The sequence below is a fragment of the Echiichthys vipera genome, assembly GCF_963691815.1.
Source record: "Echiichthys vipera genome assembly, chromosome: 7".
Lineage (NCBI taxonomy): Eukaryota > Metazoa > Chordata > Actinopteri > Perciformes > Trachinidae > Echiichthys > Echiichthys vipera.
Window position 1 is genome coordinate 12391399 of NC_139832.1, and position 144179 is coordinate 12535577.

At 40.8% G+C, this 144179-nt stretch overlaps 3 protein-coding genes across 3 annotated transcripts; 1 reads left to right on the top strand and 2 right to left on the bottom strand.

Annotated features, from left to right (window-relative positions):
* Window positions 1-219: 219 nt before the first annotated feature.
* tpm1 (tropomyosin 1 (alpha)) lies at window positions 220-9111 on the bottom strand. The gene is made up of 10 exons (XM_083916995.1): window positions 8881-9111; window positions 8071-8196; window positions 4710-4843; window positions 4233-4350; window positions 3411-3481; window positions 2534-2609; window positions 2244-2306; window positions 2059-2128; window positions 1384-1462; window positions 220-441 (listed from the first exon to the last, which is right to left on the bottom strand). The coding sequence occupies exons 1-10, from the start codon at window positions 8992-8994 to the stop codon at window positions 438-440; spliced, it is 855 nt and encodes a 284-aa protein (XP_083773121.1). The 5' UTR covers window positions 8995-9111; the 3' UTR covers window positions 220-437.
* Window positions 9112-22866: 13755 nt separating this feature from the next.
* tln2b (talin 2b) lies at window positions 22867-100063 on the bottom strand (the record flags this gene model as incomplete). Its single annotated transcript, XM_083916184.1, has 57 exons — window positions 99957-100063; window positions 68236-68409; window positions 68053-68150; window positions 67751-67880; window positions 66951-67106; window positions 66313-66455; window positions 60987-61114; window positions 60614-60677; window positions 60298-60402; window positions 57388-57543; window positions 56663-56764; window positions 56508-56584; window positions 55338-55521; window positions 54845-54958; window positions 54320-54428; window positions 53490-53698; window positions 53154-53252; window positions 52418-52585; window positions 51790-52084; window positions 50355-50521; window positions 49436-49564; window positions 48274-48387; window positions 47990-48103; window positions 47756-47890; window positions 47400-47528; window positions 47168-47270; window positions 45969-46177; window positions 45209-45328; window positions 44900-45097; window positions 44235-44374; window positions 43630-43723; window positions 43097-43186; window positions 42872-42994; window positions 42145-42288; window positions 41787-41948; window positions 41495-41635; window positions 40583-40764; window positions 39439-39571; window positions 39230-39331; window positions 38934-39104; window positions 38247-38393; window positions 37150-37251; window positions 36882-37001; window positions 36043-36189; window positions 34743-34909; window positions 34170-34353; window positions 33695-33820; window positions 31610-31726; window positions 30909-31094; window positions 30366-30473; window positions 28519-28624; window positions 27189-27313; window positions 24717-24842; window positions 24551-24613; window positions 24281-24463; window positions 24056-24181; window positions 22867-22995 (listed from the first exon to the last, which is right to left on the bottom strand). Exons 2-57 carry the CDS (start codon window positions 68369-68371, stop codon window positions 22867-22869), a joined length of 7635 nt encoding a protein of 2544 aa, XP_083772310.1. The 5' UTR covers window positions 68372-68409; window positions 99957-100063.
* A 3064-nt stretch (window positions 100064-103127) lies between these two features.
* On the top strand, window positions 103128-104471 carry c2cd4a (C2 calcium dependent domain containing 4A; the record flags this gene model as incomplete). The annotated part of the gene is made up of 1 exon (XM_083916791.1): window positions 103128-104471. One exon carries the CDS (start codon window positions 103128-103130, stop codon window positions 104469-104471), a length of 1344 nt encoding a protein of 447 aa, XP_083772917.1.
* Between the last annotated feature and the right edge of the window lie 39708 nt (window positions 104472-144179).

Below are 144179 nucleotides of genomic sequence, written 5' to 3' on the forward strand. Positions count from 1 at the left end.
CTGTGATGTTCATTATAGCTTTAAAGAACAAAACTTGAAGAAAATAAAAAGAACAGTAGTGACGAAAGCAGGGTAAAGCTCAACAAATGGTTTGTTGAGATGCAGAAACAAAATGAAAAAAAATATAACTTAAAATCATGGCTTCCTGGTTTTATTAGAGCCACTTGAAAATAAATACATTTATAAGGGGAAAAAAAGGACAGAGTAAAGAGATACAGCTTACATAGAAGGAAGGACGTTTATTTTTTACACAATGCAGAAAGATTCTAGGATTCTGTACAAGTGATGAGATGCAATTAACTTTGACATGAGGATGAAAACATGAGGAGGAAAGGAAAGCATAGACAGAGGGGGATGGGAAAATTGAGAGAGGGCAGGAGAGAGCAGATAGATGCCACTCAGCCGACAGGAGGCGTCTTTGATGGGGTGTAAAGTATTTATCTGTGTGGGAGAGAAGAAGTACAGTGAACCAGGGAGTTGGTGTGGGACCTAGGGGAATATGTATCGTGCACCACAATGCACCAGAACCACAGGAGTCACGGCACGACACCACAAAACCACAATTCACAATGACAATGCATTGTGAGGTAGCAAACACAACACAAACACAAACTGGAGGTCAGATCAACTCCTTCCTCTGATTACATCAACACCTTTTCTGCGAAAACACAAGGAGCAGCGCTTGAACAGACCGATGCGGTGCGCTTTGTCAATCTCCCGCAAAACTTTTTTAGCAAAACTGAGGGGCTCAACCAGGGTGTAGCTAAAATGTGACAGTTAGTCTTCAACTGGTATAATGACAAAACAAAGAGGGCTCTCACAAACACACAGGGGGGGCTTTCTTCTGGACAGAAGTAGACCATGTTAGTAAAAGAGGACAAATTAAAAACACTCATAACCTAGAGTTAGAATCAGATTCACTGAAATGTTTTCGTGCACGCACTGCTTAGGACGTCAAAATGTCATGTCAAAATATTGTCTATTTATCTATAAAACTATAAAATTGCATAGACTGACAAAATCAACAATGCATAACGTAACTTCAGTCCAGTTAATAGCATCCTTCTACACCAATGACACTACATTTAGTATCGTCATAACCACATCCTTATAAAGAAGTGTGAAGTGGGAGACCACTTGTAATTGTTGGAAGTAGACTTCAATTACAGACAAGGAATAGCACCATATCTGTTTTAAGACATTAAACTTTAAGACTATCTAAGAGATAGCTGCGTAACCCTTTTAAGTGCAGGGGCAGGTACAAGGGTTGTATGTACTAGTTATGAGGGGTAGAAACTATAAGGTGAGGTAGCTGGTGTAGAGGGAAAAGAGATGCAGGGGAAAAGAGGGTGCAGCAGGCAGGCGCAGCAGGTTGAAAATTACATGGAAGTCATGTCGTTGAGGGCGTGGTCCAGCTCCTCGCTGATGGCCTTGTACTTCAGTTTCTGGGCATACAACTCATCTATTTGGTGGGCCAGGGGTGCAGGAGGAGGGAGGGAGGGAGGGAGGGGGCAAAGGTGAAGGAGCACATGGCAAGGAGGTGAAGGGTGAAGAATCCAGAACATTGACGAGAGAGAGAGGACGAGACAGGAAGAGGTGACATAAAAAAAAATGAAAACAGAGGGGAAAAGAAGAAAACAAAGTTACACCAGAAAATGATAGAATGGAAATGAAACAAAAGTCAGGGAACATTCCTCAGTGCCGTGAATAAATGGAGCAAATATTTCACTCTCAGCCCTCACTTTGACTCCTTGAACACTAAGTCAACATAAGGCCCTCTTATCTCTCTGATAAAGACCAAAGCCATTCTCTCCTACCTTGGAACTAAAAAAAACACTTAAAAGAGAAAGAGCCACCACTACATAAGTATCTAATGTTGTCTGAAAAAGAGCCACAATGGCATTAAGGGGAAAGCAGAAACAGAGTCCAAGAGCAAAGCAAAAGAAAATGGGCTAAAGAGATTTTTAAAAATGCACTGAGCTTCATTCATCACTGACAGAATAACCATTTCAAAATAACCAGAGTAGCACTCTGGGGTGAGGGTCAAAAAAATCATACCTTCCAAGTCATCAATGGTCTTCTCAAGCTTGGCTACTGATCTCTCAGCGAACTCAGCACGAGTCTCAGCCTGTGTTACAGAGACAGATTTACGAGTTAGTCCAAGTGTGATACAGCACCTGTGAATTGTATAAAGTAGCCTGGACCCAGCCTGGAACACCAGATAAGCACTTGTGAAACTTTACCTCCTTCAGCTTGTCGGTGAGGACCTTGATCTCCTCCTCGTATTTGTCCTCCTTCTGTGAGTACTGTGGGACAAAAACAATGATAGATGTCAAACAACCGGGCATGGATGGAGTCAAACTCTAAATGTCCTTCATACACATTTTTAAACTTATTTTTACAGATATGGATGATGGAATAAAACTGAAGTGAAGACATTCGGCTTCCCGCGCTCTCCTGCTCCCCATCCACCCTGTCTAACGGGAAGTCGAGGGGTTTGACAGCATGCACTCGGCCAGAAGGTCGGACTTACCTTCTCAGCCTGGGCCTCCAGTGACTTCAGGTTGTTGGTCACAGTTTTCAACTCTTCCTCAAGCTCAGAGCATTTGCTGTTGTTTTAGATGAGGGGATAAAGTTGCCATGGATAAGAAGAGGGGGTGGAGGAAAAGGAGGGGAGTGAGGATGGACAGAGCCAGAGGTGGACACAAAACGGGTAGAAGGAAAGTAAGAAAGAGGGGGGAGAGGAAACAAGATAAATAAGAACTACAGGGATTAACAAGGAGGGAACCCCAAGTACCTTAAAAGTGCCTTAACAGAGCAGGATTGTCAAATTAGCAATGTGAATCTTGTGATCACACAAAGAGTAGTGGGTTACAATGGAATCAATTATTTGGTAAATGGTGCCATGCTTCTCTTTAAATGTTAGGTGTTATTCTTGGACAGTCTCTGCCATGTTAGAGGGGTGAAGGAGAACATGCCCAGAATAAAATAGCATGAAAGAGGAAACGAACAAGCACAGCAAGCAAAGGAAAGGGTTTGCTCAGCAGCATGAATACAAGTGTGAAGAGCCACTTTACACATCAATACGTGTTTGTGTTAGTTTTGTTTGTAGTACCTTTGTAACTGACGAGTTTAGTGATTTCATGCTTTGCTCCAAAATCCCTAGCTCATCATCTGCTTTCCGAGCCCGTCTGTTAGTGGTTGGGTGCGGCATACGTGCGCAAGCCAAAGCCATTCAAACCATGGAGAGCATGCAAATAATCAACACAGGACACATATTTTTCAAATAGATACAAGTCTGACACTTTGTGTATTAGCGCTCAAAGCTCCAACTGTTGAAATGCGAGGGCACGTGTAAGTGTAAGTGCAGATGAAATGCGTGTAAAGCGTGTAAAGGTGAAACATCTTACCCTTCTGAAAGCTCAGCACGCTCCTCTGTACGCTCCAGGTCACTCTCAATGATGACCAGCTTACGGGCAACCTTTAGGTGCAGCACAACAAAGTGTTACAACACAAGTATATGATGACTGTGAGTGACACAACTAGGATGTGCTTTTCTTTTACTCTGTGTTAAAGTGTTCCACTCCAATGTGATAAAACTTGCATTGAAATGTAACTAAAGTAAAAGTACAATAGTATAGCATAATCAGGTAAATATACTTAAGTATCAAAAGTAAGAAATCATTAGTCTCTTACTCGATTTTATATATAGTATAAAGTAACTCAAGTAAAGTCCAAGTACCTAAAATGTGTATGTAGGTACAGTACTTGAGTAAATGTACTTAGTTATACCCCACGACTGAATACGATTGTGTTTTACTATGTTGTCATTCATTATCTACCAGCCTCCACTTATGGGGGCCAAAGAAGTTAAAGTTGTGATAAATACATTAATAAATTCGTATGTGCTTCAAACTACATTATAATTTGTTATAAACCATTTATCAAATGTACTGCAAAATTAAAACAAAGTGTTATCTATACACATAAACTCATTAGAAAAGACTATGTGAATGGTGCTTGTGGATTGAAACTTCAAAAGTGTTGTCATCACTGGGTAAAGGTGCTCTTAATCGGACCATAAAACAGAAAAGTTAAGTAGAATTAACAGACTGAGATATCATAAAAGAAATATCTGTAACAGATATGTCACAGAATTACTGATTGCAGTAAATGAGCAACTGTGTGTTTGATGTCTTTTTGGGGTGGCTGCCAGGGGCTGAAGAACTCGCCTCCTCATATTTGCGGTCAGCCTCCTCAGCGATGTGCTTGGCCTCTTTGAGCTGGATCTCCTGCAGCTCCATCTTCTCCTCGTCCTTCATGGCCCTGTTCTCAATGACCTTCATGCCTCTGTGTGAGGGAACAAACAGTCGAGGGATGTAAGAAATCAGGATCTGAGACCTGACAGCCCTACAGTCTCCCCACGGACACACATGTCTAGATCACAGTAATGTCGGCCATTAAATATTTAATATATTTTTCTAAGGTTAAAGGCGTATTGTTTTCTGACATGAAAGAGGGAGAAAATACAGAATTCTGGGATGCTAAATGACTGCGCTATCTGACACAGCTAGTGTAACTGTCTGACACCAAGCTCTGCTGCAAAGATGCTCAGCTCGTACCCCATACGAAGGGCCGTAAACACAGCCCTGACACTTGGTCACGGCAGAGATCAGGGGACAGAGTATGCGCTGCTCATAAGAACCCACCTCTCGCTCTCATCAGCAGCCTTCTCAGCCTCCTCCAGCTTGGTCAGGGCAGTAGCCAGACGCTCCTGAGCACGATCCAACTCCTCCTCAACCAGCTGGATACGTCTGTTAAGTGAAGCGACATCTGACTCAGCCTGGGAAGAGAAGAGGAGCATGTCAGTAGAAAGTTTGGAGGTCATCGTCTCAAACAAACAACCTGGAAATCACACACACGTCAGGCCAAAGAATGGACCGTAGGTGGGTTAAGTGTTTTTGTATGCCACCTGTTGGGAAAAAGCCCTCCCGGGAGTATTGTCTGTGCTTCTATGTATAGTGATAACAATGTCCCAGGCTGACAGAAGGTTGAATACCCTGCCCATTTTTTTATTGTAGGCCCCTGAGAGAACATTAACAAGGCTCAAGTCAAAAGGGAGACAATTAAACTGTAAATGACTGCTCACATGGTACACGTGAAATTCCCCAGATAGCTCACAACCGCAGGTGACATTTAAGTGGAATTTAACTGGTCACATATGCAGTGTAATTGCTCCAATTGAATTGCTTGAATGGTCTGGTATCTTTGGTATCTTGCTATGCATTATCAGGGACTGGAAAAAGAGAAGACCTTTTCTGTTCAAATTATTCAAACCTGTAGTAGCTACTTCTGCTTTAGGATGTCTGTTGGGCAGGTATGAGACTTACACTGTGCTGAAAATGTTGTGAAAACAGGCTTCAACTACCACAAGTCTGACTGCTTCCCCTGCATGACTGCTGCATTGGATGGACCAAAGTGCATTTGAGGTTGTAAAAAGGGAGGTGCTAATAACAATAATGATCTACAAACTGAAGCAATGATTTCAACCCCATTTAAAAACCCCGCGTGGTTGATTAACATTGATTAGAAAGCCGCAGCCTGAGACAGGCTCAGACTGCTGTAAGCCCCCGGAGAAAGATTTATTCCCAGTCTAGAGATCTGCCGCTATATGTTCACACGGAGGGAAATCACTCTTTTGCAACCTATTGTCCTTATATGGGCAAGTCAAAGAGCACGAGCTCACGGTGCGCACTGCTGCTGCTGACACCTTAATGTTGCCACAGTTTAGTCGCAACTTCCTGGTTGCTGAAAATAATTGATTCAAATGTTTAACCTGCGGCTGAAAAAATAAAACAAACGGAAGTTACTAGAAAGCAGGTTGAATGGGACCGTTAGCAGCAAAGTGCACCAAAGGAGATGCGAGTGAAACACAGTACTGCTATGAGGCAACACAATGATGCACTGTGTCACGGCCTAACGTTACCAATTAGGAGCGTTTAGCCAGAAGCAGCAGGCAATGAAACCCTGAGTAGAGAAGCTACTCTGTGGTGGCACTGCATGGAGCCATGTAAAGCTCAGCGTGCAGCACTGCGGTTTATCGAGATAAATCCCGTTATCTCATTGTGTAGGCTATCAATTCTGTGGAGCACGCATTCATACATAAAGGCTACAACGAGAGGATGTGTGGCTAATTTTTTGCGTTTGTTAAGCGGCTCTTGTCTGTGTGCACGCGCGGTAGACATGCTTACTTGTTCCCTGGTTTTCCTCTCCGAGAGCAGCTCCTTCTGTAATCTCTCGGCTCTCTCTTCAGCACTGTCTGCCTGATCTTGCAAAGATTTGATCTTTCGTTTGACTGCCTCCAGCGACGCAGCCCCGGCCATTGTTTACTGTACAACTATATATATGTTTATTTTCTCTTAGAAACCGACTACACTATGAGCCGCAGCGCAAGAGAAATTGGCAAGGAGCGAGATGACGTCCTTGATTGTGCCGAAAGCTGCGTGAAGACCATAGGTGAAGACAGGCATTGCAGGAGTGCGCAAGCTTTCTGATATGCCTGTTATTTGTCCAGGAAGTGCTGCGGATTTCAAAATAGACCTAAAAACATAAATATTCTACGCGGCTGTGCAAAGCGTTGCAATGTTAAAGCCTGCTTTATTGTCCCTTAAAAATAATAAAATGAAAAACGTTATCGATGTAAAGTAACGATGTCTTTTTAATGACAAGAGCAAACCCCATCTGTACACTGTGATACTCTCACAGAGCCACAGCGCCCTCTGCGGGTCAACTGTGAGCAGTACACATGGTAGTAAAATACTTCTACAGATTACAGGTCATTCAATAAGTCTTGACAGTAATTACAGGCTATGTTTTGGAATTTGCAGATATCACAGAAAAGCCCTGCGAGAATATGGAAGCGGGGAAGACAAGTCCATAAAACACTAAGTAGTAGTTAAACTCCTTTTAACACTAGGGGCCATTCTTAAACGTCTCTATAGGAATAGAAGGAAAACGCATCTATATATAGTCCATATATATATATATAGGCCTAGCTACATACATGAAATAAAACACAGCATCAAATCAAATGTGACAGGCTAAAACTCACTAGACAATAAAGTAGACACACTAGGGCCTAACTGCTCAAAGGAATCCAATTAAAGGATTATTACAACGGGTCGTCCTGGAGGCCACTTATAAGCCACTTGATTCCCCGCATTGACTCAGTGTCTATTGCACTTGAACTCGATTCATACACGAACTCGGGCATTCACGGAATTGTTTGTCGTGAAAAAGAAAAAGTTTATGAGGACCTAAAGTGTAGGCTGGGCTATTTTCTACCCAGCAGCAGGTCGCGACCTTTAAAATGCCTACATTTCAATTCTTTACATAGCCTGGCTCTCCTGTCATGTAGGCTATTTATGAAAAGGGCAAATATTTTAAAAGGATCGTTATTTCTTTCTGTAGATGATCTATTATGTTTTTTTCCCCATTAGTACGCTTCCTGGGAAGTTTTGATAGAAATCAGTGCTTTCCCCCCTGTGGTAAGCAAATAGCGCAGTCCGCAGATGTGAGCTCTATCTTGACCATATAAAGCAGTGGGCTATATTTATCCAGGCGCTTGCTCTCTGCGCCCCAAAGACTGCACATTACTGTTGACTCCGAAAAAGACTTCTTCAGCCTGGGACTGAACACACCTTAAACACAAACAAGTCCTAAACACAATATGATGAGACAAAATAGGGGATTCGCTATCAGTTATCCCATGGATTGGGTTTCAAATAAATAATGAGTATTTCAGTTACACAGCCAATTAGATTTTCTTTGGGCGGACGTGTATGTAATTGTGTATCCTTGAACATAAAGCAACAGTTCAACAATTATTGGCATTTGATCAAAACGGGTCAATTTGTGACTTTGATGGTCGATTTTGAATGACCACAGAGAGGAAATGTGTTTCTCCGTGGTGTTGAACTGTCGCTTGCCACACTCACGGTGATGAGAAAATAAAGGTGTGAAGAAGCGTGATGCAGGAATGGTGCCATTGTGAACCCCTTCCCAACTTACGTCGGCAGCTTTCTTCTCAGCCAGCTCAAGTTTCTCCTGGGCATCTTTAAGAGCCTCGGAGTACTTGTCCAACTCATCCTCAGTTCCCTTCAGCTTCTTCTGCAGAGCTACCAAATCGTCCTCAAGCTGAGGTGGGTTTCAGTGCCCAGACAGTTTCAGAGGTGATCAGCGAGGAGTTGCGTGAACGCGCGCACAGGCGCAAGAGCGCACACAGAGAGACGCACACGACAGAACAGGAGAAGACAGTACAGGACAGGACAGGACAGGACAGGGGAAAGAGAGGAAAAAAGTTAGGGAAGCTCATGCACATCAGGATCAGGTACCTTGGTGGCGACCTCCTCAGCGGCCAGCAGCTTTTCCTCAGCAGTTTGGAACTCTTCAAACACTTTATCTCTTTCGTCTTCAGTAAGACGCAATTTCTTTTCCAACTCTCTTATATCGTCCTCTAACTATACATGCATATAAGAAAACATCATAAGGTTAAACAGGGTATGAAATAAACATGCACTTATTCAATTTACCATCAAACAATATTTCTCTCTAATTAACATTATCTAAATCATCAACACAATTGGCTAAATTTACATCACCAACAACAGTTGAGAGAAGGATTTATAATATCCCCCCAAAAAATCAAGAAGGATTGGTTATTCTTAATTCAATCCTTATTTGGGTTTATCCATGAAAGTAATAAATCCGTATTTAGGAGGCGATCCATTTAAAGGGCAGCTTTACACTGGTATTCCTGCTTTTTCTATCGATCTTTGGGATTTTCCACCAAAGAAAAAAGAAAACAAAAAATCAGCCGACCTGTTTGCTTCTGTCCTCTGCTGCTTTCTTGTCTCCCTCAGCCTGCTCAGCTCTGTCCAAGGCATTCTCCTTGTCGAGCTTGAGCATCTGCATCTTCTTCTTGATGGCATCCATGGCTGCTTTTTGCTGTTAGGCACCACAAAACGTCCGAATGAAAACGAAGGAGGGAGAGCGGCTAGGGCGTCTGTGCCTAACTGAACACTAAGCTGGAGTGCAGGCTCTGCCTGACTGTGCCCTGTCAAATATGTACTTTCAAGGGGGGGTGACTGGATTCCTTTGGACATCCAATACTTTTTTGGAGGGGGCGTGTGTGGGTGCCCGGGCGTTTTTTAAGGCTCTGCTCTGCGATTCGTAGCTCCCAAACATTTGACTTTTGATACGCCTTTATATGGGATGTGATGGACAAGCAGGCAGCTCCCACGGAAAGGCTTCATAATGGTAATGTTACAGGAGCCATTTAATGCATGGAGAAGATGCAGATCACATTTTGTTTTACCAATGTGGCAACACATGTTAAAAACAGCATGTGTAATTGATGTTATATTAAGTGTCTTGATTCCAGCATTACTGAAATCAGGGGAATGTTTGCTTTACATTCCTTTATTCATTTCATTTATTTTCACAATGACAGTATTTATCTGTGTCTCATTTTGTCCCATTACAGGCTGGGAGTGGGACCACAGCCAGCTGCAATAATAGTTGGGGGGGGTAGGTGAGCATAGCTTCCTCTGGCATAAATTGGAGTAGCTCAAGGCATGTGTGCTGTTTGAGAGGAGATGCTTTTGATAAGCCCAGTAAGCCCTAGAGGCATTGTTCACAGTCTGGAGACAGGGAAGTGTTTACCTGATAATAAATCGGATATCCTCCCTGTAAACTGTTGATGTGTCATTTGACTGAGGCAGCAGAGAGTCCATCAGCAGCCAGGCAGGGTGGGTTTTATAGGCCTACCACAATTATAGCAGCTGAGCTGCTGGTTGACTTAGCACTTGAGAAATGTTAACTGCTTTATAAAGTACTTAAGAAGAATATTTCAGTTTTTATGCAGTATATTTCTTAGTATCTTTAAATCTGAAAGAATGTGTAACACCATATTCTATACAATACTTTTATATTGGATCCAATAATTTTTCTTTTAGATATTTTAAAACATTATATAAATGCACTGAGCTAATGAAACGTTAAAACACACAACTACAGTGACTGACGACACACCAAGTGTCTTCCAGTCTTCACAAGGATCCTCAAGGATATTTTTAGGGTCGCCTTCTCTTACATGCACCTGCCTTCGTCTGTAATATGAATGCATGACTCTATGCCAAGAGTCCAAGGCCCAATGCTATTAGATATGTCCCCTAAAATTATTCTGGTCTTGCTCTGGTTCTTGGTTTGTTTTACAAATTATTGTTGCTATATGCCTGACAGACTTTCAGTAGTAAAATATGACCAATATCAGGAATAGTGTTTTCATTACAGCTGCCTGCTTTTCTCCTGCTCTGGATCAGAATCAGTTTGAGGTAAAGCATTTGGTTTTAGGGTCTGGAAAAGGTGTTTTTTTCTTTTTCTCAATATATGCCATTGAGTACAAGATGATAGGCTATAGTCCCAATAGATGTATAAAGCTCATAGGAATCTGTTCATTTGACATATAAAATATGCTGTGTTTAACATATAAATGTTTCTATTCTCAATTTAATGTTGTGTGCATATATTATTTAGGATTGATAGGATATTTATTATCTTCAGAATGACGTGTCTTCATAATGTCCCTTGACAGTAAAGCACTGATTTTCAATTTGATCTTAATTATCTAAATCACCCTTTTCACTTAATGGACCCAGGGGAGGTTTGTAATAGCACACTGGATTTGCTGTGGCATTCTGGGAATGAAATCAAGCTAGCCCAGGACCTAGAATGTTTGCTTTGATTAAAGTAGTTACAAATCCATCCTTATGTCCACATGTTATTGAAATGCTACTGCATTCTGAAGTCTACATTGGAGAATTAAAGGCATTCACACATTAAGAATGGCATTAAACATGGTTTTCTTTATTTAACTACATGACACATGTAAGCTGAACGGCAATAACAAAGTATTTTAATATTTAAGGCAGTTCTTAGGTTGTGGTGGTATTCTGAAGAGATTAGTTTCTTTTTTATGGCTTTATAAAAAAAAAAAAATCTGCATCTCAAGGCCTCTAACGCCAGCTATCGGAACAGTTGATGGAAGCTTTGAAAAACATTTAAGCCCACCATTTACATTTAGTATTTGAATTAGTTCTGAAACATGAAAACCAATTATATCTTAATAGAGAAGTTACTCGTAGGAACAACATGAACAAATAAATGTTTGGGATTTTACTTCCCTCTGTCCCAAACCTTTGCCAACAGCCACATTAGGGAAGAATTTATTTTCTATGGAAGGGTCTGTCTGTGTTGGAAACAGTGATTGCATAAACTCATTCAAACACCCAGGAATCTTCTCAATATTCATCCTCAGAGGGCGGCAAACAGCTGAGAGGATGTAGTTTGACTGGATGAATTAATTCCTCAAAACATGCATTATATAAAAATAGGCTTGCCATCAGACAACAGTTGCCATTTTTTTTGGACAGATCTGAGACTCTCTCACTTGTTGGAATCCTGATCCACTCTGTGTCCTAGTTCAGTTGTCTACATGAGGCAACAGCTGAGTGAGACAGGTGCAGAAATCGGCAGAATGCACATTCACTATGCTATCATTATCTTTATTTTCCTACCATGTGAATGCATTTTTAGGACAGCCATGGTTATAAAAAAAAACTTGTAAAAAGTACAGTATACAGAACCATATTAAAACACAAGGCAATTCTGAAGCCATACAACTATTTATAGTGATAAAATTAGTAAATAAGGGGGCAAAAAGTGAGCAGATAAATTGTAAATCAACCAAATTTAACATTGGTTATTCAGGAAATTGTCAACTGAGACATAAGACCCCGTCAACTCTCAGACTTTCAACTCTGTCTCTTTCTGGTCTTGATGTGGTACTGCAGTTTGTCCTCTTGCCAATTTAAGTGACACAGCAGCTTAAATACAAATACTGTAACACTGTATTAGTTAATCTGTTAGGCCTACAGTGACAACCCGCTATGCATATGGAATGTCCGGTTCTCCTCAGTCGCTGCTCAGGGAGGAGCTTGGCTGTCGTGCCTGAAATCATGTTTGCATAAGAAGACCCTCAGGACAGACATTTGAGGATCTCTCATGGCTAGAACGTTACTGCATTAGAGGAAGTATGTCTGTGCTTCTGTTGAGGCTCTGTCGCAAGGTCTGTCTAACACCAAAATGGCAAATGTTGCTCAGAAAAAAAAAATCTTAAGCTGCTTGCTCTTTACCATAACTGGTCATTTAGTGTGAGGCTATAGTATTCTGACATGTACTGTATGTGGATTTTCCCATGATTACAACTGACCAAAAACAGCAAGGGAATATTGAGGGTAGCTGTCCCACCAAGTTGAGTTCACAGCCACGGAGTGAAACTATGAGAAGCATAGGGTTGGCAGGCTCCTTGTCAAATACCATCTGAAGATTTCTGCAGACATCGTCCAGATATATATAGCGAGAACTCCTTGGCTCTGGCTTTCAGGCAGTACCCCTGGGATTAGATAGCTCCATGCAGGGGCATAATCATTTAGCATAGCAAAAACGGAGAGAGGGGGTGCAACCCAAGCTGTAACCCAAGCCCAGATCATGGCCTACTGCCGCTGGGTTTATTCACAGTAAGGTTCCTCTGACATATACAGTACTCGTAGTCTTAAGACTCAAACTTGTGTATTGGAGAGCACAGGTGGACATCTACCCACAAACAGGGCACAGAAACTGCCACAGTATTCTACTTGACGGATAGTTGCAATAAGTCTATGACACTTTGACTCATGCAGTTCTGCGTGGTGATAAATCTGTCATTAAGAGTGTAAATCAAACAAAAGTGTCCCTCAGTCAGTTGTAATTCCATCAAACTCTTTGTTTAGTTAACGGAACCGAAGAGTTCAGTAAAAGCTGCCTCGAAATCCACAATTTTCACCACACCCATGCTTAATAATTTCAGTCAAATTCCAGAGGTATGAAGGTCAAATATTTCAGCTGCAGGTGCTCCATTGAAGATGGGTAGCATTCTTCTTGTGCCAAGTTCTTTTGCTACAGTACAAGTAGCCGCTGTTAAACGAAAGGATCTGTCATCTCTCAGACTGTAAAGGCCTGTAATAAAAGTCTTACAGGGAAGAAATGGAGCACATACCTTTCCACTATTACATTGTTTCATGATTGGACAGATATCCTGTACAGATGCATTGGTCAAAGTTTAAAGGGGTAGTTCTGATTTTTTTGAAGTGGGGTTGTTTGAAGTATGAGGTATCCATAATCAGTGTATTACCTACAATAGATGCAGTCTGCATGCCCCCAGTTTGGAGAAGCAGGCAGGATGACAAGTAATGTACTACTGTGGATGGGGGCAGCAGTTAAACATATTTTATCCATTACAAAAGGCTTGCCTAAAACAAACATCAATATTAGTTGATATAAATGATGGTGTCAAGTGTATGCTATATTTAGAATATTTTCACCACTTTACTTGCCTTCAAACAGCCCTGTTTAAGGTTATACATCAGGGAAAGCCGTTTTATGCTCTCATTAAAGTTGCCCCACTGACAAAAACAGCAGAACACCTGAGCTGCTGGTCTGCCACTGCCTTGATTGGTGAGTTAGTTTGTGTTATTCTGTGAGTTTGGTGTTTGAAAAAGGGTTAGGAACTAACAAAACTAACAAACTAACTCTCGTGTTCTGCAAGAAAAAAGGACTATTTTTGGCTTTGAAGCAATTGATAATGGCTTCAGTTACCCTGTGTAAACTTAAACACGGCTGTAAGGTAAAGTAATGAAAATATTCTAAATATAGCATAGACTGAAACTGATATTGATCTTTTAAGGTGGACCTATTTTTAGGTGGCTAAAAAACATTTAGCGGCTGTCCCCATCGACAGCAGTACATTGCTTAGCTCCTGTGCCTGTCATCCTGCCTGCCTCTCCACATTGGGGGCGTGCCGACAGTCATCTACTGTCAGTAATACACTGACTATGGATAAGTACCTCATACAACCCCACTTCAAAAAATCTGAACCAACCCTTTAAGAGAAGAAAGTATGCAGAAAAGCCTCAGTGACACATGCTACGACTTGAGAGAAAACAAGCTGAGCTATGGTGTAAAAATATCGAATGTGGGTAGAAGTCATAATGGATGAATATTTGTGGCCTTGGCAGGGCTCCTCCCAGACTATTTGTTTGTGTTCCCCCTGTACAGATGGGGACACACAGAGAGGCAAGAATGTCAGCCATATCTGATGCTGCTCAGTCAGCTTAGACTAAAAGAGGGGAGGAGAGAAGCATCCGAGGGGAACCGTCACGATTCATTTCAGACTTATGTGGGATGCCATGCTAGAATCCTAGTGTAAAATTAAGAAGGCCAGACCTGTCATAACACGAATACTAGAACAGAAAAGTCAATTTGTCTGACATTCTGCAGTTCAAATATGTCTTCGGTTTAGGAAAACAACTACTCTGTTGTGTTTATTTGTACACAGTAAAGGGCAAGTCGAGAGGGAAATGGGCAGTTAATGATTGTTTACAGGCAGCTTGAACTTCTTCCAGTTCCAGTTCCAGATAACAGATTCCTTCCGCAGCATCAGAGTTGAGTCCTCAGAAACTCTTCCTTCTGGGATCAGAGGCTGTTGAGATATGTATTTAAATCGTTGACTTTAATGCTCAGTGTCTTTTTAATGCTTGTTGATATCCTCCTGCAGCATAATAATTGTGGCTCGCTCTTTTGTTTCTCAGGCCACAGCTGCCCAGCATCTTGTCGATAGCCCTCTTTAAATATTTGCCTTCAGTCTTTTGCCCCTCGTGTCACAGGGCTAGAAGTTTCCGTATTTACACACAGAGGGAGAATCTTTCATATACGTGTCCATATATGGGCTCTCTGGTGTAAGCGAGGTAGAGGAGACAGAGGAGAGGGCTAAGTTGCGGGGGCTTTTTGTGAGGTCTAAAGACGCACTCAATATTTCTTTCCATTCCACACGGCTATAAAACTTCTTGGTATGCACTTCCAGCTCAGCCACTGTTCTCTCTGTTACAGTCCTGCCTGTCAAAACCCTCTGGCGCAGAGAAATTAAACAATAGGAAGAGGTGTAGGATGGACTTCTATGGTTGTTTGTTCATTTCCCATTCCTTTACTTTTGTGACTGCAAACTTCTCTTAATACATCCCCTCTTCAAAACAAACTCCATCTAAGCTCACCATTTGTGGTGAAAAAGTAAAATTTAAAAACTTAAAAGAAAAAGTGAAGGTTTATATCAAGTTTACAAGTATATGAACTTCAAACCGCAAAATGACCATAGCTTGGATGAAGAAAGAAAAGCCATAATGTGGAACATTTGTTAGGATATATGGTGATGAGACATTCCATTGTGGTTTTCGAGTGGCTTTGTGAAAGCTTGCAGGCTATGACTGGGTCACAGTGGTCTTTCTGCAGTAAGGAATGCCACAGGAACCCACAGCTCTGCGGCACCTGCATTCTTACACCAAAGCTTGCCTGCAGTCTCATGTTTGATCAGATGCCGTGACCATTTTCCAGTCAGGCTCGGACACAGCACATGGCGAGGGCGCTACATACAACAGTTGTGCAAAGTCAGTCATAAAACAACTGTCTGAGTGCCGCGACGTGAGAATAAATAGACATCCCTCTGGTGTGGTCTGGTTAGTTCCTGCCTGAAGGCCTTGGATGTCTGAGATGACAATGTACAGTATGATACGAGGGTAATTATGCTTCGAGGCTGCCTAAACAACACATCACTGTCATCAAAAGAATGGAAATTACCAGCTAGTTTTCACATCTTTATATACAGTTGGGTAGATTAGCTTAGTGATTTCTAACCTACAAGTTAAGTCCCCTCCTAAGGTAAATGGTAAATGGACTTGTCTACTACTACTCAAGGTGCTTTTACTACTTGCCACAATCACCCCCTCACACACACACACAAATTCAGACACTGATGGCAGAGGCTGGCATGCAAGGAGTTGATGATGAGCAAACGGCTCATGATGAGCAAATCTAACCATTCAGATGCACGTTAACACGCAGCTTGGCACAACCTTCAGGAGCAGTTTGGGGTTCAGAATCTTGCCCTTCAACATGCAGACTGGAGGATGTGGGGATCAAACCGCTGACATTTCTATTAGTGAACGACCAGCTCTACCCATGTACCTCCTAAGCCACAGCCACCAGGGTCAGCTCAGGTCAATGTGATAAATGTGACGGGCCATGATATGATTAATGCAATAGAAACAAAACTAAACTAAAACAAAGTTCTGCTAAACAATTTGTATCAATATTTTGGACTTTTCGTTGCTTTTAAATTAAGTTTAGAGGGAAAATCACTCTTGGGTGGAACTGTGTGAAATGTGACAAAACGGGCCCCAACTTGACTTGTTATTTTTAAAGTCAAGTAGTTTAACAATGCATTGTATTTAATAAGCATATCACTTGTTTTCTGTGTAAAAACTTAAATCAGAAAAATTACTAGAAATTATGAAATGGAGTATAAAGTAGCATAAAAATGGAAAAACTCATGTAAAGTACAAGGACCTCAAAATTGTTCCCAGTACAGTACTTGAGTAAATGTGCAGTGACTTTCCACTCCTGGGAAAGACTGTGAAGAAAGCAGGTTATCAAAGGTAATCAGTGGAGTCTCTGGCTGAGTAAATACAGCAGAAGAAGGGTAGACAGGCAAACTGTCCATGTAAGACATAATAGTCTCACTGATTAATCATCTTGGCTGCCCCCACACCAAATATTCTCTTAAAAATTGGCATCAGTGTTGAGAAAAATCTGCTGAGCACTGAGTGAACGGACTGTTTATTCAGCTTTAATACAGGGCGGGGAGGCCGCAGGATTGAGAGAAGAAAAGGAGCCAAGGACTTCTTTCTCTGCAGAAATGTGGCCTGAGTGTCAAGCAAAGTTTCCTTATTAAGACAGAGGGTTTGGAAGGACGAGTGTCACATTTCACTCGAGACAGCTTAAATCCCAGAAGACACCGCGGATCAGTTCCAGTCGGCAGCACAGTCTGAGACCGACGAATCCCCTGTTCCACAGCTCGTTCTTAACACTGTTTAAGATTTGGGCAAAATCAAGAATAATCCCTGTAAATCATATGGAAAAGCCTGACTTTGGAAGAGCGGGTGTTGGAGTAACACATGTGTTTAATAGATATTCCTGATGGTTACTTGTGGAGTCGTCCAAAATTAGCACCCAGGGTTTGAACCTCAGCTGAGACCCAATATAGCCCTGCTGTCATTGCTGACTGAGAAATACTGCCTTCCTTACAAGAGGGCTAAAGGAGCTGCTGTGCCGTCATGGGAGAAGCAGACAGCGAACACTGTCACTCAGGAGAGGATGGACCCTCTGAATGAGACGGCAACTAACACACTTCACATAAAAGCACCGCCCACCTGTTATCTCATGGAAATGGGTGAATTATGTCTGCTGTAGCATTACATAAAGGCCAGAATTTGGGCCACTTGCTGTTACTTGACACTCAAAAGATCACTTCCATAACATTTAGCTGAGCAGTTCGACTATGTGAACCAACTTTTTGTCATTTTACATAGAAAGCATGTTTTTCATTTAATCCAATCCACCCCAGATGGTCTCTTCTGTCAGATATGACATTCAAAATCAACCATTTAGAGCAATTCCACAGTCACTTCTTGGGTGTTTAGCTCTGTAACTAATTCACAGAACAAAGACAATTGCCACGTTCTGAGTAAATGAAAGCACGGAAGTCATCGCTACAGATTCTGTTTACTATTCTCATTAAATCAAAGGCTGTACTGTGTATAAGTTATGGAGCCAACATGTTGGGAGAACCATGTGGATGACCTAAAATAGTCATTTGTTCCAGACCTGAGTTAAAGACTCTTACATTCATCAGCTGCTGTCTCTCAGGTTTATGTTTGGAAGCCCTGCTTCTCAGAGCAGACACAGGGGTGGTATTTGAGTGTGAGTAAACAACAGGCATCCCTTTAACACAAGGACCTTTGGAAGAAGTAGTCACTGCTATTTAATTTTGTTCCTTTTCTTCAGCCTTTTCCAAGTATTTAATTGCCAACACATTGCGAGTGTGTTTACACAAAGTCCATACACTACATGGACACTTTTCACAGGCAGCATCCACAAACACGAAGGGCTAAAGACAGACACAGAAGTCGGTTCAGTCTTAAAGCCACCTTCTTCACAAACAAAACAGGTAACATACATGATGAGAAAACGAAAGCTGAACGGAAATTTCTGTGAAGGTTTGGTAATTTTTCCTCTGCAGCTTGTTAAATGGGTTCTACGTTCACTCTGACATACAATCTTTGGGTCTGGTCTATGTGAGACTTCCTGACAAAGTGGACCAAAGCCAAACATTAACTACAGCCATTCAACCAACAATGCTGGTTTCCACTGTTTTATCAGCTTGGGCAAGCTGCAAGTTTCTTGGCTTGACATAGCTGCTGAAACACTGTTAATTCCCTTCCTTTCCTTCTGTAAACTTTCATAGAAATCTTGAAGAATAGGCATGAAAAGCAAGAAAAAGGACAAGGGGTGAGAACATCCCTCGCATTGCCCAAAGCTTACATCTAGAATGTTTTATTCACTGATGTTTTGACAAAGACGTGAGAAAGAAAATTACTGTCAGATTTAGATGTTGTCTGTGAAAAAAAGTTTCAGTAGCATGCTTTGGACAAACGGCCCAGCCCAAAACCCAAAAGCCTTCCCCGATGTGCATTTTTTCCAAACCTCACTTCCTCTTTCATCATTTTCTCTACAAGTAGAGAAAACTGGCTTAGGGCAGATACTCAGTCCCTCTTTCTATGCCGTAAAAGACCACAATGCCCTTTAAAACAAAAAATACATGGGCCTGATTGACAGTGAATTTACATGCAGGTTTCTTCTGTTGTGAGACATCTGCCCATTTTTATTAATTACTTCACATTTGTTAAGTCTAGTATTATACCATCTAAATAATTACCCAAAAGGCACAATAAGAAACTGATAAACACTGAAATTTCGAGGAGTATTCTTAACATGCTATAACTGGCTACAGAGCTTCCCAGTGTGACAACTCTCAATTTCACGAGGCTGTTCTTAGCACAAGCCACTACTCCATTCCAGCACAGCATTACTTCAGAGCCTACAGTAACTTGCCTATTTACACTAGAAAATATATAAACATATAGATTTAAGAAACCCATATCAAGCCAAGTGCATTTGTTGTTCCTCTGGCATGGATTATTTAACATACTGAAGATTCATGCTAAAATAATGAAAGTGGAGAGCTGACCCAGTGTCGTTTGGTTTAGCCCCGGGTTACCGTGGCTTCATTTTTGAGAACTTGAGCGTGGAACAAAGCCTGAAACTAAATGACTGCCAGGCTGTGGGGATTAGGCATGGCACAAGTTTAGGATGCCAGAGATGTGCACTGTTTATGCTAAGGGTTATTATATGTAAAAAAAACCTTAAAAAAAAAAGTCAAGATGTCTTGTGCATGATTCCGTGCACATTTCCCTGTAATTTAGCTCAGCATTTCTGGCATCTATGCCAAAGTTGGGATCTTGACAAAGTTCTGGAGGTCTGAAATGTGCTCCATACAACAAGGCTTTATCACTATATACCTGCCAAAAGTCTGTGGAGTTGAGGAGGTTAACGCGATATGCCAAAGTGTAAAAAATCAGGCATCAAACCTAGTGCCAATAAGATGCATCCGGACTCCGAACCTTTTATCATGAGGAGGAAAATTACACTTAAAAAGTCTTGTCAATGCCAATTAATAGAAAAACAAATAGAGATTAAGATACATATATATATTTGATACAGATATAGTAATTTTCATTTCAGCTATCACGCTGACCATAGTGCTTCTGCTGCCAAAAGTTAATTGCAGGACATTTGTGGGAACTTAGCTATAAGTCATAGCTATAACAGTGGTTTACTAATCAGCCTGAAGTCATGAAGTTCAGGACAATAAGAATACAAACGCGACCACCCGACATCTCTGCTTAACATCGTTCATCTGCTGAGGTTTTGATAGCTCTGTAGCCTGCACAAACACCAAAGTTAACAAGACAAACATCCTCCTGTCCTTAGGACTTACAGTAAGGCAGGGAGAGGGTGAGTAGTAGACAGGCACTCCCCAATAAATACATGGCTTCAGTTTCCCCTCTTTACTGTGTGGCCTGGCCTTGCATGAGACCAAAACACTCAAACAACCAAATATGGTGTTCATTAGGACGACTCGGTGTGTTGTGCCGGCCACCTCAAACCATCCTTTACACACACAGAAAGTGAATCAGCTTCAGATTGAAATAAGTTTTGTATCACCTGAGGGAAAAAAAAAGGCCATGCCTAAGTTCAAGTCTGAGTAATCACCAGTAGCAGACACACAAAATGTCAGCATGAGTCTACTTTTAAAGTTCTTCAGCTGTGCAACTATGAAACCAGAGAGCAAAATTAATGGAACTCTCATTCTCAACATCAAAATGGGAATCACTGCATACTTGAAGGTCTGGTCTGTGAACCAGGAGGGAAAAAGCACATCCAATATGTCCATATTTGGTCTGACTAACTTCTCCAATCGTTCCACTAGAACTTATTTCTCTAAACGTCGACTGAGCCCTCTGACTAACTATGAAGGATAATACTGACATCTGCTGGAAAAAATGCAGGATGACTTTTTTCCCTTTCTTTTGTCAACTACATGCATTGATATAAAAAAAAGAACAAAAATGATAATAATCGCAAGGTTTTTTTGAAACTCTTTATTTTTGGTGAATACAAAAAATACTTTTGTGACCAGATAAATATTATACATACAGCATCAAATCATAAAACTAATGCAGTCTGTTAAAGAAAGCACAACAACTATTCAGAACAGAGCTAGTAACTTTTTCTATTTCTGTTAATACTTGGACAAATCAGTTAGACAATATATTTCAGGGTAATTCTTACATTTACTCATAAAAACATATATTTATATATATTTTAATACAGTGGTTAGATAATGAAACAAGGAAGTTATTAAGTCCAACATTTAAGAGGGACTTGGCATAATGATTTCAACAATTCCTCAACTTCAAACACAAATTGCCACATGCTCATGGAATGCAGTCTAGTGTTAGTCTTCCAACATGGTCTCGAAATCCTAAGGTATCCACAGATGCCCTTTTATATCAGCATTATAATATTGTAGGCAAGTAGGCCACCAGCCAAGGCATTGTATTGTATGGCAAAGGACTAGGTGACAGTTTATTAAGACCCCGATGGGGATTAGACTGGCATAATGTTCTGATCCAGAGAGGACAAGGCTCAGGCTCCCACTCAGCCTGATCTTCAGCTGCTTGCAGGGCAGACTCCAGTAAGGCACTAGTACACAATGCAGTCCAGACACTGGCATGAACAGACTGAGGAGATGAAGTGCTCAAAATTTCCAATAGATCATACACTAATATACTAAAGAAAAGAGACATTGAATTAGTTTTAATCAGCGTTTGAAGCTGTTTTTTTCCTTCTAGTTTGTACGGAGAATGTCCTACATTTACTACAATGGAAGCTTTAAATTGCCGTCTTCAGTGCGTATGTTTATGAGCAACTTCAGTGCATAATATACAGTATGCTCATTTCATTCAAGAGCCCAAAGCCAAATAGCATTGCACATAACCAATCTTTCAACCAATAACAGCACAGACTTCCGTTGTTATCTTGCTAGGATGTTCAGTGTAATGTATTGCTATAGACAGTCAGTCTAAAGTGAAAATGCCTTTACCATGACACGGCAGTGACTGGTGGAGAATAACTTTCTGTGTGTGTGTGTACAGTACAGTGGGTACCCGGAAAAAAATCTGGCCAGTGTTAATGGGAGTGGAATTAAACAAGAGAGAACTCACATGACGAATAATGTAAACATATCCATATATTCCTTACGCATACACTCTGTGTATGTGAGTGAAGAACTGATGGGGTTATAAGTCCAGACTCTCCAAATAACACCTGTCTGCTCTTTAAGAAAAAAATATGCCAAGAATATATATCTTTTTAGCTAGTATTGGCCAGTGGTCTGTTATTTATTTATTTACTCCAATCAGAACCCCTCATTGTTGGCGTCAAGCTGGACAACATAGTTTAATCAGAATCCATTATTTCCAAGGATTAGCTGGTTTAACAGCAATCCCAAAATTCACATTTTTATTAATAAAATACAAGTGCCTTTCCAAGCTATACTACTCTATTGGTTAGTAGCTTCATTGATATGTATAGACATTTTGGTGCATGCAAGCCTGTGGTAACATGAGGTATCCCCCTCCTGCCTTTTTAATAACCCTTTGAGGTTTTTATATTTAGAATACAAGCTATGGACCCTTAGGTTTGTTCTGCCAGTTGCAAAAATACCATCAGTTCATTTCTATTTGCTCTAAACCTTCAACAATTATAGAACATTCAGTGATTATAGAGGATTTCTGCATTCGTAACATCTTCCATTTGTGATTGTAACAGTCGGGAATGCTCATGATGCAGCTAACACTCACAAAGCAATGATACGTTTATCGTACAACTTTATCAAACTGCCTCAGTGACAACCGTAACGTCCGTCTTCCTTTTGAACTCTGAATGTCAATGCCGTTCACTGACAAATACATACACACGTCACACACACACACACACACAAACACACACACACACACACATACACGCGCACAAATACACTACAGAGCACAGGCACTTGTTTTTCTCACCAAACAGGCCTGTTTCAAGTGCTGTATATTCCTCGGTTATATGAGAGCAAAGCAGCCAATCGTACATTGGCAACATCTCCCCATGACAAAAGGGTGTCATCAGCGCGGTGCACATCCCGTCTGCCAATCAGCCCTCATCCTCCCTCAGCTCGCTCGGCAGGAACTTGTACTGCTGCTGTCGGATCTGAGCCAGCTTCTTCCGGGCTTCCTCCAGCTCTCGCTCCTTCCTCAGCATTTCCTCCTGAGCAGCAATGATCTGAGGAGAACAGATCACAAAAAGGGGAACAGATGACAGAAAAGTGTGCCTTCCACTCATCATAATCCCATTCCTGTGGAAAGCTTGACATGGTAAACCAATAGCTCACAGCTCACACTGTATAGGCTGTTAGGACCAAGCACAACACATTGGAGTAAATACAGTAAACCGCATCTTCTAATTACAGTAAGTAATGGCTTAAATATGGTTAGTAAAATAACCCAAAACCTTCCGAAAATGTCTACATATTTATATAAGTTGAGAATAATGGAGAATGTAGAAATGTTCCCGTTATTCTTATATTTTATATTTCCCTGTGTTTATATTGTTCATATTTTTGTTTTTGTTTATGTTCTACAATTTATTGTTTCTTATTGATGCTTCTTCTATGTGTGCTATCCACTTTGCTGCTGTGAAAAAGGAAATTTCCCCTTTGTAGGACTAATTAAGGAATATCTTATCTTATCGAAGAAGCATTTAACATTACAGCAAAATACTTAAAATAACTGCTCTAGCTGTCACTCACTCAATAAGAATTAATCATTCCATGAAGTGTTTTGTAATAAAAATGTCTAATAGTAGTAAGAAAATACAAAAAAATAAATAAATGGTCGATCACAGTCTACTAGATGGTTAAAGAGACACCGCCGCCCAAACCTCAGACACCAGTGAGACAGTAAGCCTCCCTGATGCTCAGATGGGGTGCACCACTGATAGAAACAGGAGCTCAATCAATCAAGACGAAAAGTAAAGCTTCCTGTGTCCCCCTGGAGTTTTGAAAAAGAGACACTCACTCAAAGTTTAAACTTTTGTAAAGATGAAAAGAAAGCCAGTTCTCAAATCTTCAAGAGATGTTATGTTTTTGCAGCTGTGGGTGTCTGGTAAACCTGGTAAACAGCTTTGAAATGAAGCCGGTGGGCTGTTTATCCGACTCATCAGAGTTTTGGAAAAACAGCTGTGGCATTTTGGCATATCAGTGCAGTGAAAAGGGCAGATCACACAATAAAAATGAATTCTGTTCATGGTCTAACATAAACCCTTTTTTAGGATCTTATCTCACCTGAGCTATGCCTCCAACAAATTTGGTCTTTACCACCACGCTGTCATCTTCAGTCTTGTCAAATGCTGCTTTCTGAGCCGCCTTCACCAGGTTGTCTGAAGCTCGCTTCACCGCGTTACCAGCGGCCTTCAAACAGATAATCTCAAAGTTAACAAGCAGGCAATACATGTGCATATTGTGCACACAGTTTCTGTGGACAAATAAAAAACTGTGTCTCAGAGTTACCTGTAGTCTCCTCATGGCTTCAGAATCCTGGTCGGCCTTCACCTTGCAGGCCACCAGCAGCTGAGCCGTGGATGCCGCAACCTGTTTGGCTGAAGAGATGAGCTTCTCCTCGCTGGCGTGGCCCTGCACTGAGGCGTTAGCTGCCTCACATAGGCTACTGGTGGCTGCCGCTACCATACGCGCCTACAGTTAGGAACAAATTCACACATGCTTTTGGGTAACCTTAAAAAAGCTTGTACAGTAATTGGAATGTGTTGAATGGGAACTTACAGCTGATATGAGACCCTGGGACCACTGGCCGTCATCCACTGCATTGGCTAGATTTGATCCCACCTGAAGTGGAAATAGTAATGTGATTGAATTAAATAATGTATATGTTAATTTATATAATGAGGACAGAATCTTTCTGAGTGTCTGAATAGGTGTGTTGACTGACCTTGCCTTGTGCCACCAGTTCTCTCTGAGCTGCAGATGCCGATTTAACAAGAGCGCTAGTCGCTGCAGCGATGGACTTTGCTGCTTCTAAGATCTGCTCCTCAAAATCCAGCGTCTCATCTGCCTGCTGAAAGTAAAACCACATATTAATTTAGACTTACAATTACAGTATCCTACAATCAAAAAATAATTTCCATTATTATTTCACCAGGTCAACTGGGCCATAACCAGGATTTTATAAATATTATGATCATGAGTCAATTTGTATTACCGTATGCGTATAAGTTTAACTCCACAAAATGATGGTCTAAATGTTGATTTTCCTTTTCTACACTGCCAGGAATAAACTTCTGGTGGGGAAATATTGAATCCCGTATATATTATTGATGGGCCTAAAATAAGTAGAATTTGCATAAAGAAAATAAAAAAAAACCAGATAAAATATATACTAAGTATTTATTTTATATTGTAGTATACAACCCCCTTCCAGCTTCCTAAAACTAACAAAATACTGAGTGAATGACCTCAGTGTTCTCAATGGTTGCTAATGCCTTGCCTAAAACCTATAATTCAACTTTCACAAAAAGCACAATGGAACATGAGGTCCCATTTCCCAAACCTGAACTAAACACCAGTATGAAGAAACACAGGGCATCAGTTCAGAGAAAGTTAACAAATCTCAGCCTCAGCAGTCAACAGTATGTGATTGACCACAGACCTCCAGAAACATATAAGGCACACTTGGCTGGAGACAGGGCGGGACACTGTAGGAATATGTTTGATATATAGTTGGACTGAATAACAACCTAATATATCAAACATATCAGACAGAGCCCTGCAGAGAAGGCTTCCAGGTCTACAACGGCTCAGAGGGAGGGGGAGGGGTGAAGGGCAAGGAAGCATGCTGGGAACAGAAAAGAGCCCTTCCTCCTTATAGGGTGGGAGGGACGAAGGACCAGAGAGCAGAGGGAGTGAAGAGGAGGAAGAAGGAGAATCCAAAGACAAATAACACCTATTTCAATCTGATGGGCTATTAGGGTGACTGCATGCATTTAAGGATAATGTGTGCTATTTTGTCAGCACAAAGTCTTAAAAAAAGAGGTAAAACATTATCGTGATTTAAAAAAATTATATCGCTGTGAACTCATGTCATAAATACTACTTCTTATATATTTTTTATTTTTTATATACATTGTAGTATAATGTTCATATTTGTACATACTTATTTCTTTTTTCTTATATTTTCTCTATGCTTATGCTTGTATATATATATTAATATTCAAGAATAGAAGCAAATTATATTGTATTGTATTTCTGATTGCTAGAATTCAGTGGTACTCTGTGCTACCCACATTAAAAGCTATTTGGTAAAGCTTGTTTCCTATTAGACCACTGGAGGGAGACACTGGCATCTGAAAAGAGGTAAAGCCTTTCACTCACTAATCCCCTTTCAACACAATGGTGGTATTACATGGGCTTTAAATGAGTTGTACTCAACATTAATTAATAAATATAGCAGCAAACAAATATTTTCTATGTAAAGATATAGTCGAGTAATGAAGTCACACTCCCTCTGTGTGTCTGTGAGAGCTGTGTGAAGGCAATCCCAGCCCACCTTTTCTTTTTTTCTTTATTATTAAGTCCTTTAAAAGTGGCCTAAATAAAGTTTAATTCATATCATATGGGCAGAGGGGTGAACTGACAATCACTCTGTTGGCAGGACGAGGTATGGAACAGGGGGAAAGCACTACAGGCACAGAAGGAAGACACAAGGATCCAACTATCCAGTCTCCAGAGACGGATAAACAAGCAACAGAAGACCACAGTAGCACACCACAAACACAACTCTTTGTGGCAGACATGAAGAACAACATGAAAGTCGTATCGCTTTCCAAAAGCACTATCACTCACACTACCAGCTCCCATCTTTAGCCTATTTTCTCTGCAAATTACAAGGTAAAGTTGTTTAGGCGATACCAGCATGGGGATGGGAGATGAACAGGCTGAAAAAGCCTCCCCCAGCTAAGTTTACAATTGAGGAAGACTGCAATAAAACAAAGGGAATATGCTCAAAAAGACAGAGGCCCTCTCTTTTGGAGAGGGTCACCGCAGTTAATCACACATTTGAACTCTTTCCAACATAAGCTTGAGGACCCAGCAGTGTAATTGCATCTCCTGGCAACACAACTCAAAATAATGTCCAAAAGTGCCTTTGAAGAAGTTTTCCGAGCATCATATGTTAGCTCACTGGACCAGCAGTCTGAGTCAACAGGGTATGAGTAAGGGAGAATCATTTTTCTTCTCTGTTAATGACATCGAGATAGCAGCTCAGTCGCTGAAAAAGATGACTCCACTTCAAAGTCAGTGTCACCTTTCCTACCTTCGGCCCACATCATCGTCTCCCTGCTGATTAATGGCAAAAAGCTGTGTGTGTGTTTGTGTCGGTGGAAAGGGTTGAAGGGGGCACTTATACCTTGGGCTTGGCTCTGGGTTTCAGCTGCTCTAGTTTCTTGGCTGCAGCTTCAATGGACGCTGCTGCTCCTAGGAGCTCAGTCTCAGCGATGACAGTTGGGTCTTCGGGGTCCACACACTCCATACCTGAGAGGGATCAACACATACCCAGACGTCGATTATCACATGCTTTTTTAATTTAAACATAAACACCAGTACATTCAAATGATGCTTCACCGATATTCACATAGTTCAAGCATCAAAGAGATGCTAAATCTCCACCTACTACAGCTACACTCCGAATAACTGTTTGCAGTATGACAGTAATGCCTCAAAGTTAAATAAGATAAACGGAAAGTTAGAAGAAATGCACATTTGATGGATCATTGTCTTTTTTATAGGTTTTTAAGTGCCCATAAAATGGAGCTGTTTGGGAACAGCTTGGTAAAGCAGATGGAACGATGTTTTCATAGATTACGCTGAGCTCTGGGGAAATCTGTTCTGCACCCCCACCCCCGAAGCCGTCTATTCGGCTACCTCCTTCTGACTATGAAAGTTGATCTGGAGGAACAAAACACACCATATCCCACTTACCTCCATCTGAGGCAGCAAGGGAAGAGAGGGGGAGAGAGAGGGAGAGAGCACATGGGACATTAGAGAGGTGAAGTGGATAGCCCCGCTGGGTCCCAGGCTATACGCTGAAATCTAATTCTCATCCAAACACAATCTATTCCTCCTGTCAGATGCAGCAGTGCAGCTTCTATAGGAAACACTCTGTTTCATAACCATCCTACGGAGCTTAATTTGGAACAATTTGTACCGCAATCACTCTGTGGTGCGATTTCAATATTCTGAAGTGATTTTCATGACCTATCTTTATTACAGACGCAGACAGGGTTGGTGGTGGACTCAATAACACCAGAATATCATTCATGCATTAGAGGATTAAGCCTCCTTTGACTAATCTCTAACATCTCCACAATCCTGTCATGTTTTTTATCATACATTTTATCAAATTGAGTTGGCTCCTCATGGAAAGCCTCTTGTTCCAAACTGACTGTATTTTGCAATTTCAGCTTTCTCAGTTTTACACTGCAGTGGATATAATGTCTCACAGTCATTCTAAAACCTGCATCTGCTGCCAACAATTTTTGGACAGCACTCAAGCTTCTGTAAAATTCTGTCACATAATGAAATAGCATTATACTGTTTTATAAGTTACCATAAACACTTGAAATACTAAATAAACACAGCTTTCAGGTTTCCAGTGGTCCATATAATTCTGACATCAGTCAAAACGGGGTCACCGGTAACTAAAGGTTGTCAAGCCTAACTTCTGTGTGTGGCCTCACCTTTCATGGCCTCAGCTGTCTGGACGAGCTCTGTCACACACGCTGCCACATGCTTCGAGTGTAAGGCCAGCTGCTGCTTCTGCTCAGGCAGGGGCCTGTGCAGCACCTGAGAATAGGAGCCCAACACACACAGTAAATATCCGTGCACACACACACACACACACACACACACACACACACACACACACACACACACACACACACACACACACACACACACACACACACACACACACACACACACACACACACACACACACACACACACACACACACACACACACACACACACACACACACACACACACACACACACACACACACACACACACACACACACACACATAATTTGAAAGATGAGCAAGAGTGCAAAGAATACTATATTTCTAACATTCATATAACTACCATTGATAGTATCATAAACATAACTGATATATGTTTTGTCAACAAAAAAATAACTTGGCAACATTAATAATTAACTTGGTGATGCAGCGACAGCACACTCACCACAAATTAAAACACAAGGTACTTTTAGTGGCTAATGTCCTGCCAAAGTCAACACGATGTACTCCAAACTAATTATGGAAGTGAGATAATTAATTAAGTTATATCAATTAGCCACTGCTACATCCTACAAAATGTTTTGCTGATTAAAATGCAGATTTATGCAACAAGGTGTATTTCTAAGATGAATGTGGTTGCAGACAGATGTGTAATGTGACCATAAAGCAATTTTAAAGTCTTCAGTTTTGTCATTCATTATGCATGTCTGGTAATCATTCATGAGAATGTCTTTCAAGGATAAAGCTGGCATTACAGTTTTCTTACTGGCAACAAGCCTCAATAATAGCCTAAACTAATAATGTGACTTCTCTCCCCTGACTATAACTCTCACCAACAAGCCTATTTGTTCATACAAAGATGTCAATCGTTTAAAAGAGGTCAAGAATACATTGTTTATTTTTTGTAAAAGGCTGATTCAATTCCTAACATAGCTGGGCAGTGTAGAATTTTATTTTACTTTTTGAAAACATTACTTAAACAGCAGAAAATTAGTTGTTTTCAGCTGTGGATTAATACACATTTGATGTACTCTTGAGTATTTGCAGCACCAGGACCATGTACAGCATGCAGGATCGATTTGAAATAAACTAACGCGTTCATGTTCTTCATAATGAAGAACAAGCCACACAGTGCAGCAGTGTAGCTCATGCATGTGTTTTTTAAAGTTTCTTGACAATAATAGAGGTCTGCGGCATAGAAGAATAAGACACAACAGGCTTTGGCTAAACAGATTATACTTGTTTGTAGCATCAATTTATTGTTGCTTTGTGGGATCTATTGTCAATAAGAAAAACATTAGAATATCACCAGCCTAATTATTTATAGTTGAGGTGATGCTACAGTAAACAAAAGCATGACTGACAGGTAGCCAGGAACGTTTTTCTTCAAGCATCAGAGGATTTAATCCTGCAGAGGAGACCTGTGAAACCTCACTTGGTAATAGTACACACACACACACACACCGACACACACACACCGACACACACACATACACATACACATACACATACACACACACACACACACACACACACACACACACACACACACACACACACACACACACACACACACACACACACACACACACACACACACACACACACACACACACACACACACACACACACACACACACACACACACACACACACACACACACACACACACACACACACACACACACACACACACACACACACACACACACACACACACACACACACACACACACACCCCACTTGGATCCGTTATTCATGAGACCTGTCACTGTTCATTCTTACCTGCAGGACTTGCTCCAGAAGGTTGATGTATCCAGCTGTGCACTCAGAGCCATACTGCAGGGCCTTGCTCCTCAATTCCTCGCCCACTTCTGGGTGGCAAGTTGCTTGCTGAAAAGGTAAGAAAACAATATTGTAGGGTGAATTTATAAAAAAGGCATTTGAATGTTAAGATTTAACACACTCCGGATATACAAGTAAAAATGTGAGGTCTGGGATGTGCACATCATATAGTACAAATCACATGCATAGCTAATAAATAACCTGAATTCTTCACAAATGTTTGTTATACCTTGATTTGCAAATGCATAGCCTACAATTAAGTATTACTATATCTATTTTTCTGTTGTAAGAGCTCTACTATCACTGAAGTGCATCATGACTGATGCTCTATTGCACGACTTGACTGTGACTGAGTGACTGAGTCATAAAGTGGACTAGACTCTAATGTCCTATCTGCTCTCAGCAGGCTGGGCTCACATGTTCCCTGGCAGCCCAGTGATATCTGTGTGAGGCCTCTTCTGGCAGGACAGTGTGGATTAGCACCTTGCAGCTAGTCAGCATATCAGAGATGGCTTTGCGGCTCAGGTTGGCAGTGGCGATTACGTCCTCCTGCTGAGCAGAGTTGCCCGCAGCCACTGCCTTGGCCGTTGCTAGGGTGATGCCCTTTGTCATGCGGATGAATTCCTCGGGTGTGGTGGACTTGTCTGGGACATCCTTGGACTGGAAGACCTAACATGATGAAGACCCACAGACACAGGTAGTTGGATATGGGCATAACATGGGCTCAGATGGTAGTAATATAGACGGGAATATTCGCAAAGAAGAGATCAAGAAGTGCACATGTAAACAAGTGAGGCAGACATGACATCTTGAGATGTGTGGCTGTAGAATAAGGAGTTAGGTAGACTGTTGAATTTGTCTGGAGCTCTTGGTAAAGCTTCCTCTCGGGCTGGGGATCCTCTGATAAGGATTAGCAGTAAATTACAAAACAAGCTCTGGAAACATTCTTCCATTCTCACTCTGCCTGCGCCTGCTACCCAGACCCTGATAAGAACTGTGACAAACCAGCAGGGGCAAAGAGGGAAGGAGGAGAGGAGCTCGACAGATAATAAAGGTAGAAGAACAAAAATCTCCCCTGTTATGTTCAGAATAGACATAGATATCCCTGACCCTCTTTGAGCCAGCTTGACAGTTGACTCTCAAATGACCATAAAGAAGAGGTCCTGCCTGTGAGGCACTCTTACTGTCAGCTCCTGCTTGATGCACTCAATGGTGGCCTCCAGTGCCCTCGTCCCGCGAGTGGCTTCATCCTCCACTGCCTTTACCGTTTTAAGAAGAGACGTCACGTTGGTCACCATGACCTGTCAATGAAAGGAGGATATGATGAGCCTCAGTCAGTCCAGGAGGTGGAGCTCTTTCTCCTCAGCTTTAAAAAAAAAGACAAAATGATTTTGCCTCCTCCTTCACTGATTCTATTACAGTGAATAATGTAACATGTTTTGAAGGTGCTTTTGTAGTGAAAATGAAAGCCCTCAGCTGCTGAAGAAAGAGAAGCCTGCGAGGGATGTATTTCAAATTAAAGGAGGATGATTTACTACTTGTAATACAGTTTATTCACAGACACCTAGGTTAGAAAAAAAAAAAATCAAGTTTTATTCATAGTCAGTGGTGCATTCAGCAAAGTGTACATTGTTAGGTCAGGAATGTGAGCAACATGATCGCCAGGAGTTTGAGAGGGTCCCATTTGGAGGTCACCATATGCTGGAGGAACAGAAACAATCTGTCAACATAACCAGGTCCATGGGTGGCCCTAATTCCATTTAGATGAGAAAACATAAGAAACCCCATCCAACAGAGTTAGAGTTACATGCTGTGCTTGGGATGACAGTTGTGAGATTAATAAATAAATAATATGAGGATGTTTGCAGAAGACTAGCAAATCTTTGGTTTGGAGGTACATGTTTGGTTCTCTATTGGTTTCTGCAGCTGCACCTGGGTTAAATGCTAAAGCTCTGATCTCCAGTTTTTAATTCTTCAGCTGGTGTGAAGTTGTCACAAGAGTTAAATGAGTCTCTCCATTCTTATGCATGTATTGTGCAGCCTTTGACTGCACCTGGAATTTATTTAACATATTTTCTCTGATCCAGGCTCTTAAACTTATTGCACTTTATATTATATTGCATGTGCTTTATGATACACTTTTTGTGTACTTTTTGTTATAACTTGTAGCATGTCCCTATGGTCTTGAAGAAGAATCCTTCAGGTTTTGCTCATTTGTTTGCCCCTTAAAGCTGTCAGTAACTTTCTGTAAACATATGTATTTTTTCATATTTGCTGAAACTGTCGCCTTATCTTGACAGCAAAATGAGATGAGGTGAGGAGGTGATCTGTGAAAAAGTCATGTAGCTCTACCTCATGCTTTCTGTTTGCCCCTAATGGCATCTGCTAGATTCCACTGCACATGACCGACAACCAATAAGAACAGAGGAATCTCTGACGCAGTGTCAATGTCTGCTCATAAACAAACATTCTGTTACTATATTGCCTATTACTTGAAAAAGTGTTTTCAGAAACACATTTTAGTGTGCCGTTTAGCTGCAAAATGAGAAAGTATGTCCAGGCGATGCTTGGTTTTGGCTCAAATTCATTCATTTTTTAGCTAAATGGTGAACTAAAATATGTTTTTGAAGACACTTCACAGTCATCAACACCGTGTCAAAGACTCCTTCTCTCTGAGTGGTTGTTGTAGTTCCAGGGCGAAGGAATCTTGCAGATGCCATTAGGAGCAGACAGGAAGAAGAAGGTGAAGGTAGAGGTGCATTCCTTTTTCACGGATCGTCCGTCTCACAGTGCTGTCAGGATATTGTCTCAGCAAATGGGGGAAAAAAATAACATTTTTCAAAGACATTTTTAAAGCACTCTGAGGCAAACTCATGTTTTTCAATTATGTAAACAAAACTGGTTTGATATAACAAATAGAATTGTTAGGCTGGGGTTTACTTCACTGAGATCAGTTCTTGACAGTCATGTGACTGATGGCTCAATAAGCTCAGCAGGATATCTGATGATTCAAAAACTACAATAGCCTGATAAAAAATACTTAAATGAAGTAGAGGTAGAGTACAGTCACAGTGGAGGTAGTCTTGTGGTTACAGATTGTTCTCAGTAAAACAAACTAACCCTCTCTCTCACACACACATGCACTGTGTGATCTGTGCCAGTTCCACCAAAATAAACATAGCATTAAAACAAAGATAACATTTTTAAAATACAAATCAATACATAGCTAAAACAGAAATGATAGTAATTTGTAAATACGGTGCCTTTACCTTGGCAGCACTCTTCAGCTGATACATAGACGGGTCGTCAGCTGGTTTGCCGGCGGCACATTTGGTTGCGCTGATGAGTTCGGCCAGAGCCTTGGCAACATCCCGCACCGCATTTATCAGAACCACCTGAAGAGATAGAGCTGGAATCAATACAGCACAATGGACAAAGTATGGGTTTATCAGTTGCACCCTGGGGAGAGGATTTAAGAGTGAAGCCCTTATCACTCCCACCTAGTCATGATACTGCAGACTTAGTGAAGGGCAGAGATAGAGGCATATACACAGAGGGAAGAGGAGACACAATGTGTATCAGATGAAACTGCATTTACAAAGAGACTCTAATGCTGTGTGTACAGAAAGATAGAAGACATTCATCGTAATGTATAATGATAATAACTGAGCTTTGTTAGAAACAAAACTACATTTGGCTTAAACATCTGTGGTCGTATTAGGCACTCATTCACTCATTCATTACCTGTGTCTCGGGGTCCTCAGAGCCCATGCTAGTCGCACCCAGTTTGACCACCTCTGTGAGCTGGGTGATGGTTTTGGCTGAGGACTGGGCAGCCTGGGCCAGTTTCTCCTGGCTGGATGCAGCTCCAGCTACTAGCAGCTTGGTGTCCTCCACCAGTGCCTTAGCTGTCTTCAAGATGCTCTCCCTGAGGGAAGGGACACGTGTCACAATCTGCTCCACAGTCACACTCAAATACTAGCAAAATGAAAGGAAGCTGTTGCTCTTCTGACAAGAGTGTGTGTGTTTAGTAAAGGCACATTTAAATGTACATTTGTTATGTGAAATGCACGTCAATACTGAGCTTTATTGCCAAAATGAGTGAGTCATCAGAAGAAAAGGGCCGCTCTGGTGTAACATTGTAAAAACCAAACAGAAATCTTAGTAAGTTAACTCATAGCATACAAATAATAAGTTATATTACCCTTGTGCTCACAAAACCTATTATAAGCTCTTTTTTTTAATCATCAAATGTATCTCGTTTTTGGTGATTAGAGGTTATCACTTCACATCATATCTTGGTAAAGGTCATTGCACCTGTGATCAGCAAAAGACTCTTCATTCTCAGGGCTCAGTGTTCCAGCTGAGGCGAACATTATGGTGGTGTCCAGGTCAGCGATGATGCCAGAAACAGCGCTGGCTGCTGTGATACAGGCCTGGGTGCCTTTGTTGCCCGCCTGCAGTGCTGACAGTACCAAGGACACCTAGAACATTTGAAGCATAGCATTAGACATGCAGAGAGGTCCTTCACACACACTGTTTTCAGAGGTGTAAATATATGCTCAAAATAACCCTGGTTTCTGTATGCAGTGCACATTTGTAATGATTAACCAGAAGCTTTCTCTTCTTTGTAGGATGTTGGCAGAGCCTTTATAAATTAGGTTGCAAATGTTTAGAGTAAAATATTTGGAGGAGCTGGATTAAAGCAGTACGCTGGGAGTAGGAAAACAAAGCAGGGTTAAACATGAATCAAATCAGTCTGCAGCAAAATTACATTAAGCCAATGAGTCTGACTCTGCAAATCACACGTGTCCCTTGAAGACTGCTGCCTGCCCATCCCTCCTAAACAATTGGAAAGCCCTGAGAGGTACATTTCAATGATGCACAGGCTTCACGTATTACCGAATGTGAGACTACAAATTATTCAAGTTTGGTATGAGCCCTGAATCAAATCACAGCCTCGGAGTGGAGAGAAATTCTAATGTGAGAGCACCACGGTTAGCTGCTGCCAGGGTCGCAGCAGGAAGACATTAGTATTATCATTATCAGCGCAGTGTGATGGTGATCCGGAGATCATGCTCTCATGACCTGCATGACTGGTACAATAATACAGTAAAGCACTAGTCATTACCACCTAAAATAACATACATTAACCCTATAGTCTTCTAGCCCCTGATCAACACAAGGCTAAAGCTAAACCTTAATAATAAAGAACAATGAATAATAATTGAAATACAAAGCATAACTGTCAGCTACAGAACATAATTATCCACACTTGAACTGCTTCTTCCTAAATCTTGCATACACTTATATTTCTTCTATCACTTTATTTAAATAGGCATGTATACAGCAACTGTACTGAGCGACATGTGAAATATATTTCAATAAATATGCTAATGTTTGAGTCGATGCTGCCTTCAAACATCTGACAGCAGAGATGGTAAATTGTGGCAGCAAAAATAGACTCCACTTAAAAAGTCAAGACTGAACTGAAACTGGGACGGCATCTTTAACTCTTGCACAAGGTGTACTGTATATACATATATATATATACAAATATATATAGCTTCTTGCAAGAGTTAAAGATGCTGTACTAGTCTCAGTTCATATAGCTTACCTTCTCTGTGACTGCACGGGCACACTCGATAAGCTCTCTTTTGGAGAAGCTGTCAGTGGGGCTGAGCTGCAGGGCTCCAGCCTTCTGGACCATGTAGATACAGCCGTGGCCCAGCTCTTGCACCCGTGTCTTTATCTGGAAACCAACCTGAAAGCATAACCAGGCACCGTCTTACACTGCATCCTTCTTCTCATTGGTGTCACTGTACTACTCAATTACAATCATGTCCTAAACTGGCATGTCTCTTATCCAGCGGGTGAGTGAAAAATGATTTCAAGCACCCTCAGCGAGGGAAGCGGGCACTACACCTTTAATTTACAGACTGAGATTCATGGGTGGGTGGTACTTCATTATGAGCATCACTATAGGCTTTTAGATTTGTAGAGACACAATGTCGCCATGGTAACCAGAAGGGTTTCTAGCAGCCTGTTATATACAAGATATTGATAAGAGCTGTGTGCTTATTAGCTCAATGTTTCCCCACATTGCTGTCCTCTGGACTACACAGAAAAAGCTTAGAGAAAGACTATGTGGGTGCTCAGAGTAATGGATGCTGGAGGGGTATATTTCTGTTTGATCCCACAAAATCATAAGCAGCCTTAAGGAAGGGGTGTCATTTCAGAGAAGTGTAAACATCTGTTCTGATCAGTGCGTGAGTCAGTACAGCCGAAATAATTTTTGGTGTAAAATGCAGACCGAAGCTGATATTTCAATCTGACATTTCAGAGACACAATTGCAACACATCGGGCAGATATACTGCATGATGTGTTAAATCTTTCATAAGGAGTATGTCATTTTCCCTGCACACTCCATAGGAGTAGAGGGCATGGCTCCTCACCTCCTCTGGCTCTGCAGTGGCTGCAGCGAGGCGTCCTTGGTGTGCTAGCTGTCCATAGTCCACTGTCACCTGAGAGGCAAGGCCGCCAAGTTCTTCAGGGCAGGTTACTGATTTCGTCATCTAGGGACAGAGAGAACATACATCACCAGCCGAGGTAGATTAATATTTCTCCAACCCTACAGACAAATATAGTCATTGTAGATTGGAAATATAAAGAAAAATATACACAGAGTCAAGCATGGAAATCCTTTTGCATTAGAGCACTCACCATCTCCTGTGCAGTGATAGCGATGGCCTTAGAGAACTTCACCATGGTGGTCTGGTAGTCCACAAAAGAGCCCTCGGGTTCAGGAGGTGTACCTTCATCCAGCTGTGAAGATCAACCCTTTAGTACTCATCCATCCATAGTGTATAGTTACACTACGTGTTATTACACTTGGTACCCCATTTATGTGAGACTTCGGATTTAGTTTGGAACCACTTTACAATAAAGCATTTGATAAAGGGTTGTTGAGGTTTTATTTTAATATTTCATTAATTGTTATGAATTTGTTCAGCCATTTTTTAAAGGCCTGGTCTAAGAGCTTAGGTAAATCGAATCGATTAAGACTGGATTTTGGATTTGGATTCAAATAAAATATTATTTGCAGCTGCAAATGTTAATAAGTGATTAATAAACTGGCCTCACAGCTATGTGCATGTAACCTTCATCTGGAAAAAACATTATTGCAGGGGATAGTCCAAACTTAGGGTGAATCATTTAAGATGTCGCTATAAAGATAAATTGAGCTATGCTGGTAATACCAATATTGGATGCACACCATTTAGCAAGTCTTTTTTTGGTACAACTTTTCTTAACAATTAAAAAGCAATTAGTGAGAACATAAAACCCCTTTAATGTATGCACTCTTATAAAATGGTTCCACTTTATATAAGTAATGGAGTTTTAATGATACAGTAGTTGCTCTCCTATGTTTAAGCTGAATGTAAAAAAAAAAACACAACAAAGAGAAATAATCTAAGACAAGTGTATTGTGCGAGTATGAGCAGATCATCATCAATTACTAACTGCACTGTCAACACAATGACATATCCCCCAGCAGGATGAGTAACAGCTAACATCACCAGTGGGCTGTGGATTTAAAACTTGTCATCTACTGGACTAATGTGAGCCACTGAGAGCCACACTCACCGGGGAATCATTCTTTCAGGGAAAGCTCATTTTGCTTTCAGACAAATAAGATGGGGAACAAATGTGCCTGATATCCATTTAAAAGCACCTGAGCAGACTTTTCATGAGTTGGTATGGTACATACTGTATATGCATTCTCTATCAAAATACACACACGACACAACCTTACTTACCCTGCCCATGGCCTCAGCGATGGACTCCACCATGCCCCCTACCATGCCCCCTTCACTGGCTGCCTCATTCAATGTCACCATGATGTCGTCCACTGCCTCTTTCATTAGTTGGGCTGCTTCAGAGATGGCATCATGGGTATGGGACGCCTGGGGACAGTCAGCTGATTAACGTTTCTGTGACACTGTCTTGGTCTAAATTTATTAGCTTGACGACAGAGTGTCCCTACAGCTGGTAAGTATGTAGTGTCTAACTAGAGGACACTTCACAAGTGTGGATTGTTGTTGCTGTAAGGACTTGTTTATTCTAATTATTTAAAATCCAAGTAGAAAATGTAACAAAGTTCCCATGCTACACAGCAGTAATAGAATGGGATTAGATGTTGTGCAGTGAACAGGTTTTTTAAAATGATAACAATCAACACTAATTGAGAACCATAATACCTAGTAAGAACTTGTGATTATTTGTTTTTTATGAGTTTGATAATAGCAAAAGATAGGGGATTAGAAAAACTGCGGCAAAATGACATTCTTTATTATCCTCTTAAAAAACAAACAAAAAAAAAACCCTTGAAAAAAACATGATTAAATCACTGTATTGACCTGAAATTTAGTTTAAATCTCAGGTCATCCTTGAAATAGTGGTCATGGTAGGCTGAACACACCATAGCTATATGAATTGCTTTGTACCTTTGGGTTTCCCCCGCCTTCCTTTGCAGCATAGAGCATCTGCAGGGCAGACTCAGACAGGGTCTTGGTCTGGTCTAGGATGGTCATCTGCTGCTGGTGATCGTGCAGCTTGGAGGCCAGACCCACCGATGCCACAACGAGTGGATCAAAGTAACTTGCCAGCTGGGTCACCTGAGAGAACAAGTGTAAGAAAGAAAATTGTCTGAGGAAGGTTTGATTCACAAGATAGAAAACAGACAGAATTGTTTTTTCTGTCTAAACCCAGAAAGGATGAAGGGATATGGTCAGACCAGCACCTTGTGTCCTAGTTGGGCAGCTTCGCCTCGGGCCGCTGTGGAAACAGGATCAATCAGATGCCCAATCTCCTGCACAGAGGATGTCAGCTGCTCCTGGAGCGCCTGGTGAGTTACAACAGCAGAGAATTACGGTATAAGTCACATAAGAAAGACTGCAGATCCAATTAAGTACTCTCTCAAGATAGAGCTGATGGGGTACTTGAACTCACTTCCATGGAGATATCGTCTCTGCAGGGCAAGGTCTGCCCAACTGCTGCTAGGGAAGCTTGCTCAATGTCCCGGATACACTTATTGATGTTATCAATGGAGTAGTCACACTCCCTCTGTCCTGGTGCCTTGTCCCTATCATCAGATATGTTGAAAAATATATACATAAATACAGTTTGACATTGTGAAACATCAGTATATTTATTTATAAATGATTCTGTTTTTCCACGTTCCACATTCCTGACACCAGTTTCATATCTATACGCTAAATTTGAAGCTACAGCCAATAGCCGATTAACTTAGCTGAGCATAAGCAGGAGGAAATAGCTAGCTTGGCTCTGTCAAAAAGGTAAAAAAAAAAAATCCATGTTCATCGTCCAGCACCTCTGAAGCTCGCTGAGTAATAGTTCAATCTTTTTTGTTGAATCTGTAGAAAACTGAAACATAAAATCAGCAAGTTGAGGTTTTACAGGGGGTTTTGTGCAGGAGTGTTATTTGGGTGGGAGCAGTAGCTTCCTGGAGTCATCGCCATGAGGTTGCTAAGCAACCAGTGGACACTGCTAAGCCTTGATAATCCTGTGTGTGTATTAGGGAAGGTTTTCGTTACCACCGTACTCTACGGGGGAATTGTTGGGTCTATGTAAATCATAAATAAGTCATAGAGTGTGGTCTTTACCAAGTTTGTAAAGGGTCCTGAGATAACTTTTGTTATGATTTGGCACTATAAATAACATTGAATTGAATGTGTTGGCTTTAGCTTCATATTTAGCATACTGACATGAGATTGGTATCAATCCTCTCAGCTAACTACTGCTGTTAGAGTCATGTATGCAGCTGATTGCAGGACGATGATAAAGACAGAAGTGGGTGGAGTACTACCTTTGACAAAACGTGCTGCAGATGCACCGTGGTTCATCATTTCACCACTGCTCTATAGTGTTAACTAACAGATTACAAAGCACCAGGAACCTCATCAGATGATAAACTAATGTGGCAATTTCTTGCTTAGCAGAGCAGATATCACAGAATAATCCTTCTGGTTTCAGGAACATTTTTTCCTCTAACTGTGAGCAATGAGCATTATCAACTTTGATTTAGGATAATCTTGCAAAGACAGATGTGGCGGTAGACGGGATTAATAAAAACCTGATGGAGGTGATGAGACTCTTGATGGAGTCAGAGACTGTTCTGGAGTGACCGGCCAGTATGGACCATGTGGGAGGATCTTTGGGGTTGAGGACCAGCGCACGAGCTGTTTCCAAAAGGTAAGTGGAGCTATCGAGCATGGAGCATGCTGAACGCACAATGGGCTCCTGTGCTGCTGAGCCCTGTGGAAATAAAAAGATTAGTGCAGGTGAAACAACAGCCCAGGTAGCAGCTCAACAGCAAAAAGCTAACCACATTGGTTTGACAGAGTTGTTAATATTCCTTGACTACCTCTGAGAGATCAAAGGTACAATCAAAGGGAGGGATGAGATTAGAAAGGCAGCTTTACACAGATGCAAGAAGAAACACCTTCAGTCTATGATCCGAGCCAAAGCCTCCCTCAACAATTAGATTAACAAGCTGAAGATTAGAGCAGCTGTGCTGAGAAAGAGTGCCGTTAAACACTGCCCTCCAACAGATTATAGCCATAAAGCTTTTAGAGGACTGTGCGAGAACTGTTCCGCTCAGATTGAAAAAGAAAAATCCATCTTTCTGCTCCAGTCTTTCCTTGACAATAAAATACAACGGAAAATTGGACCTCAATCTGATTCCCACTATGTTCACTGTACAAAACTTTGTGTGTTGGTTTCATAGAATGTAAATAGTTAAATACAGTCTATGGGTCGCTCATACATCAATACCTGTTTGAAGAGGATTGAGTGCAAAGTCACAAACATATTCATGAAATCTCTCTATAGAGTAGCTTCAAGATCTTCTGTAGGATGAATGGGAAAAAATGACTAATTGGATGTTACTCGGAACAGATAGATTGTCATTTCATTCAGCTGCCTCTATAAGAACTGAAAAGAATGTCCTAAACAGGCATCAAAGAGCATCAAAATGGATGAATACCTCATTGCTGATTTGTGCTGGGATGCTCGCAAACTCAGGGTTGTTGGCAAAGGTTGACAGGTTTTCTACAGCCTCAAGGAGCGGGGTCGTGGCAACACGGCATCTGCTTCTGTTGTCTTCAGAAAAATCCCCATCTAAGGCCTAAAACAAGACGACAGGATATAAATATGTGTCCATTCATATTCATAGTTTTGTAAGGGGCTGAGCTATACGCACATTGACAGCTTCTCACGTGACGAAAAAATTCAGTAACAAATTTACACTCAACGTTTTGATCAGTTGGGGAGTTGACCTTGATGGTTTTGACAAGGTTGGCTGTGGTGTTGGCCACCTCTTTGGCCGACTGGACAAACTGTCTCCTAGCCACGGGGTTGGAGGTTTTAGAGGAAGCCAGTCGGCAGGCGTTACAGAGAGCTGAGGTGTGCTTGGCTACAATTGTTGCTGCAGACAAGATCTGACAAACAGAGAAACACCAACATATAGGAAGTGGGAGTTGTATGAAATGAGGAATTCTGGTGTGGTGTGTAGAGTAAACTATTTATGACATTTATTCAAACTTAATGAGCCATTAAATCGCAGTCACAAGAGATCTATATAGCCTACTGTCCCAGTGGAGTCCCCATATGCCAGGGAATGGTCCTGCTTCTTACCTGTGAGGGACTACTGGTTGGGTCCACTAAATTCTGACAAGCCATCTGTATAGCCTGGTGAGCCCTTGCAAACTGGATGGGATCGACAAGCCCCTCATGGCCTGACTGACTATTTGGATCAGACACACCTACAAGATAAGAGGCCTACAGGGCAGAAAACAAAAACAGTGTTAGATTAATGTATATGTTTGCCACCAGACTGCTTCTTCATTGTCCTCCATTTGTCATCACAGACAAGCTAACACCCCCACCTGCCGTCCACATTCTCTGACATAAATACTGTACATACATAAGTACATGAATACATGAATAGATATATATTGTAAACATTGTGCATAAAAGAGGAGCTTTCTGCAGAGGGAACAAAAGATCTGTCAGAGAGTGCCCTTTTACAGACAAGGCAACTGAATGTTGCATGAAGGTGAGCATGTTGTTTTACAGCTTTAGGAGTGGTCTGTAAAACCTTCAATGAAACCTGACTGTCATGGCCAAGTGTCCTACTCAGGTCGAAATGCCATTTATGAATGGATTTTGCCTTGTCAAGATATCTAAATATATATTTACATGTATTTTTAGAGGGCTGTATCAACCTTAAAAAATGCTTAACAATTTGTTTTTCCGGGTTGAAATGTAACATGATTAGTATCAATAATATTGCAAGGTAAGCAAAAAAGAGTGCAGAAATGAGTGCAGTGAGTGAGTAGTTGGTACCATGCTGAGATCTCACCTGTCCTCCAGCCTCCGTCAACCCACACAGAGCTTTAGACGCCACACCCACGCTCTCCCCAAAGGCCACCACGTCACCCGTCTTACAGTGCTGTGAAATACCTGCCATTGACTCTCCTAGGACCTGAGAAAAGGAGAAAACAATTACATCTTCAAAGGCCTACTACGTAAAATATCTCCTGCAGTTTAAGTGTATGGTTCACACAATTATTTTGAAAGCCTGTACCTTTGAATTCTCCATGACGCTTTCGATGCAGTCAAAGTAGGAGAGCTCATTGACAGGCTCGCTGGGATTATCTAGGAGTCCTCTGACAGCCTACACACACAAACACACACACGCACACACACACGATTTTAACTTAAACTACAATGGACAAACCACTGAACAGTCTTGGTATGATATTAAACTTTTATCAGCCACTTAATTTAGAGAAAGGAAACACTTTAAATGTAAATCAAGCTGATGAGAATATACTACCTTGATAAATAGTGATCCTATCTTTAAAGTGCACAGCCTTGTTGCCATTTTCATTTATTTGAGTGAATGTGGGCTTCATTAAGCAAAGTCAGTGTCATAAATGCATTTACTTTAGTTCTGAATTGAATGTCCATCTACAATTAATGGCTCTATGGGAGAAATCAAATGCAAATGTACCTAGTTTCCCTGATTAAAAATAAACAGGCATGTACAGGCAAGAGAAAACAGTCATGAAGAGAAGGAGAGTCTGTGTGTGGTACAGTGTATGTGAGGACGGCTACCTCCAATTCCCTCAAGGCGTTGTCACACTCCTTTTGTCCTGCTGCTTGCTGGGTACAGAGCGTGATCAGCTGGTTAATACTCTCTGTCACTGCCCTGAAACACACAGGCAGCCACACAGGCTTTTTAGCTCTTACATGTGTCCTCCGCATGCACACACAGCCTGGATTCACTCACACATGCTTTCAGCTCCCCTATTCAAGCGTGGCACTGCTCGCCTCTCGCTGTGATAGGCTAACACGTAGCACAGGAGTGCAGAGATTGTCCTGAGTTTGTGTTCAGCCTTGCTGAGCACAGACAGGCCCTAAACAAAGCTTCCATCTTCCTAATTAGACAGAGAGAAGTCAGTCAGGCCCAAAGCCCCGCAGGACCAGCTGTTGGCGTCTCTCTAAGTACTCCTTTTAGCAATGCTGAACAAACACAGTTTGGGAGTGGCATACAGATGCAGCAGAGAGACGTTTTGTGATATTTAAGTACAACATTTTTGATAATTTGATACAGGCTCAAATCTCAGTGAGGATTCATATTCAGGACAAAAGGGTTCAGGTTACTATCAAATATTGAGGAAATGAAATTGTCTGACACATCAGGTGATAGCTTATCACACCTTGCTGCCACAGCTAGAAGATTCTTAGCATTGGCTGCACCTGGATCCACAGACAGAGACTTGGCAGCCAGCAGCAGCTTACTGGATGCCATGGAGATGTTCTTCAGATTACCAATGACTTGGATCTGGTCGTCCTTGGTCTGCACCGGCAAGGAAAAAGAAAATACAGGTGATTTTTTTTAATGGATTTATTTACTGCATCGGCAACAGCTGTCAAGGGATAAAGTATTGTAAAAAATGTATTGAATGTGTCCCTACCACCTATATCCTCTTTCCTCACCCAATGGGGCTCTTTAAGCCTGATTAAATCTTGCGTGTCATGCTACATCAACTCCAATCCCAGATGATTTTTACAAATTAATGAGCAAAATAACCAGAACAAGAACATCACAAGATCTCATTACATCTGACTGTGTTACTGCTCTTGGGTCCAATCATGTGACAAAGTGAATTAGATGAAAAGGTCTAATTAACAAATTACTTAAATAGTTTAGGTTATAATGTGACACTAAATTTGAGTTGAGGCTATTCAGCATTTATGACTTTTGCCTTTGTCCATCAAAGAATTGAATGCTCCTCCCTGTGTGTACAATACTGATGATAGTGGATTACCTTTGAACTGTTTCAGTGGAGTGCGGAAGGGGCTGTATGATCATGCAACCTACTTGGGTGTGTCCTGCCATCTCAATGCCAGCATCCAGGAACTCATCAAAGTCTTGGCTGAACTTCCCGGAGGCCGCAGCCAGCTGGCCACTTGTTCCACGAGAGGAGTGGACGACCTCGCCTGCAGAGTGGTTGAATTCAGCTGCTGTGTGGTTCAGATCACTCTGGGCCTCCTGGAATGTCTTACTGCAGGAAGGGAGCTTCAAAGACGAAACAAACCCAATCAAATAGAAATGACCTATTCAGTAATGGGGTTTTATTTGAATATATTTCAATACAGATGTGTTTGTGTAAATACAAATGGGACTCACAATATCCACCAGCAGCTTCTTGCTGGCCTCGCCAATGCTCCTTAGGGCCATGTCAACATCCTTCTGACCTGGCAGGCAATTCACGCAATTATTTAGGGAGTGGGAAACTGCTTTGGCCACCTGAAACACAGGAGGACTGCCATTAGTCATTCGAACAATGTGCTCCATAATACAACGTCCCAGAGTGAAGCTATAAGGGGAAAACATCTCAAATGCAAATTGGGCTCACAGCATTGCACAGTAATCCGTGTCACTAATTTATGCTGCTGTCACAGATATATGCCAAACAATATGTTTATCCCCTGAAGGGCTGTTGGAGAATGGGAATTTTACTCTGACAGTCCTCCAAGAGGAATACCAAGCGAGAGAGAGAAAATACAGAGAGAAAGAGAGAAAATAGCAATGCTTAGAGGGGATGATTGTTATGGAAAGAAGAAATGTTTACAAACCAGTAGAGGAGAGAGGGAGAGAGGGAGAGAGAGAGGGGGGGAGAAAGAGAGAGAGACAGAGAGAGAGAGAGGGGGGGGAGAGAGAGAGAGAGAGAGAGAGAGAGAGAGAGAGAGAGAGAGAGAGAGAGAGAGAGAGAGAGAGAGAGAGAGAGAGAGAGAGAGAGAGAGAGAGAGAGAGAGAGAGAGAGAGAGCGAGAGCGAGAGCGAGAGCGAGAGCGAGAGAGAGAGAGAGAGAGAGAGAGAAAACACAATGTGATTGTATACGTGAATATAACTGTCTCTGGGGTTTATATCACGGAGAGCTTTGCTACCTGTGCCAGTCTCTGCTGACTCTCAGCATCTCCTGGATGAACCAGGGCCTGATGGGCTTCATGGATCAGCATGGCCGAGCCCTCCATGACAAACTGGGCTGAATCCAGCATTGCAGCTGCAGCCTGAGGCTCCTTGGTACTGGCTGCTACACCTCTGGCTGCTTGAGCCAATGTCCTTAAAGCCTGTGCTGTTTCTCTGGCAGCCACACCTGGGTACAACGAGCCACACATTGAAATGACAATGCATCATTATGATCATAGGGATAGAGAATATCATGAAGCAAACCAAATAATACCAGTATAATAACAGTACATTCTAGAAAGGAAAGATACAGCCTGACTGTTTCATGTGCATTCTAGATATCTACTGAAGTAACTATGGATATAATATTTTACAGATATAAAGGAAATATAATGTCCACATTAGCCTGTGTTGTCTATAGTTATGTGGTGAAAATAAATAATAATGTTCATGTGGAAATTGAAACTGACATTTTACTAAACATTAATTTCATCTGATTAGTTTTAGTTTGCAGCAGTCCTCTTTAAGCACTACAAACTGAGAGGTATGTGTATAATTTCCTGTCTTTATGATAATTGTAACTGCATTGTGCAAAACAGCTTGCAGGGGCTAGCCCTACCACACTGAAAAAAACTCTGATACTGAAATGCTCTCATTGTTTAAATAAACGAGTTAATATAATAAATATGGCTCCACATGGGAGGTGTCCTTAACTTATTATACACAGAGCTGAGAAGAAAAGCAGCAAATTGCATCAAATTGCATTAACCAGCCAAGTGGACCCATTTGCTGATGGAATGTTAAATCTAGTGAAAATAAGATTAATGAGTAGCGAGCAGCACCGTGGGCCACAGCATGAAGTACTGCCTGGGAGCATTTGTAGTTAAAAATGCTTCTCTCTTCATCCCTCCTCCCCTGATATCCTCAATTGGGCCGGAATTGACGGCCAAACAGCCAAGCCATGTTAGATCCAAAGGGTTCAGTGTGAGGAAATAGTGATAGCACAAATAAAGGAGTCATAATCTTCACTGCCTGCTTTATTCTCACACCCCCACTTGGCACAGTTTAAAGAAACAACTTTTTTAAATTAAAAATGACAGTCAGCAATTCGCTACTCTAGATTAATAACTGCTTAAGCTTCTGCAAACTTCCTATGTGTAGAATACACTTATCTTACCTGTATAATGTTCATTGCCCTGTGCAGCACATGTGAGCAACTGGGCCATGGATGAGCCCACAGCCTTAGACGTACTTCCTAAATCCTGAGCACATTTCTCCAGCTGTGGGAGCAAAATAACACACAAGTACACCATTTGATTCATAGTTGTGGTCTCACCATTGTCTACAGTTGGATAGCTACAGTATAATGTTTCAAATGAGCTTCACAGGAGATGTTGCTGTGTACTGACTGTTTCTCCAGGAAGAGGCTTGAGTTGGCTGTCAATGACGGACATCTTTGCATCCTGAAGCTCACTCTTCAATGTTTGTACAGTTTTGAGGGCTGAATCGATCTCCAGAGGACCGCAGGCTTCGTGGGCCTAAAAATGACACACTCATACATTTTACTCACATGCAAACATCCATTATGCAGTGCAGACAGGACACATGCCTATATGCTGTGTGGTATCTCCAAAGGAGATCTAAGAACTGGTCTTACGTAGGTGCAGCCTTACAGCAAACAACATGTAGCAACAAATTTCCTGCATCAGTGAGATGACTTTTGCTATCTCTAACAGTGTTGTGTTGTTGCTGTATGTAAAGATACCTTCAGGGTGGCCGTCCTTAGCTCCGCCAGGTAGGTAGCCAAGTTCTTGGCACACTGACCCAGTTGCATACCAGCAGCCTGGTCAGCCACAGTCGGAACTGCCGACTTTGCAGACGTCACCATCTTACTTCCAGGCTGAGAGATGGTGACAGAAGAACAACAAATTCATAAGCACTAAAGGAGACATTTTTGTGTATATCTCATGACAGAAAGTTTGACAATGAAAGGTCTGACCTGTAAAAAACTCTGGCTGGCCATGATGAGAGCTAGCTGGGCTCCAAGCTCCTCGGGCTGGGCCTGGCTGCTCCTCATCCCCTGCACTAACTGAGGAATACTATCTGCTACTGCCTGCAATAAAACACCAATAATGTATCATTCTATATCTAAATTATCATGTTTAAAGGGGCCAAAATTACGAATATACAATATACATATCTTGGGGCAATATTTAGATTTTCTAGTACATTATTTGGCAATATATTTTTTAATGCATCAGTAAAAAGAGTAAATTATCATACCTTGCAGCTGTGTACAAGCTGTTGGTGTGAGACAGTATTTTTGTTGGAAGCAGCAGCATTTTGTGCAGCTGCGATGGTCTGAGTAGCAGCAGCGGCTGCCTGCTTAGCAGCTATCTGTTCAGAAGATACAAATTGAAATAATTTATGCTAAAGTAAGAGAGTGGTGCCTGGCTGAGAGTAACATTCATGCTGTCATGACCTGTACTCGGAAAAGAGATGTTCTAATAAAACTGAGAGGGGCCTAAATTTGCAGTGCTCAATCTTTCTTTCATGGCATAATCGGCATTGCTCTCCCCTTGTTGTGTTTAAAGAACTGAAAACATGCTGCTTAGCTCGCATAAATTCATAGACACAAGACTAGCTTTGAAGTGATGACAAGATTGAAAACAGAGGGAGAAGACATTCATGGTTGAGTGGATGAGGAGGCCAAGATGATAAAAGCGAGCCAGTATGCATGACATCATTATAGGCCTACTGAGAGACAAAAATTTAGACTGAACTGCATGTACAGTAGAATTGACATATAAGGTAGGTAGAATTTTATATATTATTTTTATTTACTTCTAAACAAAAGTATGTGCACACTTGTATAGCAGCTGAATGACAGTATGTAAGGAGACAAAAGGTAAGATTGGGTTTAAGTGGTGACTGTGACTGTGAATTGTTACATGAAGACTTGCAGATTCATGACACTTCAATGATCTTCAATGGCTCCCACATTTCTCTGATGGAGGCAATCGTTGGCACCATTACTGTGACCATCTGATACAAGGAGGAGGACTGAGATATATGCCTGAGCTGAGAGGGGGTAGTCATTAGGGGCAAACTGATACCAAGGGCTAAACACAGATCTTTACACTCAGATAGCTCATTAACAGCCCTAATGGGATTCATAGCTCACTGCTACGGGAAGTAACACAGACAAATAAACTAAATGGTCCGTATTTGTAAAAATGATTGCTGAGGCATTTCATTATTCACATTCTGGCATGTGTTTCCTTTAGCCTTAAGTCTAATCTCTTCATTTATTTCTACCAAGGGATGAGAAAGGAAGAAAGAGATGTTTGTGTGACATCTTTACTGGTAGGGATCAACAAGGAGAGGTGTTTTGTTCAAGGTCAAACAACAGATTGATGAGAACACGTTGGCTCCAGTGACTCACCTCCAGCCTGTTGACCAGTTTTTTCTTTATTGCATTCTGAGCCGCAGCATTAGTGGCTACACGTAGTCCCTCAGCTGCCTCTCGGAGCCTCTGCTGCTGGTCCTCATTCTCTGGGTAAGCAGCCGCCCCCTGAGAGCACATAAACACACATGTAAACACACAGACACACATGACGATGACACATATAAACAGTATATAACAATAGCTATCAGCAATGAAAGTTTATCAACTCTGGTTACACACATTGTGCAATAGATGTAAATAGGCATTCAGCTCTGTGTGCTTTCTCGTAGTTCCCAAGGAAACTGTCAGTGCCAGAATCCCACCTCCTCTTTGATAATGGCAGTGATGTGGTGATTAATGCGTCACAGATCAAAAACATCTTGTGTGTCACAGGCAATGTTCCAGTGTCTGGGTATTTCACAGTGGTTGTATCCTGCTCGACAGTGCCAGAGGCTTTTCAAGAGTCACTGATGCTGCACCCTTTTTTTGGGATGTGAAATGATACTGGTTATGTAGCTGGTGCATATACAGTAATGTAAAATGTTGATTCTATCAAATGAAAGCAATTCAGGCAGGCAGGCCCCTTGCTCGGATCACGCTCATTATTCGAGCTTGACTTAGTTTTATGCAAATTTTACACCTGTAACGTTTCATGAATGTATATTGCACAGTTGAGGCTCTATTGTGGCGTCAAAATCTGTCCGCAGACATACAGACAGACATCCACCTGGCAAAACACTTGAACCGCCACTGTGGTTGTTCCAGCTATAGAAGCTGTCGCCAGGACCACATTTTACCATGAGGACGCGCACACACATAGACTCATAAGGTGAAAACAACATCAATGTCGCTGTTGCAGCTGGTAATAACCAATCATATATAATACGTTATATTGTTAGAATAAACCTGCTCATACCTTAGCTGCCTCCACCATCCGGGCAGTAGCATCAGCCAAGAGTTTGGCTGCAGCCAGCAGTTTCTTGGAGTTGTCAACGTCAACTTCTGCCTCTGCATCAGATCTCATGGCATTGACCAAGTCAGAGGTGGCCTGGGCTAAGACCCTGGCCTGACGCACCATCTCCCCTGTTCACACATATAGACACAGTAAGTAAGTCCATAAAGGAAGATGCCCCACACAGCAAGGATATGAACACATAGACAAGCCCATTTTACAGCTGAAATTCAGTTTTTGCTTCGAAGCTGGATTGGCGTCTCTGTCCATGCACATTGCTTTTTTAATGAGAACTCTTTGTTGTGCAGATTGTTGTAAAATTGTATCCATTTCGACAGCCAGGACCTTTTGAATGTGATTTTACGTTTCAGAGTTGTCATTATTCATTTAGCCGTTATATTTTATGGATATTCATTTGAGACTGTAGAGATAATGTACTAACGGAAAATGTCAAATTTTGACTAATCTGGTGAACTGAATAAAAAAAGAATCCTATAGTTTATGCAAACTAATTACAAATTAACTGAGCATAATACAACCGCAGATATTAAAAGGGACAACTACTTTAAGTACAAACTGCATGACAGAATGTCGTTGTGTATCACTGAGAAATGTCTGTGTCTTGCCTAGTCACATCATTGTTTTAACCTTCATGAACTTTTATAGCTGAAGGTTCCTACTGAATCATCCTCTCTCACACAAATCAAAGTCTTTGGAATATATGTAACATCTCCCCACACACTATAAAAAGCTGTGTTTTCCCAAACACCCACCTCCAGCTCGAAATAACTCACCCAGAGAAGTCTGTAAAAGACTGCGAGGTGAAGACATCTATGTGCTTTACAACCTACATCCAATGGCCTTGAGAATCAACCAACATGCTATCTGCAGAATGGACTCTGAATCACTGAATGGTGATATATTGCTACTATTTTCTAGTATCTTGTTGGTTTATAGAAGTAAAGAAAGTTTCTCCTTCCAAAAATGCCCATGTCATGTGTTTTCTTTTAAGTTTCAAAGCCTCCCTGATGCTGATTGAGAGCAGATTGAGAGCTCTGTAGTGGTTTTGGATGACATGTTTTCTACAACCCCTTGAGAATTGGCTGGGTTTGGAAATTCTTCGGCCTTGTGGCTCGAACCATAACAAATAGGCTCAGCTTTGACAATGTTTCCCCAGGATTTTTGGACACGGACATGGACAGTATCATGCAGTCAAAGCACATGAGAACAAGTCAAGTGAAAGCAGGTATTCATCAAAGATCACCTGACTTTTTTACTGTTCAATTCTTGTTGTGAGTAGAAAGAAACTGAAGAGGCACCAGACAACTTTAATTGGAAGTGTTTTAAACGAGACTTCCTAAAGCATCCTCTAGCCTTGAGCACTTCCTTTTGTACTCACCAGCATCGCCCATAGAAGTGAAAATGTTTTCTGTCACGTTCATGATCGTGTCTGTGGCCTGGTCATAACGTCCAATGGGCTCCCCGCAGCTGGCATAGTGGCGGACGTGCTGCAGCAGATCGCTGAGGGCCTGGCTCACCACCCCGGCTGCTGCCCCAACTTGCTTAAGCAGCTCGCCATCGTCGCTGGCTGAGCGGCAAGCCTTTACACAGGTTTCAACGGAGCGGTCTACCAGCTTCCCGGCCTCGACAAGCTGCTCCTGACACACCGGGGAGCTGATCGTTGGGCTCACCACCTGCACCATACATACTTGTTAACAGAAGCTCAGAGGAATTACAAGAGTTGAAGACTAATATTATATAAATCAGACTACACAGTAGTTATTGTCTCATCTAATCAAGTATAATAATTCAGGCCTTTAAAGTGAAAACTGCAACAAATTTGTTTCTGATTTAAAAGAAAACACTTGTTTATAATATGACACAATGAATGTTTTTCCATCTCTCCATAGTAAACTGTAACAAAGCTGCAATGGAGAGTGTAAAACACCCTACTTGGATGAGTTCCTGCCTGTTGGTTTGTCCTTTACCTACTTGGCTACAGAGATGAACAAGTTTTAGAACAGTACCTTGGTGCAGGCTACCAGCTGTGAGGTGGATAGGGCACACTGAGTGGCAGCTGCAATCACCCGGTTCTGCAATATGGTGTCCTCGGCCACCTGGGCCACGTTCTTGGCCTTCAGGACTAGCATAGCAGCTGCATTGGCCACTGCTTTGGCCAGATTCATCAGGGTCTCCTGCAACATATTAATCAATGTCCTTCACTGAAACAAAGCACAGCTGCGCACATGTGAGTGAGGGGACAAGGAGAGTAAATGTTTGTAACATATTTTGTTCAGTTGATATAGTGTGAATAACAGACATCTAATGCACAAATAATAACAGTATTATATCAGTAAAAATACCTTAAGCAAAAGGCAGACACTGATTATGAATTTTAGGAGGTAAATAAATGATATCTCTTAAGTAAAGCTCTAATCTTCATGTAGTAGAATAGCACTGGCTCAAAGTCCATGAGAACAAGAATATGGTTGATATATGAAATGATGATTAATTTTAGTTTCGATGCATATATAGTGAAGGCTACAATTCAACTTAATGGATGTCAGAAACACTGTATTGTCATTTCACTACTAAAAGCTCTCCTTCTTCCTTTCTTATAGAATCCACATAAAGTAACAGTCTAAAAATAAAGCCTGAGGTGATAACTGGAGTGTGTATTGACATTTTTAAAGGGGGCCTGAGAATATGTGTGTCTTCCTGTTTGGCCAGCAGTGTCATAGGAACAGTGAGTAGGCGTCAAACCTGGAACTTTTCATCCGTCTCGCCCTCCCCCATGTGACGGAGCATGTCCCCGCTCGCCTGTCCAATGCTTCCTGCCGCAGTCAGCACTGTCTGTCTGGGCTGTACAGAGATGACATCACCACATTCATTATTCTGGCCTGGCCTGTTCTCACACAGGCCTACAAGAATGATCTAAAACAGACTTCTGGGTCAAGAATCCCGGAATCCTTTCATCTTGACTGGGACACTGATAAAAATCAAAACATGTAATTCAACACTGTATGTGGCTTTGTGGCTACTAGGGTTTACAGTGGAGGATGAAGTCAAAGTCAGTGCAATTATCAGTGGGTGTCTCACCTCAGCAGCTGCAGGCTCTACTGATCTGAGCAGATCTGACACAGCTCCTGCCAGCATCCTGGCAGCACCCATGAGCTTGTGTCCACTGCCCACCTCATCCTCCATTAACGCAGCAAGCAGCTTGACACCCTTGGACATCTCCGTGAGGTTGGATGAGATGGTGGTGATGGCGCAGCCCACTGCTGTGTAGTCAGTTTCCGTGGGCTCACCTGTAAAGGATGGATCACCATCATTACAAACTACACCTCTGCTGTGTATCTTTATTTGTTGTGCTGCTGCCAAATTGATTAAGCTAATCCGCGGGCCAGCTTGCATGTCATATGCTGGAACACACATATCAGTGTCATAATTATAGCCTATTTGAGATGGTTCCACAGAGATGAGCACGTTGATGAAGCAAGTGGCCGTGAAGAAGAAAAACTTTGAATTAGGTAGTGGAGAGAGTATTAAGTTCAACCAAACAGACTGTGAGGTAAGATTAAAACCCTACAAAAGACTGGCAGGAATTTGACTGCCGTTGTGCCACACAACAAGGGGAGCAGAGAGACAGCCTCTGGACAACAAGTTCAACATTTATTTATCAGTAGAAATATCTGTCAGGGTAAAAATTGGAAAAGCTCTTTTATTCACCAGAAAGGGCTTAACGGTGACCTGGAAAAAACATTTTTTATTGATTCACACCTTGGGGTTACAATAATGTAAAGATAAACAATATTAATAAAAAAGCAATCTCCTTTAGAGCTTTGTCCAGCCCAACCTTCATAAACCACAATTCTGGTGTGGATATAGATTAATACTGAAGCTGTATTAGTATTCTCCTGGGCACTCACCTGCAGTGAGATTGACCACAGATGCTGTTCCAGCGGTGATGGCATCAACCTGAGAGTGGATTTCATGTTTGGATTCATCCACTTTGTTCTGAACCCAAACCCTAGATGCCTTTCGGTGGAGGAGGAAAAGCAGAGTTATTGGCTTTCATCACAGTGGGTGATTTTCAGCTCATATAAACTTTCTTGTGCAGGATTAAAGGACTAGAGTTGTACAACACCTATGGCTTTGGAAGCACTTGAGCATTAAATGCAGCCTCCATATTTGCAGCCAGTCCTGTATCCTAAATATATTTGAGAAATATGATGGACTTTGATGTGATGCAAATGCTTAATTTTATCTAAGCTGTCTTTGCTTTAGAGAACCAGAGACTGCAATATCAGAAAGCACACATTCTTGAGTGTTAGAAAAGTAGAACTCCAAGTGTGGCAGTGAATGCTGGGATGTGGAGAAGTAGTGTATGTATTCATGCAGCAACTATCGTAAATATTTCTCAACACTGGGAAGTAAGTGGGAAGGGGACTCACCAAGTCATGGCCCAGAGGAGGCAGATTATCTACATATCCCAGGTCATTTTGAGCCTGCTGCACAGCCTGCATACTGCTGTTTATGGTCCCCATTAGGGCCTGCTGGGCCAGACTCTAAAAAAACAAACAGACACACATTGTAAATGACAAAACCGATCTAAAATACACACAATTTGTACTGTATGTAGACAAAACTATTCCAATCTGATGTCTAAAACAAACAGGCTTTTAGTGTGAATATGAGGAACTTTGAATTCCCTATTTGACTCACAGCCCTCTGGGGTATAGTTGGTTGCAGTTCATTGCTGACAGCAGGGATCACATGCAATCTTTCAAGCACCACAGATCAGATTAATGTGACGTTACATGATGTACCTCAACACTGTGACCTGATATTTAAAACTAAATTAGAGAACTGAGGACAGTGGTGGCGATACATTGTTTTCATCATGAATCTCTCGGTTTAGTTCTTTTGACAAATGCTCTTACTCACCAGTGGGGGCATGTGTCCTCTGTGCATCTGCCCTGTTGTGATTTGCTGCTGGGCAGAGGGCATAGAACCCACATTGAAGGTGTCAGGGCCGCCAACAGACCCAGAGCGAATTATACCTGGAAGAGCCACTGAGCCATGCTCCACACGACCCACACGATTGAACTGCTGCTGCAAAATTGTGGACCTTAGAAAAAGAAATAGAAAGTGCCTTTTTACATTTCATAACATATTTGAATAACAAGTGTATATCATGTAAGATCATAACAGACAGGAGTGTGAAATACTACACTGTCTGCGTGTCTATACAGTAGCATTGTGCTTTGCAAATTGACTTGTGAAGTGTTCTGGATTTGACTATTTTGCTTTGTGTTACTTTAAATTGAGATAATTGTCCCAGATTATAACCCAACTGTTTCTAATTTAGATGATGGAAATTACAAAATTATAATTAAAACAATAATCACACTAACAACTGTTCCCACGGTGAGTAGGCATTCTCAGAAAAGATATTGTAGGGAGAAACATGTCTGTTTTCCTGCCCAGCTCAACAGATGCTCCTGACTCCATTGGTTAATCATGGCTTGTTTTGAGAGGCAGCAATTATGTTTTTGTGCTGAGAACCACAACATGAGTCAATTGGCCCATAAGCAGCAGGAATATGATCCCCCCCCCGCGTTCTGCCAGAGAGCTGTTTCACTAAAAGCCAGTGACAACAAATTTCAAAGCTCTGTGTGATAGAGCCCTGATCCATCAGCTTTACCTTCATTTTCATCAGTTACTTAGCAATGGCAAAATCAGGAGGAACAGCAACAAACTGCAAGATAAAAATGACTGAATATAACAGCTTCTAACAAGATGATAACTTATTTTCCGAATGATGCAGATTTCTTTTATGGCAAAAAAGAAGATCATTTTTGTGACTTCACCCTGAGGCTTTTTCCTACAAGGATGCAATTTAGCAAATTGTATTCTGGAATAGCGAGAACAGCGTTTGTGTTATTTTAAAATTCACACATTTCTTCTCTTGGGGGTAGTGTGGTGGCAGAAATGTCATCACATGCACAATTAAACAGTTGTGTTTTTAGATTCATGACGAATAACTAGACTGCGTTTGTTGAATCAGAATGGTCAACATTCTCGCGCAAAAGATAGAACATGAGCGCTACTCACTTTTTAGGGGACACAGATTCTTCCAGCATGGTGGATTCCTCATCTCCCTCAAGGCCAAAACGATCCTTACTCTGCTTCTGCAATAGGAAGAGCAACACACCTTACAGTCAGCAATGTATGCTTGCATGCATTGTATCGCATTTTTAATTACTTGCCTTCTTAAGAATGATGTCAATGTATCCAGCAATAAGTTGGGATATCTGCTCTCCCTCTGTAGTCTGGACAGAGTAGTAACTCTCCTGGTACTCGCCAAAATCCTTTGTGATGCATTGAAGACAGCAGGGATTCAGGGCAGTATTTTAACATCCATCTTGCATCGCTAATGTAAAACATTCTATACCTAATAAGCTTCTATGGTGCATATTTTTCTTTAAAGAGTTGATTAAAATTCAATGTAGTGTATCTCAAAATTTCTCACTTCAAAGCATTCTACAGAAACGAATGGGCGAATATTTTTTTGGGTTAAATCGATGTTGGCAAATAAACCTTAGAGTATTTTTTTTAATTTGCATAATCTATTAATCTTTAAATGGAGAGCTCCTTTCCAATATAGGAGAAAAAACGACAGTACTAGTGCCAACAGTTGCTAAATAAAATGAAAAAAGCTTTCAGATAAATAATACATCAAAATTCTGCACATTCCTCCCCGGGCATCTATTGTTAACTCAGATGAAATAGCGGGCTAGAATGCTGAAAACATTCAACATTGGAGTCTGAGGTCTCAAAATTTTTAGGATGCTGTTTGCATTGGGAAATGGAAACTAGGGCCAAGATTGAATATATGATGCAGAGCCATGTAAATCACACTTTTCACAGAATAACTGAATATGTACATAGGAGAAGTATTGCTGAGGACTATATGCAGAGAGTCACACAGTACCAGGGTGAAGCTCTTGGGGGAGGCAGCCCATCTCTTGACTGTTGTCAAAGGCCACTCCTGCACCACCTCCTTCGTCTTCTCATCTACTCGCATCACTGACTCTTTGGTTATTCCCAGCAGACGCACGACTAGCTTATTTTTGCCTTTCATCTTTTCCTGTCGGGTAGGAAAACATCAGATAACATTCACATCGGTGCTCAACACCTACACAGATGATTCATTCAAGGCACGAATGCAAAATCCCTGTGCCATTCTGCTGTTGCTACCGTAATACACATGCTGTGTCCGTGGCTTGAAGCTCTGAATGGAGGAGGAGAAGGGCAGCTGTGGACTGACCTAGCATAGGTTCAACCTTGTTTAACTGCTGCTTTATTGAGCAGGGTCTCCACAGGGTTTAGTCACTGTCAGCACTCCAGCATGGTGCTTCCACCAGCTGAGAAGCTACCGTGTCCTCCACTCTCTGCCCACTGAAAATTTATCACAGCTCACTTCAGAGACTGAGCCCACACTTGGCTCCCCTCCAAGGCTGCAAAGGACGACACAAAAATTAGCGGTTTGTAGAGACGGGAGAGCTTAAAATACGCACAGTTTATGTCTCCGGGCTAATTTTTTTACTATCACTGAGAATTGCCCAAAGGCCAAGAAATAGAGAGGCTTCTAGGTTGAGGGCTCTTTAACACAAGGACAGATAACATTATCCCAGTGATCATGATATCGTCGTACAAAGGTTTATTAGAAAGGCCTATTGTTTTAGCTTACATTAGTTGAATGTCAATTCTCAAGGTTGTGTTTCAGCAGGAAGTTTGAGTTCTAATCTGAAGTGGGCAGCTGAGGTGTTATTTTAAATGATTTGACCTTGATTATTGTTTAGGAAAAGCAGCTTGTGTAAGAAATCACAATAGAAGTGAGAGGCTTTATATTGTACACACCTGCATGCATGGCTGCAGAGAAAACACACACACACACACACACACACACACACACACACACACACACACACACACACACACACACACACACACACACACACACACACACACACACACACACACACACACACACACACACACACACACACACACACACACACACACACACACACACACACACACACACACACACACACACACACACACACACACACACACACACTTCCTATGTACAGCATCTGGGAATCTGGGAAGTTTACAGCGACCTTGTCGACTTAGAATCGGCAGTGATTAAAGACTGACAGATAAGAAATGGACGGTTACAATAAACTCTCAGATGTGCCTCAACAAAGCCAGGTCTGTGCTTTTGCCTCTGCTAGCATCAAGAGCAGAGTGCAGCTTGAGTGAATTATTTAACAGTCTTGAAATCTCCATCACTACCTCTCCTCATCGAATGCAGACAGCACTCGTACATGTCGATGCACACGCACTCGCGTGCAAAGATAATCTGAACCCTGCAGTCTGATTTAACTCCGGGGCCAAACATCCCATTTATTGTCCATTAACACCCCGGCAGACGACTGTACACTTTGTCTTTCCTCCTCTTTCCTGCGAGTTCATAACCAAATGAGCTGCTGTCGGAGAGCTTTTATAATACCTGCTGGTGCGACTTCATCCCATTTGGATGCTGCACTTCTGTTCCACTTTCGTGTTCGCCAAACCAGAACGGAACAGAATTGCTATTGTCACAAGTGTTTTACAGCACTGAGTGTGCCACTGAACTGCAAACACACACACACGCTTCCACACTGCAGCTTCATTTGGTGTGATAATGAGGTTTTGTGGTGTTTTCAACAAGCTGTCATACCTGTTTGACAGCACAGTGCATATCACAGCTGCCACTCATTAGCACAGTGCTTGTTTTCTGTAACCAGATGTAACATTAGATTGATATTGTTGAGTAATTACTAAAGGAAAATCCTGCTTATATTTTCAAATCTTTGGCCCTATTTTGTATCAGTTATGGTAACATTGTATGTAAGTACTATAAGTTAAAGGACCAATTCTGCTCATGCTCATTTTAAGGTTCATATTTGTATTTTGGGTTTCTACTTGAAAATGTTTAAATGCTTTTATGTTTAAAAACACTTCTCTTTGTGATGCTGTCTGTCTGAATATACCTGTATTTACCCACTGTCTGAAACGCTCCATTTTAGCGCATGTCTTTTTAAGGCCATCTCCCCAAAAAAAGGGGATCTGATTGGTCAGATTGGTCAGAGTTTTGGCATCTCTGCATGCCATTACAGCCAGGGAATCACTGTAACAGCACTGTAGCATCACTTGTGACATCACAACCGCACGGAAGTCCTGGCGACCCGTTTAAAGGCACTTCTGAATATGGGCTGTGTGCATTTTTCGGTGGATTGAGTGTTTTGATACTTTAACAGAATTTATACAGCACTTTGACTTGCTTTATAATAGAAAACTACATGGAAATATTACTTTTTACAATACAGGACATTTAACTGCTGAGATCTGCAAATGTGGCGCATACTGTAATTGTGACAGAGTTAAACGTAGTCAACAAGCCAACTGTTACTGTTTTACCTTTTTTGGAGGGAAATAGGAATGGTAGTTTTAAAGCTGAACCAGGAAGCCTGTCTGTAAGCAATGATGGGTGTTTACAATGGACAGTTTAGTTTTACCATTCCCCTTTGTCTTATCTTCCAGATAAGTTTGGCCTACCTGGGGGTTTGTTTACAACTTGTAGGATCATCAGACTGCCTTTGTCTCTCCTCTCTCTAATCTAACCTCGTTTTTTTCAAATGCTGCTGCTTCATTTAAAGTACTTAACATAAAGTAACCTATTCTATGCTCATTTTTTGTATTATGTAATGTTTGATGTGAGCCTATTGTTTGCTATGCATATGAATCCAATTACCTCTTTACTGGGGTAAAATTGCATGATTTTAGCTCTTACCTTTACCAGGAAGAAGGACACTCCATATGTCAGCAAGGACCTGGCGAGCTTCACATACTTTACTTTTGCCTCAATCTCTGTCATCTCTCCACAGTTTTTATGGTCCTGGACAAAAAATAGAAGTTACATCTCCACCTCCTTCATTGACTAAACAATAAATATGTTATGAATTACATTATGTGATCTACACGTTTTGTATTTTCTCAATTTATGCCTCAACAGAGAACCAAATACTATAATTCCCATGGGCCGCACACAGTTTCAAATGCACTTTTTTATTTTCAAATGGAACATTCAATCAATGTAATGTACTTACTTGGAATATTTTCTTTTCAGACCCTCTCTGCTTGATGTACTCTTTAGGTAGGAACTCCTTCAGGCTACGGAGATAAATGGCATTTTTACATGGTTACTCTTTTGGGCTACAGGCATTTCCTTTTCTGTTAACATACCTCTACATATGAGGTCATTCTTTCCCTACTGCCTACATATCAGAAAACAGTTGTAACAGCTGACATCACCCCTGAGCTTTCCACTGGAGGAAATCCCTGCAGCAACGGCTTGTTCTGAAGCAGGAGATAACCACTGTGTGTGCACAGCTGTGAAATGAGCATAAAAAAGCACAACACACTGCACAGAGCTATTGAGAATGTTGGTGTAAATGCATCTTTGTGATAAGAAAAGCTTACTCCAGGAATCCGGGCTTGTGTTTGTGCTCCACGTGGGGTCCAAACTGGATCTGAGCTTGGATCCCTGCAAACTCACAGGCTTTATCAAAGGAGACAGGGTGGGATCCATTCAATATATCATCCCTAGCCTAAAGGAGAAATGAGAGTGAAAGAGAGAGAGAGAGAGAGAGAGAGAGAGAGAGAGAGAGAGAGAGAGAGAGAGAGAGAGAGAGAGAGAGAGAGAGAGAGAGAGAGAGAGAGAGAGAGAGAGAGAGAGAGAGAGAGAGAGAGAGAGTGCGGGTTAAGTGTGAGGCAGAAACACACATCTAGAACTTCAACTACTATGATAATTACCCCAAATTCTCCCAAAATAGCTCCACAATGAGCATCATCGAGTGCTTTGAATGCACTGTGGTGTCAGAGACTATGTCTTCTGAGCGAATGACTACTATAAGAGTATTTCTAGAGCAAGGACATAGTCACTGAGACTCATCCTCACAGGGGAGCCAAATAAGATTTGTTTGTGACATTAGAAGCCATTCTGTTGGCTTTCAAATGTAACAGCTCACGCAATTTGTCATCACAGCCCATTACGTGTTATTAAAAAGGAAAACACATTACAGCAATGCATCAGTCTTTCACAATTTCCCGCCTGCATTACAGAGTGGGCCTCAATATGTTGTTAAGAAATCTAATGACAGCATGTTTTTTCCAACCGAGCCAAAAAAGAAAAATCGGCTTGTGTCTGTTTGGTGCTCTTGGGACATCACTTATGTTTCAATGCTTTTTCAGACAGGCTGTCTACATTATCTTCACCATTTAGGTAGATAGAAAGGGAGAAGCCTTTGTTGACATCTTTCAAATGGTTGTCAGTGTGTGCTGTTTTCTCAAGGGGGCAGTCCCCCCTCTCTCTCTTTCTCTTTCTCTCTCTCTCATTTCCTCTTTCTAGTTCACTGCTGCAAAATTTATGACTCCAAAAGCTGAGAGGCCTAACTGCCAGTGAGAAAGGCTCCATCAGTGCTTTTTAGCATTCGCATATCAGTGCACAATGTCGACTCATTCTTATGTCCCATTACATCAATGAAAAACTAAACAGCAGCTTACTGCTGTAATGAGGACAACAATCTCCTCCACTCACAATCAAGTCCTTTCCCCAGTGCAATTCATAGTAGAGTACGTAAGCTCTTACTGAACACAAGACACTCTAAAATTAGCCCTCACAGACGCCATTCACTTTGGTACACACTATTCACTACACATTATTGTGAACTAAGATGCTGTAGAAATAATGGGATGATTGCTTAAAATGTTTTTAGGAAGAAAAAAAAAACATAAACATAAGTATTAATAGATTAAACAGTCAACAAAATAAAAAAATATATATACAGTATGATGATGCAGACCCTACAATGATAGTGGAAGTTTAACACCTGGAATGCAGAGCATGCATTTAATCGGTTTTTGCTCTCATATTCTATTACTGGTAGTTAGATGAGGGAACCAATATCCAGCAGAGTGGTTAATGCAACAGTGGCCACGAAGCCAGAAACCAAGGTGGGTTCAACCTGGATACTAGTCTGTTTAGAATTATCTATACAAGGAGGTAATACTCCACTGACGTCAACAAAAGGGTAGATAGGCAGAACACTCTCTGCTCTTCCATGAGGATGGAATGGTAAGAAAGGACTGTGTTGGCAGGAGCCTATTAGCAAAGTAAAGTGAGAAGTGTTGGGTTATAACGGCCATGCTGGACACCTCCATGAATATAATTAGATGGTCAGGTCAGGTGGCAACCATGGTGCTGTGCATGAAGAAACCAGTGATTGACATCAGCTGTTTCATTCATGCTTTACAATAATGCAAGCGGGACACATGGAGCAAAGCATAGCATGTTAATAGCAAAGCATAGCTAAACTGATGCTATGCCATTCTCTGCTATTCTATTAACATTGAATTAATCACTGGCAGGGTCATTTCAAATCAAAAAGCAAACATGACATTAAGCAGCCAACTGGGTACATGTCTCTATTTGAAGACAGTGAGGACAGACACTGAATTTTCTCAGAGCGGATATGGCAAGCGATACAGGCGGTTTTAGGACGACTTAATAGAGCACCATGAGTGGAAGTGAAGCACAAGACATCTGAAGCTGTGACACATACAGCCTGAGGCTACAACACTGAGGTCAACCAGTCCACCACGGCCCAGCAGAGCGCACAGAGTATAACGCAGCCTTAAAAATAAATGCTGACATAGGGATACACTGAAGAGACTCAATGCACACAGCGCTCGATCAGGACGGATGGCGATAAATCATTGAGTGAATGAACATTTAACAGCTCTTCAGTATTATTCTGAAGACAAATCCTAAATGAAAAGATGATTTGGGGGCATCCTGGTGGCTATGTAAGTTAGCTTTTGTACTGTACCTGAACTGGCCTCGGTCCAAATTCAACCTTTTATTTTGTGTGTTGAGTTTCCAATAAATTAAAAATGCTTCATTAGCTCTTAGTATGCAAAAAACAAAACAGAAAAAACTAACAAAAACAGGATGAAATGGCAGGATGAGTATTATTTTGCAGATAAATTCTTCATCTGTCCCCGCTTTGGGCTATGCAGTCTCCTGGTACAAATAGTATACTTTCAAAATTAACTGAATGTGAGCAAGAATAGAAGCTAAATAACAGGACACATAGGGTGATGCTATTGCTGTGGAGGTTTATCCTGGTCTTAGCACAAATACATGACAGAAAGGGAGTGGCCCGAGTAGTAAAGGAGATTAGTCTGCTTCTGGCAGAGCTTCCATTATGGGTCTATGTGTGTGTGGGTGGGACTGAAATCATGGAAGCTTCAAATCATTTATAAACATTTGAGATCATTGCTGATTTGCAGGGATGCTCTGTCAAAGAAATGCCAGCGATAATGTCATCATCCGCACAATCTGAATTAAATTACTCAGTCCTGCTGCGGAGTTTCTGAGAATTACAGGAATTGCGAATGACGAAGGATGTTAAGGAGTAAAATGGAGGAGGTTAAAAGCTGTGTAAAAAAAACAAAAACGCAAGAAGTGTAAGAGAAGCATAAGGTATGCTCCACTCTGCTTAAGATCTCTATTCTGGCTCTGTTCAGCTTTTACAAAAAAGTGACAAATTATAGGCATTGCCATGTGAAAAGTGTCTTTGATCAGCCTGTCTAACAATCCGAGTGTGTGTCAGAGAGAGAACAAGTGAAAGATAGATGGGGAAGGGAAAAAAGGAGGCGGGAGCAAGGGGCGGGGTTGTTATTGTGAAAGGAAATATGAGTCTGTGTTGAGAGGAGAGTATGATATGCACGGCGCTGTAATGTGTGCCAGGGTACAGGGTGGGGATGCGTACGATTATGTCAGTATGTGTAGGAGATGGAGAGAGAGTGGAGACAGGCGAACTATAGAGGCAAAAACAGAAACAGACAGAGAGAAGGGAGAAGAGCAGCAGGAAGTTCGGTGGCTGGATGCCTTTTATGAACATATTCAGGAATGCAGAGTGCTGTTTTTGCAGAGATTTTGTGTACTCTTCCTCTGTCTTACATGATACAACTGCATATGTGTGAGCATATGCATATGTGTGAGGACTCCACACCCTGGGTGAATCAAGGATGGGTTAATGTGCATGCAATGATGTGTGCAGTGAGCAAACCCTGGCTAGTGCGATACTGGACCACCCTCAGGGAATCCCCTGGTGCTAGCAGGGCTCCCTCAGTTTACAAAACTGGTACACACACACACACGCACACGCACATGCACGCGCGAAACCTTATCCAGACGTAATTCCAAAAAGCCAAACTATATCTCTTTCTGACCATTTATGTGCTGCATGTTAGACAAATCTACAAACAACAGGAAGTGTTTAGATACTAACCTGACTTTCTGCCTCTGACAACTCTAAGCATCGTGAATAACTATTATACTATTACAGATATAACCTCTTCAGCCGCAATGAATCAACGGTTTGTTAGTCAGTACAAACTTGTGCTTTGCAGTCAGTCATTGTTAAAAGCCAAAGAGCCTTTGAAGTTGCAGTGGAGATAAAGTCTCCAAGAACAGACCGTCTTGGAGACCGTTTTGGGTGAAATGCACAAGACATCTATAATATTTCTATTTGAAGGAATAGTGGAGCTATAGAAAACATGGAGTTTGAATATTGAAGTATGTGAGTTGAAGAGTTAGAATAACCTGATACAAAATAGTGTTAATTCAGGTACTTAAATGAAAAAGCTTATTAGGATATGCATCTTTTTTAGGAAACTGTACAGTTTAGTAGATAATCTTTCCAAAACTGTAGCCTTATGTATTTTTTCAAAGTTGAAGCAAAAACCAATGCGATCCCATTGAGTTGTGCATTCATTCAATCACGTCATAATCTATCATGCATTGTACAGTCTACTCAAAATTTTCTAAGTCTCAAGGTAAATGTTACTGAGCTTGCTGAAACACAAAGAGTGGGAGGAAGGAGTGGCAACAACAATCCAGCAACATTGAAACATCTGGCCATCTCAAGGTTAGAACCCAACAATGGGCAAAACAAAAAGCAATACTGCTGATAACTACATGTATGTGTGGAGATGACGTGGGCTTCAATGGAGAGCTACATACAAGTAAAAAACGAGTGACGTGATGGTGGCAATCACAGAGGAACTTAAAGCTATACTAATCAATATTTTTATATCAAAAATGGATCAGTATTGTGAGTATCAGTAATGTGAAAGGGGTGCCACAGATTGTTGATAATAAGTCTATCTTGTGTTTACAGCTTGTTCTGCTGCAATCAGACAAAGTGCAGCTTTTCTACCTGGACTAAAGTGTTGCCTTCAAGAATTTATATTTTTGCTGCTGTATGGTATGATCCAAGAAACAAGTCAAGCCTGTCTGTGGCCCCATCTGAGCCTAGTTATAGTGCATTATAGTTATATATTATAGTTATTGAGCCTAATTATAATGTCTCATGAAAACAACGCTCTTCTCCCAAAAAAAGGCCCTGTAAGGCCCTGATCAGACAGAGGGCGTTTTTAGCAGCTCTGGACAGCTTTTTGTTATTATTTTCGATGATAGTGAAGCCTTTTGCCCGCTACTTTCGCATTGCTGAGTGCCTCATGTTTTTCCGCTCTATGCACTTAGCATTTTTGCAGGAGCGCCCTGAACACCTGGCTGGCAACACAGATCAGGGCCTAATTCATATGCTAGGCTGTTTGGGCCCCATTTTTGAAGTTGAGCTGTTACAACAAAACATGTGGGCGTACAGTAAGTCATCCTCTCTCTTTTTCGTTTTTTTTTTTTGCTGCATCAGCATAAAGGTGTGTGTAACTGTTTTACCTGAACATAGAGCAGGTTTAGCTGGACAGGGTCCCGCGAGTCCACATTCTGGTCTGAATAGAAGAACTTGCGCCTCAGCAGCAGGGTCTCACTTTCCTCCACACCCTGCTCTCTGAACGTCCTGCTGTGGTCCAGCCAGTTCACTGCACAATCAATACACACTATCTGTTACCACACGCATCTGTTACCAAATGAATAGACATTCACTTTACAAATATGTTACTATAGGAGGATACTAATGGTTAAACTAACCAGGCAGTTTGAAAATGTGAGAAAGATTAGCTTAGACAGACAATCAACCAGATTAATCACAGGGAAGTGAAAATCTTGGACAGTGTCATCTGCATTATGTTCTGCTGAGACGAAAGCTAGTTGTCAGCTGAAGTTGGAAGTTGATTTATATATATATATATATATTCCCATGTTTCAAATTTAATTGGTGTCCTCTGGGCAAAAGATAACAGTGGTAATTCCATTAAACTCCGATATGTCTATGCAATAAATTAAACTTGAGCGATAAAGCACACGTCCACATGATGGTGTTGAGTCAGATTCAATAATGTAAAAATAAGAAATGGGCGAAAAAGCCATCAAGATTTTAACAACACTTCTTGAGGCTTTTGAGAGCTTGCACTCACAGTCATCATCTGTGTGGAGTTTGGCTTTGAGCTTTTCCATCTTTCTCTCGTCTCTTAGCAGCAGCGTTCTGTCTTTCTTGAGCGTCCCCATTCCATCCTCCTTCTTGTCCTCCGTCACCTCTTGAATGAGGGAGTACTCCTCATAGTTGGTGATTCCTGAAAAAAAGCGCAAGTTAGCTGGGGGATTCTCAGGAGTAGGAGATGCCTCAAACCGGCACAATAAGCAGTGCTATGATATAGAAAGCGCCTCTGCAATTCTCTAGCTCTCTCCTTTTTTATCACTTTCTCTCTGCTTTGAAATACAAGGGAAGGGAAGCTGGTACAGAGCTTGCAAGCTAAAATGGGAGCTGAGGAGGAGAAGAAGCCAAGCAGAAAGACCTACTCTAAACACATTTTCCAATAAAGCTATCTGCCAGGCACACATCCCTCTCCTCCTCACCCAATTGAGCATGATGGCAGTCCATTATAACTGAAATATACAGCTTAGGGAACGCCCCTGTGACAGACAAGGATGGCACGGTCTGGGCTTTAGGAAAAACACTTCAGCATTTATTAGACAAGCTTGTTTGTTTGAACTTGATAAATCATCATGCTCTGAACAAAAAGTGATTAGGACTTTATCGAGCATACAGGAATGCTCAAATATACTGCTGCTTAAATATGAATTCAATAGCATGTAATAAGACAGTAACATTATGCAACTCAGAAGTCGGCGTATGACTAAAAATATAACAGGGGATGAATAATTCAAGCATCGGACGATAGCTTCATATTAGCAGTACTTGGAGACTATCACTTACCTATTCTGCTGCATATGGTGACAAGCAGCTCTCCAACTGTTTTTGAGTCATCCACCATGATGGTTTTAACCGCGCCGTCCAGCATTTTGATCTTTTGCGGCCGTTGTTTCTTCTTATACTCCAAAACATCCTAATAAAACCGGAGAGGAAGCACAATGAAATCCCCAAGCTTGCAGATCATTCTCGGCAGCAACAACTGCAGTCAGTAAGGCATAAGGCCCCTTGAGAAATTGTAAATCCCTTTAAGAGACGATAAGTGACATTGACACTTCTCTACCCCAAACTATATGACTTAATCTTACTCCATTTCGCAACATGTAGTAATCCAGGGTTCTTCCAGACTCGAGCCAGATTCCTTTCCTGGGATCATCGTCAGACAGGAAGAGGCCATAATCTGACGCTGAAACACAAAGTGAAACTGAGCATGCAAATGTAGATGCCTATAGATTTAGATTATGTAAATTACATTTTCTGAGTCATCCAACCTTGTCCTGTCTGGGCTTCTGGGACTCTCTCTCTGATGATCCTGCAGGCGTCATATACAGGTGTGGACGGTTCAAACTGCATCGTCTTCACCACATTGCACTGGCGTACACAGATCTTTAGTGACAAAGCCACCATCTTGGTTGGTAGTATAATGGCCTCACCGACCTACACACCTGAAAAATACAGAGGCACAAACATTATGCAAGGGATGCTGTGTGTAAAGACACACAGTTGGATAATATCACAAACAGTTGATATAAACAAGCCATTATTAATATGTCCTCTCAGGTGTGAAGAGGAAGTCTCAGATGCAAAACACAACCACAAAGCACAGAACACATCATCACGATAATCTCCTTGGGGACATTTTTACCTGGGAAATTGAATGAGTGTTATGCTGTACCCTTGCCTCTGCAGCTCCTCATTCTTTCCTGCTCTTTGCAGATTTAAGTATATTGAAGGGTTAAGTGCATGGGGAGCTTCTGCCTGATTGCTTTGTGTGTAGAATGATCTGAACCAAGGCAAGCGACATAACCTTTCCGCAGAAAAAGGAAAATGAGTGCAAATCTCTCTAATCGTAAGCAATAACAGGAGCCGAGTCAAAACACAGAAAATGACATTACACCGCAGCATCATTATTTGCCCTTCTACTGGCTCACACTCTCCCCAAGAAGCAGATTTCACTGTGAGATGAATCAGTGGGTGTTTTGTGACATACTGCAATTACGGTGAATCAATTCAGGTATTCTGAGATTCATGTGTGCAAAAAAGGAAACTGATGCTGCAGCACATTTCTCCTCCTCCTTGACCTTGGATTCAACAGGGACGGGGATGGGCATGATAAATAGGGACAGCTATACTCTGAAGGCTCTCTGCTTCATTCTAAACCACATTATAGACATAAAATATAGTCATTACCTTTTTGGTGAACACAAATTAGTCTGTGATACATGCACAGCCAACCCACCTCTTCTGGAGATGTGGGTTTACCAGCCTACATTCAAATCCCCAAGTACTGACGTTACTATATTCTATGGCAGCCACTAATTATTATAGTTATCAGTCATCTGGTGACTATTTTATCCATTAATTGGTCCATCGTTTGGTCCATAAAACATACTCAAATTACTTGTTTTGTTCAACCCATGGTCTCAAACACAAGGACTTTACATTTATATAATAGACACAGAAGACTAGCAAAACCAGCAAATATTCACAGTTGAGAAACTGGAAGAAATGGATTTTTGGCCTTTCTGCTTAAAGTTGTATTAATTTAATTGTCTTTTAAGTTCCTATCTGTCAAAAAATGTTGAATGATCATATGGCTTACTAATGAAACTTCTACTTGCTTTTTTGCTGGGTATTCCAATATCTGTGACTGTACAATATCTGTAAATACGGCTCCAGCTGCTGACAGTGGTTGTCTTGTCCTGTCAGCCTAGATTGTCATTAACAGTTATGCTGCGTTCACTTGTAATCGGAAATCAGGAACCTCAACTTCTGAGTCAGGATTGTAGTAAGGGGAGAAGTGTAATAGTATGTGTGTGTATGGATTTAAGAGGGTAACGTATAAGGGAAGGACTGGAAGTAGAGAGGTGAATGTGTTTCAATAAAGTTTACACAAAGACACACATAGTGACCGTGAACGTGACAAGATGGAGGGCTCTGAAAGAACAGACTCAGAAACAACATATCACAATTCTTATGGAGTACAACTTTAATGAAAATTAATTGATTATCACGAGTTTGCATGTTCTCCCCGTGCATGCAGGAGTTAGGTTAATTGATGACTCTAAATTGACCGTAGGTGAGTGTGAATGGTTGTCTGTCTCTGTTTGTCTCTATGTGCCCTGTGATAGACTGGCGTCCTGTCCAGGGTGTACCCTGCCTCACGCCCAATGTCAGCTGGGATCGGCTCAAGCCCCCCCGCGACCCCGACAGGAACAAGCGGTTGAAGATGGATGGATGGAGAGTAGTTGATTGGATTTGTTAACTAATCATTGAAGCCTTACCGTATTACAATTCACAAATTTTATTAATAAATGACAACTCTTCACACTTCACAACTCAAATATTCTCAAATCAATTCAAAATGGTTTTTTTTGTGTGTTCAGGATTCACAGCTCATCCACAGGCCCCTTTTGAACCAGAGCAGATACATTCTGAGAAGTAGACTTTCTATAATGATGGAGTTGTGAATGAGCCCACCTGTCACTGTGACTCTATCACAACCATGGGTTCCTGTCCAACAGACCCTCTCTCCTCCCAGAGTTTTTCTCCATATAAGTGGAAGACAAGCACAAAGACGAAGGGGTAATGGCACTGCATGAGCTCTCATCTATACAGGCTGGCAGAGAAACCCCACCGAGTTTTTGTCATCTGGTTCTTCCACAGATACTTCCTTCAAGACAAGCAGCTTCAGACCCCAGGCTGACAACACGACAGGCCAAATGGGCACATATGCACTGACAATGTAGACACACTCACTCAGATAACAGCCACCCACACACAAAAAACATTGATTAAATAGATAAAATGTTTGTATTTTTTGGGAATTTTTGTCAAACAAGGTCGATCTCTGCCAAAAAGCAAATGTTACCTCTGATGATGAGTATTTGCTGAAGATTACTGTCGGTCTACTGCTAAAGCAACAGTAACTTCAGTGTCTGTTGTTAGTAGCATCAGTCACTTCAGAGAGTAAGCACTGCAGAAACCACATGATGAAACCCAGGAGGATAATGATAATCCCTCAGCTTATAGTAGTGTGAGAGCACATTATTCACTACGATCCTCGTGCAAACACGCCAATGCATCCTGCTCCTCATTAGCTATGCTTCTAAGCATGGATGGATCCACGTCTGATTGAGGAGCAATGAGAAACAACTCACTTATGTGACTCTCTGTTGAGTCTTATTACCTTTTACAGATCACTAGGTAGACCTAAAAAAAGGTAATTTCAAAACACTATCTCCTGTGACAATCTGTAATCCATCAGAAAAAAATCCTGCTTTGAATTAGCTGCCACTACTGCAAATATTAAGACTTGAAAATGGCCAAAGAGCAGCTTGCTGGGGAGTTTTAACATGGACAATTCAATAGAGACCAGGGAAGGCAGGAGCCATCTGGAGAGGATACAGCTCTAATGACTGACTGTAATACCAGCAGCAGTGCAGAGCCTGAGAGCAACAACTGCTGCGATCATTGCACCAGTCTGTCACACAACAACCAAGGAGGTTACTTAAACAGTGTTGGTCCACTGAGCAGCTTGTTTGGACCAGTCTTCCAAATGCTTCTAATAGAACAAAATATTCTAAGCAGAATGACCCTCGAGAGCATAAGAGGGTGTGGATGACAATAAATAACATTCCTTAAAAGACAACACACACACATACAATGCTGTAGGGGTGCTTCAAGTTTGTGGTTTTTATCTGATCGATAACAGAGCAAAACGTCTGTGTTTTCTCGTGCAGTGCGAAGCTGTAGGACATTCAGAGTACAACAAAGGCTACAATCAATTGTTCTTCTTAAAGAGATACACCTGAGATACTTGGAGCTATGATTTCCAACTGTGCAGAGCATAAACGCTCTTAAAGCTGCTTTGAACATGTGTGGAGAAAAAATCATATGGTAATTACTGCACTGCATGTGTCACCCATACTGCACAAGATTTCCCCCTGCAATTTACATATGATGTCAGGGTATTGTCGTCCATAAATCAATTCATGCTTTGTATATTGTGAAATTTGATATGTTCAAATACAAACTGAAAAGCTGAAGGAGGACACAGTGTAAACACTTGGCATTGTTCTTTGAGATCATTACTCATTAATTAATGTGGGAATGACCTGTAGACTAATGAGAGGAAAACACATCAAAAATAAAGCAGGTAGAGTTCCATTAGAATGTTAAAAAAAAAAAGAACAAATCCACAATGCATATAAAAATTATCCTTAAAGCACCAAAATGTAAGCCATCCCCCCACATTGCCATAGGATTTTCAAGGTCAGCCCATTACACTGAGATCAAGGGAGGAGCTGTAATGATTCCCTGGTAAAGAAAGCTTTGTATACTCGTTCTGCTTTATCAGCAATTGGGAGCGGAAACAGAAATAGAGATGCAGATGCAAACATTTCTTGGCTTACTTACACAAACAGCCACTCTGGGGTAAAAGGTATATCGGTATGGCGACTCTGAAGCAAGCACAATTATTGTACAGGATGACAATTAGATTTTAACAAGCAGTGATGCAATTGAAAATAATAACCCCAAAGCTCAAATAAAATAGCCAGTGAAGCAGCAGGAAAGTACTGCGTCAGCTGCCTTCACTAGCCTCACAAATGCCCTGAATTGCCATTTACTACAGCATATTATCTCCAGCCTAGTGGACTATTATTATTGTTTAAATTAAGCATGTAGCATGTCAATGGCATCGAATGGAAGGGCTAAGAGTAATTCCAACCTCAGCAGTTCTCAGGACTGTTGAGAACAGCAAGATTAAAGTGTGTGTGCACTGAGAAAATGCGAACTGGCTAAACCGCTCCACATCACAACTCCTGTTTCTCTCCTCTTTACGTCCTGCACCAACAGTGAGCACAACATCAGCCTTTTATCCCTGTCTGATTGAAAGCAAGGTCAGTTTCATGCAGAACCATAGTAGGTCTCTGGAGACCATTACGTTTTCCTGGAACACAGACAGTAGTGGGTCACATAACAGCAAACCAGGGGTTGTTGTTTTCATCATCTGTGCATACAAACCTAATATTCCTGCAACCCAGGAACGACATTTCTGCTCAACTGTGTCAAGGTCAGGTGTGTTATCTCCACCACTTTTGAAAGCTCTGTTTAAATGTAATAACTGCTAGGCTATTGTTTTGACCACGTTGCATCATCACAAAAGGTAGGCATTAATTAATCACCATAAATACATCTTTAATATGAGCGTGAGGCATACTTGATTTACAACTAACGCACAGTAAATTATTATACATCTATTTAATAGCTCAGGGCTGTAATCTAAGTAGCAACATGGGGCCACAGAGACATAATTCTGTCAGCTTGCTTTCACCACATTAATAACATGAGGAGAATATGATTATGGTACACTGATGCAAAGTCAAATATCCGTAAGCTGCCAAAAGTATGATGGATGGAGCAAGCGGTTCTTTTACAAGGTGTGGAGGGTGTAAAAAGACATTTATTATAGTACTGCTTATTCACATCTTTTTTCCAGCTATAAAATTAACCATGCCCTCTGTTACATTTCCAAATGTCTACTTTTTTATGCCAGAGTGATTCTCAGAGAGAGAATATATTCTTCTCTTTATCATGATGTCCTTGTGCTCATTTCCTTGCACAAACCCACTGAATCTGGAGTCTACCTGAATACAATTCAGATAATTAATAAGTCAACGGCCCTCGCCTCCAGCCTTATCACTTCCTCCGTACGTTTCATAAATGAATTAATCAATGCTCCAGCAGAACACAGCAAACACTGGACGGCATTATGAAGCAGAAGTGACCCTTGCTATTTAAAGTTCACCAGAATTAGTATGAACAAGCTGTCATATTATAAGCGGCTAGTATGGTATTATTTCATATAATAGAGCCTTAGTCAAGCAGTGGTTGTCGATCCAGATTAAAAAAAAAAAGGCATTAAACCCAATTGACATACCGACATATTTTTTCAGTTGCATCTGAAGTGGACCTTGCCGCTTAGACCCAGCCTTTGGACTATAGGTTTTGCTCCTGGGCGACACACTCTGCTGTAATGCAATTTGAGGGTATGGATGCTGACAGAAATTATGAATCTTGCCCTTGTCGCGGGGAGGGAGAAGGCAGCTCCTCTTACACTAAAAATATCCAGCGAAGTAGAGCGTCCCCCAGCAGCACTGGTTCAAACGGATCCAGAGCAGAGGCAGTGCAGTAAATGTAGCTGCTTCTTCCAAATCGTTAAAGACCATGCCATTCACTAATACCTACACCAGTATGCCGGAAGATTAAAGACATTCTATTAATTCTTAAATTGTAATAAGATTAGATGGCAAATCCTTCAGTAAATTAAGAAATTATAAGAGTGGGTATTGAATATGCTTGGCTCGGTCACATTACCATTGAGATATAATTGGTTGAGAGTCCCAAACTGTCTCACAACACATTTATTCAATCTGTACCATCCCTCATTTAGAGATGTGAAGAATGTGCTTCACAACAGATGGAGACAGAAACAGCTACTAGAGGAGGGGCGCTCCACCCATCAGTTGACCTGGCATCTGAGTGGTTTCTGGTGTCTTAAACAAATGGTGCCCAAATATTTTTATAATGGCTGGAGATCAGCCCGAAGCAACAAATGACTCAGCCCAGAATGATTTCATCATCATTATCAACCACATTTTAACCATAAATCTATTTTAGAGCATTTACAGTGTGCTGCCTCTCGTCCACTAGCCCATCTGGTTTTAGACTGAAAACTGTATGCGTGACGAAGTGATGTAATGATATAAAACAGGGAGCATGTTTGCAATCAAGAATTCAGTGTTTTGGAAAATGAAATGTCAAATGAAATGTTTGCTAAAAAATATGGCTTAACCTTGTATTCTATATCTTGGCCAGGACTCCCTGGGGTAAGAGTTACTGTAACTCAATGAGACCTTTTCTGGTTAAATAAAGGTTCAATTAAAAAAAACATATACAGCATATATAAACTGTATTTCTTTAAAAACAGTCAAATTTATTTATTTATTTTTCAATATTTCCATATTTATCTCACACCACAGAAAATATGTAAGTTTTAGGACGACATATGCTGTATTTAAGACGACTATGAGAATAAAATACTGAACAGCTGCTTGTCAAGTAGCTTTAAACACTCAATCCACACAGGTCTGCCTATTACACACTGTTCACTGCATACCATACGGCTGGTTTGATCTCAGCATACAGTGCGTTCAAGGTGGAAGGCATTTATTCCCCACAATTACATCTAGAATATAATTCATACCAGCAAAAATGCAAGAGATTTCAAACTTTTGTTAAGTAACCTATAAAATACCTTGCATTTAATACACAGCATGCACTTCATCTTGGTTTTACTATTCGTGTCACTACATGTCACGTTTTCCAGCTCAACAAATACACATTTGCATTTTGAGTTGATGCTAAGAAATACTACTGTCAGTTCTCACACCAACTGTGAAGCATGCACTCTGGGGCATGAGCTGCATGTACATTTGAACCTTATGGGCTGGTGTACCAGAATCCCCAGTATGGGCATGTCAATGTCTGCAGGCAGAATGGGTTGTCATTCACATCATCTTTGTCAAACAAAAGAACAGCTCTGAGGTGATTGAGTGTTTTGGCATGATTTATTCAGCCCTCTCTTCCTCCTCTCAGATGCATTTTGTACCTACAGTCATGCGTGTTGTTTGGCAAATGACAAACTGACCTGAAAGCACACGTTCGCCTGTCATCTGAGATGCGATCGGTGTGCAATCAGTGAAGTGTAATCAGCTCCTTTGTGCATAGGGCCGGATCGCACAAGTCACAAGTGATGATATGATGAAGTGTGGTGACTGCACATTCTGCTGTGTGCATTCACAGAGGTGATGACACCATTTGTGATGAAGACACTTGCATTTCTACGGCTTGTATTTTTCCATAAATTATCCTCCTATCCATCTTTTAAAGTGAGTCTGACTCTTTTTCATTCCTTAACAATCTTAACCAATCCATGAATAATCAGTATTTTATTAGTATTACATAGACAACCACAAAATCCTAATTTACCATTGAGCGGCAGTAGTGATTGTTTCTGAATTCAAACCTAATCAGAGAGTGTTCTTTTCATTCTTTCAGCTATGTCACTCAAACCAATGGGTATACTTAACAGTAATAAGACTTCTGTTCCTCCTCTCTACGACACGACACAACGTCACATCGCCAGCGATACAGTATGACGTAATTAAAATGTCACTTTATCAAATGCCATGGGGAGATAAAGGAGTGTCCAGAAAAGACTCCACAGTAATTAAAGCAAGAATATGTAACTACAAAATGGACCTGGCTCATGAAACCATTGCATCAGAATTACAGAAGGTCACAGTTAAGATGCCAACGCTGCTCTGAGCATCTCAACGTGGATCTAGCTCCCTGCACCATGCAACAAAATCAAACTAATGCCGCCTCTCTTTATGAAAACACAGCACTTTCTTATACAACAGAGTCTGACGAAACGTGAAAAATGAACACAATCTGTATAACAAATCATGTGGGAGTTAATGCCTGAGATTGTAGCACAACTAAATACAGTACAATCGGTACAACACACATACACACAAATCAAACGGGCTTCATTGAATTAAATATTAAAATTGGTCATTGATCATCCTACCGTGGGCTGTGAGCAGAAGTATTAAGCCCCTCACACATGCATTGCAAAACTGAAATTATCTAGACATTAGTTGGAGGGGGAGACAAATGTCTGAATCAGTTAAATCGGACATCAAACAGTGTTTACCATACCGGTTCCTTAGTACAAAGCACATGCAATCTCTGAGTTAGCCCATGTGTGAGTATACTAGTAGAGTATTCACGGCGAGTGAGTGGGCGTGTTGATACGGGAACTTCTGTTGGTATGGATGCCAATATTATCAGACAAATTCAAGGCATGTCAAGAGATTCTGTTGTTTATAACCAAATTACGAACCACCTCCACCATTGCGGTGCAATCCATGTCATGTCCTCCCTCCTGCACATTCTACCCAGGTGCCACCCCCTCATCTAAACCAAACTGTTTAGAATTTACTGTGGAGTAAATGAGAACTCTTGACATGGAGTTGTGAGTCGCGTGCTACACGTGTGACTGTGACTGGACCTGATTCTCCTGACATTGTCCTGAGTTCACATGAAAAACGGCTTTAGACACCACACCTCTGGCTCCCACAATCAGTTTATTCTGTTGGAACTGTCATGTCCTATAAATCAGCCAACTCCAATCTCAGCTCTGCGCTGCCTCCCCAGCACTGAGCCTCTCTCTCATACTTCAGCGGCCGACTGCCTACTACCACTTGCCTGCTGATTACAGTATCAAGAGCAGTGGAACGGAACATATACTGGCTTCTTTCCAAAGTGTGATACACAGAGGGACTCAGCATTTTATATCCTCTGGCATGCTGTAAAGAAAGAAACCTGACACACAATGGCGGAGATTCACTGTTCTGGCTGTTTAAGCAAAACCAAACATTTAACTAAGAACACCATAAGCAGACGTATCAGTTTAATCTTGAAGTGCAGTTCCTATTACTTTCTCCTGCACATTGTCTTGTGTTATTATCCACACCCTTATTGAGCTTAGTGGAGCCTTAGAAAAGGCAACACTTACATGTACAACTGCATAAGAGTGGCCTCTGTAAAAAATTAAATCCCCTGTTAATAGTAAGTGAAACCACATTGTTGCATGAGACAAGGTTCAGGGAGAGGCCATGTTGTTGGCCCATTGTTTCCAGATCAGCAACTCTGCCCACAGTTGCCATGGCTGCTGCTTTGCCCACCTTTTCCTGGACATATAAGGCCAGACAGCAGCAACAGCAGCCACATCTACTCTGCCCCCAGGTCCACGGCTGCAACTGCTTCCAGGGTCATCTGGATGTAGGGTACACTCTGCAGTGATTTCAGGATTTCAGCTAAAGCCAGCCCTTTAAATGTCAAGCAGACAAGGTCAAAGAGAGATATTTTGACAATGTTAAAGGCTGCTTTATCTGTGTACATGACTATAGAAACCCAGTTTCATCCAGGGGGCCTCTCAGCTAGCTTGTCATAAGTACATGGAAATGTTCAGCAGAAAAAAATACAGAAGGAGTTGACTTTGATTCACTTTGATAGAGCGTGACTGAAAAATGAAAATACCTTTATGTGGAAGTGTCACTTCATTTTAGCTGCTTTGTTGAAGGTGCTACAGAGAAACATAATGTAACATTTTGTGTGGAGATCTGCACTGACAATGAAAACTGTCTGTTTTATCATCTACCACCGCATTGATCCCCACAGTGTAGTGAAGAAGACGTACGTGTGAAAAGACAGGCAGACACAGAATGTACAGGGAAAGCACTTAAGCCAGAACCCTTTCCCTCCATGCAATTAACCAAACAGCTCCCAAAATGATGGATGATTGGTCAACATCTAAGGCGAACAATAAAAGCTGAAACCAAACTGTGTGAGGCCAAAGCAAACGAAAAAGCCCATTATTCAGTCAACTTGGGAGTACATTCCACGCGCTGTATCATTGTGTGTCTCCTCGCAGCTTTGTTTTTCTCTCAGCAAGAACTAAAAGCACTGGAGAGACAAATGTTTAAATTGGCTAGAGAAGGCGTATACAACAACTTTCCCTCAGACAAACACTGTACACTTCAGGAAGTTCTTCAAGCAGAGGCTTTGCGCAGGAGGCCGGCCCACAAATTGGAAGTCTTTTTTGAAGAATGTTTCAAAGACATCCAAATATTATAACAAGATAGTTTTTCTGGCTCTCCAAAGTGGTGAGCATCTTTCAAATATTGAAAAAGGAGGAGAACAAGTTGAAAGAAACATAAATACATCCATCTACATTTGCCATAGGAGCATAATTGTAGACAACTGTGTTATTCTTGCATTTTTAAAAGATGTACAGATGAATATAAAATAAATATTTTCTGAAGTAAGTAAGTATAATTCCTGGTGTCAAGTACATGAAAAAATGACAGAATTTAGCAATTACAGTGACAACAATCTGGTTAGGACATGTGAAACATATAATATTGCACAAAGAGAGATAAACTATAACAGGGACACAAACTACATCCCCCTTTCCACCCCTAAACTACGCCCAAGTGTTCCTGATTACTAGACACAAACATGTCTGTCTTAAATCTGCCTCATAAACATCTGGTCAACTAACCACCCACCCACACTCTGCTCCGATATCCTTAGCATATTGGGAAACCGGGTCAACTGACGAGAACCACGCTGGCTACTTGAAATTCTTTTTGCGCTCACTTCCAGCTCAGAGCCGAGGGGACCGATGGGAAGCACAGCGCTAAACCTCTGGACACTTCTTGCAGCTGGACCCATACTGAGATAGAGGAGCCGCATGATATGGAATGGAGCATAAGGGATGCTGCTATGCTTAGTTAAGGACTCATCATTTCATGCTCCACATCTGCTGGTTACCATGGCAACCCTGGTCTGTGGGCAACTCCCAGGTTAGGTGGCTTCTGTCAGCTCCCAAGAAAGAAAATGGGGCCTTTTTCTATTTAGTGCTGTTTGCCAAAAAACGATAAAAGGCTCTGACTTTCATTAGTGGTTCTTAAGATGGTCATTGAAGTTTCTTCATTGGTTACACACTGTGTTTAAAGCTGTCACTACTAAACTTGCTCTGGAGTATCTCATGAGGCTAGACTGAGCTTCAAGTTTCCAAGGATTTCAGGAGATATTCTACAAATGAAAAATAGTAAATAAAACCAAGGCACAAACAGGAGGGGCATTATGCAAGACAGGCACTATAATTACTGCTGAATCACAGCTTTTGTGACTCAGTAAAATATAAGCTACAAAACTGAAAGCAACAAACGCAACCAGAGACCTCTCCCATACACAGTCATGCTACATTTGTAAACACAGTCGCTCTTTAAGCAGTTTCACTGTGCTTTTTCTGCAGTCTTGTAGAAATAAACTAAAAAGGAAAGACTCATTGGTTTTTCATCCGTACTTCTTCCTTTGTGCTTCTTCTGTGATAAAAACAGTGAAATGCAGAAAGCATTTCTAGTTACTAAATGTGTGAATGTGAACTGCAATAAATGGATCAGGAAAGGAATGGCTGCATATCAAAAGGGCTTTTACAATTACAAGCTGGTCATTATGACAGCATGGATGCAGTTGAATACTCCAGTGTGGGTTTCATACAAACAGAAGCAGCAGGAGCCGATCATTAGGAGCGGGCGTCTGCAGGGCCGGGTCCCAGTGGCGCAGCCGGAGTCTGTGTGAGAGGTTCTCCTTCTCACTGGGAAAGTCCAGAGGAAACATGCTGCAGGCCAAGCGCTCCCCAGTTCCCCTCTCTTTAACCTGATTACTGTAATGAGCTTAGAGACTGTTGGATGCACAACATCTAATGTGGAAGCAGACAGACAAACACACTGCAACTCACTCACTCACTCACTCACTCACTCACTCACTCACTAACTCATTCACTCACTCACTGGCAGCTGAATGCAAAGCCCGTCATCAGGCTCAGAACCCAGCATAGATAGATGGCTCATTGACAGAAAAGAACAGAACAGAACAGGACATGTGGTCAAAGGTGAAGCAGGTTTAAAGGGCAGCCCAGAATAAGGTCGTCCAAATGCCAAGGAAATGATGCCAACCAAATAAAATAAATATCCCTGCCCAGGTAAGGTTTGTGCACAAAGACAATTCTCACACTCACACAATTCTCTTCAAGTGTACCTTTGATCCACAGACTTTGATTTAAGTACTTAATACCCCACAGCCAATTCAATTTATACTGTGCCTCCTACAAGCAGCTGAGACATGCTTAAGTTAAGGTCTGTGTCTGCATTACATGTGATCATTTCAGTCATAATAACTACAAAGGACACATTTCAGATGTGTAGCTGTCCATTGTTGCATTACTGTAACAGTTGGTTGGCATTTAAAGCAATCTGACAAACCTCCTAGAAAGGCACATGTTGCTCGTTCAAAGGTATCAAGAAGGTGCATGTTTGTTGGAGTGACCAGGGAGTAATTCTGCCAGACACAAGTTGATGCTGTGGTATAACTGCCTCCTGCTGCCAGGTGCAGCTCTAAATTATTATGATTAATAGACACATCATGAAATATTCACAGTTGTGTAGGTTGACTAAACACCATTGTCCAAAACACACATTAATGATCAGATTATCTCTTCTACCAGCTTATCAGGGTGCACACAGCAGCTTTGAGGGAACAGGCAAATCAGGGATATAAAGCTCCATTAAAACTATAGTATGCAAATTTGTTTTGCAGATGTAATAAGCGACACAACTGGATAAATGGCTTGTTCATACGTTTTATAAAGAACAACTGACTCTGAAAAATTCATCTTAAGCTCAAAAACTAACTACCTAAGGGGAAAATCCTTAGTTTAGTCCTAAGTTTATTACTGCATTTGTATAATTAATGTCCAAGGAGCCTGTAGTCATTTAATAATCACGCAGTCGTCCCGAGAAAACTGAATTAAAAGTGTAAATATTTAATCGCAATGTTTCAGCAAAAAAACATGGATATACTATACGAAGACAGGACAGAAACAAGCAGGCTTAATGCATTAATAGTCCTTTTTTGGAGTTATTGTGCATTAGAACTTTGCAAAAGTGAGGGTAGATTTAAACAGCAGTGTTGGAAGTCATCTACAGTCACTACATTTATGCATAACTTTATTCTAGCTCACATTTTAGGGCATGGAGATTTTTCACAACCAGTACTAACTAACTAACTAACTAACTAACCATAGTACCAATGACTGAACCTTATTTGTTTAAAATATCATCATCATCATCATAAACAGCATCAACAGCTCTCTGAAAACCTGTGCATGGTATTTAGATGGCCTATGTGTCAGAAATATGCTTTTCAAAGGCAGTTATCTTCCTCCCTGAAATCTGAGTGTAATTAAGTCACCCTGACTGTCAAATAGAGAGCATTTGGTGAAGGACAGGGCAACTGTTACAACAGTTATGCTCTCAAATGAACAGAAACTGTGAGATTATCCCGTCCTTGAAGAACATACATTTTTACGGCCAACACTAGGCTGATTAAAAAAAATGCATGCAACATTTCAGATAGCATTGGTATGGGCTATATAAAGACACAAGCAAAACGAGAGTGTGTTACTGAGTGACTCCCATTCGGAAAAAAAAAATCTACATATTTCTCATCCTTCATTTTCCAAAAAGGGGAGCAGGATCTCTCAAAGTGGCACAAAGACACGATCCATTTAGGGTGTGTGTGTGTGTGAGTGAGTGAGTGAGTGAGTGAGTGAGTGAGTGAGTGAGTGAGTGAGTGAGTGAGTGAGTGAGTGAGTGAGTGAGTGAGTGAGTGAGTGAGTGAGTGAGTGAGTGAGTGTGTGAGTGTGTGAGTGTGTGTGTGTGTGTGTGTGTGTGTGTGTGTGTGTGTGTGCGTGTTTGTGTTCAAGAAAGCTTTTTTTCTATTTTTATTTACCAGAAGTCCACTCAGTGATCACTAAAGGACACATACCCTGAGGGAATAAAAAAAGATCCCTGGTGCACAGTAGACAGCAGAGTCGACAGTGAGTAACATAGAACCATTATTTCCAGCCAAATTTCACTTTGTATCCCTGTATCCACTTATAGCACAGTGTTTCCTTCATTATCAAATTTGCATCTATATTGAATACATAATTGACTTGCAACTCTAAGCTCTAACCTCTCTGTTATAGAGGTGATAGAGGAGATATATCTTACTGTAATGGCACAAAAATAACACACACTCCTGCCACAATTGTCATGGTAATCTCAGTTTCCTTTATCATGTCCTGTCCACAGGAGAACAGGCTCATTTCTAACACTGCAGCTTCGTAAAATCACTTGAAGAGTCATGTCATTCTGCACACGTCAGTTAGCTTTCTCTGCCTGAAGAAATGGAAGCGTAGGAGAGACAATCTTATCACTCATCGTTCTGTCTGAGAACCAATTTTGAACCAATGTGACTGTCAAGCTCTTTACATGCTATAGAGAAAACGTAGTATATAAAGAAAATACTGTATTCTACAATTTGACAGATGACATTTACAATACAGAGAGTGTACTGTGAAAGAATATATTCTAGTCTATTTTTAGACATGCTAGGAGCATGGCTCTGGGGACAGCATAGTATGTTGGTTGGGCCACCACTTTGATCCAGACTGAAATATTTCTACAACTACTGAATGGGATAATTAAACCTTGTACAGACAGATGAATCCTCTGCCTTTTCATCTAGCACCATCATTGGTCAACATTGTAATCTGGTTAATGATCAAATACCTGCAAAACTAAAGGAATTCCCACAAGCCTCAGCTGTACTTTGTGTTTAGTGATAGTACCAAGGTCACCGTCTTAGTGTTGGCCAATAACTGTTAAAAAATTGTGAACATGGAGACATTTAGCTCAAAGTAGGCCTGGGCAATAAATTGATATTACATTGCTGAAACCTGAAATGAGACTAGATATCTTAGATTTTGGATATCTTATGATATCAGTGTTATAGCATTATAGCAAAGTGTTATAATATTATGAACTTCCCAGACTCTTCTTGCTGTTCTATCACTTGCCTTTACCCCCTTACTCATTATATCCACATTTCTGATGATTATTTATTAAACATAAATATTTTGTGAAACACCACGAGTCAAACCTTCACTATTGTCACAATATCTCTATCGAGGTATTTAGTCAAAACTATAGCGCTATTTGATTTTCATATTGCTCAGCCCTAACTCAAAGCTCCACTGTGCCAGAAAGCCTCATAGAATCGCTACAATGGCTGTCGACATGTTACAAAGTTTGGGACAATGCAGCATAAAATCCACTACTGTTTTTGATAAAATAAAGTTTCTTTAATATTGCTTCAAAGAAAATATCAGTTCTCAGATGTTCGATGTGATTTGAACAGCTCTTTAAAAAGGTCAAGATACTTGAGATAACTGAATGTGACTTTGATGTTGATAACTACAAAAGTCTCTTTCATAGCATACTCTCATCACCTGCTCCTGATTTCTGGCTACGGATAGTTAATTGCTCACTCAGCTGAAAAGATTTTCCCACCAAACATGCTGCAAAACAGACTCTCTGCACTTCATATTATCATTTATTACAGCATAGCAACACGATGTCCCAGCATAATGGTGAATTTAACATTTTCATGTGGCTGATTGTCTGTAAACCAGAGGTCATTCTCGGGGCAGTGTATTGCTGATTGCTGCCAGTTTGGAGTGACCCAGCTACTGTATAGCTCAGCAGTTTGCCGTGGAGTGTCATGCTTTCTGAGACTCACTAATTGCCTTGATGAATTCTGCCACCATAGCACACAACTCATTGATGCTGACTTCTAATTAGTTAAGTGGGGGCACTCAGCCAGCCAATGACTTGAATTCTTATTATTTCTGCTTTTTGAGTAAGTATAATAACATTTCATTATCTACACTAAACACAACACCTACATTAACAGCTCATTACAGTAGGCATAAATGTTATTTTCATTGACAGCTTTTGGCAATTTATCGTTGGCTAATTGAGGAAAGTAGTGATAGAACAGATCAGAACATGCAATCATCTGCCACAGAGACACTGTGTGGGTTTTAGTTTTAAGTAAAGACGGTAAAAGGTGAACGTGAAAACAGAATCAGGACATCAAAAGTAATTTTTAAAAGTCTACATACCCAGGACATCAAAGAAGTAAGTATCTATCCGAGTTGAATATCAGCTTCTCCTATATTATTTATCCTCATTTCGGTTAATGTCCTCATTAAAAAGCCTAAGAACTGCTTGTCTCTTGATCTATTCTGAAGAACATGTGGGCATTATCAAGCTATCATTTCAAGAATCAAAGTTTTTACCCCTCGGGGATCAATAAAGTTAGCAATTGATAGAATGAACTAGGCTTTAGTGTTAATTTAATTGGCTCCTTTGTACAAAATATTATTTCAAAACTTTTATATTCATTAAAGGGTAGAAAATGTGCTCAGGAGGCAGGAACAAAAAAGGAACAGTGGACAATAAGGTTGACAATCTTATGTGAAATTTCACATTTGATCTGTAAAGAATTCAAAATTCATAAATACAAAGACCATTCCTTGTATTTCAGCTGGGGGAAGTCTGTATAGTGCACTGTCACTTTGATCTATTGCATTCCCTCAATTAGGCTATTGCTGTTCTCTTCACTGACACAAAATAGAGGACATTAGCATGGTGTGTCAAACAGACCAAATGAGAAGTAAGCATTTCAGATTCTCCACCATTATAAGTCACAATAACGGTATGGCTGTTATCTGAATTTGTAAAATGCTATTGCCTTACAGTAGCATTAAGACAACAAATCTGAGGATTCAGCTGTTCAGCAGAGGCACTGTGAATGTATGGAACAGCATTAGTTCAAATGTGTGGTTTAGGATTATAGGCTATTCAGGTTACCTGTTTTTTTTTGGTGACAGCTTTGCTAAAAGGACATTCCTGCTGTATAGTGGTAGTAGTAGTAATTAAGAGACAGACTCTAAAACAGTTTAGTGGGCTAAAGGTTAAGAGTACATAAGTAAACACAGTGTGATTCCCCAAATATGACCAGCACATGATTTCAAGACAGAAATAATGGACTCTCTCACAAAAACACCCTAAACCATTTACAATGTTTAACCCCAGTAATGTGGCAGAAGCATGAGATGCATCGTTCGCAAATGGCCCAATTGTTTTCAGTGCCTCAACATAGAAATACTATTCAGGCATTTCAGTACATCCGCTCCAAACTTGATTGGATGAATGAGTCAGAACTGTGGTGTTGATACTTCAAATGTCCTGCGTGCAGTATGCCACAGAAGCATATCAAATTATGTGTGTCAAAATTTATATCCAGGGCATTTGGTTGTCAACACTTTAACATTACAGTGCCTTGAGGGGAAACACAAAGTGAAGTAGAAAAAGGAAAAAACATATTTATGAGATTGTGCATGGAAGTATTACATGTGACCAGTGCAGACAATATAATGTATTGATGGTCAAAATGTGATCTATGACACTATCGTGCACATGCCTGCATGAGGCACCAGAGAGATTAAAAGGGGACTTTCAACACAAATGTGCTGTTTGACTGTATAAGGCCACAACCAGTGATTATTTTATTGATTAAAATGTGGACTATTTTTTGAATTAGTAAATTCATACCCACAACTCTTTTCTAGATAACAGCATCTTCAAAATGCCTCTTTTGTCCAACCAACAGCCTAAAATCAAAATATACTTAATTTACAGGGTTGTAGAACAGAGGAAAACAACAAATCCTCACATTTAGGAAGCTGGCGATCGATAATGTTTTTTCTTCAAATTACTTAAATAAAAAGCTGATTATCAAAATTGTTTGCGGCTAATTTCCTTTTTATCAAGAAATTGAAAAATTACTGTAAGTCTAATGAAAGGCAACTCAATGCTTTTGTAACAGTAACGTTTACAGTAGCCTATTATTAAATTAGTGTGAAGTAGCGCAAATCACTCATTTATCAAATCTAGCCTTTTTTGTCATTCCACCACTTATAGGAAAGACAGGCAGACGGACTGCAAGCACTGGGTGAGCACATGGGTATGAAGGCAGGCAGACAAGCATGCAGGCAGGCAATGAAATGTACCCTCCTCTGTTCTATAATAACTGGACAACTCATCCATTTCATGGTTGCCTCTCTGCAGATGTCTGACAGGGAGTAGTATCATCCGATTCATTGGCAGAGATGTGTGGGAGAGAAAAGAACCTGCCAACCTCCATATCCAGCTCGGGTTAACAAGACAAAAAGTTACGCTCCAAAGATCTGTAGGAAAAGAGAGGAAACCCATGGTACTGAGCACCATCTCTGCTGCTCTCTCTTAAACTTCTCCATCTAATTGTGAGGCTGAGCACACAGCTGTGACACACCAGTTGGATACAGATTCTTTAATCTCTTCTTTTATATGACATCGCCATGTAATCTCCATCTAGCTACCAAGGGAGCAGCCAGAGAGGCAGGAAATGAAATCAATGCTGTGTCTCTCCAATGGGTGTTACTTCATTAGCATGGGCACTACAGATGTAGCAGTAAATCTGATTTACGAAAGGGCGACAGCAAACGTGCCACAGACAGTCAGACGCATGGATTCATAACAGCAGATGATAGGGACACCCGATGTCCTATGTTTCACCACAGCTTCACCAATGTTTGACAGAGGGCAAAGAAAGGGGAACCATCTCCTCTCTAATGTAGAGAATATTTTCCTTGCTGCTGCATTGGTTTAACATTTACATAAGTCATGTTGTATGAAATATTAGAGTAGAATATTTTAAGCTCATGACTGATTTGAATTACCTGCATATCATGACTAAATGAGAAACATGTAGAATATCAATTAACTGTAAACAGAAAAAGGCGGCTAAAGTATGACCTCCAGTGATGATCACTAAACATACATGACACAAAGATCAATTATAATTTCAGTGCTATAATTTCCACTTCATGTTGTATTATTTTCCCTCTCTATATAAGATACATGGATTTAATTATACTGGCTATAAATAACACTGTGTTTGTTGGCAATAATGCTTTACATGAGCTAGTATGGTAAAGTAAACTGGGTTCACTGTTAACATCATTCATCACAATTATATGCAAACTGTGAACTTAGGACTTCTAATGTTGCTTTAGGCACACCTCTCTTTTACACTGTAAGGCAGGGAATTGCATGTAATCTGAAATATTTCAGTTATAGTATACAGTAAAGTAGGGCTGTGTATTGTTAATAATCTTGTGATATGTTAGGTATCATAACACCAGGGTTACAGTTCAATATATTGCCATATATTGCGATATATTCTGATACTGTAGGCAAGGCGATATTGCAATAGTATAAAAGACACACTATTGTATGCATATGTTGGAGTGGAGGAGTCAAATGGCTTAAGATAAATTATAACAGTGTCACTCGCAGCCGGTTGTTTAAAAGACTAAATGTAAACTAATAATCAAAAATCTATATAGTGTATAATATTTCCTCAAAATGTAAAATAAAATACAGACCAATCCAAACAGAACACTTTTACCAAACTGCACAAACATAATCAAGTCTATTAAATGTGTGGAGTGAGGTCACATAAAATATATTCTTATAGTTCATCAAATTGAAATAGTGTGCTCTAGGGAAAAGCCATCAGCCAACTTGCTAAATTGAACTCTCTTTCATTAGCAATCAATGCAATTTTGTAGGATACATCTGGGCACCAGCTGTGGGGGGACGGCAGCCTTTAGAGGTCAAAAGGTTTGGAACCTCCTGGAGTGACGACATCTAATCCTACAGTAGCTAAGGAGATGTTATGGAAAAGTACACAGCGTTGGCTATACAATTGTCTGCTCATATAAGAACCATTTGTGTACAGTACTCACCCTTCTCCATTTCTGAAAAACAGAGATTCCAAGTGATTAGTTGTGCACTCCCATGGGACTGAGAAGCTAAGGAGGGGGAAGTGTAATTCAATTAGTCCCACTGTTGTGCACCAAAGGGAGGCAGACAGATTCATCTCATTGAGATATACAGGATGTGCAGGCCTGGTATATGCACAGAAGATATTGGCAGCACATCATTAGTGCTTTAGGTTTTTTTTTACAGATAGTTTCACTCACTAAAAGACTGCTGGAAATAAATAAATCCAGGACTCTGCACAAGCAACACTAAGCAGTTCCTCCTAAAATGCCCTTAGCAATCCTTATCTACACAAAGAGAGGCTGAATGAGGAGGGCTTGCAGGCTGAAGCTAACAGAGTGCAGAGTGAGCCGCCTTACATGACAAGCCAGCCACATTCTAAGCAATGCCTCTGAGCTTGTGCCATGTGTCGAGGATGCTGTCTCCCACTGAAGTTGCATACAGATCGCCCTTTCGGAGCACAGCCTCCTCTGCTGTCTCTTTGTCCCACCTCCCAGTGGGGAATTTATAAAGCTACACAGTAGCTCACTCCGTGAGATTCCTGTAATTTATGACAGCTCTTTCCCAGGCACTCAGAAATCAAATCAAACTGTAAATATAGAGCATGTTTCCCAGCACGAGACCTCCACGTAGACTGTAAATCACAAATAAATGCCAAAGATCCTGACAGTCATTAAATAACAGCATAATCCCACATGTGGCAGGAGTTCATTTGATTTTGTATTGTGAAAAGGGCGGAAAGCATGGATAATGGATGAGAAAGCAGAAACAAATCAGATGAAATTAAGAATTACCAGAGGCACCAAGCTGCACATTAACCACTTCATACTGTTTTGAAAATGGAGGATCCACAGTTGTGAGCATTAGCACTAGAATGGCCTTTGACCTCAGGCTGGCGCACAAACACCTGGCTATGTTATATGACTCCATTCCAGCCAGAATGGAGTAAGAGGGTGTCATCTCATGGGTATAACCTCGCATGGGTGGCATGTCCACTGCGGGTGGGCAGCTTCCCTCTCTTGGCTGCAGGTCCATCAATCTCCTGTCGGAGGAAACTGAAGACTATGCAGAGAGAGAAGCAAACAGCTGCCATGAACTGGACTGAACAGATGGTAATAGTGGCAAGAAATTAACACCGTATCATTTTAAACTTATACACAGCTTCTTCACTTGGGCAGAGAAAAAAATGCATGTCTGAGTGACTTTTTTGCATTACATATTCTTTTAGAAATATTTGGATGAGCACACTGCTTGCACACCTAGAAATTTGTTCCCATCTAGAAAATGTTTTGATATCTCCTTCATTAAAATGAATACTGCTTATTGAACTAGAGCCTTTTACTAATGAAAATGGTGAGTATTCATTAGCTCAGACAAGATCATTCTAATTCAGTGATTCAGGTTTGTCATGAATGTTGCACAGTACATGTATGAAGGGGCAGACAATATGGGAGTTTTAGCTGCAGATTGATGCGGCATTTCTCGTACTAAAACATATAAAACATTTGTAATGCTGTTATATATTCCTTACATTGCTTTCACAGAATGAACAGAAGACAGAAAGAGATTTTGGATGTACACTGTGTGTTTGCACGTATGACAGAGGGAGAGAGAAAATGCTGTGATCCATGTGCTGCGAGTCATCCTCAAATGCCATGTAATTAGGTACTAAGTGACTGCACAGTCTTCAGTAATCCAAATCAACAGCATTTACTTCACCTATGCCACGTGCATTGACAGAAATATGACAAATGTTTTAATATTTCATTTTCACCAGTGAAGAAAGCAGTCAATTTCAAAAGAGAGTGATTCAAGGTGCCTTAAGATGCCCACATTATATTCGGTGCCAAATTTAACTTGTGCTTATATATATATATAAATGTCATGATTAACCTTACAAACACGCAGTAGAGGTGGTCGTTCTGAGCAGAGAATCACACTCTTGTGTGTGATGTAGTGTTTTTATATTCGGTCTGGCCACACGTGCATGTTAGCGCATGTGAGCACATTGGATTATCATGTACTGGAAAAGAGTCTGTGAGAGTTGTGTGAAGGCAATCCCAGACCACTGTTTTTCAGTATTTAAAATACAGAACAGAATATTCCTTTAATGATTTAACATCAACTATATTGGTAGCATATTTCTTTTGCTACAGAACTGTGGTCTGTCCATACGGCAAAGCAAATTAAGGGTTTGAAATCACAGCTACTAAGGCATTACTCTGTTCACGTAGCCACTGTTTTATCCAATTAATACTGCATGCAGTTATTAGCATTCCAGATATTATGCTTTCACAAAATTAAAAAGGAGTCATTATTGCAGCTAGAGTGCTGGGGAAGCCGTCTGTGGCAACATGCAAGCACAACTGGCTGCCCTATTTAGGGCATTTTGAAGATGTCTCAAAACCCGTCCATTTATGTTGTGCTGTATTGAATAAGCAGGGCATCATTGGAACAATGACCACTGGTCACACATGCATGAAAATGCTACATTCACGACAATCGACATTGTGCCATGTTTTTCTCTTCTGGGAACTTAACATTTAATTAACAGGATGAATCCTATACTCACCTCTCAAATACATAATAGTCTCAAAGATATGTCAAAGGTGAGAGCTTGCCTCGCTTTTTGGTTTCTTTTTGGTGTATAAATTTTATTCTTGCTTTTATGTGACCACTGCTTTGACGGCTCACTGATTCATGGCGGATTCATGGCTGTGGATTACAACCAACAATGATTCTATAAATAACATGATTATTCTACAAAATTCTCCTGTTTTATCATACTGCACATGTTCACAAGAAGGCTGAACTGGTGTCACAACATACAGCCATAGGGAATAAATTAGAGAGTATAATGGAAGGGGAAAAAAATCTAATAATGTACACACGGTATGCGTCTCTTTTTTCCACCAGTGTAGAGGTCAGATGATGTCATGACTCCTGCACTATACTTTACAAGAAAGGAATGAATGCTAGCTTTTCCCTTTTTTTTCATCCTGTAAATTCTGTGCTTGTTACTTTTAGGTAAAATTATGCATAAAATCGCACAAGGTCTAGGAGGCGTTCCTGAGAAACAAGCCCAGCTTTAGATGTCATGCAATATCCATAACAGGCCAAGATAAATGGATATAAAGATGAGAGATTATATTAGAATCTGCTTTAAGAGGATGTTGATATCTCCGGCACTTCAGTGGCTGATGCTGACACAGTGACAGGATATTAAACACACACTCACGTCAGCTCATCGGTTCTAATTTGCCAGACAATGCATGTGCTGCAGAAAGTCAACATTTATATTCAGCTCTTGCTCAGCTCGAAGAACAACAGCGTACCGATAAACAAGGTTACAGTATGAAACATCAGGATTTTGTATAATTAATGCCTGACTTGAATTCAAATTTCCTCTGTTGCTAATGATTTTGTACCGTCAGGCCAGGTGATCTTATTCCCACAGGGACTATTTAGAATTTGTGTCGCACTCGATCCAGAGGATCAGCATAACAACTAAGGTCGAGTCAAGACACTCATGAGGCCAGATGAATGTAACAGTTATAAAATGAACAGATCTTAGAAACTGTACTCAGGAGCTAGCTTGTTATGGAAGCCTTTCAAAATATCTGTCTGATCCCAAATGTTCCCAGTCGTTTGGGCTTCATCTTAGTAGAACTGCAGCCTGAACTAGTAGTAATTGGTCACTAGTATCCTTTGAAACATTTTGACACTAGTGCTCATGGTATATCGAAGTATGGTATTGATACCGAAAACAATCTTTTTCCGTTGCCTTACTAGAAATTGTTTTAATGAAACCACCACAAGTGAACAAAATAACAAATCTGACCTGACATTTGGTTTTGGCATTTGGCAATACATTTGTTTTGTTAATTAGGTTTTTGCAGTCTTTTTAAAGCCGCGTTATTTAAAAAAAAATTATATTTTAAGTTTTGGCTATCTTGGGTCAGCAGTCAAGCCATAAGTGACATTCCGGGAGTGACATCTTCGCGAGTTAGTTTTGTTTCACCTGTTAAGGCGGAACAAAGTACACCTTTATCATTCTTAGTGGTAGACGGACATTTATGACCTCATAAATTCCCATCATATTCTCATCAAAGCCCCGCCCACCTTCAACCCAAGCAGACGTCTAATCAGCCAGAGTTACTGAATACACCTGTGTGGGTGTTCAGGGGCTTTAAGGCTTACATGTTAAACAATTGTTTATTTACTATTTACATATTAGGAGACACGAAGCTACATTAGCATTAATATCTGTGTGTTGCGTGTTTCTGGTCACCTGGCAAAAGTGAGTAAAATCGTTGTTTTGGTCTCCACCAGCTCCTCTATATTGTGATTAAATGTCTCTCTTTAGTGACTTAATGCTTAGCTACGTAGGTTCAACAGCTTGTTGCTAAGTCTGTTTGCAGGACAGGGAGTGTGCGGTGGGTTTTTTGTTAGCGCTTTGTCATTGTGAATAATTGTCTGCTGCTAGAAACCACTTGTTTATTAATATAAAACGTATTCATGCAGTTTCATGCAGTGCAGCTTTAAGGAGAATGAGTGAATAATCATTAGTCATTGCAGGAAAATGACAAAGGTTTTATTCTTAATAAGCACTAGATTATGAGCGATCCATCTGCATCACTGCAATAATCTGAGGAAGGACAATAACACTTGAGACGATTTGACTTTGCTCTTGAATCAACTGATTAATTAGTCAAAGAGCTTCAATGACTACTGGTTAACTAGGGGTTCTTTGGTAGCCGAGAGGCCTACACCTTTGTGTGATACAATAGGGTTCATAGGGGCTGTATGGCTCTTCCAGGTTAAGTTTTTCCATTCAAAATGTGGTCCAAGTTCAAAATGGTCACAGGAAGAAAAACCTTTATGATGTGAGCACCAATAGTAATCATGCCATGGTCTCCTGAGTCAACTTTATCATTCCATCTCCAAAATCAGAGCAATGGATGTAATCCTAGCTATTGCCTTCCACTGAGGGTAACCAGAGAGTCCCTCTGCCCTTAACACAAGGTCACTGCACTGCTGATGAGCTGAATATACAAGGCTAAAGTAACACAATCACTTAAACAGTACAGCATCCAGCTGCTAAATGCACTTACGCCAGGCCAATGTGAAATCATTCCGACATGAGTGTGTCAGAGCAGTCCACAGTTATTCTTTGAGACTCAAGGTGCTGACACTACATAGCCTTGAGCAGAGAGAGAAAGAGAAAGAGAAAGAGAAAGAGAGAGAGAGAGAGAGAGAGAGAGAGAGAGAGAAAGAGAGAGAGAGAGAGAGAGAGAGAGAGAGAGAGAGAGAGAGAGTTCTCGCTCGGTCAGCAACCCTCACAGCCCGAGGATCAGAGCAAAGGATAGCAGTAATTTCAGCGCCGCTCTTCAGACAGGAGACCCTCCCACCCCGCAGTCACAAAAACAGCCTGACAGCTGCTGTACACACAAAGGACCTGATGGACCTCAATTAACCTTGAAGTGAAGCTACTGCCTTGTCAATTCTTCCTAAAACAAGAACAGTGCCATTCAACGGCAATATGTGTGTTTTTTTTTTTAAATGTTTCTGTCTGTTATTCCATCTCGGCTCTGTCTCAGTGGAGCTAACGTATGTTCGCTCAGTACAAAAATTGTGCAACTCATCTCCCATCACAGGCAATTTACAGACTGGAAATACCTCACACACTGCTCTTTGATATTTATCAATAAGTGAAACGATTGTGTCATAGGTGTAAAAAACATACCCTCATGGAGTGATTAGTGTCTTAATTGTCCTGTGGCGCAGGACCCCTACCACTTACCTGTATCTGGCTGCGATGCATCATTGATGCAGATCGATGGCAAGTGCCTCGATCTCTGCCTCACTGTCATTGACCTCTAGCTCCTGTGGCGTTCCTAGGAGACCCCCTGGCACTGAAAAACACTCCCAGAATGCTGATGCAGAACCATCAGTGCCTTTGAGAGTGCGCCTCTAGCATACTTTCTTTGTGATGTCAGCCACAAATTGTTTTGTTTTTTTAAACACACACAAAGAAAAAAGCAGAGCCAGATAATAACATAACATACAAAACCCTTAACAAATACTGTATGGTGTAGAGGAGTGATTACATTTCTTTGATTTGAATCATAACTCAGCCAAGACACACTGCCAATGCACAAGAACACTTCATCCTGGATCCTCTTTTAAGTGAACCTTCAAATACACTACAGTTAGATGCTCTGCGCTCTAGTATCTACAATAAAGAAAAAAGAAGCTGGGCTGGTTACAAGGTGACACAAGCAGCCATTATAACTGAACAAAGACTACCAGGAGATACACTGTGTTCGGTGAATAACTGTGACCATTAAAAACCAAAGCAGCATTTTGCACTGTAAGAACAGAAGGCAGAATATTGACTCCAACACAATAATGTACAGTACACCCGTTCCCTGCATACTCAAATGCAAAGCTAAATGGATTCTTAATTGTATTCACTCAAGCTAGTTACGACGAGAAAAATGTCAGAGGCAAAACAGCATTAGTTGAGTCACTCCCCTTTTCAAGGGAGGCTGTATATCACATGATCTTTAGCATAGGTTTCACATGATCTTAAACCCTAATAATCAGTTTTCCTGAGGCAGAGTAGGTCATGATTGTTCCAGTGTTCCTTTGTAACACCAAAACAGACATAACAACATGAAGTAGTGTTCATTTCCCACTTATTCTCTGACACTTCATGAGTCCAACTAAATACTAATAAAGTAATTTAAGCAATTTGCACCAGCAAATTACTAAAATATACATGCACACACACACACACACACACACACACACACACACACACACACACACACACACACACACACACACACACACACACACACACACACACACACACACACACACACACACACACACACACACACACACACACACACACACACACACACACACACACACACACACACACACACACACACACACACACACACACACACACACACACACACACACACACACACACACACACACACACACACACACACGTAAAGAGGATATAGGAACATGTTCCTTGAATGGCCAAACCTTTCTCCCATTTTACCCTTTGACTTTGTTAAGTTAGAGAAGGTGAGAAAAAACTGAAGAAAGTTGGGTGTTTAAGCATGTGGATTAGACAAAAGAATATTAAATTAACCACGATTGAAAAAAAAAATTACACATTTATTAAAATTCATATATAAAAGCAGCCAAAGGTAAGTAGACAGCTTTTTACTTAAGCTGACAGCAACTGCTCAGGGAAACCTCAGATCACACCTCTTCTCTTTTATGCGACTAAACCAATTTGGGACCATGTACTGTGTGCATGACTCGGAAATCAGACCTGTCATCTGTTACTTCAAACTGGCTTTTCATTTGACCTGCTGATGAGAAGTGCCAACGGCTGTGACACTGTCTCTGAACTGAAGCACACCACACCGGCATCTACTGACCTACTTCTCGAGTCTGCTTACGCATCACTAGCACAGCCGCTTCAGTTCAGACCACATGTACAGTAAATACTTGGTAAGTAACAGCCACCACTGCCTACATTGTGAGGACTGTGTTCAATATAGTACCACTTAATTTATTGTTTGTTTTTCACATTATGCTCAATCATGAGAAATGATGTCATGTCCTGCATAATTGATCAGCTGATCTGATCACAAATGGGAAGAGAAAACAAGTAACTGCCTTCTTCATTTCTAACTTTAATCAAATAACTTAAAAAATACACTCATGGAGATATAATATTTACTGCTCTACAAGTTAAAAGTAAAACTGTTGAACTGCTATTATAGGATCACAACTGAGTGACCTGTGGATGTACTAATACTTACAATGTCCAACAATTATTAATCAACCATGCCAATTGAATCTGATATGAGATCAACCTTACTTCAAATCTGAAAGCACACAGGGAATGTGGTCAAGTGATGACTAATGAAAAAACACTGGCTTAAGAATCTGCATTATAGGTCTCATATATTGACTGCCTGCCAACGTCATCTACAGGGGAAAAATAGGGGAAATTATGAATTCAGATTGATGTACTAGTGGAGGAGCGAGGACGGCAGCCAGCGTATACATCAACCTCTTGTTCTCGAAACACATTTGGACGTGAGCCAGGCCCTAAAGAGGCTGCGATCACAGAGAGACAGCAGTGAGAAAACACATAGGAGAGATCTATTTCACCGGTACACACGGAACACAAAGGCTGGGTCAAAGCTACAGCATGGAGTGTGTTTTAGTTTCCACCTCCTACACACTCATGCATTAAATATGGTTCAACAATCACACTCTCCAATGACTCTCAAAACCCTTGCTTCCCTCTGCCCTCCCCAGCTGAACGTTTCCTGGGGAATTCCAACCAGGAATGTATTCTTGATGACGGAGCAACTGCAACAGCTGAGAAGAAAATCATTCTCTAATGGACAACATGGAAGTACAGTTGAGGCTTTGTCTTGAACAATTGCTGGTTCTTAACAGTTAATGGATCAAAATACGTTCTTGGGAATGTATGACCTTGTTATAGTTATTTATGGAACAGTTTAAAGATTGCATGTTTCTCCCGGGGTTGCACAATTTGAAAGAAAGCTGACTAGAAGCACTTCATGAGAGCCCACGGTGCATTTAAAGACCATGTTTGAGGATTGTGATTCCCAGTAAATTAGGCGCAGAGTTGAAAGATTGAACTAAAGTTGTTGTAGCAGAGATACCCTTAATAGCTCCCCATAATATGGAATCACTGCGGTAATGGCCTCTTCAATAGCTGGCAATGAGTGGGAAAAAGGCACCGTTTAAATAGTGCTTGGTTTTAATTACCACTGCAAAGCAAAATTGCAGTATCTAACATTTCAAACGCTTAGGCATAAAGAAATGTAGAATGTTGATGATAACTATATGAATTGTGCTACTTTTTCTGTTCAACATTTTAAACCTTTCCAATTTCTGTTGGCACAAGCTTACGAGCTTTTAGGACTTTGGGTCTTGTGAATAGTATCTAGTGTTGGGTTTGATGAAACATTAAGCTTTTATCAGTTGCCGCTGGCAGATGCATGCTGCATGTGAGCTTGTGACATTGGTGGTGCTGTAATCTAATTATATCTTTGTACTGTGCTGTGGGAAAGTGTGCAGTACTCATTGCAGACGATCACATTGGGAAGGTTTCCACTTCTGTATTAAACATGAGCAGGCAAAGGGCACATATTGTGAACCAACAGGTGCAGGGTTCCACTGCTGAGATTTCCATAAAATAGGTATCTGAATACACAATGCTATATGCACACACAACGAATAAATCTGTTATGGCTAGTCTAAACATAAAGACATTAATCCTATAGACAATCCAGCTCAATACCATTAGTAGGGAAAGGTATTTACGATTCAAAGCCTTTCCTGTACTATATAATCTGGAGATTATTCTCTATTGGGACATCTTGACAATCTGCCATTCAATAAATCTTTTTTACAGACACTATAAGGGATGCACACATGGACCATTCACTTACATTTTTAAATATGCTGACATGCACTACAGAAATAAATAAAATATAACTAAAAATACCCAAAACCCGTATGTCGTCATCTTACATCATTGATAAGGTGCTGAAGTCACAAAGCCAAACATGTTAGCATTAAGGTCAATTATCAACAATTCTGAACACAAAAAAACATTGCATGGCTTTAGCACTCTCTCATTATATTAAAGTAAATTTGCTGAAACCTTTATTCCATCACAGATGAAGCAGCCTTCAGTGCCAAAGCAAAAACTGGCAATACTTGACACCATCAACTGTTAAAATCCAACCTCTTTAGCTTTGAGACATTGTATGGACTGCATACTCTTCAGAACATGTTAAACCAGAATGCAGACCTTTAGCATTTTATTGATACTTAACAAAAATTATGTAAATTCATTAAGCAACACTCAATACTGCCACTACTGAGGAGCCCATATATCATTCTCTACGGAATGATTGGTAGACGCTTTTATACTGCACTAACTGGTGCCTTACAGTACCACCAGGGAGTACATTTTTAGTATGCCTACTCCCAGTTGGAATCAAGCCCCTAGCACCCTAAGTGGTGCCTTACTGTATAAAGCCATCCAGAATCACAGCTGTCTGCTGACACAGCTTGACTCTTCTAGTTACATCACTCAGGAAAAACATGTCACTCTTCAATACCGGTTTAAAACCCCCCTCATGGCATGAGTATCCTTGAACTGACCCTTAATAATCCAACATGGTTCTTGTAGAAAATGCTCTGCTCCTCTATACTGTATAAGGGTGGGGTGATTTTTTTATTTAATAGTGCTTCTTCTGTAAATGGTAACATCGAAAGAGGCTGACGTGTAGCTAATGTGGTTTGACATAGCGAGCAAGCCAAACACCGCATTTGTTCGGCAAACTAATGTACTCTATGTTAAACCAACCGTGGAAAGATATGTAAGGGTGAACTGTGAGGCCCCCCTCACTCCACAGCCACTGTGTTGGAGTAACATTTAATGTCCTGTACCTGTGAAACAACCTTGTCACAGCTCATCAAATATCTCTAAGCAAGTGCAGCACACACACACACACACATCTGTATGAAGCAGCAGGGTAGCCTAGCAGTTAAAGAGTCATGTCCATTGATAAGGGAGGGCACATCCTCCCTGCTGGTAAGAAATGTAGGCTATGAGCATGCACTCTGACTTCTGCATGAAGCCAGGTGTCAGAATGTCAGGGGAAAAAAGCCATTTTCCTACAGGGATCCATGAAATAGCAGAATGTTTTTTTATCAGTGGGATAAAGGATTATTGAGCTAGTGAGCTTAAGCAGCCTTAACAAACTTGACCTAACTGACAATATAGAGTATCCTCTGCCTATTCTGACACATTTCTGTCAGCCTACTGTAAAGCATCAGTGGTTACATCCCATGCATGCGCACTACAGTCTCACATAGCTTTGATGTTGAGCCAATCCAGATAACATTCAGGTCAAGTCCAAGTTATTGTAGGCTTCAGCATAATTCTCTGCTGAGAAGCGAGGATGCTGGAGCTGGGCAGCATTAGTTGCCTATTTAGCCTACTTCTCGGCACGAAAATTCGGCAAAGCCCAAATAGACACGCAACAACGCCAAACAACTAGGTCAATGAAGTATCCATCTTATTACCTCTTATCTGTCAATTTCAAGAGCAGTCGGTCACACATTAGGCGAGGACATGGATTTTGACAGTGTTATAATAACGCAACCAGATGAAGCAGATCGACCGGTGTTAAATCCAGAAGAGCCAGGAGATGGTGAAGTGGAATACATCAAATAAAATCATGTTTAAAAAGGTTGTCTGCAGGCTGTTAATATGAAATGTTTCAGCGCTTCTGCTGAGCCAAACATCGAGCTGTCCGCCTCCCCTGTAGTGAGCCCGTTAGGGAGGAACAGCACCTTGAACAACAGCACCAGGGCTTAAAAAAACCACAGGAACATAAGAAACGAAGGCGAAATCCTACCTGATGTCTGTCACTCGTCAATGCATACGAGTTGGATTGGATGTAGTCTGGGCGACACACACCGCAAGCGGGTCAGCTCAGCCTGCCTGCCTGCCTGCCTGCCTCCACGGCACATCAAGCCCCTCCTCGTTTATCGTACAGTGGAGAGAGATGGGAGAAGAAAAAAAAGAGAAACGACCACATAGCCTATCTATGCGCCGAAAAAAGGAAGCGGCGTCACAGTTCCCCACGGTTTTTGGTGTAGCCAGATTAAAATTGGGTTTAAAGGCTCAAAAGCTGGCCGACTGATACACATGAGCAATCCCGCGGGATAGAATAGACCCGATAATCATGCAGTTCCATGCACGCGTAAAGATATGCGCACGAAAGATTTGAACGACTGTGTCCGCTCTTATTTTGAAATCGCTTTTGGGTTTGTGCAGTGAAGTACACCTGCTACAGAGCGTGTCAGCAGACCTGCTGTGGGTGTGCCAGTCCGTGTTGTGCCTTAGCCAACTTTGACACAAGATCATGGAAGATGATGTCAGAACTGTGATCCTGTCTAAAGCAACAAAAACCATGCCAAAATAATGGCATCCAGAAAAGAACATGTAAGCGGTTAAGCTTTTAGAAAGACGTCTCTAATGGAGTTTTTTTTCCAAGCTAAATGGTGAATTAATACATTCTAATTCAGCTAATTTTTTAGTTTGATTTACAATTTGAAAATCTTCGTGATAATTAAAGAGCAGGCCTATTTAATGTATCAATCAGACTAACATCTCCCCCTCGGTGTCTCATCTCAGTGGGTGTGCTGCTGTTGTTTTTTGTAATCTGAGCATATACTGCCCCCTAATGTAGATGTTCAAGCATGCAAAGATGAGCTCAGCCATTTGGAATAGAAGTCAGGGACTGACAATATTGTTAAACTACATATTGATATACATTATTAATATGTCATATATTAAAACACCAGAAGATGGTTGATCAGCTGTTTCCCTAGTCTTCATATTATTTTTGCAATATTTTTGCTCGTATACTTTACTTCTTCTGAATCTGAAGCCAAAATCTTGTTTGATGGCAACCAGACACCAATACACTTACAATTCAAGCCTTTCCTTCTGCCAAATAGTATGCACATTGGATTCAATTGGGTAAAACTGTACTCATGGTTTTGATGCTTGCAGGTTTAATACACAAACAGAACAGACTCACACACAGACCCACAGTAGGTATGTAGACTGTGCATGTGTATGTTCTGATCAGCTTCAGCTGAGATCATATTATCAGATAGTTAACTTTTTAATTGACTTCAGATTCATTATTATCTGGTTTTGGGAAGTACAAGATATTTGATACGCTTCAATTACTGATGTGACTTTGGAAAAACATTTCTGAGAAGTTCTAACACTTTCCTGGTATATTGTAAACACTGACATCATTCTATTCTTCAGTCCCTGGTAACACGTGGTAACCAAGTTACTCCACTTGAACCTTGACCAGAACTGACACAGGGGTTTTTTTTTCTTGTTTTTTTTCAGTTGCACTGTTTAAGTCTGTCAAGAACTTTTTTGTTTTTTTTTCTGGGGGGCAGTATGTTCAGTTCAAGTCAAGTTATAGCTGTTTCAGTGCAGACCCATCTCAATTATAGCTTTCTGTCATGCATTTTGATGATTATGCATAATATAGCTGCTTCATGTGCCACCACAAGAGGGTAGCACTGACATTACAATTTTTCAATACAGGCTGAAGACCGTAGGAGCCATGTACAGTGTGATTGTATGAATCAATGTTCTCCTTGTCCTTTTTAACACGGATGTTGACTTTTGAGAAACCACATCTCTGATAAAGAGACATTAGATTTGTCCTGCCGACACTGTTTGTTAATGGTGAAGTGTTGGTTGATAAATAATACAGGTTTAAGGGGGAGAATGACTTCTTCGTTACATCAGTCACTTTTTTGGGCTCTTTTGCCCTTATGATAGATACAGATAGATAGGATAGGGAGGGTGAGAGTGGATGACATGCAGCAGAGGGCCATTGGTTGGATTTGAAGCCAGGGCCACTGTGGCAAGGACTCAGCCTTTTTCTATGTACTATATATTTCTATATAGTATCCCGCTCTACCAGGACAGGTACTGGGGAACCAACACTTTCTGTTTATTTTTATTTCAACCCCATAGTGCTGAATCAAAATCCCATTGTTTCAATATGTGTTTTTGTCAGGGGCCAAACAAAAATAAATTACAAATTATGACAGGGACATTTGTAAGTGGTGATACAAATCCTCGAATTTTCTAAAAGGAGTGATGATGCAGCAATAAAAAAAAATAAAAATGTGCATATAAATATTCCAAAAAAATGAGTGTGATAGCATGAGTGGATAAGCATAAATCTGATATACCAAATGGTTTAAACAATTGCACATGACACATTTATTTAAAATTTGACAGGGACTTCAGTGAGAAGGTATTAATAGATCTGATTGACCTGTAGCTATCCTAAACACAGTTAAGCTAAGCCAGGGCCTTTATCCCTTGAACTTTTGACATTATTAAAAGGTAATGGAAAGTTCAAGTGTTTCTAAAATTGTTCAGAAATACTATCTAATCAGATCACCTTGCTTCCTTCACAGAGCAAGGTCATACACACCATCAAATTCAAAATGGAAAACCTAGGAATCAAAAGCCTGCCATTTGCTTAAAAAAACAGCTGTTCACTTTTGAAGTAGTAAGCTTATCTCGCAGCCCAGTACAGCGGTTAATACAGGGGCATCAAGCTCTGTTGTGGTTTGGATATTTCCATGGGAACTAGTGGCCAAGGAGAGAGGGAGGATCCTGTTCGGGAAGCACAGGGGGCGTTTCCTGCTTCATTTAAACTGTGTTTGTCTCTCAAACAGCCACAGATGTGCTGGTCCTGACAAGAGTGAACCTCCATCTGCTGTCAAGAGAGCCTCAGAGATTTCTCATTACAGCCTGAACTTTTAGTTGGAGCTATCATTCCATCCCATTCAGGACAACTTTGTGGATTATCCAAATCTTCAGAGTATAAGGTAAGAAAAACATCCCTGATAAATTGACATGATTTTATCATTTATAGATGTGTTGTGTGTTTGATTTCAGAACACAGTGCAGCAACTCACAAGCTTTTGCTCTTTTTTGGTTTTACAGTTTCTTAATTTCTACCGGAGGACCCATGTGGGTGGTGGAGAAGATCCGTGAGTCAGTGGAGAGATCTAACCTGCCTATCCCATCGACAGAACTCAGCTTTAAAATTGGTGACATCATGTTCGGAGAGAAAGGCGATAAATCCAAAAGGATTTCCCTCAATCCTAATGTCATCACCCCCGACAATATCCCAGAGTTCTGCATCCCCCCGACAATCCCATCTCTACAGGAGAAGAATACGGAGCAGAGCAGAGCTGCTCGTAGTATTAAGGTGTCTCCCTGCGAGAGGGCTAGCCCTGAAATAGAGGTGACACATTATGAGCCCATGAATCATCACATTATCCAGGTGGAGAGTGTGGATGAGAGTCCCTATGATGGCTGCAGTGATGAGGAGACCACAAATGCAGATCCCCAGAGCCAGGCTGCCTTGTCTCTCCCACACATGGCCAAAGCTCAAACCTGCTATGGCTTTTGCACCTTGCTGGAGAGCCCCCACACAAGGAGAAAGGAGTCACTCTTCCACTCTGATCCTGGCTCCTCTCCCCTGTTGCTGCCCAGGAGTCGATCCAGTATATGCTCTAAAGTCTCGCCCTCCACTTCGCCCTGCTCCTCTCCTTCCACATTCAGCCTTAACAGCCTGACCTCCAGGCTTTCCCCGAGAGGATACACCCTGAACTGGCAGGCCACTCTGGACAGCGATACGACTTCCTCAACTGAATCCTCTCCTTACAGCTCGCCACTGTTGACCAGGTGTCCTGCCAAGTCTTCCCTCTTCAAAGCACTGAGCCATGAACTCCTGTTGTCAAGGAACATGAGGAAGGCAATGGTGTCCAGGAACAATTCCCTATCCACAGATGAAGGCAGCTCCACTGACAATAGCCCCAATGTCATGAGGAGGGCATCAGATGGGTTAGCTGAAGGCCTGCAGAGCAGCTACAGCCTCGCGCCACCCAACATCTTCCCCCTGGACTTGACTCTGCACAGAGAGAGGGTAATGAAGGAGAGAATGGCCCCCATAGGGAAAGATGGCAGCCTGAGACTCTCAGCTGAGTACTGCCCGGATAACCAAAGACTACGGGTTCGACTGATCAGTGCTGAGGGCCTCTATCCGCTCTCCGTAGACCCCAAGATTATCAACTGCAGCGTCAGCCTCTCTCTGGTACCTGGAAAAATCCAGAAGCAACGCAGCACAGTCATCAGAAAGAGCCGTAATCCGATCTTCAATGAAGATTTCTTCTTTGATAGTATCTCAGAGGAAGACCTCAGCCAGCTGTCCCTTCGGTTCAAAGTGGTAAACAAAATGTCCACTCTAAAAAGAGACTATCTCCTGGGTGACTGCGATTTGCCTCTTTCTAGCATTGTGACATCATAAACCTAAGTACTTCCTTAACTGTTTATTTATGTATGGAACTATTTATTTTCATTTTTGTATTGTAAAACAAGATTTTATAATGATTAAATTATGGAAAGGTTGTTTGTCTTTAATACATTTCACAATTACACAATGCTAACAAGTTCCATGTCATTAATTGTGTCTCTGCAGGAACAGCTTACCCAATTTTCAGAATTCAATGCTCAGGATAAAGTTATTTTCAGTAAAACAATGCATCACCGACAAAAAGTTAATCTCCACCTTATAATTGCCTATAAACAAACTGTTTATATAATTAGCCTTCTGTTGTGTTATTGTGGCAACATCATCAGCTCGCCTGCGACAATCGCTGTCTCAGATTTCTCCTAAGCCTGTTTTCTTCGTGACCTTTCCAATGATTAAAAATATCACTACTGCAGAAACCAGAAACCTTAGAGGGGATATTCCACCGTTGAGTATACTTCATTTTAATCAGTGCATAAAAGAAGCTCTATCTGCTTTTCCCCCACTATGATAAAGAATAATTACTCAATACTGTTTCATGAAATTAAATAACCCACATTCTACAAGCTGAATAGTGTCTTTTTTCAGACTGTAGACCATACAAGGCCTTGCAATGTTGGAGATATTCAACATTGCCATTTTCTTATTTCCTTTTTGATAGTCATATGTGACAACATTTTCAAAATGGTACTTTTGCTGATTTTACAGAACATTTAAAATAAGCATGACAATAAGCTCTGAAAATTGAATTTCAGAAATTCCAAATTTCAGTTATGCGTAGAACTTGAAAAATAATTTAGGCAGCTAAAATGCAAAACAAAACATACAGAATATGACTGCGTATGAAGTCAAGCCTGCCTTCTCTCGGACATCTACAGAGCAAAACACAAAAACAGCATTTCTGTGCAATATATACATGTTTACTCAACTGAACAGAGCAGGAGCTCTTAATGTAGACTCCAGGGGTGTATATCCTGCTGCTTTCAGCAATAAAGATCAAGCTTAAAAGCACCGGCTGCCACTATAGCTCCTAGTTAAAGATTAATAGGTTTCTAAGGGCTCAGAAAAGCTCTGATAGGGGACTGACAACTGCTGGTTATACAGTATATGACAAAACAACATACAGTTATGTGAGGAGATTCATATAAAGTTATATTTCTGCCAAAGCTATAAGAATAGCCTGCTGGCAGATTGGTTTTAAAGCTCAATGTCTGTAATGATGCATGCTTTATAATGCAAATATTTTACTAGATTTTGCAGTTTGGATTGTGTCCCTGATAAAAGCCTTTGGACAAATATAGCTCATGATCCACTCTCAGTTTGAAATACAGATTCGGCATAGCCAAATACCTGCAATCCCCTCTCAATTGTTTTGATGGAAATAAGGGTTTTATGACCCTACAATATGAGGCCTAGCAGATGCTTTTATGTTAATTGAATGCATTAGAGCATCCCATTTCTGACAAAGAGACACATAAGCATCCCACGCAGACAACCTACATTTTTAACAATAGCTCCCTGAAAAAAAAAGATGTTTCCATATCCTGTGAGGAGGCTGATACTGTTTGACACTTTTGTATCAAGTGTTGACTCAGCTGTGAAATACCCTGTAATAAATGAGAATTACCTGTGATTCCCCTTGCTGGTCAACCACTGATAGGATTCAAAAAGGGATTTCCACTGATCTATCTTCATTCAAAAGAGCAGAATGGTTGGTTTTATACAGCACATTGGTTACAGCAGCATCAGGGGCCTTGATCAAAGCTTGTGGCAACCATTCAAAATATTATCTGAATAAAAGCATCATACAACGGCTTATTTGCAATTCATATTACTTGTGGAAAACAGCTTTTTCCTGAAAACAAGGGCATCTTAAGTGAAAAAACAAACTGCCCTTTTCTCCACATCTAATAAGTCATTGGTAGAAAGATTGATCTCTCACTGACCTGTTTCAGCAGGAAATACATAACAGAAACATTACAGCGTCTTCCAATCAAACTGTCGATACATATTTCTTACTAATACATTTTCATATTTACCATTTTAAAATAAAATAAAAATATACTGCAACACTAAGAACTATAAATGCAAGATTGCATATATGCAGAATTTGCCGTGTTTTGAACTTGCTACTGATTACTAGAAGTGATTTCATATTATCTGTAGGAAACATCTGTCTCCCTGAGAGTTGTGCATCATGAATGCAAACGCACAACAGGGGAAGTGCACTGGCTTAATCGCAAGTGTCTGAAAACAGTTGCCTGGTTACCTTCAGTCACCAGGATGCCTTTCCCCAGCTAATGCACATCTACATTTTTTAAGTAATGAGCTGGAATTGGCAACATACATTCAGTCTAACATTCGTTATACTTGTAATTTTATTTGAATGTCTTACTTCTATTCAGCTCTCTACGTGCTGCAAAGCCTCCAGTGTTCTCTAGTTTGTTCAGTTGGAACGAAAATGTTTTCACACAAACTATCCCCTTCCCCTACTATATCTCTGTTCAAACAGGTTTCCTTATCTCATTTTCTGTTTTGCCAGACTCTTATATTGTGCCAAGATATATAACATACACCGTAAAATGTCACTGTAAACCTATTGGACCAATGTGGTAACCACTAGGTCTTTTATCCCACCTTCTTATGTTCTCAGAGTATACTGCTTTAGAATTGGAGTGACGAAGGTTAGTGGACCTCTTTCGTCATCCACCTCTCACTGCAATCAATCAAATGTCCTACAAAAATAGCTTTCAGTCTTAGGCATGATGTTGTCAGGACAAAGTATTCTGATGTCAATGATAGAACATAAAGGAACTTCTTTTGTAAGTAGATAAGGAAAGGGGTTGAGCTTATTGACTGCATACACACAGAGCTGTCAGTTATTATATTAAGTAACTTTAAAAAAAAATCCTGATTAAAAGAGGTCTCAATATTCCATGATGTCAGTGGTGATGCTGTGAGTGATTGTTGTTTCAGGGTCAGGACATTACTGTTTATGGCCCCACTCTTCAAATTGGTAAACACCTCCTTCAATGTTCAGTTTTACACCTGATTAGTGGAAGTCGTGAGCAGGCTATAACATTATATCTTAGCTGCGTCATTAGGCCGTGTGGGGACACATCACGTAAGATGAAACCAGACCTGACTGAAACACACACACACACACACACCGTGATGCTCGAAAGTCTGCAGTATTTAATTAGAAAATGAATGTGAAAATTCATTTAATTTGTTCATAAAATGTTTTTATACACAGTCTGCTTTGCCCCAGATTATTGAATCATGTAGTACCTGTGTGCCGAGATGATTGGTAGAACCGACTAGAAGCAACTTTATTCATTATTATGAATATTTGATTTGACTACATATAACCCATATTACCAGTGTCACAGTGACCTGTCATATTATTTTTTCTATCTCTGTCTGGTCGGTGACAACATTTGTTTAACAATCAAACAAAATCAACCCGATGCAACCTCCTAATATATTGTTATCTGCATAGAAATTCCCAGCTTACAATAAGGTTGAAGACAAATCATGACGAATCTGCACGTAGCAGATTTATCACATAGCCTGTGTGCACCTGCAACCACTCAATCACCTCAGGCACTGTATGGAGCCGAGTCCAAGCGTGACCTGTTCAGTACATAACAACCGCACATGATGTAGGTTCCTTCCTCGCATCTGATCAAACTTATATAAACAGAACCAAGGTTATCTCGCTCAACCCTGCTCTGTTTCGTAGGAGCTGAGATTCCACATGAAGGGTAAGTAACAAACATGGCTGTTTGATTATTGGGTATCTTGACAGCACGTCAGTAAAAACTGGAGGCTAATAATAGCTCATCATGAGGCCTGGTGTAACACGCCAATTGTGTGTGTTCATTTCTCAGTTGCCCCAAGTGATACGTCTAATCACACTCGTGAACATGCTGATGAGATGCTTAAATGCATTAGGACAATCAGGACAGGGCTTGCACAATATTGTCTGAATAGCCATTAAACAGTTAGGCAAACAGTCTGGCACAACGTAGGTCATGTGTGGGCTGGATTTGTTTGATTAATGCTTTAGACCATCAGTTATGGTGATCCATGTACTATGAAATAATAACTAGAATTTCTTTTACATTATTCAAACTCAGAGCAAAATAAACTGTGCATGATTGGGTACTGTACAGGGAAAGATGACACCATCTTCCTGCCTGTCTTTCTGTGTTTTTCCTTCTTGCAATAGGCCTTCCACTCCCATGGCAACGAGGCCCAGCTCGAGCGGAAACCATGGAGATCCTGCCTTTCATGTGTGAGATGCTTTTATTTCGACACATAAGTTGATAGAGGCTGTCCCTGTCTGTTTGATTCAGATGCAGCTCAGCTTCAGTCATACTGCTGCTTGCATCCAAAGCCAGTTTGTCAATAGATCCTCCCAGTATATCTAAAATAAAGTAGAGGGCAAAGTCTGGGTTACGCGTCATGAAACCAACACCCAGATCACAGTGTCAAGACTTCTTATTTATAACCAGGAACATACCTTATCTGTTATAATAAATGAAATCTCTAGATCAAAGCTCTTTGCATTGTATGATTACGATCATTAGCTAGTATGTTTTGTCTGTCCACTCCATTCATAGGCTGGTGCTTGATCAGTTTCCCTGAGAGGGAGAGGCGATGAGACACATTTAGGTCTATCTGTGTCATTTGAACTGTCCTACTTACTATGATCCACTTACACAGCCAACATCCAAACCACACAGGGACCTCACAATCCCAATTCCCTTAACTTTGTCTGTCCTTGACTTTAAGAAATCATAAAAGTTGTAGACTGTAGATCAAAGTGTTTATTTGCGGAGAGTCGATTTACAATCTCATCCTGTACTAGAAGACTATATCAGATGTCCACATCTTCAGTATCGTGTAATTTGAAGCACACTGACTTGGAAAATCAATTCCCACCAGTACATGGACATATTGTATCGTCATATGATTCATAAAAGGACTGTAAATATAACAATGCATCAGGAACGATAGATAACAAATGGTCCACTGCCTCTAGTCACATTATTTAACTGAGAGTAAACATGGACGCTAGGTGATGGGTTTTTGTTTGCCAATTTAGTTTACTGGGCAACCGGCTGCTATAGACCAGGGTAACTTGCAGTGTCATTATGTCCCAGTGTTTCACAACGCTCGGCACAGAGGAAAGAGGTTGCCTTTGGAAAGAAGGCTGAGTCTAACCATGAAGCATTTACACTTCGAGCTATGAGACTGTACTTTGTTTGCACATAAGTCTCATTTTCCAAGGTAGACGTCAGAGCATATGCTGTAGCGGCGTTAAAAAAAATCTGATGTGGGAAGAAATGGCTGTTTCTGAAGCACTGATACTGCCTTAATAAATGGCTTAACTTTGGTCGTAAGCAAGGTGTATCTTCAGTTGTTGATGTTAAGACTGCACAGACTAAGGTGTCTTGGGTTGGTTTATATTAATGACAGCTGAGAGCTTATGGGTGCAGCTTTTTCACCCCAATCCATGGTATGTTTCAATTAGGTACCTTTGGATATGTATTCTTGTCACAGACTGTCAGTATTAAGTTTTTGGGGGACTAATAAAGGGGACTAATAAAATGACGACACCTTTAAACATTGAATCCTCTATACTGTATTATGAATCTCAAGAAGAAGAAGAAGAAGAAGAAGAAGAAGAAGAAGAAGAAGAAGAAGAAGATGATATATTTTATTTATCCCGCAAGGAGAAATTCAAATTTTTTAAAGTTTTGCTTCTGCCTATTTTTAGTCTCAATGTGAATCGTTAAATGTTATTTACCATATCTTTTCTCTGTAGAAGGGCTGGAGCAAAATCCTCTTTCCTGATATAGGTCATTTCAAATCTTGATAATGATACATATCACAATGTTTTCTGGTCCTTATTTCAAAAATGAACAGCTTTTCCCCAGCTATACACCAACTAAATTAACATGCATGCACATACATAGTATGATTTAAAAACAAAACCTCCATCTTCAAATGATATTTCCTCAAAATACCTTGCAGATTTTCTGACAAACAAGGCCCTTTTGTACTCAGTGCTTTGTTAAAGAAGGGAGAGTGTTTAAAGTGTGGGTAGCCCAAACTAATGAGAGAAGTGGTAGCGATGCAATAATTACATTTTATAGTTCAATTACAGTGATGATGACTGCAAATATATTATCAAAACTGCAAATGTATTGTGTTTATATAGCCTTGGTATTTTAAGGAGGTATTGCAATGCAATTGCAATCATGTCTACTGGAGCTAGGCTTAAGACATTATCCCACCTGCAATTTGTTTTGAAACTACAAGGCTATAAATCTAACAGTAAATCTAACATTCTGTCCCAGTCTGTGCATCGTCTATTGAACGCACCCTTTGCACTAAGGTGGCCTGTTTAAGCTTTGGATCCCCCGCTCACCATTTGGCCTACCTAACTCTACAGTAGCGTTAATTGTGATTGGGCCGACATTTCACGACCTTTTCCTACCTTGTTCCCAGGTGTGCGCACCTCAGACCCAAAGAGGAGGGACTTACCTTTTGGGAGCTTTGGACCATGGCAACTCCTCTCAAAGAATCTTCTGCTGAATATCACTGCTTCACTTGACCAAGGTAGGTTAAGCAGTAATGTTTTTTTTGTGGTAACCTGAGTATCTAGTAGCTGTGTTCTGTGGGTGGTTTATTGCTTGGCTATACTGCTAATGCAGCTGGTCACCTTATTGATCCGCTAGCGGGAAATGCCATGGTGGTTGCTAACCGCCCATTTATGTTAATAAGCTGCCGTGTTCAAATTGTGTGTGGTGTAAAATAGTTACTTTTTTTTTTTTTTTTTTACAGTGGTTGTCGTGGTTATTGTTTGGCAAATGCGTAATGATGATTTTAGGTTTCTGAGTCATGTAGTGCTGATATATAAACTCAACTTTGATTGTTTTTGGTTGTAGCGGTAGTTTAGGGGATTTTGTGTGTTGGCCCTTCTACAAATATTATGCATTCTTGAAAAAAATTTTTGTGTTGGATTCAGGGATGTGAATAACTGTTGTCCGACCCCTCCCACCAATATTGGTTTCGTGGGAAACTGGCTTTTTGCTATAGGCCTACATGGGTATTGTAGTCCCACTTTATATTTTTGATTTACTTTCCTTTGTTCTCAGGCCTGTGCTCCTGTGAATATGATGCATTAATTGGTTAAGCATTTTAAATGTCAGAAAACTGTAAACAGTCCATCGCAATTGCATCTTACCATGGCTTACCATGGCCTTGAGATGGTTGGCATTTTCATCCCTACATGGTTTAACAATTAGGACAATTGTTGTCTATTATTGTGTGTATATATATATATATATATATATAAAATGCCCAATCCACACATAGAAAATGTTCATTATTCCCTCCCTGGTCCACATAGTCCACATACTAGTAGCTGGCGTCATCTCTGTTTAATGTCTCTGCTGTGCTGAGCCTGGAGTTTGCCTATGAGAAGTGATGAGGTCAGAGCCCAGACCAAACAAACTCTGTACATAGTCTCTATTCACTTAATTAGAAATCTATGCCATGTGAGTTAGGTGACTGACTGGGCTGGGTTTTTTGTGTTTAATCTCTGATTAAAGCTCTTAATATCAATATGTTTAGCCTATATATTTAGTTATCTAATTATAATTAAAATTAGGGCTGGTCAATATGACCAAAATCTCCTATCAAGATACAGGTCATTTCATATTCTGTTAACAATATATCAACATATAGCAGTAGCAATACCTGCACTGTTAATTATGGATGGGAATTGAGAACCGTTAACAAATTGGGATCAGAACTGGAATCTTACGTAACTGATCTTATCAATTCCTTTCGTCAGCAAAACAATAATGTCATACTCATGCATCTACTGCTGGAACCTTGTAACAAGGAGTCATGGCAGAGAGGAAGAAACAGTCCAAAACATGGCGGAAGCACAATGCAGGCAGGCTTAGCAGATCTTTTCTTTGAAAACCCTGAAAACAGTTTTTGACTTTTTCTTCATTACTGACATTCTCATCAATGGTAACTTAGTAATGTTTTATTGTGATGTCATGTATTTCCATCCAGTATTTTGGAACAGGGAGCTGGTAGTAAAAGTACAAACCAAAAGACATCTGAAGCGACTGTGGATTGAGTTAGTACAACAAAGCCTTCATACCCCATAGCCTCCCACACCACTGTATCTGTGAAGTGTTGGATGATTATTCGTTGCTTTTGCTGTTCTACCCCACTGTCACAATGCACCATGGAAAAATAGGGTTTTGATTAGCAACGCAGACATCCTTAACTGCCGGAAGCTTGTTGGCTCACTAGTTTGTCGCTCTGATCAAAACATTCATTGATTCAATTGGCAAATTATTGCCCAAAGTTTGTCTCTGAGGGCTACAATACTGTGTGTTTTCTACAGCTGGGCTTTGTGCAGTCAGTTGAAAGCGAGAGTTTCAAAGGCCACAGAGCTTAGATCTCAGCAGGGCACATGTTTCTCACCATGTGAGGCTGCATGTGTTCGTACACATGTTGGTGCTGCAGTTCAGAGAGAGTGTGAGTGTGTATGTGTGCACACTCATGTTGCCTGAATTTATGCATACAGAAGTTTGTCAAGAGGGCCCAGAGACAAGTCAGTTAGAAGTGACTTTAATATAAAGATCTCTAGAACTGATACAGTAAAGACTTATTTTAATGGATTCAATGAATAAGCAGGTCCTGATCTCTCTACTGTACCCTGCTGTGCTTGGTCCATTAGTGTTGCAGCGATGCTCTCCTTTATATCTATAGTACGAGCATCTATTTCAAATGATCTTGTATGTTAATGCAAGGTGATTAGGGATGGGAATTAATAAAGGATTTATTGATACCAATGCCTATATTGATTCTGGTTATTGGTTCGATTCTTTGATTCCTGATCAGTTTTCTGTGTGGGGAAAAAAGTCTGAAGACTGTAGATGAAATGCGAGACTATTTGTACAGTTTTCCTTTCTATTTAGGTTTTCAGGGTTTTCAAAGAAAAAAATCTGCTAAGCTTGACTGCATGGTGCTTATGTTATAATAATGCTCCACTTTGGACTGATTACTGTCCATAATTAACAGTGCAGGTATTACAACTGTAAGGTGATTTAAATTAATTAAAAAGTTCAAAACAAACAGTGCAAGACTGAGTATTATGATATGAAACATAATTTGAAGATAAATTCATAAACAAGCACAAATAAATAATACAATAATACGAACAGCAAATACCTAGTAAGGGCCACTGGGGTCAACTTTCTAGCTTTGTGTGATTGGGATATTATTTTCATTTTATCACATTAGTGTTCTGTGCTGTGTGTGTGAATATGGTCCTTAACTTGGGTCTTGGGTCTAATTTGTCCTTTTTCAGCTACACACCCACATCACCAACACAACCTTATTCTCCCAGGCTCACATACACATAGTCACAGTTTCCATGTATGGTATTAGTGAAGTCAGATTGTAGCCTCAGGCACCGTTTATTTCTTCAAAAAGGAAATGACCTGCATTTTTGCCACATTAGTACTGGCCTGCATGCACTTGAACACACATCCGTTTTGGTCCAAGAAAATCTATATGTAAATATTTGGCTCAGAATAGCAAATTACCTCCAACTTGGCTCAGTATGTTTCCTTTACACATTGCTAGTGGTACTTACCTATGTAATTAGTTACGTTTGACGGATCAAGAATGAGGCTTAAAATAGAATATGATGTTTATTGATGAGAAACATTGCTCCACCTATTATTGAAGAGGCATAGTGATTTGCTGGATTTATATGTATTTGGATTGTACTGATTTACTGAGTGTTTGGCACTGAATTTGAGGAATTGAATTACTCTATTACTGTATCCTGAGCTGATGGCCTATTGATCCCAAGAATGAGAATATTTAACTAATAGCAATTCTTTAAGAACCTACTGTGAACACTAGTATGATAGTTATCACTTCAACAGCAGCTTGATATGTGTCGCCATCTGCTGGTGATACTACCTCAACTCAGTCTGAACCAAAACCATTTTGTCTTTGTGCACAGAGCTCATGCGGTAGTGTTTTGCTCTCCCTCCCTCTCCCTGTAACTCTCCCTGGCCAAGAAACATTTAAAAATGCTTGAAAGTTACCATTTTTCCTCAGCTAGATGTGCTTAATTCATCTTGACACAAAACAAACCATGCACAGCCACCTCTAGTAACAGGACTCACACATGCAGTCACACACAGACTGTAATGGACATGTACAGCATAGCCCTGTCACACAGATACACTTACCACCCAGAGATCTCTTTATTGAGGTGTGCCAACAAATTAAAAAAAAATCAGAAATGCATGACTGTTGATTTATGCTTTGCACCTCAAACATCTCTTTATTCTAACCCACAGGAATTATTCACAAGTGTTTACTCAACAACATGAAGGTTGGTCTCTGCAAAGAGACACTTTTTTACACCCAATCACAGGGACTGGGCTCATGAATGTTAGGATTCACAGTGTGAGACCCTTTCTCTCACCATGCTATTTTTAGTAGACACCAATGCCTTCCGGCAAAAATCACATGAATATGGATAGTGTGCTCGGCTGTACAGAGTGGTTTGCAGCGAGAGAGCAATGATTCAGACAGACAACCTGCACGTACTTTGTGTGTGTGTTCAATAAATGCTGGACCAGTGCTGGCGTATTATGAGGCTTTCAAGGAATAAAAAACATTCTTTATTAGATTTATTTAGATTATAGGACACTAAACAAGTGTTTTTTCTTGAGAAAATGTAGTGTGTAAATTGGGATTTATGTAATACTTTTACAGCATATTATTAAATCATGTTTGGATGTCGCTTTATTTCTTTCCTTATTGATTTTAAAAATAGAGCCACACATATTGTCGCTATCGGTGTAAATGTTTTGTGCAATGTGCCAATATGAAAACCTTTTTTACAGAATATATAATGCAGATTGTTTTGATCTATGGGTGGATAAGAAATGGTGTTTGTATGCTAAAGCTTTTTTTTTTTTATAATTTATTTATTTTTATTTACGTTATTATAATGTTTACCGTTTGTGTTCTCATTTTCTCAGTTCTCATATGTTATAGAATTGGTTGACAATGTATTACATTATAAGTATAACATATAATAATGTTAAATATTCTTTTTTATTCTCGGTGCAAAATCGATGCACAATCTACATAAGATTAACATAATTCACTACATTGGCCGCCATATTGGTAATTGAGGATTTTTCCCCTCTATGGCTTGTATTGTTCTCAAAGTTCCCAGATTGGTTGGGCTCTTGTTTCACTCGTGGTTAAAATGAGCAGAACCCACTTAATTATTGCATTCTTAAAGATATGAAAGTCACATTTAGTATCACAAAAGACAACCACAAACACATGAAACAGCCGATTCCTCAGCTGGTACTACTGTATATTAGGGTTTGGCAGCTTGCTGCATGTTTTTATCCTCCTCTAAAGCACATCAATCTTGTGATCATTAGTGCCTGGAAAAATACCACCACACAATAAAAGTAATAGATTAAGAATGCAGAATGGTACTGTAAAAAAAGTAACATTAATTTGCTTTAAACACGGCAAGTAAGCATTAAAATATTGATTGAATTTTACTACCAATTACTACCATATATTCATAATTATGTTTTTTTGTTTTTTCTTGAGCTTATTTTCTCTATGCCAGAAACCCAATCATTCATTATTTGTAAAAATAGCACTTGACTTTTTACTTTGCATCGGTCCTAAAATGTATCTGGTTTACTTTCCATCACTCCTGTGCCAACTAACGTGGTCTAGCTTCCTGTCCTTGACCTCAGCATAGTTTGCAAGTCAATATTATTCAAAGGCTGTCTATGGTTATGCCTTTAAATAGGCCAATTTAGGCTTGGAGCACATGCATCTTAGAAGACAGGTTTATTTTGGTGTAACTCAATTTTTCTCAAGTCTCCTTGGCCGTCGGGATATATCCTTGAGAAAGAGGCCATAGGCATCTGTACTTTTCTAAACATCTAAAATGAAGTGAGCAAAAAAAAAAAACACCACAGTATCTACAGTCTACCTTTTAATAGTTTACAGGTCTTGCAAATTTAGCAATGCCCAGCAGAGAGTGCCCTGACTTTGTTGAACACTGTTTTGCTTAGCACCAACCAGTGGCTGAAACTAGCAAGGCACATCCAACATTTCACATAGTTAGTGGACCAAATATCTGCAGTGCAATTCTTAGTGTTATTTGTATTACAAGCGTATATGTTGTTGTACTGCAAGTGTTTGTCGTGTGTCTAATTATTCTTTTCACACCTAGATTGCATGTATGCTCAAGGGAAAATAGTATTCACTTAGTAAATCTAAATGATTCATTTGTCATGTTGTTTAAAGCCCAAGGCTATGGTAAATAAATTGGCCAAAACATTTTACAGAAATCAGCGTCATGGCTGCTGTGCTAGTTAATAATGTTTAATTTCTACTGATTAGCATTGACTTCACCTAGGGACCACTAAAGTGTCTCCTAAAGTCTCTTCTCTGCTCTTCTCTGCTCTCCTCTGCTCTCATATCGGCCTTGTTCTCTTCAACTGTCCTCCCTCCATGGAGTGGTCTTGTTCTCCTCACTTGCAGATGATGTGGTTTGGAGGGCTGGAGCTGATGCAAAGTGACGTGTCTCCGAATCACAGGAGTGGAGCTGAGGCTGGGCCTCACTTCCCCCGCACTGGGCTGTTTTTGTTCGCCGCAGCTCATGCGGATAATTTGCCGGGATGCAGTGGAGGGCTGTCACAAGGACTTGGCTCAAGGGGTGTGGGAAAATAGCAGAAGCGTCTTCCATGCTCAAACCCTGCCTTAATGATGAGCATTAAATATGAACATCTTCTTTGTGTAAGCGATGCATTAGGCGCCCTGCACGCCCCTCTCCTTGCTTTCGCCTCTTCTTTCTTTTTGTCCCCCCCCCCCCCCCCCCCCCCAATTCTTCAGAGCCTGGTCTAGAGTCTTGTTTGAGAATCAGTTGAATAATTCGACTGACAAGCAGCCTTTAGGTCATAGTATCTCTGTTGAGAAAATACTCTCAATTCTTTGCGAAAGCACTACGGTACAAACACGGCATTGTGCGACTGAGCTAATGTTCCTCCACAAATTCACGCAATTGAAATGACGAGGGAGACAACAGTGACTTTATCTTGGCATCCTTTACCATTCTCTTTATCTCATCAAAGGCTTTTAATGTGATTGCCTCGTGTATTGTATTGTACCGTAACTCTGGGTCGCCACTACATCGAACAAGTCTATCATCGTAGCTCTGCTTCCATATAGTAGGACCAGACCGAATGATAAATTAACAGGCAGAAAGCTCCTTCATACCTTACTGATCCTAGACAGCAGTCTCTGTTCAGCTGAAAAAGTCTATGTAGAATTGTTACAGTGACAGTTACAGATAAAGTGATCTCACAGAACTAAGGAAGAAAACACACCACCCTCCCTTAAAATAGACCTCCCTGGGTACTGAAGCAAAGGACAGAGTGACATTGTGAATGCTAACATCTGTGCAGAACCTTGCAGTACCAAATGCCCCAACCCCAAGTTTGAGCAGACTCTACCGTCATCCTCCAAGGAGCAGCCATTTTGGAAGGCTCTCCCGGCACAGATGTTGCATATTAAAATGTAGGGCTGTTTTAGCAGAGGAAATGCTGTGGAGAGAGGGGGCTGCTCCTCTGTGGGCCTCACCTGTGCCTTCATCCGAGAAGCCAATCCAAGAGAGGGTACTGTCTAACCAACCAAAAACAAAGTGACATTCAAGATAAAGTCACCCTGCCGCCTCTTTGACCCTGGGAGGCTGTGGATGTGGACAAATTATTTCACACATGAACATGCCTTGTTTACAACAGACCATTAGATCACGTGCCAATTTCAAGAAAAATAATTGCTGCTTACTATATAGATACACTGATATACCTCAAACTATATAAAGAGGTGTACCTGTATTAGTCAATAACATAAAGAGAGTCAGCGCTCTGACCCTGTCTGACCGGTACTTAAAGAGACAATGAACATTTGCCCCACAACATCTCTCATAATGAAACAAACATTGTCCACAAGATGGAGATATACACCAGTTTAATGCTGAGCTCCGACCTGGCTCCACATGAAATAGATGAGAGAGAAGAGATGCACTACATGGCTGTGTGTGACAGATTGTGTTTGCATGAGGCGGTATGTGATGCCTGTATAATGTTTGAGTGTGTCTCTTTGTTTATGTGTACAGTACACGTGCCTGCGTGTGTGTGCGCATGTTTTTGAATAGTGCAGCGCTCTCCGGCTGAGGTGCTGAGGGGGCAGTGTGTGCTAACAGAGAGGTTGTGAGTGGTCCCTGAGCTTATTGGCGGGGGTCCCATGGGGCACAGAGCAGAGGAGAGGCCAAAGCAGGTCGGCTGTCCTGTGTGTTGCCGGGGCCCCGCGGCCCACTGTGTGCCGGGAAGGGTTCAGGTGTGTGTCGACCTCTTGCTCCAGCGGGCTGTAAGTAAAGAGACTGGGGTCTGCTGCTCTTATCTAGGAGGCAAGCTGCTGCTACAGGAGGCCTGACCCAGACCAAGAGAGGCCTTTAGACCTTTGGAGCCTGTAGAGGGCTCATAAAATCTACAGTCAACACCAAACTTCAGCATCAAAAAACAAACCAATAAATGAATGAAAGTGGTTGTGAAAACTCCAACACTAGTACTAAAGATTATACCAGATAAAATACAATATTTTTGGAATAGGTAGCAATTATTGTTTATTAATTAAATAAATAAAAACAATAATTAATATTTCAATTATTTGCATGAATATATGTTGTGCTGACATGATAAGCAATGCTAAGGATGTTTTGTGAGTCTGTTGTGGCCGGGGCGATTTTCTTCGCTGTCACATGCTATGGCAGTGGGCTGAAGGTCACAGACACCAACAGACTGAACAAACTGATCAGGAGAACCGGTGATGTTGTGGGGGAGGAGCTGGGCACCCTGACGACCGTGGCAGAGAGGAGGATGCTGTAGAGGCTCTGGTCTATCTTTGATGTCTCCCACCATCTCTACAACACACTGACCCAGCAGAGGAGCACCTTCAGCAGAAGACTCCTCGCAACTATACAACACATCCCTTGGAGGGTCTGTCACCCCCTCTCTGTAATACGGACTCAATCATAAACTATTGTTATTTTTGCACATTTTTACGATACTTTGCAAATTATTAGAGTACTTTTGGTTATATTACTACTGTCAAATTTGATATTTCATATATATACTGTGTATATATACTGTATATGTATGTGTGTGTGTATACATATTGTTTTATATTTCTGTTTTTCTGAAAATAATTTCCTCCTGGGATTATTAAAGTGTTTCTGATTCTGATTGTGCAAGTCATTTATCAGGCAAAAATAAGTAAACAAGGCAAACATAATCTGGTTTCAACTTATTTTCTCTGCTTTATGATTGATTAATAAATAAAAAAAGAATCAATACATTATCTACTTGTTACAAACAAACCAACAAAGATGTATAATAATGACATCTGGATTGGAATCACTTGGTTCTGATTTAAATTGGATACAAACAGAGAAACTATTCTGTGGCAGCGTAAAGTATAGAACATTGTGCTGCTTTATGTCATACTATGTTGGAAACAGAGGACCCATTTAAAAAGGAAAAACAGAATGTCAAAAATACCAATCAAATTCATTCTTTTCAGTGAACACTGAGCTCCAAAACATCATTAAAGAGGCTTGCTTAATCAAGAATATATTTGCAAAAAAAGGCCATTTCTATCGTCCAGCATAATGATGTAAAGCCATTGTAATGATGCTACAACTATGTTACTGCATTTTCTTTTATGTGAGGTGCAGTCATATTTTCTCCTCTGTCATTGTCTCTTTACAGTATATGAGTCATTCAGTGATGCCAATGAGTTAATCCAGAGAACAGTCATAATCGCTTTTATGGACAGTTGAGTGCACCCACCTTGTCCATGGGTGCATTAATTAAGATGGTTGCTTGAAACCACTAGCAATTAATGTATTGTATCACCAAGCACTGTGTACCACAATAGTGAATGGTAGCCAAATGGTATTATTGCAGTGGCACCTGGTCCTCAATAGGCATTGTTTGGCTACCTTTTGTGCCCATGTAGTGTGACATATTGCCCTCAAGCATTGACCATCTGACCAGGGAGAGGGCTTAAACGCTAGGCTAATAATAGGAGTGCATAACCAGGCAAAGTACTCTAGTAATTATGCCCCACTGTGGGACATAATGGGTGGAAGCAGAGAGGATGGGGCTAAGAGAGACAATAGTTGGGGAAAGAAACAGCGCAAGTCAGTGGAAGTTAGTTTTACGCAACACAACTCAAGAAACTACCACTTTTTCTGATGCAAGAGGATGAGAGTAGAACAATTAGTGGGAGGTTATACTTAGAGGTTAAGATGGCAAGGACAGTCCAAGATCCTGAACTGGATGAACCAGCTCAGTCTGATGTGGGAGAGTTGGGGCTCCTGGTCAGTGCAACGTACACGTTCAAATCAGGCATAAAACGTGCAAGGCCATTTCCAGGATCAGAAGTCATGGTCTTGGCACGAGTCTGTCTCTCTGGGTAACACAGACCTGCCCTTGAACTCCGTTCCCAGGGAATAGACTCATTCTCTCTTGAAAAGTGGAGAAAGGAAGCTATTATCTGACACAGCCTGTGGAGGAGACGCTGGGCAATGATAGAGAACTCAGCCAGGAAAATGAGGCCGGTGCAGACCAACAGACTAAAGTTTGTTTGCACAGTGACTTTCATATTGTTTCTGTTTGTGTGTGTGTGTGTGTGTGTGTGTGTGTGTGTGTTTCTTGAACGTGTGGGTGTGTACTTAATTTTCAGTATCACAGTGTATGAGCCCCTTACTGTGAGCAAAGGAAGGATGCAATTTACATGTTTGTGCACATGTACAGGAGCAGCAACAAATAAAAAAAACCTGTGCCTAAAAATAAAATGACTTGAGAATTAATTAAAGTCAGAGAGTGTGCAGCAACAAACAGATGTGTCCTATTTAGGGCTAATATCAACTTTAGCTAACTAGTGTAGAGAACTTGTGATTGATGGCGTCTGTCACTGTTACAGCTCCAGCGTGCGTTAATCCTATCCAGCGGTTGCACAGCACCCAGATACACAATGCCTGATCTTTTATTCCTTTATTCAAATCCCATCGATTGAATAGAGTGATCAGAGGCGTTGCCCTCTCTGGAAGAGCTTAATCTCTCCCTGACACATGGAAGACTTGCTGGACTTTGATGGTGCAGCTGCATATCCTTTTGGGCTTTCAAACAACTCTGTGTGCGCCGCTACCTCCGTCAGCTGTCTGGAGAACAATCATTCAGTACAAAGCACTGTCAAGGCTTCAGCAAGCAGAAGCTTCACCCTGCCTGCCTCTAATTCACCCCCCTGCTCCTCACCCGGTTGCAATGCACTGTGGGATCGGATAACCAAATCCCAGATGCAATTAGTGGTGCTTTCAGAGGCCATGGTTTAAGCAATATGCTGGAATACTCCATTGTGCCCCTGTGCACTGGTTACGGCAAATTGGAGTATCATCACATCTACTGCTAAAGACATGTACAAAAAGCTAAAATCATGGTGGACAATTCACTTTGTTGCACCCATGGTGCTAAACAAGAGCAGTCCTGAGGATTTTGAATTGATGGGTCTATTGTTTCTTTGTACTCACTAAGGATAACATAATTACCCTGTTCATTATCCCTCTGCGGTTATGTTAAAGGGCCTGTTATCACAGCCTGTGCAAATGGTTCTGCAGCTTGCTACATTTGCTCACTTGATGTTTTTATGGCATGGGGCCTATTGCATCTATGTTGGTATTCTTCTTGAAAGAGTTAGTCAGGGCACAATGACATTCGGTCGATACCAAACGTACAGACGATGATATATTTATCCCTCAAATAATCCTCAGGTCTGACTTCTTCTCCATTAAAATGATAGATTTGACTTGAATAACACCCACACAGCAACGGATGTCGGAGCAGAAAAATGAGCCTGTGTTGTCACAACAGGGAAAGAATGTCATCTGTGTATCAAATGTGATCATCTTCATGGGCTTGTGGTGTGCGTGGAGCAATATATGCCGTCTGGTAATATCTTGTGACAGCTACACAGAACCCATCCCTCACGGTGTGCCCAGATCTACCTGGGAAATGACCATCCCCATCAGAGCGGGCCTGTCATCTACTACATGTCAATGTAAGGCAGCCTCATATGGTCAGAAGGCTGTCTGCGTAAACAAAGACACAAACATTCCCAGGCTTGCATGCTCAAGACTCATGAAGTGTGCACTTCAACAACAAATAAACACATGCACAAATGCACAAAAAAAGGACAAAATAATCGCAACAGTGATGCACAGGTATGACTTCATATCATAAATTTCCATATTAAACAAATAACTGCAATTGTATAAGTATATATGCCTTATAGAACAGACTTAATGTAAAAAATGATGTATAATATAATTGATATTGTACAGTATGAATGTGCATCACTGTAGGTCACCAGCTGTAAATGCCCCTTTCCACAGTTTTTACTGAGAGCTGTTAAATAAACAGATGTTAATAAATGCCTTACAAAATAAAAATGTCACTGTTAACTACTATTTCTAAGTGACATAACTGATTTGTTCATGAATTTTGAATCTCCCATGCAGTTAGCATTAACAGTGGTTCATTTCCACAGAGTTTCATATGATCATTAATAAATAACTACATTTTACAGTGACTGTTAATTTGCATTTGTACAAGCAATAAACTTAAATGAAGTTTCACTTCTCACTTGTCCTTATTTAATTGTTACTTTGCACAATTTAATTAATATCTTAGAAGCCTCTTGGTACTTATGACTGAGAGAATTCTAGTGTCTAGAAAGCAGATCTCTATAAACCCAACTCGAAATCAGGAAAAAAGGTGAAATGGAAATTTTCTTATCTTTAATCGGCCTAATTCCTAAATGTACCAATAGTTTATCATATGTGATTACTGCGTGACTCCTGTTGAGTGTTTACTTATTGCTCCTTACCAGGCATCCATAATGGCCCAGGGCATTAATGTGTCATGATTGTATCTAAACAACTATTCACAGGTTGAAGAGCCATCTGACACATAATATGGAATAGAAATAATGTATAGATTATTGGCATGTGAATCACTCTCAAACAGCTGGTGAATGTTATAATAATTTAAAGCTGAAAGCTAGAAAACCTATTTCCTGTAATGCACAAGGAGTTGTTTCGCTTGAAATCATAATTGTACGTAGGTTATTTGTCCTGCTTTTGTAATTTCTTTCTGCCACAGTTTATTTTCTGATGGCTCAACTTTGAAGCTTCTTCATTTGTTCCAGAACAAAAGAATGCTTTTCAGCGATTAAAGGAGCAACAAAGGCCATTTTGCTATTCCCCACCTGACAAATGACATAAAATGGCAAGTGCAAAAAATCATATTTATATTGCTGTTTGCATTTTGCAGGGCTGATCATATTTAAACAGGACTTTGAACAATCTGCACTTTTTTCTGTCAAATAACTTTTGAGCATTGTGTTTCATGCGAAACTAAAACCCCATCCTATGATTGTGTGCTGTCTACTTGGGTTTGAGGGGCTTTGCAAAATAAACTAGCTCCTTTTGGCTGCATTAGAAGACAGAAACTGTGCTGACTTGCACACTTTTGAAGAGAATTCTACATTTGTATGGCTGAATCGATACAATTAAAATTGCATTTTGCGTTAAGCAGTTCGCCTTGCAACTCAAAGTGGGGACCTCAGCAAAGTTGTTGTTTTCTCAGTCTACACCATTTACCTCAATTCTATCATCACTGACAACCTGCTTGCAAACTTCAAGGCCAAGTGTGCATAAAACAAATCATTTGTGGGTGTCAGCAGATAATATGGGGTAGTGATGCAAATCTGTTTACCCCTTTTCTTCCAATACATTAAAGGTGCTTTTGTGTTGCGTTCTTTGATGGCGTGTCATAGAGCAAAGAATATGTGTGTGATGTGCGCATGTTTGTGTGCGAGAGACACAAAGGAAAAAGAGAGAGTGATTAAGTGGGAGCTTGTTTATATGCGTTTTCTTTAAGTGTAAGCAGGTGAATTTTTAGCAAGCATCTGCTTTCTTTAAGTGATTTTGAAGTTTACACCATTACATTTCAATCTGTGAAGGGGATATGTAGACTAATTATGATTAGTCTTGATATTGTGTATACAGTACTGTACTACGAGTTAACAAGGATGCCATTTAATGCCATGTCTTCGCGCATTATAGATGCTTCATAAATTGAGGGTTCACTGTTGCAGCCTTAACTTGCTCTCCACATCAGAGCAGTCTATTCAGAATTTCCAAGGTGTGTGATTGTAACCTGGATCTTTCTAATTTAGTGTCTTATGTAAGTTCAGACAACACAGGAAAAGTTGTGACAAAGCTTGCTTTTTGGTGCAGCGTCTCTTGCTGACACTGTTTATCTTTCAGAGCCTTAGTTCACCCTCATGTTCAGCAGCTCACTCTTTAATTATGATTAGGCTGTTCACACTTCTCACCCTCCTCATCGCTCAATTACAGCACAATATTGATTTGTTCCTGGAGAAACCATCAAGGATGCACAGCCAGGAAATCACTGATATGCTCTCTAATATGATAAATGTGTTTTAATCCACCGTTACATTAAAATGCCATCATACACTGCTATTAGTCACTAAATTAATGATCAGAATTAAGTAGTTTGGCAGTTGGAATGAGACTGGCCCTTGATCCCCAGTTGTTGGTCATTTTGCTCTAAAACTTTGTCCTCATATCTAATGAACCCATTTCTTTAAATGGAACTTTATGATGAAACAACAATTCATCTTCGCCCATAACAGAGGTTTGTTTGGACTCTTTTGTTCCTTCAAGTTTAAGAATCCCTCCTGAGGCACACATACAGTATAAATAGGATCCAGGAGTACACTACATTTAACAGCAGTCAGTTGGTTATTGATTGTATCTGCAGCGGCACCTTAACTTGAGTGTATCATATAGACAGAGTACACAGGCTTGCACTCTAGCTCGGCGACAGAAAGAGAGCATGTGGCAGTGTCAGCAGCCTAGTGCGGCGTGGCCAGGTTTCCTGGGGCGAGGGCTGTGCTGTGCTCCATACGGAGGGCCTGTGCTGGGAGCCCGGGGGCCATGCAGTCCCAGGTCAGCAGATGGGCCTGTGATTATTATTTCCAGGCCTGTCTTACCTGACCACTTCCTCACTCCGTGAACAGCTGTTTCACTCGCTTCACTGAGACGCTACATGAACAGCCATTTTTCTTCTGTTCTTTACTTTGTACATAGTATAAATCTTTACTGTGACCCTGCTCTGGGCTCCATCCACCTGTGTCTTACCTCGGGCAAAAGCTCCCCTGGAGGATTGTTTTTCTTTTTTTCTTGGTCTTTACCAACCCAGGAAAAAATACTACTAGGATTGTTTTCTAGACAGTGGAACACTTAATTTTTACCACCAAAGCCCTGCTCCTGTTTGTGGCTTTGGCACAATGTTGCAAAAAGAAAAATGCCATTTTGGTGATAGCCAATCATCCATAACTTTTTCTACTACATAATACTGAACATTTATGATGACAGTGAGGATTGTTCTGATGATTATTTTGTTCTCTTGACAATGTAAAATAGATGTGCCATTATCTTTCAGAATAAGCTTGATGTATTGCAAGTTGTTAGAAAATGCCATTTCTCTTAGACTGTGTCAGGCTTAGCAATCACATATTGCAGACTATGGTGCTTTTGGATGAATACCCTCTTTAGTCAACCAATTCATCACACTGCAGGGAATATTGTTCTACAGCACCTGGTGTTCAGACTATTTCTGTGTTCTAAACACTGTTGGTACAAACCATTTGTTCTCCATCCAACAATGCTTGCAAAAGCCGCATCACTGCTCCATTATTCTTAGAAGATTTTTGCACCTATCTTAAATATAACTGTTATAATACACATTATTAGTTATTTTCAATTTGCATTCTGTTTGGAAGTCTAAAAAAGAGCAATTCACTTTCACTATAATCATAACATTATTATTGACTGAATGTGGGAGGAAAAAGTAATAATCCATGAACAAAGAGTTAGGGACAACTACAGTTCTAAAAATGAATGAAAATTGCCTTTTTTATGAAATGTTTTCTGCACTTTTTAAGCACAGTGTAATATTGGACATGTTAGGCTGTGGTTCAATACACAACAGACATAAACAGCCTTTGGTCTGAGAGAACAACATCAAAAGTAATATCTTCTAATATAGAGATAAGAGATAATCTTTTTTTCCAGAGAACAAATGGTTTTAGTGAGTAGTTTAACAACAACAAAAACAAACTGGGGGGAAACATTTCACCAGGAACACAAAGAGAACTACTGAAGCAGTATTAAGCCCTGCAAATCATTCAACAAAGATTGAAGTTGCCGAATGAAAGAGCAAAATCTGGCTTATTTATTGATGAATATAAAATGGCTGAGAAAGGGGATTTCTTTGAAATGTGCAACATAAAATAATATTTTCTCAACTGTATAAACTCTAAATCCAAAGAGAATGAGGAGGCAGAGCACATTTTGACAATATTTACTGCCTGTACTGTGATGGGGAAAAACTCCTTGTTAGAAAGATAGGGAATACACCTGTAAGGTCAGGTGACTTGCTTTCACCATAAGGCCCCAGCCACTGAGCTGTTGATCAGACACCTCTTTTCACACAGCTGGTACATTTAGATTCCCAGCCCCTCCCTCAAATCCATCAGTGTGTTCTCAAGGAAATGTGTGGAAATGAATTATGGAAATTTCTGATGAGGAAACTTGGTGCATTAGTGTTTCATTTAGCTTGCTCATATCCTGAAGCGCTGCTTCAACCTACGAGGGACAGAGCTGGAAATATAACTCTCAGCGGCAGGGAAGCCCACAGGGGTGCGTCTCCCAGTCAGGGCATGGGCCAGTCGATTTATCTGCCAGTGGCCTGGGCCTGTCTGATACAAGCTCTCTCACAGGTGGATTTATCACCATTGCCTGGAGCTGCAGGCCTACAAACTCAATACGGGCCTCCATTTTTTATACTGGCTAAGCACAACCACCTCTGCTAACTCTCCTCAACCTCTGAAACTCAGGGAGCACTTCTCTAGATATGTTTTATTTGTGTCAGTGTTCCATTTTGAAGTAGTTCAGAAACTTAAAAGGGAAGATATCTTTTGTTTATTGGGTTTATATATATATATATATATATATATATATATATATATATATATATATGTATGTTAGTGTATTAGTGTTCATATAGTTGCATTTGTTTGAGTTGTGAATAAATTGACAGATTTTTGTCTTTTTATGAAATATCAGATTCTGGCAAGTCAGTCATCCCCTGGTGATGCTACATAATGGAGATTCTTCTCTTATTATAGACACATAAAACAATTTCGAGATTGTAGAAAAATAACTGTGTTTTGTATTTTTTCAGGTTTTATATGCATTTAGTAGCTACGCATAATCGAGACATGACGGGAAGGAATGACATGCAGCCCCCCCCCCCCCCCCCTCCCCCCTACCATTTTTATCCATTTGATTATTAAATTATAGCCTGACAACGCCCAACAGCAAGACCAAATCACAAATCCAAGTTAGTCTGGAAAATCTCAGTTAATTTTCAATTTACAAGGGCTGTTATCAACAGCGGTAGACCAGAATGCCTCTGGACGCAATTGGATAGACCTCCAGTACAAATAATCAGAGCTGCGGCACATGTGGCAGGCAAATGTAAACAGACTCCAGCGTGCAGATGAGCTGTGATTATGTAGCATCAACATGTCTGTGAACGACTGTTGCAATTTTTTCCGTCAGAATTTGAAAGTATTACTTCAACGGATAGCTGCATGAGCCAAAAGGGACATTGTCTAGTATTTTACATAAAGTGTGAGGCTATGCAAGTTGTCACTCATTGTATCAAACCCACCCCATATAAGACAATGGTTGTAATAAGTCCAGCCAGGTTCTCTCTTAATGGGTGGGGACCAGATGCATCTGCCAGAGCACTACAATAAACACCAGTGTTTGGCACGTTACTTAAAAAAAGTTATTAGTTACAGATACTAGTTACTTCTCCCCAAAAGAAGCTGAATTAGTTACTCAGTTATAAATTATAAAAGTAACTTACTGTGGAAAGTAACTATTGCGTTACTTTCAAGTACATTTTTTAATTCTCAAATGTGTCAAAGAATTTGGACCACACCTGCACATGTAATGTCTATACTTCCAGTTCTTTGGGATACCTTGCCTCACTATTCATGTTGTTACTTGTTGACTCACTTTGGCGTAGTGTAATCACTCTATCCCACTGTATTATACCGTCTACGTTGCAACCATGCATGCTTTCGATTTTGATTGGTTTACCATGAAATTTTACTCTACTTCAGCCTAGCATCACATCAGCCGTTGTCTCATCCCCCCTCACCAAGGAAGAACAGTCTTTGCTGCTCAGCTTAGAGATCTAGTTGGTCTGATGAAAACAGCTTCAATGAGCTAATAATTACCGTAATGTGCCGCATTTTTTGGCAGTAACGGCACTACAACGATGGGAAGAGTAATCAATTAGATTACTTCTTACTAAAAAAAAGTAACACGGCTACTTTTAATGCCGTAAATACTAGTCTCTTTTGCTCAAAGTTATTCTTTGCCCAGCAGCCACCATTTAGCAATGGGCAGCTAGCGTACGCTTGGCTTGTCGGCGCTTGTTTGCTCTACAGAGCATGTATAACCTTATCATTTTGTGGGAGGAGGCCTAAGGGAAGACCCAGGACTAGGTGGAGAGATTATATCTCCACACTGGCCCTGGAGCGCCTCGGCATCCCCCAGTTAGAGCTGGTTAATGTGGCCCAGGAAAGGGAAGTTTGGGGTCCCCCAGTTAGAGCTGGTTAATGTGGCCCGGGAAAGGGAAGTTTGGGGTCCCCTGCTAGAGCTGCTGCCCCCGCGATCTGGTTGAAGATGAGATGAGATGAGATGAATCAACTTTTTGAGACTTTGAGGTTCTTTCCTTATAAAGTGTTGTTCACGCTGTAAGGCACTAGAGGGAATAGCACTGTACGCTAAACGTTGCAGCCATTAAGGTTGTCAAAAAAATCAATACCTCAATAGTTTCAATACGACGTTTCAAAACGACACAATATCCAATTTTGATAGTATCGAAAGAATCAAAGCTATAAAAAAAAAAAACAGGTCTACAATCAGATTTTCAACCCTAGGCTTCACATATGAAACAATGGGAAATAATATCAACTACTATGTGTTGGTATGTGTTCAGCGACTTTTTCTATTGCACCATTTATATGAACGGTACGGGGATATAACACAAAGAGACTGAACCCAAATGCAGACACGGGCAATGGATAAAAGTACAAACAAACGTTTAATATAAACGACACACAAAAACGTTAAACACTACAGGGTAACAGGAATACTAGGGACGAGACGGTCGAGGAAAACAGGAACGAGGAAACGACAGACGATCAGGGAACAGGACGAGGAAACAGGAACACGGGATACTACGGAGAAACAAAAGACAACAACGATTAATACAATTACCTACGAGGAGCGCAAAAACCAATAACGAGTAACAGGAGCCAATCCGGGGGAAACAGTTTACCAAGGGACGGATAACAACAGTCCGGCGCTGCATGCCTGTCAGCTCAGGGTTTAAGTACTCCATCAGGTGATTCGTGTAACAGGCTGCAGCTAGGGGTAACACGCCTACCGGACCTGGACGACAAAAAACAAGAGGGGAGACATGCAGGGAAAGACAGACAGAGGGAGACAAACACAAAAGGGAGAGAGGAGGGTACTGACAGAACCGACTCTTGACCACCATGGTTAATTAAAGAAAGGGAAAAAATATCCTGTTTTGTAGGCCATGGACTTTTTATTCTTTTTGCCATGGAATTGAAAGAGGTGTCAAGTATTGCTTAAGAAGAAGAAGAAGAAGAAGAATTACTTTATTTATCCCGCACGGGGAAATTGAATTTTTTTTTCACTCTTATTATTATACATACATACACACACAGGCCCGAAATACACACATGCACAAACAGGGCCTATACATGCAATTAGGGAGAGATGTTAGAGCGAGGGGGCTGCATGTGACCAGCGCCCCGAGCAGTTGGGGGTTCGGTGCCTTGCTCAACAGCACCTCGGCAGTGCCCAGGAGATGAACTGGCACCTCTCCAGCCACCAGTCCACACTCCATACATGGTCCTCACGGGGACTTGAACCAGCGACCCTATGGTTCCCAGCCAAGTCACCTATGGACTGAGCTACTGCCACCCTTATACTGGTATTGTATCTTACTTTTAAAATTCTGGTATTGTGACAACCTTAGCTACTGTTGTGAGAAGGTAAAACAGTTACACCGATGGTTATTATGCGTTATCCAGTCATCCTAATTTATATTTTCACAGTTTTAGAGACTTAAAGCTTATCGAGTGCTCTTTGTAGACTTTATAATGGTATTGATTCTGCTTGTGTACTTTTAGTTCATATTTATTGCATTTCCCAAAAAATAATTCACAACTAACCATTGTGTGTTTTCTACCATGAGAGATGCACAATTGAGGAATAAACTAGGGCATTTAAAGTATGCCTTATATACAAAACAGCTATTAATGCCTGTTTCACCAAAAATGCTCAGTATTTGCAGGCTGTAATAAGGTATTACATCTACTGGTTTCCAGTATCTTAAGGAATCTCAGAACAGCAGCCCATTAGTAGCTTAGACATACAGTATTATAGTTTTTAGCAATATATAGTACAATGTCTGTCCTTAGTTACTGAGCAAAGCCTGCAAGTAAGAAGTGAGGCCAGCAGACAGCTCAATACTTTTTCAAAAAGCATTACCATATACCACTGAGGGCCTTGGTGTAACTGTAACAGAAGAGAGGGGAGAATGAATTTGCCACAGGTGTGAGTTTTCCCAGAGGTTTGAGAAATTTAAGACTACATAGGCTGTGTGTGTGTGTGTGTGTGTGTGTGTGTGTGTGTGTGTGTGTGTGTGTGTGTGTGTGTGTGTGTGTGTGTGTGTGTGTGTGTGTGTGTGTGTGTGTGTGTGTGTGTGTGTGTGTGTGTGTGTGTGTGTGTGTGTGTGTGTGTGTGTGTGTGTGTGTGTGTGTGTGTGTGTGTGTGTGTGTGTGTGTGTGTGTGTGTGTGTGTGTGTGTGTGTGTGTGTGTGTGTGTGTGTGTGTGCGTGCGTGCGTGCGTGCGTGCGTGCGTGCGTGCGTGCGTGTGTGTATGTGTGCTCCTCGAGGCATCACTAATGCAGGTTTGTCCAACAAGAGTGACAAGACAACTAGAAATCGACAGAAAGGCAGTTTACTTTTGACACGCTTTAATGCTTTCCGAAGAAAAATGTCTTTCCCTCTTCAATTCTCTTCATTTGTCAGTTCATCATCACCTACAGGGGTTGTGGTCAAACAACTAAATTAGTCTCAATAGTAATCATTGTGGACAATGTTTAATTCGATTATAGTAAGACATTTACTGATGCCACAGTCACACCGGTTGTATTAGACTACAGCATCAGCATTGTTCCATTTAACATTTAATTATGTAATAATTATTTATTAAACAATTATTTTTGTAATTTAACCATTTTTAATTGGCTGATGTTATCAAAGTATTTTGGCCTCAATAATTAGCTACTCACCTGGCACAGGTACAAATTGCAAATCACTGTAGGGAAGGTTTTCTAAAAAAAAAAAAGGTTCCTAAAAAGGCATTTAGGAAACATTTTAGAATGGTTGTACTGTGGTAAATGGGTATCCTTACAGAACACACTGCCGGATTAGGAAGTAAGATTTTTATTCATACAAGAAATTCACTTTATTGTTAGCGCAGGACCTCTCTGTCTGTAGTAAAACGTCAAAGGTCAAACTCGTTTGCTGTTGTATTAAATAGACTGTAAAGCTTTATGCCCATGCCAGTTATTTATTGTCTCATATCAAGGACTGTCTATAAAAAGTAACTGACTCATAACCTTGACCTTACTCATGCTAATGCTGCATAGGTAAAAAAAAATACATATATTCTTTTTTTTTGGAGATTTCGTTTCCTGAAACCTTAGAATCTGTGTTCACCCAGCCTCTACAGCAACACCACATTTCCAACTGATCATATAAATGCACTGTCAGCTTGATTCTGATAACAAATATCTGTTTTCAGAAACACATTGTTCTAGCCAACTGGTCCCCATGTAGGAGGCAAACCCTTCGGCCAGCGGCAAGCTGGTCCCGGCCTGCTGGCAGCAGCAACAGAGTGCCCACTTCATGCTTGAGCCACACCTCCACTCACAGTCCGTCATGCCAGCCAGCAGTGCATACCTGGCAAACACTGCAGCGCCTTGCCAAGGAAGATTTATACCTGGTGTTTGACCTACTTGAGTTTGCATCTATATTAGTGAAGGAAAGGGCTTGGTTGTGGGGGAGAGAAAGGTCACAGAGATCCCAGGTCTTCCTCTGATGCATCAGGATGATGGAACTGGCTAATTTAATGAGCAACAGTTGTTCCCTTGCCTGCTACAGATGGTGCACTGCAGCTCAGCTCAAATCTGTCTTGAAACATAGCCTTCACAGCACAGATATCCTCCCCTTACATATAGGCAGGCTCTACTGCTGTACAGGTGCAAAGTGAATTTACTCCAAAATGGGTTCAAACTGAGATAAAACAGTGTATTTTACTATTACATTTTTAAAATCAATATTTTTAGAATTCTTTCTTTTTGTTCAAAACATCAAAAAAAGCCTGGCATACCATCCTGATATGATTGCTGTTTTCATCAATATTACCCTCAACTTTGCTCATAAGCCCTTAGTCATTCAGACTTGAAGCTTAAAAGAAAGAAAAAGTCTGTCAATATCACAAAGTGTAATCTTATCTGTGTGTGTTCAAACACTTGTAAAAACGATGTACTCTATGTGATGCTTATACAGAGTAAACCCTATTAAATCAAAAAGAAATATTCTGTTTGACCATATGACATTTAATATACGTTTCCTTTGATTCAACATGACACATCTGGTGACTTTTTGATCTTGACTGTAATTGAAAATGAAGTTTTGGATTTCAAAATTGCTTGTCCACGTAACAGCTTATAGTTTGAGTTTTTTAATGATACTCACCAAAAGAAGGAAAGAGGAAAAGGAAGAAATTACATCAACTGATGAAAGTTCTTCCTTGAATTCAGCAGATGTGGCGCCTTGTGGTCCCAAATCACAAACATGGTCCCAAACATTCTGCTCTTGACTTTACTGAGTTTTTCTCTTTGCAACTGCACTTTAGACATGAACGGCATTTCATTATGTGAGAAATAGTTAATTAGTGTAACAAACTCAACTGAACCTGACTTCTCGGTGGAAACAAGCCTTAAGAGTCCTGCTTTGAAAGTAATTCCTGCTGTGGATAAATTGTCTTGTTGTTAAAGATGTAAAAGAATTAACAATATTTTCTGCCCTTTGTACATACAGTATAAACATTTTACATTGCTTTACATGACACTCAAATCACAAATCAATAATAATGACAAAAATTGTGATGGTGTCCTTTTGTTTTTCCTTATATCCACAGAAAAATGCCCAAGCATTTTAAGTCAAGTGATGAGCTCTGATCTTGAAGATCTGTACTCTTATTCACTTTGTTAGCTACACAATGATTTGCAGGTGTTACAAAATCTCAGGTGACATTTCCAAATGAAGTTTCTTCATCGTCACATGAAGACACCCATAAACCTAGACTCAGTCCACATCTCCATACATATGCTCTCAGTTTTCTCCTTTTCATATCGATTCAGATTTTTTATCTTTATATATCTCCCATTCAAAACAGTCACAAGAACAAATCTTTTATTATTTATCATCTTTTAGAGAGAAATAATACCTAATAAGAACAAATATTACAATTAGAAGTTGTGTCTTTAAGTAAAAAGTTAGACTTTATAAAAAACGTATTTGTCACTGGGAAGTAGTATCCTTATATAATCTTTTTTTTTTCAAGTGTAACATTTTTACATTCTCTCCTGATATTACATTAATCCTCAGTAAAAAAGTTCTTGGCACAGAATTTTTTTCAAATAGTTTTAGCTGCCACAAGAACAATATTATTATTATTATTTTCAATGGCAACATTAAAACACCACAGGTAAGTCACCTGGCACTAAACCTAAAATAATTTGATGTCTGTGGAACGAGACACAAGAGATATGTGTTGGTGCACGGGGTAATTTAAATGATAGAATAACCTTCCTTGTGTTTGGGGGAAAAAAAAAGAGTTAATGTATTCAGTGTATTTGTGGTCATGCTCTTCAGTTTTTTATCACCTAGAGACTAGCATTAAATCACCTCACTGGGGGAATGAGTCGCAAGAAAGGGGGAAAAAAATGAGGCAGCTTCTCGATCTAATGAATTCCTGGGAGAATAAACACGCCTTTGAATAAAGCCCTAATCACGAATTAAGTGGTTGTTGCCATCATACCTTTGTAGAACATACCCACAGACACGGACCTGTGAATGTGTGTGTGTTCAAATTATTTCCTCAGCTCCAGCAACAATGAAAAAAGATAAGAGGTAAGCTACCCAGTCCTCAGCCAGTCCGTGTTAAAGATAGGGCAGGGCTCATTTCCAAACTAATCCCCTTGTCTCAATCCCTGCTTCATTTGCTCTGCAGACCGCTGCTACAAGGGTCAAGCTGAAATAACAGGGAGGCTGTCCATGCCATATGAAGGTCACCTTTGGCTTTCTTTCTTTACAGTGTAGATCCTCCAAATAAGCTTTGTGATGTAGCATTATGATAAATGACCTGATGTACAGTATGAAAATATACCCGTCAGAAAGGGGGCTTGCAAAAAAAAAAACATCAGTTCATAACCAAGTTTTTTCTGCACCAATATTGGCCCTCATTGAACAAGGTAGAGCAACCAGTAGAACAAAGACTGGGGTGAGTTTTTTCTCAGTGAATAATCCCACTGAGCCTTCTTTGAAGGAGTTCTTACACCAGGAAGGTGGATAGGGCAGATTTTAATCAATACAGGAAAACAAGGAGCTCAGGGGACGTGAGGAGCCTACCAGTCAGGATGAAGATTAAACACCTCTGTCTAAAACACACTCAGCTCATGTCAGAAAGCCCGGGTAACTTCAAATCCATCTATCAAAACGGTATCAAACTGTGTTTTTCTAACAAAGCAATGTTATATGACATGTATTCTCCCCTACAGCTGTAGGTGAGCAAGTGGATCATAAATCATAGCAGACAAAGCTCAGCTTGACCTCTAAACGGTTGTATATCAGGCTATTCTGATTCAGTGTGGATGTCTTTTGGCCTCAATAGGTATACTTACTTTATTTGAGCTTTGAACAATGCCGACTTAATCCCAGAGGACTGTTTCTGCATTACAAACAATCTCTGGTTTTGTCCAACGGCTCTTTCTGTAATTTTTAGACCTGAAAAGTGAGAGTGTGCTGCAGCTACCCTATCTCTCAAGGCCTACAGTGAACATAAAAGTTATTTTCTTGTATTTAAATGAGTTCATGACAATTTTACAATAAAGCCTTCATTGCGTTATGTGTTGTCCGCTTAGAAAGCTCTGAGTTATGCTCTACAAGCCAAAATAGCCACAGTGGATAAATTCATCAGACTGTGAAAAACACCATTCTCGGAGAATGTGAGGATGCAGTGATGGAGGTCGCTGTTTTGAGGGACTTTGCCCAACCACAGCGTTTTTCTTTTGTGTTAATTAGACACTCCCAGTCATGTTGGCTGCGAGGCTAGTTTTGCTGTGAAATAATGTCTTTGATTAAAAGATCCAGCACTCATGAGAAGGCCTGTGTGATAAAGCCACGCTCAGTCGGGAGACCCCCCAGCTCTCTAAAAGCAACCCCCCCCCCATTTTTCACCTCCTTCCCCAGACAAGAGGAGAACAAGGAAAGAACAAAGTTGCCTGAAGTGGCCATGCTGCTCATTTCATAAGCAGCCTCGCCACTTTGACTCATTTAAGAAGATGAAAGACGGTTACTGTAATATTTGAAGCGGCGGCCACTGCAGCTGAAAAACATGAGTGTTTCAGAGAGAAGTTTGAGTGTGTTTTATGAGAGATACACTATAGGAGCATGCTGGCTGGAGCATGAAATACAGCACAATAAGAGTAGCAAATGCTGTCACAGACCCGTCTTAAGCTGAGAAGACTTGGGCCTCTTCTCAGAACTGTAGGTCACAGTCAGAGGGCCCGGCTGAATAATTGATCAATGAATGTGCAGTGAAAACAGAAACACAGCTTAGCACTATATTTCCCCTCTCTCCCTGTAATGTGCATTGAATCCCACAGATCCATCAGCTACATGCAAAGCTCCGCTGAGCTGAAAGGCCTCCAAGTTCACTTCAATTATTCAGCATCCCTCCAAGATTATGAATTATTGAGCTAAAAGTATGTTCCATATACGGCCATGTACTGTAGCTTGCTGTAGACAGCGCATCTCCGTAGATGTGTGGGGGATCTGAGTTTGTGTGAAACAGCGGGCAGACAGGAACTATTAAAGCTCTGGACACTCAAATCTGCAGATGATAGCCTTATCCTGTAATGCCATATTTAAGTGGCTGAATTAAGGTATGATGAAATGATGAAGACTGTTTGCAGTGTCAACCGTTTCAGTTTAAGGGGGGTGTGTAGGCATGAGGAAGGAAGTACTCCATCTCCCAATTTATTTTATTAGGTAAGCAGTATCAAGAGTGGTAGATTCAAAAGTAGACTATTAATTGTTTCCTCCACACCTTGGCAAAGTTCTGGGCTCATGAGTCTGTGTTCTCTTCGGGGCTGAGAGTTGTTTAGTTTTAGCTACCATCTGCTGACAGCTTGCACAGCCAGCTTCGGTCCAATCACCCCCTCTGATGGTATGAATTGTGCCCAGGCCTCTGATGAAGAGTTGGGGTTCGCTTTTCTTGGCTTGAGTGGAGGAGGAAACAGATGATAGAATTAATTATCAATAGGTCCCTCAGTAAATCAAAGCCATTTTGGCAGCCTATGACAAAAAAATCCACTGAACTGCCTGCAAGTCTTCGCCATCTCTTCATTGCCCATTCTCAACAACTGCTCTCTGGCCGCCTGCCTCCAGTACAATCCACAAGGTGTTTGAATAGATTGTTCAAATATTTTTACTGTTGATTCTTTCTCTCTCATTTTGAATATGAAGGCAGTTTGCTCTGTGGAAGAGCGGTGAACCACTTGACTGAGTGCATTCAACTCTCCTGCCCATCACTGAGGCTCTAATGAGCATTGGCTGTGGCCGAGGCAGGGAGGCAGGGAGGCTGATAGTAGCTCATTATCTCCCTGCACATGCTGGCCTCTGTATTCCTGTTTGTGGTGAGCCTCTTCTTTTCTTATTGTAGGGTAAACATTTACCCAGTGAGACAGGCCTTGACCATTATGCACTGGGGAGCTGTGGTAATGGAAAGAGGGCCTACTGGAGTTCTGCCCACCACCCTCCTCAACCGAATAACTCACTCACGCTCACTTTGGCATGAACCTTTTATTGGAATTTACAACTGTCTGGGGAGTATTCCTCTGCAGAGGTTGAACTATGGCTTGACCTTACAAAGCAAAGGCCATTAAACAGGGTTTTTACAAGGCTAAGAAAACTAGATGGACTTTGTGGACACGCCATGAATTTCAAAACTGCCAAGGAAAATGTGTTCAGAGTGCTGTTAAACACAAACCAGCCTCCACCTTTGCCACAGTAGCATTGGTGGTCATTAGTAATGACATTATGGTGCTTTTATTGTAAGAGAGATCTCCCGAGTGTGTTTTGTGAGCACAGTCCTGGTGAAAGCTGACACAGAAGAAAACACAGGTGATTAAAAAATTGGCTCAGTTGCATGTGCATGTATTTGTGCTGATGGGTATCATTGTTTCTTCTGTGGTTTAAGACACTATATGAGCGTGCTGCTAACTGGTGAGCAAGTGGCCGTTTTATACATGAAGATTGGGTTTTCATCAGCTCCCCTGCTGTGTGTTGGAAAAGCAACACATGTGATAGTGATGGAGTGTGTGCAGTCCTTCATCCTTATATTAGGGACCCTAGGGGGAGGAGTGGGGTGAGCTCTCCAGGGTAAGAGGGGCTCATTAGGCAGCCACTGCCTCCCCATAACCCAGCTGGGTCTGAGTGCCAGCAGACTGGGCAGCCATCTCTCTCTTCATCTCTCTCCTCTCTCCCTCTTTATCCATCCACTTTACGCACACTGAACTGCCATGTTTTTCAGATTCATAACTGATCATATTAGAGTATATTGCCTTGGTTAATTAGGTGTAAATATATGTAAATGATGGATAGCATAACTTGTCATCTTTAAATGATCAGTTAGTAAGGCGGGAATAAAAAAAGATGGCAATATTCTACTTCATCTGAAAATGTGACAGTTGAATTCATCATCTCTTTTCATAACACATCCAAATACACACATACAATGCAATATTTTTAGTTGTTCTTGCTCCACATCACACGCACCATTAGGAGGCAGTCCCTTCTTGGGCAAGTGTGAGAAATTAATTCTCAAAGAGCTTCTCAAGGAAACCACCGGTCACATGCTTGTTAGTGCTCTGATGAGCCACTTCATGTTCTGGTAATTATACACTCATTTAGCAGCCTCTTTCTGTCTGTTGCCTTAAAGCTAATATTTTATTATTGATGCCCGTGCTATTACAGCTTAGGTGCACAATCTTTTTGGGCTTGTGCTGAGTGAATTAAAATACTAGTTAGACGTTTGAGATATGGTAGACTGTCCTTCATCCAGAAGGTCTGAGTTCAGGCCCTGATGACTGAATACATCCATCGTTTTGAAGTGTCCTTGAGCAAATGTGTGAATCTTTACCAACCCTGGCCCCGCTGGTCTGTTGCCTACCCTGTACCTTGACCACTCTGCAGGGGGGAGGCAAGCAAACAGATTGACTTCCTATATCACAAGACAATACGGTTTAATATTACTGAATAGATGTGAAAACAGTAAAAACACTGTTATTTCATTTGTAGCCTTCAAAGAAAAAAAACTGAACCATGAATTATGCTTTATGCAGCAGTTGTAATGCTGCGGGGGTCTGCTCAAATTACTGCCTTCCACTTTCCAAGGCCGCGCGGACAGCCTGTCTTCAAATTTAGGCTGCTAAGCGGGATAGTCAAATTGGAATTCCGATTCTATTAAGAAGTCATGCCCAGCAGCAAATAATGCCAAATGGGCCCAGTGCAATGGGAAAGAAGACCATTATAGAGGAAAAATATTAAAGCGCTGCTGATCTATTTGCTGAAGATAAACTTAGCATATGTCTCCCAGTGCTGTCTGGCCAAGGCCTGCAACAATGAAGACGTCTCTTTTGGAACTTGATTAAAAAGACACGTTAAGATCAAAGTCAAGCGGCTCTCGAGCTCTGCAGATGTGATGAAATCTTTTACCGCAAGGAAGAATAATACATTTCTTTGATAATAGCTGTGCAACATGAAACAATGCATAGTCTGTTTCAGCAGTTTTATAATTAACAAGACAGTGCAATGGAAATATGGCCAGTTTTTGTATTTAAGTAGAGGGGGTACAAGCCAATATCGGGAATTGTTGGTGTTGTATAGCATTGTACGGTATATTTCAGGGGAGACATAGAAAAGCCATCATATTACCACCTGCAAGGAGATGTCCAAGCATGCCTGTGCGTCTATTATGTTCCCTATATGCAGCTCTTGTCTATCAGTTTCTCATTTAAAGCTGTTTGCCTCCTGACAGTTCATCAGGTTCTCATCTCCGGGCCAGGGATGAGCCATCATCAGACCACATCAGGCATGGAGAGGCAATCACAGCTGGGCCTTTTTTTTTTAGTCATGGTGTGTTCTCCCAATGACAAGCCCACTGGCTGTGTGTTGGTCCCGGGTGCGTTTGTCTGTCCGCCTTCACTTTGGAACTTCTTCGAGGTGCACAAATAGAGACAGGGGTGGAGACTGACACATCAGGGTCATTCATCTGTAACAGTAACCAAGCAGTGTATCACACCAGCTCTCTACACTATCAGCCCGCACCATGCTGAGAGATATACCTGAGGACTGTCATACTGTCCGCAACGCAGCCCGGCACCAGGACCCACAGATGGCTCATTCTGAGTAGACACAGACTGGTCTATCATTGTCTTGTCAGAGAGATTTGCACCACAGATCTAGTCAATCATGTAGAGAGCTGAAAAGATGCACAGGAGGGCTAATCATATGGCCTGTGGATGTGTGGGATGCAGAGAAGGATTTATACTGTGACACTGACATACAATATTTCTGTAGGCATTTTCTCCTCTAAGTGCGTTTGCTATTTCCAGATAACTGTTATCACATAAAAGCCATTCCATTTATGTTTATAACCTGTAGAGAGAGCAGGAAGAAATAGAGCTGTTAGGAATGACAGCTCGAAATGTTTGGGGCACTGATTTTAATGTTAACCTGTCAATTCCAGTTTGGACCTGACAATGTTTTTTTTTTGAGTGCATATATCTGCACAGTAAGGGTCCCCGAAGAAAAAAGTCAAGCCTGCTTCCATCTGAACCAGTACACCAGTATTAGTTAAACATACATAACTGTTATAACTATGTTAAAATAACCTGGTTAAGCTCGTCTTGCAACCATGAAAAAACTGGTTAAGATGTCCCACACCGATATAAATGAGTCTCTTGATACTTTATCATCTACGAAAACTCAAATACATTGTGTATGTCAGCACTTTCTGTGATGAGGAGTTTTTGCTATTACTATGACCACAAATTTTTATCATTTATATTCCCTGTAATAGAGGATTTCTCCTAGAGCTGAGTCAATGAGGGAGGCTGTAGCTGGCGGCTATGGCTATTTACTGGCAGACCTTTTCTATCTGGGGCACCACAGGTGTAAAGGAATATTCTTTTAACTGACTTATTCATGGCAACAGGGATATATGTTTGCAAGGTATCAACATTTTTTTAAACAGCTAAAGCAAAGTATGAGTAGTTTTAGAGTAGAAGTAGTTATAGCAGAAAATGGCTGCCATGTTATTATGTTTTTATGTACTGGGTTGTCTGTGTGTCGACTGTGCTGTACAGGTGTGTTCCTTGTACATTACCTGGTGCTACAAGAGAAAGATGATTTACCTGGTCAAGCAAAGGAAAGGCCAGAGATGAGAGAGACAAACATTTGGGAAACTGCATTTTGGAGTTATTATGGAATTGTATTGTATTGTGATTATGTGATACAATAAAGAAGCATATTTGTATTGTCTTGTATTTAAATGACAGGCTTTTTGTTTATGTACTGTGATTCTATTAGGGCAATTGCTCCTACTATCCTGGTATTGAGCTCCAAGGAGTTCTGTTAGCATGTTATGACTCAACATGTAATTTACAGTTAAGAAACAGAGAGGTTGAGTTTCTCCATTTTTATAGTTAAAGGGGCATTTAAAGATAAAGTTTATGGATTGTGAATGAAATTGTTTAGAGAGCTTGAGTGGTCACTGAATTGTTGTATAGTGCTAAAAAAAAAATCTAGATGAAAGAGTATGGCTGTTCCTTTCTCTACATATTATAATTAAAATATTTAGAACCATATACTTATACTTTAATACTTATATAGTCAAAGATTATATACTTAAACAGTATTTCTCTCTCATAAACAGAACATATAATGCTGCAATTTATAACGCATTAGTGGTGCCGTACACCAGGAGTGTATTTTATTTTGGATGATTAATTTGATATGGAGCCTGTCTGACAGTAATTCATTATGACGCACTTACTGTAGAAGCTTTGATAATTTTGGCTCCTATTCTTATCATACTTGCAGGGCTTTTAAGTGGGAACTAACAAAACCTTTTTAATTGGTCAGTTATCTAGCCAGGTAACTCTGTTGTTACATCCATCCCTTCTCATTACGTCTCCAGTCTCATAAAAACCAGCAAAGGTAATTGAGTAAACTTAGACTCTAAACAGTATCATTTTCAAGTGGAGAGACAGTTCCAAACAGAGTTCCACTTTCAGAAGCCACCCATTACTTGTAGAGTGACTTCTTTGTGTAGCTACCTGGGCTCCGGGTTTATTTTTACCCTCCCTACGTCCCTCCTCATTCTTTAGCAGCTTCAGGAGATGGCGTTAGTTTGGCTTCATCTCTGACAAAAGATAAATGAGCTCTGGGTCTGTGGTGATCCACTATGGCTGCCAGGGGGTTCCAAAATAGCAAACTATTTTTCATATGGAGCGAAGTGATATGGAGTGCGATGCAGCAGGCACTAACATTTACCATATCATAGTATGCAGGAATACATTTTATTCTTTCTTTTTTTTCTTACTTCTACTTTCAACTTCCTTTTTATATTGAAGGGGGCGAGAACTGTGGCAATTAAAATTGATCAAGTATGTGCTGAGAGAATGCTTACATCAGATTTTTAAAGTGGAAATCATCACTAAAGAAAACAATTAAGTGATTATCTAGTTAGAAATGATTCAGCATTGTTTAAAGTATCTTTAAATATATATTTAAAAAACAAGAAGTAATTCTTTCTCTGGTCTCAGCATTCATGTGATATTCTCTTTCTCCTACGCTTGTAACAATGTGTAGTAATTAGGGTGGATTTGCAGAGCAGCGCAGTTGCTTTGATAGAATCTCGAAATTGGTCATTAATCACCTTCTCACCACGAGGCAGAAAAACAACAGTGATGTGTTTTCACAGGAAAAAATGTCCTGTGTCAACAGGAGATCCACCAGCGCTCGCTATCAGCTGAAAGAAACTTTCCCATTTAAATGAGGAGCTACAGAGCTTCCGAGGCTCTTTGAAGAGATGTGCTTGGCACAAACAAGAGCGGCAGCCTCTCCTGTGTTTTTAACAGCCGAAACATTGCTGACACCTGATGGGTGATCAAACACAAGCCATCTCTCCCTGAATCCTCATGGGGGCTCATCTTTGTACTCCTCTCTCTACAGATAAACCTGCAGACCACGCTGCTGGGACACCCCTCCACTCAATATTTACTAAAGGCTAGATCACCTGACTAGATGCACTGTATTTGTAAAGGCAAATACATTTGTTGGTTTTGCAGCATTTGCGCTCCGACTACAAACCTGTCAGTGCTTTGGATATCAAGCCACCCACAATGTTTCTAGACCCACTATAGATCCCCCTCCCCTGCCCCCAATATTCTGAAGGGATGAGTTGCTGGCTAAATCACCTCGGGGTAGAAATGAGCCTTGATGCCTCATGGGAACCGAGGGGGTTTGTGGGATGAACTCTTAGTAGTGCTCATAGAGAGGTCAGAGTTATTCCTGCTAGTGGAACTCAAATTTTCCTTCCTTATCCATGTCTCAGTTTTTCTCTTTAATGATCCATCCATGGCGCGGCACGTATATACTCATTAGAGCTGTATTAGCATGAGCATTACAGGAGCAGGCGATCAGAGGAAGTCACACTGGCCACACAGGAGATGTGCTCTGTGAGGGCCTTTCCTTGTCACTGAGATGATTTATGATTTATTTTCCAATAACTCCCAACCTGCTCTGTGCACTGGGCCCTCCTGTCAACAATCGGCGGGCACAACG

Coding starts and splice junctions, on each gene's coding strand:
- tpm1 (XM_083916995.1), bottom strand. CDS start 8,994: ATGGATGCCATCAAGAAGAAGATGCAGATGCTCAAGCTCGACAAGGAG. Junction 8,197..8,880: donor CAGAGGACAGAAGCAAACAG/GTCGGCTGATTT, acceptor AACCCACCTCAG/CTTGAGGACGATTTGGTAGC. Junction 2,307..2,533: donor TGGAGGCCCAGGCTGAGAAG/GTAAGTCCGACC, acceptor TTTGTCCCACAG/TACTCACAGAAGGAGGACAA.